We start from the raw sequence: 120,130 nt of genomic DNA on the forward strand, positions 1-120,130 counted from the left end.
TAGTCCCATATGTGGATTTTTTTTTCAATTTCAGGACTAAAGGGGGGATTCCGTTAAAAACTTAACACCAACCTCAAGTTTTTAACGGAATCCCCCCTTTGATCTTGAAATTGAAAAAAAATCACATATAGGACTAAATGTGCGAATTGGCTTGAGTGTGAGATTAAAATTAGAAACAGGTCCACTTATGGGACCACAAATGTAATTTTAATAGCCTACCCACCACCATCTAGCCTTCAGCGAGTTATCTTCATTTTTTTTCACCAATCTCCTAACCTGCGCTCCGGTCTTCTACTACTTTTTTGTCTCCATCTCGGCCACTGCGCTTTAGCTTGCAGTTGACTACTTGTGAAAGCCAACTTTAGACGGTCATTCTGCACCATCACCCACCTTCAATCTCCCCTCCTCCGTTGACTTCTCCTCCTTTTCTCGGTCTATCATTCCATCGTGTTTCAACATCCTCCTTTTTTATTTTTATTTTGTGGTTTATTTTTATATATAAATTGAATTATATATTTTATATTATATTTTTAAAATGTGTATAATTGAGAAAGTATATAACAAATTTATAGTTTAAATATAAAAATATATTATAATTGGAGTCACTAAAAAAAATATCTTTTCTTGTGACCAATTTTATATGAGGAAACTAAATTTTGTCATATATAAGAGTAAATTACATTTGTGGTCCCATAAGTGGACCTTTTTTAATTTTAGTCCCATACTTAAGTCAATTCGCACATTTAGTTCTATATGTGGATTTTTTTTTTCAATTTCAATACCAAAGGGGGGATTCCATTAAAAAATTGAGGTTGGCGTTAAATTTTTAACGGAATCCCCCTTTGGTCCTGAAATTGAAAAAAAAAAATCCATATATGGGGCTAAATGTGCGAATTGGCCTAAGTGTGGGACTGAAGTTGAAAACAAATCCACTTATGGGATCAAAAATATAATTTATCCTAATAGTAGAGATATAAGTTATGTTTATAAAATTTTATATTATTTATATATATTTACATCTGAAGTATAATACAATAAGTACTTATAATAAAAAGTCTGGACTGATTTATATTTCTAACATCCTTTCGTTCCTATAATTTAACAAATAATCTACTATTTTTGATAGGCCCTCCACCTGATAATCACTAAAGTAGCTTATCATCTCCCCTAGAGTGAAAATCTTAGTTCAAATTTAATTTGATCAAACTTAAAAATTAATTATATAACAAAATAATATATATTTATTATAATTAATTTATAATTTAAAAAAAATGATCGTTGAAACAAATATATCTTATTTAAACTCAGTCGATGCCGACCGATTGGGTAGCCACCCAATTGGGTCTTCATTTCTTTTTTCTTTTTTCTTTTCTAGTATTTTTTTAAAAAAAAAATTAGCACTTATTGTCACTTTAAGTAGTAATATTTTATTGCATTAGAAGTTTTTAAAACATTAATATTATATGTTAAATTAAATTTCAAGATGTGGGTTATAAAAATAATTATTTTCTAAAATTGAAGAAAAATTTTAGTCGATATCACTTATGCGAAAGAAATCTCTTTTAATTATGATCTTCGGTTGAAAAGAATATTAATAGTAGAGACGAAAAATTCCATTGCAATAAAAAGATATTAATAAAACCAAAAAAAAAAAAACGTGCTAGGAGAAAAAGTCAAGAGAAGTGAAGGCTTAGTGGAGTGCCCTCAACTAATTGGCATCAACAGATCAATCACATTTTTTATATGATTGATTCGGTATGAACGATAATTTTCATCTTATAGCTTATAAATAAGGAAAATTTTAGTTCGAATCAAATTCAATTGAATTCGAACTAATCATATTATAAGTGTAATATACTTGTCATATAATTGATATATAATTTAAAAAAATAATGCACTTATTCTTTGATTCACTTGCTTAATTTGTCATTGATTTGGTTCTAAAAATTTTCTTATAAATAATGGATTAAATCCATTTTGATCCCCTGTGATGTATAAAAATATAAAAAATCCCCCTATAAAATTTTTAATATAAAAAATCACCCCCATGTTACGAATAAATAATCTTTGTTGAGCTGGTTTTCCGCTTGCAATCCTTACTTTGATCAAGTTCGAGTTAAGGTGATCTCAACTATCACAAACCTCTGTAAGAATAAGACGACTATGGTTGCTAGATAGGAAGTATGAACTAAAAGCCGAAGCCTAACCTAGCGGGGTTAATCCACTACTCCTAACTTCTATGGTGGGAATCCTAACGCCGATCGACCGACGATGGCTCCATACCGGATAGACTACTTGGCTCCAATTCACTCTACGGGTCTACTGCTCTAATACCGAACTGCCTATTCCGAACAGAGAGAGGAATAGAATAGTAGCTCTACTGGTCGATCCCCTATGGACTCTGAGCTAGATGTTAGAGTTGGTTGCTAGGAGTTATGAACTAGTTCTTCCTTATGAGCTATAGAGCTACTGAGTTCCTTCTTAAAGAGCTTTCTCTAGACTAGGGGTGGCAGATGAGTCGAGTCGACTCGCGTAGCCTCAATTTTGAGCTTGACTCGAGCTCAGATGTGTGTGTTCACCAGCTCGCGAGCTAGCTTTATATATATATATATATATTTTATTTTTAAATTTTTTATATATTTAATTTTATATTTAATATTTGATCAATTTTATAATCAAAATTGACCATATATTATTATTATTAATCAATATCATACATTTTATTTTGAAAAATAATAAATTATGGTACTTTTATTCGTTTATAACTGATTGAAAAATAAAAAATTAAGGTGTTAGGTCGTACCAACACTATAACTGATTTATTCGTTTATACATGTGTATTTTTGCATCAATGATCAACTCGCAAGAATCAAGCATGATCCTAGCCTTAACCGAAAAATCTCTCTCGTGTCTTCATTAGGTAATTTCAATTATTTTCTAGTTTATAATTAGTTTTTAATTACTTCTTGTTATCATCAATCTCCCCCCTTTATTTTCTTTTCTTAAAGAAATCAACTTAAAACCAGTTTCTGTGGATCGACCATACTCCCACTTTTACAAGTGTAGTATGAATTATTTTTTGTGATCTCGACACCCACCAAAGACCGTATCCATTAGATCATATTGTGCGGTTTGATTTAAAATCACATGGTCTGATTCTACGATACACCAACTTGAATGATTATTCTTATGTTTTGAGTATGATATCTTGACATCCGTATGTCCAATAAGTCTAAAACTTTACCAAGTATATTTTTCTATAAGTATGATCATATCTAACGGTCTGATCTGAATTTTGATAGTCCGATTAACCCATGTTGTTCAACAATGTAAGATGATAGTTACATCAATATAATACTAACATTTATAAATATATAAATTTACTGCAGATTATGAACATATATTAATCTTAATTGCATATGTATTTCAATTGCATTATTTCAGATAATTGATACTTTTCTATAACTTTAAACTGTTCAGAATGATTTTTTTTTTGTACATTTTACTAATTATATTACTACTAAACTAATCAGTAGTTTATATTTATAACAATAAATTAGAATTTCATACTATATTTTGATATATTTATAATGTAGTATACATTATACAATCTATTTTGTTACTTATAAATTTATGTAAAAAATTGATGATTCTCATATTTAATCTAATAATAATAATAATAATATAGTATGCATTATACAATCTATTTTATTACTTATAAATTTATGTAAAAAATTAGTGATTCCTATAATTTAATATAATAACAACAACGACAATAATAATAATAATAATAATAATAATAATAATAATAATAATAATAATAATAATAATAATAATAATACAAAAAAATTAAAAAAACAAAAAAAATTAAAAAAATTAGATTGAGCTCGACTCGAGCTCAAAATTACATAATTGAGCTCGAGTTCGATTCGTTGACAGCGCTACTCTAGACTATATAACATTATATATTAAATGTTAGAGAATGACAAAAATGTCAAAAAAATAAGGTACTTTTTATAGAAAAAATGGCAGTCAAAGTGTGTGACCCAAATTTTGTATGAACAAGTTTTTTTTACCTTTCTTTTGTATCAAGGGGGTATTGGATACTTTAATTTTTATAAATTTTCTTTTAAATATTCCTATTATCAAATCGAGTGTGTCTGGATTTTTCCCTATAAATAATTGTCATCTGGGACTTCCCAAAGCCACGCCAATGACTCAAATTGTATTCTTCATCAAAACGCAGACGTACTAAACCTTATCCATGGCTCCCCAGTCGACCAACAGCAAGAAATCCACCCTCATGCCCCTCCTCTCCGCCGCATCTCAGCCCCCATCGACGCCCAAATACGATTCTCCACTTCCGAACAATACCCTTTTTGATTTTATACAGTCCATCATAGTCAACAAACAGGAGAATAAAGAACCCTTTTACGTGCTGGACTTGGGTGTGGTCGCTTCCTTAATGAACCGATGGACTCGCAACCTCCCCAACATCCGACCCTTTTACGCCGTCAAATGCAACCCCGATGCTTCATTCCTCAGCGCAATGGCCGCACATGGCTCGAACTTCGACTGTGCAAGCCGAGCTGAGATTGAAGCCGTTTTGTCGCTTGGTGTATCTCCGGATTGTGTAATCTTCGCCAACCCATGCAAACCGGTGCCGCACATCAAATACGCAGCAGAAGTCGGCGTCAATCTCACAACATTTGATTCGGAGTTTGAAGTTCTGAAGATCCGAAAACACCACCCGAATTGCGAGTTGCTGATTCGGATCAAAGCCCCGGATGATGGAGATGCTTCGTTCCCCTTGAGTAAAAAATACGGTGCTCTACCGGAGGAAGTCGAGCCGCTGCTCCGAGCTGCTCAAGCAGCGCAGCTCCCAGTTGTCGGCGTTTCTTTCCACATTGGCAGTGGCGCGAGGCGTGCAGACGCATACAGAACCGCTATTGAAGCGGCTCGAAAAGTGTTCGATACAGCGGCTCATATTGGCTTAAGTAAACTGCGGTTGCTCAATCTCGGCGGCGGCTTCACGTCCAGAGGACAGTTATTTGAAGCCGCAGCAGAAACTATAAATGCTGCTGTAACAGAATACTTTGGGGGTGAACCAGGATTGACCGTCATGGCCGAGCCGGGGCGGTTCTTTGCCGAGTCGGTGTTCACGTTGGCTACCAACATAATCGGGAAACGCGTGAGGGGTGAGGTCCGAGAGTACTGGATAAACGACGGGATCCATGGGTCAATGAACTTCCGATATTTTCAATATGTGCCGTTATCGACGCCGTTTGCATGCATGTCGAGGCCGGAAAATCTGATGTGTCATGGAGAGATGACGTACAAGTCGACAGTGTTTGGGCCCACCTGTGATGCCTCAGATGTAGTGTTCACCGAGCACCAGCTCCCGGAGCTGCAGCTCAATGATTGGCTGATTATTCCGAATATGGGTTCGTACACTAGGGCTCTGGCGTCTTACTTCAATGGGTTCAACCCTAGTACCAGTTTGACCTACGTGACTTACTCCAAACCCACTTAGCTCTCTCACGAATTTGAATCTTTGAGCAGATTTAATGTATTTCATGTTCTGTTACGAAAAATTTTTAATTCAAATAAAATTAATTATATGATAAATATTATTTATTTATTGTATGATTGATGTATAATTAAAATTAATTATATTTATCCTTATTAATGTATATGATCAAATTTAATTTAAGCAGGAAGTTTTCGATCTTTTACTTATTACATTTCATCATTTGTATCCAGTATTAGTTAAGACTGATCTCTTGATTTATGTCTTCAAAGAGTACATACAAGATTATATTTCCCCTGGAGTAATGCTGTATAAATTACCATCCCATATAACATTTCATAAGATATGGTTTCTTTAATATATATATATATATATATATAATAGAAAAAAAAATGCATGCCATCCCTTTGTAATATATGAAAATGAAAAATACTCTTCTGTGAACAAAAAAAGGTATCAAATTTTTATATTTTTAAGAATAAATTAATTTATCCCTAATTTGAAAATAATCTATACGCATTTTAGAAAATAACTTAAAAATGGAAACAAATATAATGATGATTGTTGAGGTATTAAGGTAGAGGTGTGAGTTTTTTACTATCATATGTAGTGGTCTGAAGTTGGGAGGAAAGAAAAGAGTGATGATGATGACGACCATGGCTGTCTCATCTTACCACTCACAAATCACACCCCATTGAAATTTCAACTTTGTGGGTCCCATCCACCTTGAATCTATTGTTGATTTTTATTACGGTGCAGAGCCGTCCCTAAGACCTTACCATAATGGTTGGATTCATTTTTTAAGTATTTTGTTGTATTTTATGGAGATAAAGAGAGAAAAATAAAGATAAATAAGTGTGTGTTAGAAATAATGTGTATGTTTGGATTTATTTTTGGAGATAATTTAAAATAAGTATTATATGTTTAATGTTGTGTTTTGGGAGACAAAAATTACTATTTATTGTCAAATTATGTCTTTTTTTATATATATTTATATATATGTGTATGTATATATATGTATGTATTTATACTAAAACAATTAAAAATACCTAAATAAAATATTTTTGAATAATAACAAATATTGAATATGTTTTGACTTGTTTCGAAAATAATTTAAAAATAAAAATAAACATAGTAACACCTTTTGTCCTCATCTCTCTCTCACTCTCCACCACACATAGCAAAACAAAACATAATAAAGTTGCATCCTCTCCATTCCATTGTCTTAACTCCCACCCTCTCTACGTCTTTTACCTAAGAATAATCCCCCCCCCCCCCAACTCAAACTTGAAAATTTCATTTCATCTTTAGAGTTTTTATAATAGATAAAAAGTTGAATATTTTATATGTAATGTGTACAAACCAGAAACTTTAATGCCTTATAAGTCTTAATATCTCATTTCATTTATTAGCAAAACGTCTTCTAAAAATAAAATCATAAGCTTTACACTTAAATTAAAAAAAGCGAGTAATACTTGACACAATTGAAGAGCAAGGATTGATTTACAAAATGCATCAAAACAATTTTTTCCTCTTAACTATAATGAAATAAATGATAGTAGTGGTACCCGGTATGGTATTGGGTAGACCTTCATTTGGATATCTATTCTAATTGAGTCCCTTATGCAATTCCAGGGGTGTGTGGGTCCTAATCGTTAGTCACTTATGCTATTATGAATAATTATTTTCGATTTTTATTGTATTTTGAAAGTTGAGTTGGACAGAATTGGATTTTTACAAAATATTAGTAAAATTTTTATATTTATCTTAACTTACACGTACAAAATCTATGTGCGTGGGAATGGCACGCGACATCTGTCAGTATCTACTAAAACAGGACTAGTTAATGTGCATGGAATTGGGGACAGACTCAAAGGTCATAGAAATTACTTCACGTAAGCTACTTGCTATGAGTTTAAATTAGGCGTTAAGTTAAAAATAATGAAAAGGTGAACAAAATATGTATTAGAGGAGTAGTTTAATGTTATGGGAATATGATTAGAAGAGAAAGATGTGTAGCACCCATCCAAGAACCAATTTGTAATTTTCCACTTCTATAATTGGCGTTGTGCATATAGAGTTTCCATGTTTATGTCAATCTACATGAGAAATTTACCCCCTAGTTAAATATATATATATATATGTAAATCACCCTAATAGAAATGTACTTTTAAGTGGAAAGTGCTATAATTTTTGTGAATATGATGTAATTCAATTACTTGTTACAATTTGTATTGTATCCTAGTACGAATCATTTTGAAAAAAATTTAGCTAGTGATTTTGTATTTAGCAATAAAATCGTGGTTTCAACAAAAAGTCAAAAATTTTAGTTCAAATTGAATTTGATTAAATTAAATTAATATATAATTTTTTTAAAAAAATAATCAATTACATTATAAATATATCACACATACTGTGTGATTGATTGGATGAGATTTCGATCATTATCGAATTTTCATAGATGATTAGATATTTATTTTTATTTATATTTATCGTTGATTGTATAATCCACTATCCACATTATTTATAAATTATATAGTACACCCTCAGCAGCTAATAAATAAATAAAATCGTAGCCATCTAGGTATTCTAGTAATAATGGATTAGGCCCAAAATAGAGTAGGCCATGAGGAAAGCTTTCACTTATATAACTTTTTTAGGGCCCAAAATAGAGTAGCCCAATAGTTGGGCTTTGTAGGTAAGGCAGCCCATTAGCCTGTTCTGGAATAATTTTATTCCAACCGGAACAAAAATCTAACAGATTCTCTGGTTATTAAAGTCCCAATAATATATAAATATAAATAAATACACTCCATTTTCATCTCTTTTCGCCATTGCTGATATTCTCAGAAACGGGACACGGAAAATCACTGAAGCCTCCGCGTAAAATCATCGGAAATGGAAACCCTAACCACCACCACCGGAGCTGTTTCTCTGCCGATTTTCTCCCCTATGAAATCCAAAGACGCTTCTTCTTCCCGGCGGATCCTCCGGTTCTCCACTTCCCCAAGAAGTGAGTTCTCGTTTCTCGAATTTTGGTCTTTGATCGTTCGAGTTTCTAACTCTCTTTTTTCTCTTGCTTCTCAGATGATCATAATAGTAACAATGACAGCGGGAATGATCTCAAGTCTGATTCCAGTGACTCTGCCCTCGTCCCCGTGCTCAGACATCAAACTCTCTCCAAGGTGGGAATTTTAATTTGCTTTTTCCTTTTTCTTTTTAATAGGAGTTCTTATTTTCTGATGATTGAATATATATATATATATATACATATATAATATATATTTTTTGCCTTTTATTTCTGTTGCAGGATGCTGCGATGGGGCTGGTACTGAGTGCGGCTAACGTGAGAGGATGGACAACCGGATCGGGTATGGAAGGCCCATCCGTGCCCGCTGGTTCGGACTCTGATTCTGGTATGGAGCAGGTGTCCACTTTCCCCTGGTCGCTCTTCACCAAATCACCTCGGCGTCGGATGCGCGTTGCGTTCACATGCAACGTTTGCGGGCAGCGCACGACCCGCGCCATCAATCCACATGCCTATACCGATGGCACTGTATTTGTTCAGGTATGCATATGTGGTGTGTGCAATAATTAGGAACAAATTTAAGGTTGAGTATTGCTTTTCTTAGTCCTAATTCTTTGTGGCAATTGGTTTCTGGTAGCTTGGATAGAAAAATTACTGAAATCATGTTATTTCAACAAAGTTGATGCAAGATTATGTTTGAGTTGACAATATGTTCTCCCAACTTAGAATTCGCTAGATCTTATGTTATATAACATATTTCATTCTTAGCCGTATTGATTGGAATTTTTTCCTTTTGCTTTTTAAGTGTTGCGGGTGCAATGTTTTCCATAAGCTGGTGGACAATTTGAATCTGTTCCATGAGATGAAGTGCTATGTGAATCCGAGTTTCAACCCAAACCCAAATAATGATGTGAACTTCAAGTATTTTGACTTGGACGAGGACAAGAATGATGACATTTTTCCACTGTTATGAATGGTGATAGATGCTGTGAATGGTATTTTGTGGTAGTGATTTTCATATTTATGTACATTCTATTGGTCTTATAGGCGGACTGTATGTTATTGTGCTTGTAAATAGGGATACACCGTTCTTATGGTTGAATAAGTAGTATCAGTGCAAGATGGTATAGAGCTCTGTTCTAAATAAATTTGTACATTTATTGATATGATGGCATGTTTGTGATCAAGGACTCATTGTGAGTCACTATTGCCCTGTACTGGTGAATTAGTATGTTCCTTTTGATAGGCAACCTTTTTCTATTAAGTTCCTTGTGAATGAATTTAAATTTAATTTCACAAGTGTTCCTTCTTTTAGGTTAGCTAATGGAAATGGCTCTGATTTTTTCTTCTTTTATAATTTTTCTGGTCAAAGGTTTATCAAGAAGAGAGAGGTAGGATAAAGACGGTGTTGACATATGTTATGTGGGGAGAGAACTGGCATCTCGTATGTCTTTATTTTGAATGCATTTACACGTTTCAGTTGTGTTATAAGTATTCTGCATCTTGTTGTGTTTAGTTTAAGGGTGGCTGAAGAGAAGGAAAGTAACTAAAACAGAGGGAAATTCATTCTTTTGGTTTTCCATTTCCGCTAATTGAACGGAAAGACATTCTTTAGTTGATTGCATTACTACATTGCTTCCACATAGTGTTCCCTTGCTTTCTTATGCATGCTGTTTAGACCTATTGTTTAGTTTTTCTTTGCAGTGTGTTGATCGTGAAAAGGTTATTTTTCACTATTTAGTCTTTTTGGAAATGCATAATGGTTTAGATGTGTCTTTACATCTAACTTCTTTTTTCCATTTTCTGGTGGACCCAACTGCTACCCGTCTTATGCATGTTCATAGAGGAATAGATCTTAGGCAGATCAGATTGTTTGATAGGTAAATGAACTTTTTTTCCCTTTTATTCTTTTCAAGAGGAGTACTCTAATTATCTTCTAGATATACCAAATTGGTGGTAGTTAGGAGCAACTGATTTTTAATCTTTGGATTAATAGTCTAAGGTTTAAAAGGGAATCTCTTTTCAATATTATTGGTATATGTTAAATTCAGAAATGGATATGAATGTAATCTTCTTCTTTTAGGTATCATTCCTTGAAATTTTTATTTTACCTCTTTTACATATTTTTATGATTTGTTATATAATTGGTTAGGAGGAGAAAGAACATATTGGAGATACTTTTGTTGTACACATGGTTGGAAGCTGTAAAGCATCTTGCTAAAGGGTTTATGGAGCTCTAAAACTGTTGTTTGCACTGGTTTTGAGTTATAAGCTCAAATATTGGTCTTAGCTTGGAGCTTTGCTAAAAAATGGTCAATTTGGGGAATGGGATAAACAGATTTTGAACTCAATCGAACATTCAAGCTTGTGCAGTACCTCTTGATACCACAAGTTTGAGTTCTAAAACTAACTCTGTTTGAGAACTTTGACTGGGACTGATCTAAACTAGATCAACTTTATTAATGTTAGATAGAAGATGGAAATGAATTCCAACACCACAAGTTCAACTTCAGCTTTCTATGTTTTTAGTCCGTACTTTTCTCAATGATTTTACGCATTTTCACATATTCAAAGCAATAATTAAAGCTGATTTTTGAACTTTATTACAAGAATTAGAATTATAGTCGAGAAGCCAATCACTTGCAGGCAATGTACTAAGTGATCATGTGGAGAATGCATTCAAAGTTTTGAACAATGAGAACTATTACTGAGAACATGTATTCAGTCAAATTCTTGCAATCATCGAGTTGGGAAATATTCAGGAATACCCTGTTCTATAGTCTAGAAATATTTCCTGCTTTGTAAGGTAATAATAGTTTCTGACTTATATTATTTATTTTTGGTGGTCATTTACTCTGATTTGAACTTTGAAACATTAGGATGGAGACAAAATGTCATTGTTTTGTCCAAAATTTGAGCAATTTTTCTGTGGAAGAGATGTAGCCCACCATGCAAAATCTAGTGCCTCTACCCTGATTTTTTTCCACTTCCAGAGCTTATCTTCTTCCACTAGTCATGTCTTTAATACTTACACAATTTCCACCTCACATCATAAATATACAATCCCACGTCAGAGGACAGCAGCCAACCAAGCTAATGACGTTAATCCCATCCATGCGTTATCTCATCAATGAACCCTCCACAAACACACACCACACACTCAACCACAAAAACCACCCCTCTCCTCTACCGTATATGAAGCCTACATCCTCTCCTCCTCCTTTCTTGATCTGCACTACACTCTGAGTCTCATAAGTTAAGGATGGCCACTGTTACCTCTGCTGCTGTCACCATTCCATCATTCACCGGCCTTAAGGCTGGCGCCACACCCTCCAATCTTGCCATGCAAAGGGTTGCTGTCACCCCGGCTGCTCCCAAGCTGGCAGTGAAGGCCTCATTGAAGGACTTTGGCGTGGCTGTTGCTGCCACTGCCGCCTCGGCAATGCTGGCCAGCAACGCCTTGGCCATTGAGATCACTCTAGGTGGTGATGATGGCTCCCTGGCTTTCATCCCCCAAAACTTTGAAGTGGCGGCTGGGGAGAAAATTGTCTTCACAAACAATGCCGGATTCCCACACAACATAGTGTTCGACGAGGATGAAATCCCAGCTGGAGTTGATGCATCCAAGATCTCAATGGCTGAAGAAGACCTTCTTAATGCAAAAGGGGAGACATATGCAGTGACTTTGACAGAGAAAGGGACATACAGTTTCTACTGTGCTCCTCACCAAGGAGCTGGCATGGTTGGAAAAGTAACAGTGAAATAGATTGACCTTTTCCTCTATTAATCACTTTGTACCCTGGATGCTGATCATCTCATTTTTGTATTGCTTCATCTGTATTACAGTAATATATATAGATAATTTAGTTTGATCTTTGATCTGGTATTCTGTTATCCTTCTAAAAAAGCCCTCAAACTTTGATGATCAAACAGCATGAGATAGCCTCAAAAGAAAAGGTTTATTGCTTTTGTCGAAAGAATTGGACAATAAAATTTGGTAATACCACCTGAAGTTACATGGCAATAACATATAAATATTACTACTTTAAGTAGCTTTCTCACTTGTGTTGTAAATTATAGTTTCTGTTGTAAATTATAGTTGCTCTATTTCCCAACTTCTTTCGGGTATAAAGACCTCTACAGAACTACAGCACGAAAATCGAGTTAAAAGTCTTATGTAGTTAAAGCATCAGGCAGATTGGTGGGAGCGCCGAGCACCTTACCACCAACATCTGGGAAGGTTTCATATCCAGCCAGGGGTTTTACCTTTCCGTTAGCATCTACCTGGAGTGGATATTTCAGAATATGACCTTGTAATGGAGTGAAATGATCAGCAATGTATCTCATCCAGTTATCTGCTGCAACACGATTCACGTACTTCACACAATCCAAACCTTCAGGAGCCTTGAAGCGTTGATCGATCCTTCCCCAGTGCTCTGCCCATAACGACATTCTATATCCGTATACCTGCAGAAGTATAATATTCTTGTAAGATCTCTTTCCTTGGAGGGGGTGGGGGGTTACTCTTCAAGAAAGCAAACCTGGCCATGCGGGCGGCCCTTCTTTCTAGCCCAGGTGTGGTGGGGCTGATAAGCACCCATGGCAATCTCTGTGTCTCTTGAACCGGCCATAGAGCGCTGGTTAATATTGGCAGAGCCCAGTATCACATACTCATCGTCCACTACCATTCCCTTCGCGTGTACATAAATCATAAACCGTCCCGCCTTTTGTGAAGCTGATACCTGCCAAGAGTTGTGCAATGTGTATTCCAAAGTTAAATTCTATGGGTGGAAAATTCGGAATGTAACTGAATCAAGAGTAAGAGAGTAAGCATCATTTCAGCATTATTTACACAAAGAGAAGACTTCAAAGTAAGAAATAATTACATAGCTTCCACTTGATGAGGACTGGCCGCTTCCATTTGATTCTTCTGCATGCGGCTCTCGGTTGCCAAGACAGTAAAAGTTCAAATAGTCTGTTGGGTGCGCATTCTCAAGCTGAGCAGCCTTGATTTCTCGAGCGATGATTTCATACATTGTTTGCATTGTCTGCCCCTGCAAGAGCAAATACCATGCAACATGCATGCTTACAAAGTCTACTCATCTAAAGACATAGTTCATGAGCCCATAATCTGGTCTGCTGCATTACCTGCCAATAGAGGATTTCTTGTACAGAAGCAGAATTGGGAGCACCCTCTGGCCACATTGGGATAACAACATAAACAGTGAATCTCTCCTTTGCCCTTATTTTACTGGCAATTTTTAGTGCCAGTTCCATTGGGATTAAATTGTCAGCACCTAAGACAAACACAAATTGAGACATAACTAAATAAATGCTAAGCTGATGATTGTCTAAGCTAATAATGAAGGTAGCTGCTGTCACCTACCTGCGTTTTTATAGGAGGGCCAAGCATAAGATGATCCGAGGAAGTATTGATTTTCAATGTATATAAAGTTCTGCGCAGATCTAATTGCCTGGATATATGCCATTTGAATACTTCTATCTATCACCAAATTTTTCGCACAAACGAGATTCTGCATTAGACCAATGTTTCGAAAACTCAGTTAGCCATTCATCAAGAAAGTAATAAGCTAAGCTCAAAGAACTGTAAGCTAGACAGCTGCCGGAAACATGGGAGTTCAGGAAAATAACAATTGAGTTCAAGGATTACTTGCTGCTCAGCTTCGTGGGCAGTTTTTGGAAATCCTTTCAGTGATCCTGAATCTATAGAGCGGAAAACCTGCCGGCATCAAATTGTGGGACCAAGATCAAGTTTTAGTCTTCTAGTTAAAATTAAGAATAAAAAAAAATAAGAATCTTTATCAGGACATTCTTAACCTGAACATGCCAGTTCTCAGGATCATCTTCCTCGGAGACCCATAATGAGGGATGGTCGCCTGGAATAGTATCAGAAGGACTAATTATCCAAGAAATGCGCTCAATCTTTAGGAGAGCATCATCATGCCAATGTGATATTCTCTTAAACCTCTGACCAAGCTCCGACCACTTAGTGGCTTTTCTCCACCGTTGCTCAAAGTTTGTGAGCACATCATAAGCAGCAGGGCCCTCAATTTTGCAGTGCAAATCATGCCATGGTTGTCTTGGGGCCTTAGTTCCTGGCTATAAGAAAATACAAATCAAAATCCATTACTCAGAGAACTTAAAGCATAACAAGTTATGAAGAATTCCAAGAGCAGTGAGAGATCTCAATGCTTACAGCAAATGTTGGATTATGATAATCATCCTTAAACACAGTATTAAGATCACGAAATAATCGATGTTCAGGTGTATCATAGCGTCCGTCGCAGAGATCTAGACCACCAATAAACGCAGTAATCTTTCGGTTATTGCCAGGGCCTTGTGTGTCCACAATCACACATTTCTGATGGTGAGTATAAATAGTTCCAACAACCTGAATAGATAATAGTTCATTTCACCGAATTGAACTAGAACTAAAGGTGACCAAGTTAAGCCCATATCACTATATCCTGAAATTTTAATCCACATTCAAAACACTCAACTAAAACTAAAAAGTGGAAATGATAATAGAAACAGTACATGCCTGTTGCTTGAAAATGCTAAGCTTACTGCTTGCGTAACGAGGGGCCAGCACACACGTGACAGAGGAGTGCTTGAAGTACCTCCGAGTTTCCTCGTCGTGAGTATCCATAACTCCTGTCTGCACGAGAAAAGGTAATCATCATATGCATCAACAGAATAAGTGCTTCTGAACTTAAACTATTAGTTCATCACCAATCTGGAAATATTTCTGTTTCTGTTAATGTTTGGTGGATTTGGGCTTGAATTAGGAAGGCTACTGCTTTTGAATTCCAAAAATAGAAAGCAGAGTTAAGATCTCAGGACTGAACTCAGAAAGGCACAAAATGCATATAAAACAAAGTATAATTTTTACTTGGATCATGAAAAGCAGCCATCAAAAAATTTCTCCCAATAATTCATTTGCTTTATCCAGAAGGGAAGATAGGAAAAGTTAACTGATCACCCCTCTGAGGAAACATGAGAGTGTGATCTCCGGAGTTACCAAAATTGTCAGGAACATAAAGGTACAGCAAAACCAAAATAAACTGACTCTGACATTCTTGCTTCCAGTCTTCTTCATACACACTCAAAGAATCAGAAATCAAATGCCAGAAATCCAGACAAACAATGTCAAAATCACACCTTCTCATCAAAAGACAACATGTAAAGATCATCATCAAACAGTCTGCAAGAAAATTCGTACCGTGTTAATGAAGAACTTGCTATGGGAAGTCTTGTCATCCCAAACCAACAACAGCACTCTGACACCTTCTTGAGACTTGTACTTGAGCAACTCTCCCAAAGTCAAGTCCCCGCCGATGGGCAACGGCTTTGTGGGCTCTCTCACCAGCTTCACCTTGTGGTAAATCGACCACCCCACGATGTACACCATGTGGTGCGCCTCCAATATCGCATGGCATATATCCTCCCAACACTTCTCGTGCTCGTAATGTCTTTTCTCGTCCAACCCGATTTCAGGCATCATCTCGTCGTCCAAATGCGCGTCTTGATAAAGGGTGACTTTGCTCCCATGGCGCAAGGGGAAGTAACTCTCTTTCAACGCGTAGTTCTCCGAAATGCCTTTCTGGTAAAGGGGATTCGCGTAGCAAGGAGTGAATGATATTCGCAACCGGAGAGCAGAGTCGGGTTTATGGGGTTTTCCGTTTGGACCGATCACGGGGATCCACTCGTCGATCAGCTCGCCGGCAGCGATTCTCTTTGCATGCACGGATGCGACGCCGATGAGGTCCGCCCCGAACATGTCGTTGTCTTTCACCTCGAACTCGACCTGTGTTATTTTTTGTTGACAGTTTAAAATTCTTGGCAAGGGACAAGTTCACTGTACCTCCCTCTTCATCATAATATTTATCTATTTTAAAAGATACAAAAACCCGAAATGCAATGCTTTTGCATGTGAATTTGAAATAAAACTCAAGAATGAAGAATTTGATCGCTTTGAGAAAACATGCAACAAAATATATACATTCTAGCCTGCAGGTTCAGTTATTCATAAAAATATATGATTTTTCATGAAAAATGAAGGAATTACCTGTGAAACTGGGTGGGCTAAGGGGATCTTGAAATTTTCATTCCAAACCGGATTCTGCGAATTGTTTATAATTCGGGTACGAGCAACTCGGGCGCCGGCGAGGCAAACGATGACGTAAGGATCGCTGGTGATGATCTTGTGATGGTGTTTGTGATTGCCGTTGCGAGGGGGCGCAAAGGGCTTGCGGCAGACGTCGAATACGGTGCATAAGCGGCGGAAGCGTTCGGAGACCAAGTCCATGTTTGGCAAGGATCGAGCTTCGATGATTTTAAGGTCGAGGTCTCCATGAAGGTATACTATATTGTTGTTCAGAGCTACTTCGGCCATTTCTTGGAACGAAATGTGTGCAGGCTGGGGCGGAGATCAGTGGTTATCTGGTCTCTCCGCCGTAGCCTGGTGGAGGAGGGAGGTGGCTAACGAAACAGTGTTATTATTATGTGAATTCTCAATGTAGAAGACTGGTCCGAAGCTATGAGTATGTCCTTAGACACGTGTGGGGACAAGATTTGAAGCAACTGTGGACCGTCGTTACATTCCTGAATCTAAGGGTTATAGCAGGAAGCCGGTTTTTGTACTTGAATCAAACAGAAAACGGGTAAGAATACAAGAAAAGACCAGACCAGGAAATAAGAATCTTGCAAAGCAAAAAGTGAGCCTATTTACGAGGAGAGTTCTTGGTGTTTCGGGCATGGTCCATGCATGACTCCACAGTGTCTTTTTAGAATTCTGAGGTATATGTCCACGTGATTCTACAAATTAAACGTACATGTAAACAGTTCGGTCAATTTTCCTCTTGATCAGTTAATAAATAGATTTGAATCCAACATCAAAATGATATGAACTCAATTGAATTAAGTCAGTTCCGACAGTTGGAATGTCAACTTTCCATCTTAACAGGCAACCGTCCCAATCTATAAATAGGTTGTAAGGCCTCCGAAAAAGAAAGTGAAAGAGGAAAGTGGAGTATGCACAATAGGTTACAAGATTACGAAAGTCTGTATATCTCGTGGATCTATATACAAAATTTGATACGTCTTGTTGCAAGTCCATTAGCCAAAAGTTCGTGCAGATATAGATAGACGACGAAGATGCAACATATTTAGCAAGTGAATGTGCAGTTTGATTGACTTCTCTGTATCCGAAAACAAGGATTAGGGGCTTTGTTTTTTCCATCTCGTTGCATCTAAACTGATGTTTCCTCAGGAAGCTCCATGTGATGGGATTGTTCTGCTTTCGCAGTTTTTAGGGGGTATTGAATAGTAACAAGCAATCGTTCCGTGTGGAAAATGATAATTATGGAATCTTGATCAGAATTCAAATGTGGATATCTATAAATAATCTTGCAACATTAATATATAAATAAAGAAAGAAAGAGATTACAACTTCACTACAACTGCTAAAATTTCCCGTATCATGCATAAAATAAAAGGGAATTTCAGCTCCAGCTTTCATCTCTATCTTTCTACAATAATCACTGCTTTACATTTCCTGAAAACAGTCGAAAGATTGACCCGAAATGTATAAAACAAGCAAAAAAATTTATCTATAGGCTGCATTAATATATTAATACAGGATTACTACTCATATTACCATTTCAAGCTGTAGATCTTTACTAGGCAATCTTCAACAGGCCTTCATAAAATGTAGCCTTCTGTACCCGAGGTTTAAATTTCTAGCAGTCGCCATGTGATACATCGTGGTTATAAATCGAAGGACTTACAAACGCTGCTGTTTAAACTAAGGGCTCTGCAGTGCTGGAACTGCAGATATTGCTGCAGTTTTTGGCAGGACATGGGGGAGGCTTTATCATGATGCTTTGTAGGAATGCTATCATCTATATATAATTCAAGACACCTATTAGAGAACAACAAAATATTTCTGTGGATTTGAATTTTTCCTCAGGTAAGGTACTTACAGCAGCTAAACCGGAGCACATAATGCTGAATCCAGGGAAGTGAAATGGTGCATTATCTGATAGGAACAAAGCTAAGGAAAGAAAAAAGGGATTCTTTTTCAGATTAGATTGAGTTTTTCTTTTTCTTTTTGGTGCATTTAAAGTCGGTGAATATTATTTTGCTTACCTGTCAAAGGGCTGAAAGCGAGAGGGGAGACGATGTTGGCAAAGGAGCATATGCCGGTGATGCACCCTTGAGCCTTTCCCTGTTAGCATCAGACAGGGCGAAGTTATTTTTGCATTACTAAAGCTATAGAAGGGGACAATCTCGCGCCATGGATACTTGAAATGCAATTTAACTCAAAAAGTTCAAGTCGTTCAGGTAATAACAGGCACCTGTTCACTTGGTCCAGTCTGTTTGGATGCAATGCTTCGTAACTGTAAGTTGAAGGAGAAGTTCAGTGACATATGCTAACACTTCAAGATACTGATCAAGAAATGTGTCGAATACAAAAAAAGTCTTACACATGGCAGTGCAAAAGTAGCCACAACGGATATCATTGCAGCAGCATAAGGAACCTGCAAAATTCTTGACATATCAGAATGTTGCCAAAAACGAAATTCCAATGTAGAATTCAGGCGATAGGTCAAGAATGTACCCAAGGTGCCCAAGCAATGCTGTAAAGTATCATCTGCACTCAGGAAAATGAAGTTAGTTAAAGGGAGACTGCCAGCTATATATTTATCTGAAAGCTCGTTTTTTAGTACGATGTCACTTATAGAGATAGTCGTCTATTTCAGAGTATTGATCGTGCAGCGAACTTACATGAGCACAGCTGAAAAAGAGCCCTAAGGAAAGCATCTTTTCTTCACCCATGAGTGGAGTTAATATGGGCATGATGATCAGCTGACAGATTTCAGAACCAGTGTTCATCACACATAATGAAATATTGCAAGAAAATATGAAGAAATAACAAACTGCATACGATGATGAATGGCAAAACTACCTGCGATACTGATCCAGCAATTCCGGCAATTATCATCAGATCAGCGAATTGGTCTTTGTTAAAGTGAAACTGAGCCTTCAAGTAATACTGCACGGTGGTTGCACATTAGTCTTTAATGCATAGACATCATAGCTCAACCTCAACAATTGCCTAGTGTCAAAGATTTTAAACTAAGACAAATTGTGCAAGCTGTTGTGAAAAGAAATAGAATAGCATACCATCAAAGAAGCGTAGAGGCCAACGTCTGAAACGTTAATGAAGAATGCAACCACAGCTGCTTTCGAGAATGTGGGGCTGCAGACGTCCAACAAACATACGAAAACACATCGATACATAATAAGGAAATTCAAGAACTTCTCATCAATTAAACTGAGTCAATTTCAGTTAGCTCCTTGGTCTTTTCGTTTACGTGTTTGTTATCAATAAGATTCAATCTTCATAATGAGTGGAGAATGAGTTATTGTAGCTGACCTAGTCCTCAACAAGAAAATGGTGTCATCCACTGAAGGCAGAGTCTTGAAAAGCTTCCATTTCTTCGAGGGAGCTTTCTGCAGAAGACAATCAGTTTCTCTGCTCTCCGCAGCTGCACACATGCTACTGCTCATTGCCGACTCTGGAAGAAACACTCTCATGTATAACAGTGCAACAACAGACATTGCAGCAGCAACCTACACATAAAACCAGAAAAACCACGCAATTAAAGGACTTTCATACAACTCATTTTCATATCGGTAACCACGAAACATAAGTAGACACTAACTATTGCTCTATTTTTACACATCAAACTAAGAACACGGGAGTAAGAGCATACTTGAAACGTGGCGGAAGTGGAGAGGAAACGAGTCGACAAATTTCCAAACACGAACGACGAAGAAGAAAAGCCTGACATGATACCAAACACTGCAGCCCTTCTGCTCTCTGGAACATTATCTGCCTGCAAAAAGCAAGTGAACTCACATTGTTAGCTACTCTGTTGTGACTTGTAGTTTCATATAACAATCTTGTGATGCTGAAGTGCTACATCTATGAAGAGAGAAACATTACCACATATGCAAGAGCAAGAAACTGAACACTTCCTTCGCTGACCATAGCAATCAGAGTTTTGAGCACATAGTAAGCGTAGAAGTAATATTTTGTCCTGCTGCATGCCAGTATTACTGTATCCATAAAAGCTCATAACATCAACATCTAAACAACTTCATACAATTTCTTCCCAAACAGTTCAAGTTATAATAATTTATAGTGTTAATTACATTTAGACCCTCCCTAAAACTACAAAATTATATTTTTCTTCAAAGAAAATTTGAAATTACACTTAAATCCCCGAAAATTCTCCATTTACACCTAACCCTCTTTGATATTTTCTAATGTCATCATCTTTTCTCCAAACTCTAATGAAAAAGAATCATGTATAAACAATTGATTTTAAAATGGGATACAAATATAATTTTGAAACTCTTTTTAGAGAAAGCGTAATTTCGTAATTTCAGAGGAAGTCTAACTTTAATAACCCGTATTCAAATCCATATGAACATAAATTCTGGGGTCTGCCTTCGGTCTATTGGGCCCTAAGAACAGTAACTAAATTTGAGGCCCATGTTATGGCCCACAGTTGTTCTTCTTCTTCTTTACATTACCAAACCGTATATTGGGCTTCAAAAATTCTGATAGCTATACGGTCAGCATCACTATTTCAGTATTACTATACGTATTTTTTGCCCTTTTTCTTTTTTCCCTCTTTTTTCTGCTTTATTCTCTCTTCTTTTTCTGAATATACTTTTACTTTTCCAATAGCTTTTGTTTTTTGCCGTTCCCTTTTTATATATTCTTTCAAAAGAAAACAGACAGATTTTTAAGAATTATTCTTTTGTTTTTCTTAGTGTCTCATGTTGTATGAATTCTCTACTATGTGTGTGGACTTTTGTACATCATTCAAGATTTCTTTTTTGTTCCAAAACTAATCATTATTCGCCCTTAATATCTAAATTAATTTTCGACTAAATTAGTACTGATCTACAGAAAAATTATTGCTCGAATCAGATTGGCTACAGACTCGCATTCAATATATCATCACCTTGTTAGTACTATTGTTATATTAATTATGTATTTGATCATTTTTTTTTAATTGTAACATGCTCGTTATATAATTTAATTAAGTGTGAGCAAATCCAGTTTCAATTATTATTATTTGGATAATAACCCTTAAATTAATGAAAATAAGGGGGGAACATAGAGATAATGTAGTAAAACTCCTATTAATACTAGGATGATAATTAGAAAGGAAAGCAAGAAAAATTACCAAGAGGAAAGATGGACAGAGTCATGGGGACTGTGAGCATCACTTTTCTTCCATAAGTGTCGGAGAAATTCCCAACCAAAGGCATAACCACGACTGAACCCAACCCAATTATCTGCACCAACACCCCCAAACATCTCATAATTACAATTTGACCCCTACTACACCCACCAATTAATACACCAACGTTGGATGTCAAAATGATTTGCCAACAACACTCAAATAGAAATTAAGAAATAGGAACAGAGAAGAGTGATTACCACGATTCCGAGCTACTACTTGTCTTCCACAAGCTACTTTTATATATGTTTTTTTGAAAAAAAAAATAAAATACTACTCTCATATAATATTATAAATAAGCAAATTATTTTTTTTCTATATTTTTAAAAATGCAGTAATTTACCTATTTAGATAAAGATGTAAATCGCTTTATTTGGCATAGGAGGTAAATTGCTATTTTTTTATCATAGGGGGATAATTTGTTCTTTTGTAATATCACACGAGGATAAATTGCATTAAACTCATTTTTTTTATTTAACGTATACCCAATATGTGTATAAATTCTTCACAAATAATATAATTTTGTATACGTAACGTACGTATATTATACAAAATAAAAAATACAACATTATTTAAAATAGAAAATCCGCATTTTTTAGGTGGATGTTTAAGACATAATATCCTGAATCACTAATTTCCTTTCAAGCAATGATACGAAACTAGAATTGGGGAACATTCTTATTCATGTTGCTCTACACGTAGATACACATAAAACAAAGTTGCAAATAGGTTTGTACAAGATGAACATTTACTGCATATTTAACTTTAACAATTCAGCAGGAGATATAATTTTAGACGGGGTTCGAGATTTTATTTCGATAAAGATAAGAATAGAGGTTTTGAATTTTAGGACAATTCTAATTATTTATGCGATAGAATTTATGTATAAAAAAACCCCACATACTGAATAATTGTAATTGTCTGAAACTATTTCGAAATCCCATAACTTTCTAAAAGATGACTCTAACTTGGTGGGTTCGAAATCTTTTCACTATGTTTGTTTTCATTTTTAAGTTATCTTCAGGACAAGTCAAAACATACCCAATGTTTGCCATCATTCCAAAACACCTTATCTAGGTGTTTTAAACCGTTTTAACATAAATAGATACATATATATACATATACATATACATAATATATATAAAACAGACATGATTTGACAATGAATAGTAATTTTTGTCTCCCAGAACACAACATTAAACATACAATACTTATTTTAAATTATCTTAAAAAAAAAAATCCAAACGTATATTCTATCTCTAACACACACTTATTTATCTTTATTTCTCTTTCTCTATCTCTACAAAACACAATAAAATATTTAGAAAATGAATCCAAACGTTATATTTATTTCTCAAGTAAATTTTGATGTTGTCATAAAACAGGCAAGAATTGGAGTGGACAGAAAGTAAATGACGTGGAGTTCCACTAATTTGTATGTCTTGGATGTCAAGTGAGGTTTCGTTTCTGTTGAAGACATTAGCATATGTCGTATGTACATCGCATCATCATGTAAGTAAAACTTAACAGTTTGGAAAGAGGTGGTCAGTTAACTCAGAAAACGATGCTGAGATAAAGAGAGAAACCCGACTCCACAATCTCGAAAATTTTTATTCAATTTAGGTTTAGTAAAATTAAATCAATTATATAGTAAGTACGATATATCTGTTAGGTGATTAATTCCTATACTTAAATTATACACCAATCACACCACAAATATATTATACTGATCATATAATTAATTCAAATTTGATCATTCCGATCTGAACTAAAATTCCTCCTTGTCAACCCCAAAATCTGTTTCTTTCGGTAAATTTCCTTTTCTTTCCCGTTTTGATTTTGAATTCCGTTGTGGGAACAATTACACAAATATACATACATTCTTTAATTGTTTGGAATCCATACATCATTGTAATTATTGTCTCCGACTTTGAATAAAAATCTTTTCATTAGGTAATTAATTAATTACTACCCTTTTACCTAATTTTATAGGGCAAAATGCATTTCACCACTTTTATTATTCAAAAATAACAATTTACTCCATTGTATTTTTTTTTTTCAAAAAAGTAATTTATCCATTTGTGTTCTTAAAAAAGACACAAAATACCCCACTTATGCTAGAGGTTAGAGGTGCAACACATGTGCTCTATATGCAATTTTGATTGAACTGTTAGATATTATTTTATATATATATTAACAATGGAGATATGATAAAAAAAATCAACAGCATAGATCTTTCATATTTATATATAAATCAATGGCTCATACCTATTTGAATTAGATCGATGATTCATAAATTATATGTATAATATATATTATCTATATATCAAAAAAAAATATATATATACATATATTTTTAAAAAAATATTTTGGTTTTTTGTATATACACTATGTACGTAAAATGAATATTGGACCACTTATTTTTAAACATAAGATCTCAACCGTTAATTTAAGTAAGATTTATATGATGTAATATGAACAGTCGATTGTGTTAAATAAGATTCAACGATTGTAAAATAAAAATAAAAATTAAAGAAAGAGAGAGAGAAAGAGAGAGAGAGAGAGAGAAATGGGCGGATGTATCACACGACTCATATAAAAGGAGTATTTTACTTATTTAAAGTCCAAAGGGATAAATTATTATTATTTTTAACACAAAAAAATAAATTACTATTTTGGAATCACATGGGTGCAAAGCATTTTTCCCTAATTTGATATGTTGACAGAAACTATGTGTACAAAAACTAGAAACGTTGCTACATTAACTAGCCGTCCATGACTTTCTGGGTATATAGGGATGTGGATTTTCCCTTCTTAATTAATTAAATTCTAACATGAAAATGAATTGATGGCTAATCAAGAAAAGGGCAAATACCAACCAACCGAACTAACTGATTTAATTTATTTAATAATTATTAGATACATGACATATGTATATAAAAGTTTAATATAATAGCGCCCATCTTATATTAAAGTATATATATGTCAAATTCAACGCACATTTGTGAGTTTTCTTAACACACATATATATTTTATCGGCAAAAGGCAAGCAATTCTCGTGTGATATTGTAAATGAGCAAATTATCCCCTATTGAAAAATTACCACAGGAGAATAATCTGTTTATTTACAATATTTTTCTAATTATGATGTAAATAACATGCACATGTATATTAATAAATATATACATTTATGTATTTATTATATAAATTAACAGAGAAGAATTAATTTTTATTATAGAAGATAATTAGGTTAATTCAATTATTGAAGGAGAAATGGAGTCATTAATTAGTTCCCGGGTGATGAAGCAATGCGAGGAAATGGTAAAAAAACAAAAGTAAAAAAAAGGAAAGTTGCTGCTTTTTAATTATGATGCAATAAAATCTCTCTTTTCTCAAATATGATGATGTAGTTACTAGAAAAGGATAGCTCAGCGTCACATTGAAAATATGACTGCCAACCCGAATTCATAATTTTGTAATTAAATGAAAATAATTGCACAACTTATGTAAACAGGAGAAATTTCTTAGACGTGTGTGTTGTGTGATTCGTCACTTTTTCTAAACTATACACCCGTAAGTGCTTAACATACAAACTTTACCATAATGAAGTGTATGGTGTACGTACCGCTTGTTGAGCTCCGGTGAGGTATATGGCCAAGGAGCACTCGTCTTTTCCGGGACAAAGCGCGGCCATGGTAACGTCGGTGATGGCCGGAACCACCATGAAGTTGGCGAAGCAGTAGAGAAACACCGTCATGAACAGGTGGCTCAGCCCAACCGCCTTCTCCATTGTGTGTGTGTGTGAGAGAGAGAGACAGAAGAGAGAGAGAGAGAGAGAAAAGGGTGTAGAAGAAGAGGTATCTTCTCTCTTTGTCAATGTTTAGTCTCTCACTCTCAGTCTTAAAGCACAAGCACTGTGATGGTATTGTTTGTGCCTATTTTATAGCATCTGCGGTACTCCAAATATACTGTTGAAAAGTGAAGTGTGTGTAGGCTTCCTCACAAATCAATGCAGAGAAAAAGTTAAAGCAAAAGCATTAAATGGAAGATCACAATTTGATTTCTTCAAATGTTTTGGAGAAAAACTAACCAATCAGCAAGGAAAAGTTCAGACTTGTGTGTGCTTATGCTTTACTTAGGACATCACTACTATATATACACATACCACATCGGAGTCGACTGTGGAATCTGCTTTAACATTACGTTCAAATTCAACGATTGTAAATCTAATTAGTACACATAGTCGATGGCGACCTCAAATCTTTTACACAAAACGGTATATCTTAACAAAAATCGTTTTTCTGAGCAGTTACAAAAGAATTTTTCAAATCACATAAATCTGATGTTTGTAATTAAATATTTTTTTTTTTTGGTATAAATTTGCAAGGTGATTGCAAAAAATTGATGAGGGGCGTGAACACACAAGTCAAAGAGTAAACAAAGTGCGAAGTTGAATGATGCGTAGCTTGTAAGTTGATGAAAGGCATAACGGGGAAGGGAAAGAGGGGTTGTTTAGTGGGGAAGTGTACGTAGAACAATGACTTACGCTTTGATGCGTACAAGGTTGAGCAACTACTCTTGCTCATGGCTCACATGCACCCTAATAAAACTGCACCTATTATTTGAAAAACATGACACTTACACCCCTCAAGGAGTGTAGCTGTAATTTTATAAAATACAGAGGAAGTTTCTGTAATTTAAACTAACCTTAGGGGATGTAAATGTAAATTACCCTAATTTTAAAGTAGTCATCAAAAATATATATTGGGTGACAACAATTTTGTTCTTGTCATAATATAATTATCAGCGACAAGAATTATGTACAAATTGATCACTATATATATAATTAGTGACAACAGAAATATAGTGATAAAGAATGATTATTATCACTATGTTATCATTATATATGTCTTATTAATTATTGTTAATGATAATTTAATTAATAATATTTTGTTACTAAGTCTTAATAAATACAATTTTTAACAACTATTAAAATATTAAAATTTATTATTATGATAAAATAAAAATTCTTGTTTGATCTGCATTTGGTCGGAATAATAATTGTTTTGTACTTAGGTTGTTGATGTGGGAGGGATTCCGTGACTTCTTGGCATTTTTTCTACTTCCAGGGAGAAATGATTGGTTAACATAGTGAGCCAAAATAAAACATTACAAAACATTACGTGATTGGTTGTCTCACTTTATATGAATATTAATTTATATTAGTTATTTTAATTATTTATAATTATTAATATATTAATTGAATGAAATATTATTTAAATATCCAGATAAGTTACTAATAAAACGGAGTATAAGATCAAGAATGGAAAAGGCGTGATTATTTAATTACTGTTGCTTTTGATATTGGTATTACCACAATTATCATGAAATTATTTTGTCTGTCGACAACTTTAAAGTAAGTATTTACGTGTGGAACTGATATAAATATTTATTTATGAGTTATATGATAATTTTTTTTATAATTTTTGTCAAAATATTGAAATTATCTTATTTATTAAACATGGAAAGATTTTTCCTGAAATTTCCACCTATACATTATTTAAGAAGACCTCCGTGGGCTGGGGCACTGCTTTAACCAAATTATTACCGACTTGTCTGTATGTACTCAGTCCGTTTATTTAGATTCATGGACATAAAGTTAATGATTTCCAACTTGTAATAACAAACAAATCCTCTGGATTTTTTATTAGATCAATTTTTAAGTTTAAATTGGTACACTCAAATTTTGAATTTTACTTTATTAAACATTGATGAACTTCAAATTATTTGGATATGGGGTGGTTTGAAATCTTTTTTCGCATTCTTTTTTAAAATTTAAATCCAAATATGAGTAGAATGTATTTAGTTAATGACAGCGTTGGAGCAAGGAATTCGAATAAAACAAAGTTATCACATACAAATGAGATTAATAGTATTTTACCTCCTCGTGATGTCAAAAAATTCCATTAAAAGAAAGGCTGACATAACCCTTGGACTTTACAATGTTGCATAGTTTTTTTTGGGCAAATTACAATGAGTTTTTTAAGAAAAAATTATAATTACAAATATATTATCATTTATTTAAAAACTTACAAATACACTTCTAAAATTATAAACATCCTAACAAATATTCCTTTATAACAGTCAATTGTAGGAGGTATTTGTAAGAATTTTAGGTGGGTATTTATAATATTTCGAACAATAAAAAAGTATTTATAATTATAATAAATTTGAAGGAGGGTCGTTATCATTTATTATTTTTTTTAAAAGAGGTATTTCCTCTATTAAGTATTTGCATAGAGAAACCTATTGCATTTAATTCTCTACAAATGTTTTTTGCCCCTGATTGGAATTCTCTACAAATGTTAGAAAATGAAAGTTGCCGACTAACTAAATTCATTGCGTAAAGGGAAGCCTAAAATCCCCGTGGCGTCACCACTCCATAATATATATATATATATAATAATTGTTGTGTCAAATTATTTTTAATATTTCGCACTTGAAAATATATTATGTAAAAGCTAAATATAAAAAATCAATATAATACATTTAACAAAACAGGAAAGAAAAAAGAAAAGAAAGAAAATTAATTTATCAGTTAATATAAAATTTAAAAAATTGAATAAGTTAGTTATATTATGAATTGAAGGGTATTTTTTATTTTACAAAAAATTAATACAGCGATGTTATTAATCACCGTTTGTGAGTGTGAAGAGTTTTTTTTTCTTTTTATATTCTAAACTAAAAAAAAGAGCGGAAGAAAGAAGTGAGATCCAATTCCAATGGGAATGATGAAGGGAAAAAAGTAATGTCGGTGAGAGTAACGAAGAACATCTCCCGCCATTTTTCCCACTGCATCTTTGTCTGAGTTTTAAGTTACATCCTATTTGGCTTTTGTCCAAAGCAAATACTCTGTGTCAGTGTCTGAATGGACTATTATATCATTTCTAGAAAGGTTTCTTTATTTACTGATCATACCTCGTTTGGTTTTATTTTCAGAAAATACTTTTATTTATTTTTGCATTAAAAATTGTGAATTATAAATTTTTAAATGTAGGTTTATAGACGTGAGAAAAGAGAAGTTGTTTGTATTTGATTTGTTATATTGGTATTCTGTAGATATTGGTATAGCTCAAAGACAATAGGTAATGATAATGTTTAGAAGGGTGGTTTGAGAAATGTGTTTTCAGTAGGTCTAAACTGTAAATTTCTAATAAAAATAGATTGGACTAAACAAATAAGCTTCCAAATTATTGAAATAATGTAAAACTGAAAATTGAGTTTTGAATGGATGGGTTTGAAGTCGTGAATCTAACTTTTAGGAATAAATCATTCGGATTTAACGTTAAATTTGAAATGTATTTTATTAAATAATGATGAATTTTATTAGCACTAAGCATATACTAACAGATACTTGAGAGAGTGGTCCATAGGAGTTTATTTGGGCTCTTGCTCTTTCTTTACTTTTATACCACAACTAAAATGTGGGCTATTATATATATAATTCCAAGTTGAAAAAGAATATATTCTTTCTGAAAAAACAAACATACTGCTATAATTAGTGAATGTTGGCAAACTCCCAAACCTGAAACATCTATATAAAAAAGTTGATGATGAACTGACAACATTAATTAAACCTCCTTCATTAACAGTTGTAGTAATATATCAATATCAAATATTCATTATAACTACAAAGGGAGTAGAGCAACAACTTTGTATTAAAATCGTGGCGTGTGATCATACATTTTCATGATTGGAGGAAACAGGCACAGCATACCTCGACGAAAACCCGCGAAAGAAAGCATCCTGGTCCTCATCTTCCCATTCATGCCCTTCATCAAAGTTCTGGGCGTAGCTCAGCGGGCTGTACCTGAAAGCGCCAAACTGCTGAGCCCTTGTCTTCGACTTGGAAAATGAGAAGCAGCTGCTGCTGTTCTTGGCTTTTCTACTCTTCCTTGACAACATCAGAATGAAGCGGCCCCAGCACGACGACATCTCCTCGTCCGGGGATGAGTATTTCTGCGCCATGGATTTAGCGTTGATCATGAGAATATGATTGTAATAGCCAAGTTTGAGATTGTGGTACAGATAAAAAGGCAGCATCGTATGATATATCATGAGGGTTTTTTGTTGGGATAATTATTTCATTTTATGTGTCTATTAATTGTTTCAGTGCTTTCACTTTTGTTGTTTCTCAGACTTTTGTCGTGAGCATCGGGAATTCTAAATTTTATATATTGAAATAAAAATATCCATCTTTGCTTGAAAATGAAAACAGGATTGGATTGATATTTTGTTGCAAATACTGTTTTGGACAAATACTTGTTGCTAAAAGTTCATTGTAACCAAAAACAAACATGGTTGTCCGTAGCTGTTAACGTGGCCTATGTTATCATATTTCCTCACCAAAAGTGATTATATTACAATAAAAATTATTGTCCCAAAATATATTTCTTTTCATAGATAAATTAATTTATCGTTTTTTGACAAATATCTAAATGTTAAGATATTATTTTTTGATGACATAAATTGTTGCAAAATACAAGATTTTAGGCAACGAAACATTTTGTGCTGCATATTATGAGATTTTTTACACAACAAAAATTTGCATTCCTAAAAGTACTCTTTTTTGCCCAACAGAATTGTTTGGTCTTAGAGATATCTTCAGAATATAAATTACGAAAAAATTAAAAGCAAATAGGCTCTAATTAGGCAAACAACGACTCAAATAAATAAATTTATCTAAACTAGCTATTGTGACACGTCGTTTTTGTGTGCATATAATAAATAATTTTTCACGCTTTTAAATATATCTTAAACAAGAGTAAATTATATAAATCAATAAACTATATTAAAAAAACAAAGAAAAAGAAAAGAAAACGAATTTATCAATTAATGTAAAATTTTAAAAGTTTAATAAGTTAATTATCTTAATAGTTGAAGGGTTTTTTTTGTTTTACAAAATAATTGGTGCGGCAGCATTATTAACCGTCATTTATGAGTGTGGCTGGTCGATGGTATCATTATCCATTATTTATGAATATGGACCATCTTTTTTTTTTATATTACTATGGATAAAAAGTTGCATGAAACATGTTTATGCACTTATCTATTACCGACTTAATGTAAATAAAATACTTGTCCGCAACATGCAGATAGATTCCTATGTCTAGTTCTTCATTTATTTTACGTCATCTTCCTTAAATATACAATTAAAATAAAACATTTAAAATATTAAACAGACGTTAAGCAATTGATTAAGAATCTTTTAAAAATAAAAATGATTAAGAATCTTTTCACTTTAACGTAAGAATCAGTGAATAAATGGTGAAGGCAGAATATTTTATTCACACTAAAAAAATTATGTATTTTTACTATAGTTAATTACTATGATTAAAAAGATCATGAAGAATACAAATTAATTACGGCTCCGCAATAATAACTCGTTGATGTTTTTGAATGAGTTCAAAACATTAGTCAAAGTTAAAACATCGCTATGGTACACTTTTAAAATTTTGCGTTAATGTTATTTGATTGTGGTTAATAATATTAATTTAACATGATTATTAAGTTATAACAATTTATAATATAAAAAAATAATAATTTTTCTTCTTTTTTTGGGTAGTGGTAGCAAATTCAAGTTTGATGATCAACGTAATAATTCGTAATTTAAGAAGTAGATATTCTGAAGCTCTCGTCGGCCCAGCCTAGATTTTTTGAAAATGTGATTCTCTCAAGTATATTACAGATTCTTTTTTTTTAAAAAAAAAAATAAAAAAAAATAGTAGCCCAATTCTATTACTTTTGAAATTATGAAAATGAAATTTGACATTAACGTACGTCTTTAGGTGGTGTCGTATTGATTGGTTTTTGAACGTTTGCTCTGCGCGACAAATTAATAAGAATCGCTGTTTCGTAGGACACTTTGAGATGTAAGAACGTGTACACGTTAAGGGCCGACCTAATGACTAAGAAAATATCCTAATGTCATAGCTTCCTGAAATTTACTATTCAACAAAATTTATCTTTCTGTAGTATTGGGAATGAGCAAATTATCTTTATATGAAAATTAAATAGCAATTACCCTTCTGTAATATTGGGAGGTAAATTGCTTCGTTTTTTATAACATAAGGGGTAAATTGCTATATTTGAAAAGCACATGAGAATAAATTGCTTATTTATTTTTTAGAAAAGAATTGTTTGTCTATTTTTCATAACAGGTAGGTAAATTATAATTTAGCTGAAATTTGAGACCAAAAAAAATAAAATTTGAAAACTCAATGAAGACACTGTAAAATTAGCAGCGGAAACGGTGATAAATGCCATGAAATATGAGCACAGATTGAATTGAAGAGAAGAAGAAGGAAATTTCTTTCAAGAATTATGCTGGCTTACAGCTCTGTATTTCGCATATCTCAAGAAGGAAGAAGATTACAAATATATAGAAGAGAAAATAACTAACAGACAACTAACTGCTATTCTAACTTATAAAAGCGTAAATGCGAGAATGAGGAAACAACAACTTTAGCAGCTCAGCTAACAAAGTTGTCAATGACTAATGAAAACGCGTTGCTGCCGAAAACGTTTATTCTTCTCTGTATTAGAAGCACTCCCAGGTAGTCTTCGAGCTGATTCTTCTGCAGTAGAACTTCATACATGGAGCAGGGTCTTCCATGCAATTTTACACACCCTCCTCAAGTGGGACTTGGTAAGATGTTAACAAGGCCCAACTTGGACACAATGTAACTGAACCTAGGTCCCGGTAAAGCTTTTGTAAACAAGTCTGCAGGCTGCAATTTAGAAGCAATATGCACAGGAGATATAAAGCCTTCCTTGTATTTGTCTCTTATTAAGTGACAGTCAATTTCTATATGTTTTGTCCTCTCGTGGAAAACCGGATTAGCTGTAATGTAGAGGGCAGCTTGATTGTCACAATGAAGTGGAACAGGAGTAGGTGGATGTATCTGAAGATTTCGAAGCAAGTTAAAAATCCAAGTCAATTCACACGTTGTGTTGGCCATACTTCTATATTCTGCTTCTGCAGACGATCTAGAGACTGTAGCTTGTTTCTTTGTTTTCCAGGAGATCAAGGCCTTTCCAATGAAAATGCAATATCCTGTGAGTGATCTTCTTGTGTCTTGACAACTTGCCCAATCAGCATCACAAAAGGCTTGCAGCTCATAATCATCATCTGCATTAAACAAAAGACCTCTGTTAGCAGTGCCCTTTAGATATCTAACTAAGTATAATGCAGCATCCCAATGTGATTTGTTTGGATGCTGCATATATTGACTTAGTTGTTGAGTCCCATGGCATATGTCGGGTCTTGTGAAGCCCAAATACAGCAGCCTTCCCAATAATCTTCTGTAAGCTTCAAGATTTTGCATTTGTTCTTCTTCACTGTTGCTCAATTTTATTCCTGCTGGTAGAGGGGTGCTTGTAGCCTTTGCTTGAGTCATTTCCACATCAGATATGATGTCATTTGTATATTTGGTTTGGGAGAGCACAATTCCATCCTTTGACCTGCATATTTCTAATCCGAGAAAGAATCTGGCTTCCCCCATATCTTTTATAGTAAACATGTTATGCAGATATCTTTTTATATCTGTTATAGTATCCTTATAAGGTCCTGAGAGTAGGACATCATCAACATAAACTAAGAGACAAAACAACCCACTGTTAGTATGTTTAGTAAATAAACAATGATCAAATTGTGATTGAATGAAGCCATAATTCTGTAATTGAAAGGTAAACTCTTGATTTCATTGTCTAGAGGCTTGCTTTAGCCCATACAAAGATCTTTTAAGTTTGCAGACATGGTCCTTAGGGACTGAGTATCCTTCAGGAGGAATCATGTAGATTTCTTCATCTAAATATCCATGCAAAAAGGCATTATTGATGTCTAATTGATGCAAGTGCCAGTTATGCTTAGCAGCTATAGCAAGTAAGATTCTGATAGTCACAGCTTTAGCAACAGGAGAGAAACTTTTTAAGTAATCTACACCTTCTATTTGGTTGTAACCTTTTGCAACTAATCTAGCCTTATATCTATCTATTTTCCCATCTTGTTTTAATTTAAGTTTGTAAATCCATTTGCATCCTATAGCCTTCTTGTCCTTAGGCAGTTTAATAATATCCCAGGTTTTGTTTTCTTCAAGAGCTTTTATTTCATTTTCCATGGCAACTTTCCATTCTTTCTTTTGAACAGCCTCTTTGAAGCTTTTAGGTTCTACAGGATTTTCAGCAGATGCATGAAGACACTTATGTATGTGAGAAGATTGTATAATGCAAGGCATATCAAAATCAGATTCTGCATGAGAACAAATATAATCTTGGAACCTAACAGGTTGGGAAATCTGTCTAGTTGATCTTCTAAGAACTGTGCTATTATCCTGATTTTCATGGTCTGTAATATCATTCTCTATTTCAGTCTCAGGTTCATCAAGGACCTCTGTATCATGGAAATCATCTTCAGGTGAAATATTGGGTAGGGAGCAGGTTACAGGATCATTAAGTTTGTTAGAAAAAGGGAATACATTTTCATAAAAAACAACATCTCTAGAAATAATCATACATTCTTTGTTCAAATCATATACTTTATAGCCTTTTGTATTAGGAGCATATCCTAAGAAAATGCATTTAGTGGCTCTAACATCAAATTTGGATTTATGAGCGACATTATTAGTGGCAAAACACATGCATCCAAAAACCTTAAGAGAAGAGTAATCCACAGGTTTATCAAAGAGAATTTCATAGGGAGTTTTCCAGTTTAGCAAAGGAGTAGGTGTTCTATTTATTAAGTAAGTAGAGGTTAAGATAGCTTCGGCTCAAAACATTTTTGGTAGGTTGGCATGAAACATAAGGCATCTAGCTACTTGCAAGAGGTGTTTATGTTTTCTTTCTACAATCCCATTTTGTTGAGGGGTGTAGGTACATGTTGTTTGATGAATGATTCCTTCATTTCTAAAGAAGTTTTGACAATTTTCCCCCATGAGTTCAGACCCATTATCACTCCTAACCTTTTTTATTCTACAATTAAACTGTGTGATAATCATTTTATGAAAAGTTTTTAATAGATCTAAGGCCTGAGATTTTTGATTTAAGAGATATGTCCAAGTACATCTAGAATAGTCATCAACTATGGTGAGCACATAGGAACATTTAGAGATAGTATACTCATTGTAAGGACCCCATAAATCAATATGAACAAGTTAAAAAACATGCTTAGAAACAGAGGTGCTAGCAGGAAATGGCAATCTTTGTTGTTTAGCTTGTGGGCAAATTTCACATGTAAAGTCATGATCTTTATTATGTTTTGGCAATCTAATATGAGAAAGTACATTATGGGACAGATGTCCTAATCTTTGATGCCATATTTCAGTAGATACATGTGAGGCATGAAGTCCAATCTCATTACATTTGTGCAAAGCCTGTTCTATGGTTCTCTTGTCAAACGACTGAGGATTCAAAATATAAAGTTTCCCTACTAAACAGGCCACTGCAATGACTTTTTTAGTCTTGTGGTCCTGCACAACACAACAAGTTTCAAGAAATTTAATTTTAATGGGAAAAGCTTTACAAAGCTTGCTAACAGAAAGCAAGTTAAATTCTAAATCAGGAACGTATAAAGTATCTTTCAAAGTGATCTTGTTGTTAAGTTTTATGTCTCCGATTTTCTTGACAAGATGTTCAGTCCCATCTGCTAAGTGAACATACACATTGGTTAAGTTGGTTCTCTCATTGACAAACATATGTTCATTGTTGCACATATGGGATGTGGATCCACTATCAATAATCCAAGTATTAAAGCTTTTGTTATTAAAAGTGTCTGGACCAACAGTTTTACCTGAAAAGTTGTATCTGTCTTCATCACATTTTGTCTGTGTTTGTGGTTTCAGCTCTCCAAGAAACTTGTTAAATTCCATCCTCAACATTTCAGAAATTGCTTTGCCATCTACAGTACCTGTTTGGTTGGTTTTCAGATCAATAGCTGCAGCTGCTTTGTTTGCAGTGGCTGTGTTTTCTTTCTTCTGTTCAATAAGTGTCTTGTACCATTCGGGGTACCCATATATTTCAAAACAGACCTCCTTAAGATGGCCTGACTTTCCACAATGTTTGCAAACCCGCAGCTTCTTGTCAGGAAGGTTTCTTTTCTTCTGAAAATTTCTTTGAAAGTCAGGTCTCTTGGATGCTTGCAGTGCCATGTTTCGAGAAGTATTTGTTTCTTCATTTTGTCTCTCCACCCTGAGAATCATCGCATAAGCCTTGCTAACTCCAGGTACGGGATCCATCATCAGTATTTGATTTCTTTCATGATCATAGCAGCTATCTAATCCCATCAAGAATTGAATTGTCTGATCATGGCTTTTAATATCTGCATTTTCTTTTGCCGCTCCACAGGTACACTTTGGAGTATATGTTATGGATGATATCTCATCCCATAACTTCTTCAAATTTGAAAAATAATCAGAAACAGATAGTGACCCCTGTGTAAGTGCTCCTAGTTCCTTTTTCAGTCTGTATTCCATCGGCCCGTTACTCTGTCCGAATCTACTTTTGAGTTCGATCCAGAGTTCTCTTGATGTATTTGTGTACATAAAGCTTTCCACGATGTTTCTTGAAATTGAGTTTAGAATCCAAGAAGTTACCATCGAGTCTGTTGTTTCCCATTCCTCCATTTCTTTGGAGTTTTCTTCTGGTTTCTTTGAGTCTTCACTGATGAAGTTTAGCTTCCTCTTGGACTTTAATCCCAGTTTTACTGCACGACTCCAAGAAAGGAAATTTTTCCCATCTAGGAGAGTAGTAACCAGGCTTGTGCCTGGATTGTCGTTAGGCTGCAACTTGAGAGCCTTTGTATCATCTTCCATGGCGGACAGACAAGAAAAGATTTCAAGAATTGGCGGTTTTGATATTTCTTGATTTTCAAAATGAAAGAAAGGAATCAGAGACCATCAATGATGGCTCTGATACCATGTAAAATTAGCAGCGAAAACAGTGATAAATGCCATGAAATATGAGCACAGATTGAATTGAAGAGAAGAATAAGGAAATTTCTTTCAAGAATTATGCTAGCTTACAGCTCTGTATTTCGCATATCTCAAGAAGGAAGAAGATTACAAATATATAGAAGAGAAAATAACTAACAGACAACTAACTGCTATTCTAACTTATAAAAGCGTAAATGCGAGAATGAAGAAACAGCAACTTTAGCAGCTCAGCTAACAAAGTTGTCAATGACTAATCAAAACGTGTTGCTGCCGAAAACGTTTATTCTTCTCTGTATTAGAAGCACTCCCAGGTAGTCTTCGAGCTGATTCTTCTGCAGTAGAACTTCAGACATGGAGCAGGGTCTTCCATGCAATTTTACCGACACGCAATATAAATGGATCTTATATAATTTTTTGTTAAGATATTAATATTAAATTAATTTATTTTTAAGAATAGGATAATTTAACAGTATTCTTGATTCTCATTCTCTAGCTTGGATGATTTATGACTATTTATAATCTTTTCTCTTTATTACATCTAAGAAGGGGGTAATGAGAGTTGGATTTGAACACAAGACTTTGGTGATGCGAGTAATATATCATTCATATACAAGGCAAAGATAACATATGAACTCCAAGTCCCAATATAGGAAAATATGAGGCAAACATAGCATTTGGACTCGAAGCATCAAGAGAGGGAGATACGTAGCATTTGGGCACGAAGCCTTAAAAACTGATCAAACATAATAAGTGCGATAACAATCCACAATACCATACTTATTATATATAATATGTATATATGAATGCATACACCTCTTCATATTCATTTTAATACACATTATGTTATCCACCCTTTTGTATCCCCCATTATAATTTGTAATTATAATGATTTATGGTGTATTTTGTAACCACATTTTTGGTGGTCTATAAATACCACCATGTATTTCATTTGTAAAGAATTTTTTAGAGAGAAAAATAAAGTGATTTTGGAGAAATACATATACACTTTACTTTATATTCTATTAGGAGTGATAGGCCAATAAACTTAGAATTTCTCTAAGTTTATAACACGTTATCAGCACGACGTTACGTTACGATCGATCAAGCTTAATGGCCAATCTCACAAAATTGAATTTCGTTGCTCTTGATGTTTCTGGAAAAAACTACCTATCATGGGTTCTTGATGCCGAACTACATTTGGCAAGTAGCAAATTGGGAGAAACAATAAAAGAAAATACTATTACTTCTGAGCAAGACTGTGCTAAAGCAATGATTTTGCTTCGTCATCATTTTCATGAGAGCCTGAAGTCTCAATATTTAACAGTCAAAAGTCCTTTTCAACTCTGGAAGAGTCTAAAGGATAGATTTGACCATCAAAAGACTGTAATCTTACCACGTGCAAGATATGAGTGGATACAATTGCGACTGCAAGATTTCAAAACGATTGTTGAATATAATTCTGAAATGTTTCGAATTGTATCAAAGTTGAGGTTATGTGGAGAAGATGTGACGGATGAACAAATGTTGGAAAAAACATTTTCTACTTTTCATGCATCCAACCTTGTACTCCAGCAACAGTACAGGCAACGTGGGTTCAAAACCTATTCAGAGTTGATTTCATGCACGCTTGTTGGAGAGAAAATAATCAGCTTTTGTTGAATAACCATCACACCCGACCCACTGGTTCCAAGCCACTTCCTGAAATTTCAGCGGCATTGCCTGAAGCAAATGCTACTTCTTCACGAAAGGGGCGTGGTCGTTACCATGGCTCACCACGGGGCCATTCTTATGGTCGTGGTCATGGCGGTCGCGGCCGTGGTCGTGGTCGCGGTAATGGTCGTGGTAATACATGGATTAATCCCATTATTCAGAAGCACAATGGGAACAAGGCAAAGAATCAACAAGAGAAAACTACAAATGAAGATCTTTGCTATAGATGTGGGATGTCTGGGCATTGGTCCCGTACCTGTCGTACGGCACAACATCTGGTCAAATTATACCAGGTTTCTGTAAAAGCGAAGGGTAAAGAAGTTGAGACTAATTTTGTTGAGGCTGGAATCTCAGACAATACCCACATAGATGCTTCAGATTTTTTCCAGTCTATTGAAAATGAAGATAAAATCTCCCTGAGCTGCCCCTACAGTTTGGTGACATTACTGAGGATTTTGACATGCTTGTTGATTAGATTTGTCTCATATGTTATTAGTATGTTTCTATTATTCAGTTACGTTTACTTTCATTGATAGGGTATTTCTTTTAATCTTGTAATGTTTTTATATTTTATGAATGAAGTGTTTCTTTTACTTATATATATCTATCTCATGTATATAGAATGGATCAAGCCATTACAAATCTCAATGACAATGACCATTGTCTTGTTGATAGTGCAACTACGCATACAATTTTGAGAAACAAGAAATTTTTCTCAAGTTTGTTAATGACAAGAACAAATGTGAGTACCATTTCAGGAGTTAGCAATCTTATTGAAGGCTCCGGAAGAGCTACAATCTTGTTACCTAAAGGAACAAGATTACATATCAATGATGCCTTATATTCTAGTAAATCATAAAGGAACTTATTAAGTTTCAAGGACATTCGACAAAATGGTTTTCATATTGAAACCATGAATGAAAATGGTATCGAATATCTGTACCTTACAACATATAAAACTGGCCAGAAGCAAGTTTTAGAAAGAATGAGAACATATACTTCTGGTTTATATGGCACATTGATAAGCTTCGTGAAACACATAGTATCACTAACCCGAAGTTAGTTGATCAAAGTATTTTTACTTTGTGGCATGATAGACTTGGCCACCCAGGTAAAACAATGATGTATAGGATCATTGAAAATTCACATGGACACCCACTAAAGGACCTGAAGTTCCTTGTTATAAGTGATTTTATATGTTCGGCTTGTTCTCTTGGAAAATTAATTACAAAGCCATCTATGAGAAAAGTGAATGTAGAATCTCCTATGTTTCTTGAACGAATTCAAGGAGACATATGCGGGCCAATAACACCGTCATGTGGGCCATTTAAATACTTTATGGTGTTGATTGACGCATCAACACGTTGGTCACATGTAAACTTGTTGTCAACATGAAATGTTACTTTTGCAAGACTGTTAGCCCAAATTATTAAATTGAGAGCTCATTTTTCTGATTATCCTATTAAAAGGATAAGGCTAGATAATGCGGGAGAATTTACTTCTAAATCCTCAATGATTATTGTCAATCAATTGGAATAGTTTTAGAGCATCCAGTTGCTCACGTACATACTCAAAATGGCCTAGCAGAGTCGTTAATTAAGCGATTACAATTAATAGCTAGACCCTTATTGATGAGGTCAAAATTGCCTTCATCGACATGGGGGCATGCAATATTGCATGCAGTTCGTCTTAGACCTACCGCTTACCATAAATTTTCTCCATTACAATTGGTCTCCGAAAGAGAACCAAATATATCTCATTTAAAGGTGTTTGGTTGTGCGGTGTATGTCCCGATACCCCCTCCTCAACGAACTAAAATGGGGCCACAACAGAGACTAGGAATTTATGTTGGTTTTGAGTCTCCCTCAATTATTAAGTATCTTGAACCAATGGTCAGTGATCAATTCACTGCTAGGTACTTGGATTGTCAATTTAATGAGACAGTATTCCCAGCATTAGGGGGAGTAGATAAGGAGATTAAAAGGAAAGATATTGCATGGAATGCAACATATATGTCTTTTATGAATCCACGGACAAATGATAGTGAACTTGAAGTTCAACGGATCATACATTTATAAAGTGTTGCAAATAGGCTACCAGAAGCATTGATAGATACCAAAAAGGTCACAAAATCACATATTCCGGCTGAAAATATTCCAGCTCGTTTAGAAGTCCCTGAAGCGATTCTAAATAAATCAAACGCATTTGAGTCACAAATACACCGGAAGCGTGGTAGACCACTTGGCTCTAAAGATGCAAATCCTCGAAAGAGAAAGAAACATATCGTCTCAGTTAATCACGATGCTAATGTGACCACTAGTGTCTCTAAGGATACAATCCCTGAAACGGTTTTATCTAAAGACTCTAAAAGTAATGAGCAAGATCTCGAGGACAGTTACGAGATGTCTATTAATTATGCTCATAACAGTTTAGGTTGGTATCGTAAAGAAATTGAAATGAACGATATTTTTGCTTATTCTGTAGCCGTCCAAATCATGGATGAAGATGAAAATGATCCTCAAACTATGGAGGAATGTAGACATCGAAATAATTGAAAAAGTTGGAAAAATGCCATACAAGATGAGCTAGACTCGCTAAATAAGCGAGAAGTATTTGGACCTATAACTCCAACACCAACAGGTTTCAAACCTGTTGGCTATAAGTGGGTGTTTATACGCAAGAGAAATGAACGAAATGAAGTTGTAATGTACAAAGCTAGACTTGTGGCCCAAGGCTTTACTCAAAAGCCCGGAATTGATTTTACTGAAACATATTCACCTGTAGTGGATGCTACCACACTTAGATTTTTAATCAGTTTATCAGTAATTGAACAACTGCAAATGCAACTCATGGATGTGGTAACTGCATATCTGTATGGGTCATTGGATACAGATATCTATATGAGAATCCCTGAGGGATTAAAATTGCCTGAAGCATTACAATCAAAGTCTCGTCATATGTGCTCCATCAAATTAAAAAGGTCATTGTACGGACTTAAACAATCAGGACGTATGTGGTACAATCGTCTTAGTGAGTACTTAATAAAGAAAGGATTTTGCCATAATCAAATAAGTCCATGTTTATTCATAAAAATGATAGAGTAGGGATTTGTAATCATAGCTGTGTATGTTGATGATTTGAATATTATTGGATCTCCTAAAGAGATTCGACAAGCAACTAATTACTTAAAAAGTGAGTTTGAGATGAAAGATTTAGGCACTACAAAGTATTGTCTCGGCCTGTAGTTCGAACATACTAAGGGTGGAATTTTCATTCATCAATCGAACTATATAGAAAAAGTCCTTAAGCGTTTTCATATGGACAAAGCTCATCCATTGAGTACACCTATGGTAGTTCGATCGCTTGATGTTAATAAAGATCCTTTCCGTCCTCCAGCACATAACGATGAGATTTTGGGTCCAGAAGTACCATATCTCAGTGCAATTGGTGCATTGATGTATCTTGCTAATAATACCCGATCAGATATAGCATTTTCAGTTAATGTACTAGCAAGATATAGTTCAACACCAACAAAGAGACACTGGAATGGTGTTAAACACGTTCTACGTTATTTACGTGGAACAAGTGACATGGGACTATATTTTGAAAGGCATGATGATGCCAAAACAACCAAATTAGTTGATTATTCAGATGTGGGGTATTTATTTGATCCACATAAAGCTATATCTCAATCTGGATATGTATTCATGTATGGTGGAATTGCTATTTCATGGTGTTCAACCAAACAGACTTTGGTAGCCACCTCATCAAATCATGCAGAATTAATTGCATTATATGAGGCTGGGCGTGAATGTGTATGGCTTAGATCACTAATACATTATGTGCATTAATCATGTGGACTGGAATCAATCGAGAAAAGTCCCACAGTAATATATGAAGACAATGCGGCGTGCATCGCCCAAATCAAGGATGGTTATATTAAAGGCGACAGAACCAAGCACATATTACCAAAATTTTTCTCCACTCATGAGCTTCAAGTGGAAGGCAAAGTTGATGTTCAACAAATTTCATCAAGTCAGAATTTAGCAGATTTGTTTACGAAGGCATTACCAACAAAGGTGTTCAAACAACTCGTACGTAATATTGGCATGCGACACCTGAAAGATATCTGCTTCAATTGAGGGGGAGATTATACAATTGTACTCTTTTCCTTAGCCTTGGTTTTTATCCCATTGGGTTTTTCCAGGCAAGGTTTTTAACAAGGCAGGATGTATATGATAAAAAGGTATGCATTCAAGGGGGAGTATTATATATAATATGTATATATGAATGCATACACCTCTTCATATTCATTTTAATACCCATTATGTTATACACCCTTTTGTATCCCCCATTATAATTTGTAATTATAATGATTTATGGTGTATTTTGTAACCACATTTTTGGTGGTCTATAAATACCACCATGTATTTCATTTGTAAAGAATTTTTTAGAGAGAAAAATAAAGTGATTTTGGAGAAATACATATACACTTTACTTTATATTCTATTAGGAGTGATAGGCCAATAAACTTAAAATTTCTCTAAGTTTATAACAATACTAAATTTCTCGGGTCAAACAAGAATATTTATTGAATTAGATCATTTGGATCGAAAAATTTAAAAAATTAAAAAATTTTATATTCGAAATAACAAATACATTGAACTTGTTTGGATAAGAATATCAAATTCCTGAAATCTTATTTTAAACTATGTTTTGTAACACGATGATGAATTTTATTCGTCTAATATAAAGTCATTTGAAATCCTTTCTCCAAATTTATTTCTTCCAAAAATAGCTTTAAATTTTTTTTTCTTTCATATTTGAAATATAGTAATAGTGATAGAAATTTGAAACAATAAAATAAATAAATAATAATGTAGATAGTAGAGTATGCAGGCAGGGAGAATATCTGAAAATCTGTGGATAACATAAGCTGCCCAACCACCACCAGTGGATAAAATCATCTAACCAGATCTTCCAACCCTGATAATACCTGCATCATTCTCCCTCTTCAAATTCAACCATCCCATCCTGCCCTGCCCAATTTTCTGCAAAACCCTCATATTTTTCCACCTCCTTCATGGCTACAATCACCAATTTCTTACTCAAACAACCCCCATTTCTCGCCCCAATCACCAAAATCACCCCTCTTTACCCTCAATTTTCTTCCAATCTCCTCCCGCTATCATCTAAACCCAAGCAGAATTTCCTCAATTTGGACACAAACCGCCCGATTTTCGTACCAAAAGCCACCGCCGCTTCCGACGTTGAGAAGGTGAAGAAAAAAGAAAGAGTGCAAAGAGTTCACAGCACACAAGAATTCGACGAAGCACTCCGGGCGGCCAAAAACCGCCTCGTGGTGGTCGAGTTCGCCGCCAGCGACAGCGAGGACAGCAGCAAAATCTACCCCTTCATGGTAGATCTCAGCCGCAACTGCAGCGACGTCGACTTCTTACTCGTCATGGGCGATGAATCGGAGGAAACTCGCAAACTCTGCGCCCGCGAGAAAATCGAGCAGGTCCCTCACTTCACCTTCTACAAGGGCATGGAGAAGATCCACGAGGAGGAAGCCATCGGCCCCGATCAGCTCGTCGGCGACGTTTTGTACTACGGCGACAGCCACTCCGCGGTGGTACAGGTGCACTGTAGAGAAGACGTGGAGAAGCTGATCGAAGACCACAAAGCTGATCACAAATTGATCGTTTTGGACGTGGGGCTGAAACACTGCGGGCCGTGCGTGAAGGTTTACCCGACGGTGATTAAGCTGTCGCGGTCCATGGAGGATACGGTGGTTTTCGCCCGGATGAACGGGGACGAAAATGATAGCTGCATGGAGTTCTTGCGGGATATGAATGTGATAGAAGTGCCGACGTTTTTGTTCATCCGAGACGGGGAGATCCGCGGACGGTATGTCGGGTCGGGTAAAGGGGAGCTTATTGGGGAGATACTGAGATACCAAGGTGTTCGGGTCACTTATTGAACGGATATAAATAGAAATTGCGAAACTATGGATCACTACTCGACGCATTTGTATAACAAATTATTATTGTAGAATTAAGTTTTGATGGTCGGAGATTAATTCTGAGTGGCACCTTCGTTCATTCAACTTTGACATACCTGTGAATTGTTATGTTTGATTGTACCTTCACATTCTAAACACATTTTAATTAAATAACTTGAAAATATAATTAGGGTATCAGGCCAACGTGGATATTAGTATTTCAACAATCAAATCAATTAAGAAATCATAGTTTAGGGGTTAGATATAAAGTGATAAATAAATAATATCAATGACTTGGGATATTTATAATAATTGCCTTATTCTACGTACACAATCATGATTCATCGTATGACACCACGTGTCCAATAATCCACCGTTGCTATAATAACTTGGGTTGGGCCTTTCAAGCCCATAAAGTTGGTTTATGGCTTTTAAAGTAGTTTGGGCCACATTACAGTGTCCTAATAGCTTACCGTTTTAGTTAAATAATCCAATTCAAGACCAACCATATTGTCCAAACAAAACACAGTGCAGAACAAAGAAGCGAATTTTAATTGTGTTGAGGAGATTAGACAACCAAATTCATATCTTTCAATCACACAAAAAATAGAATATTAATTAATAACAAAAAATTCAAGCCATCAAGGATGCTAATATATATGATTTCATGAATAATTTAATATTAAATCGGATAATTAGCAAATTAATTCGTTGAGCCTCCTTTGTTTCAATTAATGTGTTTCAACGTTTTCACTTCCAACTTTCACCAATATTATATATTATGATAAATTGCTAATTTGATTGGTAAGAAATGAAATTTTACAATTAAAATATTGTAAGTTGGAACTTTATAAATATAAATTATATATCTACTTTTACATCTAATTATTAGGGAGGGGGAAGATTGTAATTAAGTTGGGGCATGCACACCAAAAAAGAATATTAATTAATACATAAAATATGGAGTATGTGTTTATTATTGTAGCAGTTTCTTTATTTGTTGATTTGAATTACTGATTTATTTAATCATATTTTGAATTTAAATATGTTAAATGACGTAATGAATTGAAAATGTATTAATTGATTCGTGATTATACAATGAATTTAAATTAAATGTGAACTTAGAATTTAAATTTGTTTTCGAAATTATTATCTCATACTCAAATCCTTCCCATCTAATAAATCTTGCTTTGAATGCCAACAATTAATTAACAAATTACATAGTTTAATATAATTTGCTTTACATTGACACCTTTGTCGTCCAACTTCTTCATCACAAAATCAAACCTAGAAAAATAATAACAACGAAAAAAGAATTTTTATTCTTTTATTATTATTATTGTGGTCTAACCATGTTTAATTGGAGGGGTGTAGGCTGAGCCATGGTCCTCCTCTTCCACAAATTAATCTCCTTCCTCGGCTCCAAACCCGAATCGCGTCCAGCTCCACCCATCGGAATCGGCGCCGAGAAAGGGATGAATACGTCATCTTCGCCGTCGCTATATCCCCTATCTTCATCGGAGAAGTAATCTCGGTCCTCCTCCGGTGCAATCTGCGCAGTTGTCCAATCAAAATTCGCAAACGTATCACGGCTGCTGGCGAATCTCCTCATCTGGCTCAGGCTCGGAGCCCTGTCGGGAAGCGGCGGCCTGCCATGGTCCGCCGAAGCGTCGGATTTCCTCCCACCACCAAAAATCTTCTTAATTCCGGACGGCTTCTTCTTCAGCTCCGGCGCCGGCCTGGTTTCCCTAATCTTCTCGGGTTTTGCAAAAGAAGCGGGTTTGAATTCTTTAGGCAAAGAAGCGTGCTTTTTCGCGCTTATCTTATTCCTGTGCTTGATTTGGCCCATGCATGACACCTTCGGCGACGTGGGCTCTTGGGTTTCGAAATTCTTGGACTTCCCTCGGGCTTCCGCAGGAATCATGGACACAATCGGGCCGGAAAACCCCTTGCTCAGATGGGTTTTAAGCTTGTGCGAGTTCACATCTGGCCGCTTATCTCGGCCCGGACTGAATTGAGGGTTTTGGAATGAAACTGCTGCTTGAGCTGCCTTTGGTAGAAACCTCAAAATCTTGCTCTTCGACTTTGCTGCTGCCTTCTCCATTACTGGAAAATCTTACACTACGCAGCTTTGTAATAATTGTGATCACCACAACTTTATATATATATAATAACTTGACCAAACACACACACACACACCTGTGTACGTGTGCGATAAGAATAAGGTTTTGAAGGAAGGAAATTCTTTATTCGGACTGAACTTGATCGGATAAATATAATACACTTATTTTATAATTGATATACAATTTAAAAAAAAATAACCAATCACATCGTAAATGTAATACATTTATTGTTTATTATATTGATTTGACTCGATCAAACATGATTTGAATTATATTAACTTTCCTGGAAGGAGATATAGAACACGGGAAAGGATCAAACTAGGGTTGCAAAATTGACTTTTTCAAGAAAAATAGAGGTACAGTTTTTGAGTAATGGTCAAATGAGAAAAAACACGACTGTGCAAAAACAAGTAGCACTTCTTGGTATTAAATAAATAATACAGCTTGAGCTGCTTGGTTGTTAGTACCAATTAAATCTCGATTCAAAGGTCCAATTCTCCGGGCTAAATCAACGCCCGCAAATATCATTAATTACATCGAAAACCATAGGCAATCGTGATCATAAATCATAAAGAATTTTGTGATTTTGTCTTTTACTGGTTATTTTAATCTTTTTCTTGATCTTTTAATGATTGTGGCTATAATTTATGTTATGGTAATAGAAAACGAGGTCAATTGACATTGGATTTGTAGTTAATACATACAATTATGGGTTTTTGATGAGTCGATGAATTTATCACATGTAATAATTATGACAATTTGCAATTAGACTGAAAATTACAAATTAGACTTTTATTATAAGATGTATTAGAACTACTTATCAACATTTTGATTAATCACAAAAAAATAAAGATTTTGAGTTTATTCTCAGTCATACAATTGATTTTTGTTGGGAAAAGTACACACAAATATTAATAATACTTGGGTCCATCCTAAAATGTTTGAATGCAACCAAGGAAACAAAAACAAAATTATATAGTATTAGAGAAAACTGCAATTTTAATTTTTTCATTTATAGGGTAGCATTTTTAGTTTTGTATGAATTGATTTTTGCAGTTTAATCTTGTAATTTTAAATTGTTTACACTTTTTATCTTAATTTGTCTAGTGAATTTTGCCGAAAAATTGCATGTGTATTACACATGCCTCAATTAAATTACAACTTTAGTCCTATAACTTAAGGGGGCGTTGGCGTTTTTAGTCCTGTAACCTAGAAGAGTTGGCATTTTGGTTACAAGACTAAAATTACACTTTAATTGGGTAGTGTGCAAATCAATTTTTCAACCAATTAAGGACCAAAATTGCCAAAATTAAAATGTACAGACCAAAAATATCACTCTCCTAAATTACAAGATTAAAATTACAATTTTTTCTATATTATTATTTCATCTTTAGAGGACCAATAGATTGCTTAAACGATTCTACTTTGACAATTAATTACACACATAATTTGCGAATTATTGCAGCTAATTATATCACGTATTTATCAAAGTTTTTTCTTTCAATTAAAACGTAACGACATTTATATAGTTAAGAAAAAAATTAAATAAAAAATACAGTTTTTTTTTTCCCTTTCATTTTCCTCGTACTCTACGTCAATGAAGTCTTGGATACAAATTACATATAAGAGTTTCATAGTACCCTTGGTTTTTTGTCTGAGAACCAATAATCAAAGATCTGATGATGCTAAAATCCTAAGAATGATGTGTTTGGCTGTTTTAAGCATGTTTTAAGGGTGTAATAATTAAGAATTCATTTCTTTTTATTGTCGTTAGCCGATTCAATTTGACTCTACTTCTTCATCCCTAGTGAGACCATATTAAAATTCAAAGCAAAGACTCAAGTGCATATGTTTTGACTAGTTTTTTTTTTCTTTTTAAGTATTGTAAATAGGTTACAATTCTATCATAAATTTCAACAATCAACAATTAATATATGCTCGTTATTAATATAAATAACTAATTTCATTGTAAACCAATAATTACTGTTAAAATAAATTATTAATACCTACACATTGATGAGATTCAAACCCGTGACTTCTTAGTCATAAAACCTCAGCTTCACTAATTATTAACTTAGGGACAAATAAGACAGAGGATTCAATACTTTTAGTCATTTGTTTTACGATATTTTCAAAATTCTTAAATTTGAAAAAACTCAACACATTTAGCCATCTACATTACGGAAATTTCAACATGGTCTCAAAATTGAGAAAACTCGACACATTTGGTTCTATGCTCCACGTTATTTATAAAATTAAATATGTTGAGTTTTGAGACGATTTTTAAAATCCCACAAAACATATATAGGATTAAAAATAGCAATTTTTTCAAATTGTAAAAATCTAACTAAAAATTTCAAGCCTGTATTTGATGTGATTAAAAATGTATGATAATTTGGAGCAAAGTGAGGAATGATTGGTGTTTTGTCTTAGGATGAGGCTCACAATGTCATTGATTCTTTGAATTAGTCACTAAAAGTGTCTTGACATTAATAAAGTTGGTGGTACGTAGTAGAGGTCAACACAAAAGTAGGGACAATTTGTGACGTAGGAAGGGAGAAAACCAAGCATTTCTTTTTATGATATTAAAATGTAGTTATTGAATTTGCCGGCAAGGAGAAGAAATTAGGACCATTTCCGAGTAACAATTGTAGCTGCTAAGTGATAAGGATCAATGAATGTGGCAGTTGCGTGGACCATGTTCTACTTGTACCATTTATTACAAATAATTCAAAATTAATATTTATTTTGCTTTAAATATAAGTATTAATTAATTAATTAAAATCTATTGATGTTTTTAGCCCGGCCCATCATCAAAGGCCCGACTGCCTTGTTTGTTCTTTTTCTTTTTAAGTGGGCTTTGTTGGGCTGGACGGAGCCCAGTGGACTCACAAATTGTACTCTTCTTTTTTTTTACTTGTGGAATGTAAATCCATTTGCCAAGTGAAAAAACTGAAGAGAGAGAAACAAGTGATGGTTGTGGCCTTGGATTTGCAGGATTTCCTTCTCCGAGCTAGGGTTCTGAAGCTCTACAGACAAGCTCTCAGGATTTCAAGGAGAGCCCCTGCTGATTCTAAAGGTCAGGTATTTGTGGCTTTAATTCGCTGAATTTCAATGCGCGATGTGCTCTGTTTTGTTAATTCGTGGTGGATAATGTGTATTTTCATGTTATTATTCAAACTCGAAAAATCAGAACGAAAATGGTGACCTGGGTGAGAACTTGAACTTGGACTGGATAAACTCGGTGCTCCAGTTTAGCTGTGTACTTGCAATCATAGTGTTGTTGTTACCAATTTTACAGCTATGAGTTTCCTGCACTATAGTTATATGATTATTGAATAAATTAAAGCTGCAAGAATGTGCTGTAGCATTTGTGTGAGATATAAAAATCCTTCGAATTTGTGGGAACTTCTGAAAACTAGTGATAGCAGATAATCAAGTATCCATCAGGATTAGGTCTTTTGATGTTTGAACTTACAGTTGGGGTTGGGAACTTGGAATGATGCTTGCATCTATCATATTCTACCATGTTCTTGTAGGAAGTTATTTTTTATACAGGCATCATGCGGTGTTGCAAACTAGCATTTGCTACAAATTGATGCTTTTCTCCATTTTTATTTTCGGAAAAACTGGAGGTTATGTGGCTGGATATAGTTAAAATCCTGTCTTGTCGTCTTGGTCACTTTCCTTTTTTTCACTCTGCTTGTTGATTATGGATAGATCATCATATTTGTCATGCCTCTATTTTGGTATTTTGGGTTTACCTCCCAAAACAGATCTTCTGTGTGTGGTATGCCTCTCTTATACATGTACTGTTTCTTATAACTTTAAAATGCTGTGTTTCAGATGAACTGAGACTGATGATTAGACAAGAAATGGAAAACAACAGGTCTTGCAGAGACAAACAGAGGATTAGATTCTTGATCAGTGATGGACTGGAGAGATTAAAGCGGTTGGATGAGACACTTGATATGCAAGGACGTTAAATACCAGATATATTTGGTCTGTTTGTTTCATTACGTCTAGTGCCTAATGTACATTGAAATTCTTTTTGCAAGGTTTTATATTATTTACGCAGATGTGAATGCGTTATCAGAAAGGAACATTGTTAAATAGGTATTCAAAATGAAGACTTCACGTGTAGAATTAGCCAAAAAATTGACCCTGACCAGAAGAATAAGGCATTGCTGTCGGTTCTTGTATTGTAGTAGAGCCCTTTTCTTATATGAAATGTTTTAGTTGACTGTAACAGAATTACTGTGAGCTCTCAATGGCTATCATCCCTTTCAATATGTCCTAAAGAATGGATATCTGTCTTATTCTGAGTGGTTCTTGGTCTTCATCATATCTGGGGCTATCTTTTGCCCTAGGGCACTAAAGATGTGAAATATTTGTTGTTTGAGTTGGCTCAGCTTGATTAATATTTACACCATTTTGATCTGCCCTGTTGATTCATTGGAAGAGGAAAAAGTTCATGAGCTTCAATTTGAAAATGATTAAACCCTTCCTGTTACCGCGGCTTTTTTTAAATCCTCGAACAGTCATACTTCAATTACTCCATGGTCATTGATCTTTAAGGCAATGATAGGCTTTAGGATCAATAACCAGCAATCACCAGTCACTCTTAGTAGCATCATGCATGTATCTATTTTGGTAATATCAAGGAAGCTGAATGAGACACTGCTCACCTGAGACAAGGAGTTATTGACAAACAAATGTGCAAATGAATTAAACTGCAAAGTCCTATCAAGGTAAGCAAATCTCCAGAAAGGAGTCAAGAAACTAGAACATTGATCTGTCACGACCATTTCCAACATAGAAGCTAACAAAATATGTTGAATTAAGAAAAGTAATGAAATCATTTCATTTAACGATGCACATAGACAGATAGATGTTTTATTGTATCTCGCGTGTCGAATAGTGATGCAGCAAAATGTCAGAACAATTTCTTCTTCAGATGAATTGAACTTCTAAGTGTGTGATGAACCAAACAGGTCCCTGGAGAGTTACTAGAAAAGAATAGATAGGGCCTAATACTCGAATCCAAGCTAAACCTTAACTGCAAGCATAATTTGACATATTAAAAGCACAAGCTTAGTAATGCTTCATTAAAATATTCGACTTATGAGTATTTCCCAGACATCATGAAGTTAATTCTTTCATACTACCATTCTAATATTCCAACAGCGGAGTTCAGCTTGACATGTCTCTGATACATTCAGACAATATTACAACTTGTAGCTTGATACCAGTGGTTTTGCTACAGAGCATCATCTTTTTTATCTTCAATGTGACAACATGCTGCTAAGCTACTAGAGGACTGGTGCAGTTTATTCCTACAGTGGGCGAGTTAAAAATCCCCTGTCCACCATCTTCTCCATTAATTCCTCATGCTTCTTTAGCTGACCTGCTTTTCTCAGCTGCTGCATAACCATTTCATAGACCTTTGGGCTAGGTCTCAAACACTTCTCCTCAATCATCTCTCTAAAATATTTGTAGGCGTTGTTCCAATGCCCCATCGAGCAGTACATTGAAATAAGAATCTTGAAAGTATTCACATTAGGCTCTACTTCAGTTTCATCCATTTCCTTCCAGAGTTTGATAACCATATCAGTAGACCTTGATTCAGCAAACATCTGCATCAATATATTATATGTTACCGTATTAGGCTTACATTTCACATCCTTCATCTTGACAAACAACCTATGAGCAGCATTGATATCCTGGTCTTGAGCTATGCATCTAAAGATCGGGTTGAAACTCGACGCATTCGGCGCACACCCTTTCTTAATCATGGAATTAAGCACTTTAATTGCATCATCCCGATTCTTGTCCTTACAATGAGCATCAATCAAAAAGTTATATGTAATCACATCTGGCTCGCAAGAAAGCCTCTTCATCTGATTATATACTTGTAGCACCTTCTCAGTTCTCCCTGCCTTAACATGAACCCGCATCAAATTATTGAAAGTAACTGCATTTGGCTCACACCCCACATCAATCATTTCAGCAAACACATCGTGGGCACGCGTAATTTGCCCACATCTACACAGTGCATCAATCACAATAGTATAAGTATACACGGTCGGTTTGATCCCAGCCATCTTCATTTCCCGGAAAACCCTCTCCGCCTCATTAATGTTACTTGCCCGGCACCAGCCATGCACTAAGCTCGTATACACAACAACATCGAGCTCAAACTTATCCTTCAAGCTATCAAAAAACGCTTGAGCTTCGGTTGCACGTCGTTTGCGACACAACATGCCAATCACTATGGAAAAAGCTTTCCTATCAGGTTCGCATCCGTAATCCTGCATCCGATTAAAAGTGTGTACCGCTTCCGCAGCCATCCCAGCCCGAATATAACGTCGAATCAGAATTGAAAACGTCTCCAAAGGAATCTTCATATTTTGCGTTCTCATTGAATCAATTAAATGCCAGGCGACATCGAATTGGCGTACCTTTCCAGAAAGATCGATCATTTCATTGAACAGCTCCAGAGATAGCGAAGGCTCCAACGTTGACATGGCCCAGTTGAAGAAGGCGAGGGTTTGCGGGAACGGAATACCGTAGCGGGGGGCGGCGCATTTTTCTATCACATGTCGGACGACGTCAGGGGATGGAGAATGAACAGCGGATATATTCGAGAACTCAAAAGACAGAGATGGGAAAGCAACATTAGGGCTTAGCGAGTCTTTAGGGTTTAAGTGGAGGTTGGGGTTCTTGCGGTGATGGTCTTTAATTAACGAATAAAATTTATCAACGACAAGTGTTTCCGCGTGGGAAAGCTCAGCGGCGAGGAGTGAGGGTCTTTCGTCGCCTTCCTCTCCTATAACAACGTCGAGTTGATGGTCGATCGCGGCGGAGGATGACGAGTAGGGATTCACGTCGTTTCTGCACAGAGGTGAAAGAAAACGTAGGGTATAATTTAAGCGTCGGTTTGAGCGGGCAAGCGCCATTGGAGGCTGCTTCTGCTTATGCTTCTGCTGGACTGTGGAGAAGTAGGAGAGGGAGATGTAAATTGCAGTGACAAGGAAGAACAGAGAAGCTTCGGCATAAACCCACTGAATAATGGGCTTTAGGGCTTAAGATTTTAGATTGGGCCCACACAAATGAGCTACAAGGCCCAATCCAATATTATCATTGTTCATATTCAGACGACCCAACCCAAAACTTTCCAGACAGAAATGGAACTGAACCAAAGAGTCTGCAAATAAGAGAATAACAAGGTAGAGTTGAAGAAAAAAGAAAATGACCTCCAAACTCCAGAATCCGGCCATCGGTACCGCCGTGCGCCGCCTATGGGTTACCAGATCCCTCCCACATCTTCGGTGCCGTTTGTTACACAATGGGCCGGACACTATTGATGAGCTCCTGGACAGACACTTAGTTAAGAACGATAAAAAGCACCTCGATGATGACGAAAACGAATTTCTCATTCGGCAACGGCTCACCAGCACTCGGCGTGAGGCGTTGAGCCTATATCGGGACATCATCCGGGCAACGCGATTCTTCATGTGGCCAGACTCTCGAGGTATCCTGTGGCGTGACGTTTTGAGGGAAAATGCGCGGAAGGAATTTGAGGAATCCCGGTTCGAGAAAGACCCTGAAGTCATAACCCGGTTGCTCATCGGAGGGCGGGATGCGGTGCAGGCAGCGCTTGATAAGCTAGTGGAGAAGCAGAAACAGCAGATTGAGAAGGAAAGGAATGATTTCAGTCGGCGATGATTTTTCGGTAATTGTTTCCAGTTCGTTTTCTATTTTTTGCATAGCAGAAAGGCTCAAATTATGAAATTTGAATTTGAAGTACTCCTGTTTGATTTGTATACGGTAGATGTTTGTGAATTCCGATTATGAGGATTTGGTCCTAAAGTACTCGAGCATAAAATTCGTTAATTGTTTTTTCGGGAGAGGTAATTCCACAAGATTTAGCTTCCTGTATTATTGAATGGTGTCTGAAAATTTAAATGCGATTCTCTTTTCAGTTTCTTTTGCAATGTCTTATCTTAAACATGATAACTTCTGGAAATTTGCTCAATTGTTCATATTCTTGTGTCACGGCTCCATGAATAATCATTTTATGTATGGATGTAGATTCATGTGAAACTTGGTTTCCAGGTTATGTGATTTTTTTCTTTTGTCTTGGCTTGTTAAAATGGATTGCATGAATTGTTGAATACTTGAATTGGTCTTCAGGGTTACGATTTTCTGATTGCTCGTGCATTTTCAGGGTAGTAGCTAGGAGTGCTCTTAGAAACAGATATATTGATATAGAACAATAAAAATCTTTGTAGTATATAAATGTGAAACCTAGAGGCTAGTGCTAGAATGAACTTTTATGCGGAAATGAAGATATCCATTGGAGTAGAGAGCTGAAGAGTGGGGAACTGTATTGCGAAAGCATGGTCAAGTGGGAGGATAATTCGATTTGCCAGTTAGAAAACATCAATTATACTGCAGAGGATGGTAAGGTCTCACAACATGAGCATGTTTTCTTTAGAGGCAGCAAAGTCGGGTTAATGGTAATTCCTGATATGCTTAAAAATGCGCCCATGTTTAAGCTCTTGGAAGCTAGGATTAAGGGCAAGGGTTGATGACTTGGAGTAGGACGTGGACATGCTGTGGCAATGCGGCCAGAGCTCAGGCTGCTGGTCGTGGAGCTGCACCTGGTAGGGGTGCTGTGCCACCTGTTCGGAGGTGATCTTGTCCTGTTATTGGCATTACAGCTCTCTTGTGAAGTGGGCATGTCGATTATAGCCATCTATGGTCGATACTTGGTTTTGTTGCCTATGTTCCTAGTTGTAATGCTTCAGATGTCTGAATGAAAACTTGCAGCAAATTGAGATGAAGTGACTGATTTCTGATGGCTGTAACTGGAGTTTGTAGTAATCCTTTGAACAGGTAGCAACTTGGCAAGTGAACCTTAAAATTTGAAACTACTATGTTTGCCCAATCTTCACTTCCAAAAAAGGAGTGTCTGAGTGATTCAGGGAACCAGTAGTGGGTAGCATGATCAATTTGGCAGTTACAAAGGCAAAATTGTGAGTTGCTAGATGGCATATCATTTACGATGATACATGTTGGTGTTGGAGAAAGTTGAAAATAGTTTATCCTTTATGATCATTTTGTTGGGAGAACCTGTAAAGTAGGTATTTGTCTACTAACTCAAAATTGTGTGGATGAGTATCAAGATTTCCGATGAGTTAATGATGACGCCAAAAATGCTACTAGTGACACACAGTACACAATCTACGAAACGGTTGCGTTGTTGCATGTTTTCCTCTCGCATACTTTCTCCAATTTCTTATTTCTAGTTCGTTATACATGTGATCTTGAATCATGTTGATCATCTTAGTTAAAAAAGTTGAAGGCGGAGGCAACGAACCTTTTGTACACAAATTCAGAAGCTTGGTGGCGCAATCACATCAAAGAGCTGAGCACTACTAATTAGTCAATACTAGAAGAACGCCGCAGTTAGTTGCATGTAAAGTTCCAAGCGACTCCACAATGATACTAATATACTAGGTAGTTTATTGGGTTCTGACAATCACTTAATGTTTGTAATATTACTTAAACTTCCACATGCTGTGTTTGTTACATGTGAAGTGAAACATTTTTTGTTGAAAGTCCATTGCATCTTAATTCATTCTTGTTTCCGTAGAATGCTAGCACTTCATCTTGTGCAATAGTTGATAAACTCCGCGGCTTTTGCGAAGCCAATTCTGAGTAGAACCCAGCATTCCTGGTCATCTTTTTCAGGATTAAGGTGAATTTCAAACTGAGCTCTTCAAGCCCATGAGATTCTTGTAATAGCATTTGGGAGGAATGTTTTGGTCTTTGGAGTTGCGACTGAGTATACATGTATAGATTTTAGCATCCCTTCTAGTTGCTCCGCTGTCGTGAGTTTGGATCTCATGAATATAGATATTTAGTTTACTTTTTTAATACTAGTATTTGTTTGCTTCAAAATTGTTGATTAATTTAAAAATATTGATTTGTTTGTTTTCGAAAGTGATCATTGGTTTAGAAGGGTACAGGATATTATATTGTCCATTGGTTGATTTCGAAATATCAATGAACAATATAAATAAACTTTTTACTTGGACGATTTTCATAATAGAATTTTGATGATTTTAACTGATTTTTTAAATATTAATATTTATTATGTTTCTTGATATATTTCATTCGCCTTTTAAAACATTTATTCAATTATTATTAATTGCTCTACAAATATGGATTTCTTACGACTTAATAAGTCGAGTAATTGAGTTTAAGATGAATGTTTTAATTTAAGAGCCAGCATTAGAATCAAGTTTGAATGAGGTCAACTTGTTCACCAAAAAAACAAGTTTTAGGTTGGTCGGATTATTCTGAAATCTTGATTTTATGATTTTACTTTGAAAAAACGTGTTGCAAGCTTTCAATTTATTAATCGTAAAAGTGTATTTAGTTTTGTTTTCATTTTTAATTTTTAGTTTTAAGTGGAAAATGTTGGTATAGACTTGTGTTTAAAAATAAAAATATGTTTGTTTAAATTGATGAAATTGTTTTGATGGTGTCAAATTATTTTCTTTTTATTTGATTAAAGTGAGAATTTTATTTTTTCAATATATTTTTTTATTTAAATATAAGGTTATTGAAGATATTAGTGATGTCATATCCCATAATGATAATAAAATGTATACTATTATATTAAAGAATTAATACTTAAATTTTTTTTTACATGCATGTAACTATACAAAAGATTAATGATTGAGCCGGTAAGATAGTACGTTATTTTCAAGGTATAATTACATTTTTCTTATTTAAAATTTGGCGTAATTATATATAGACCTCATGTAATTTGAAAAATTACATCTAGTATTCTGAACTTTACTTTTATCTAATAAATAAGTCCTTTCATCAGTTAAAATTTATTGAATTTGTTGATATTAACAAAAAAAAAAAAAACACTGAATGAAAATCAATATTTATTCTTGATTGGCTTAAAACTAACTTATTGAAGGTTAAATAATTTTTTGGGACTAAATTATCCTTATAAAGATGAAAATATACCTTCTCGTATGCATTAAGTTATTAACGCGTGAATATTGAACTGTCCAAGGAACTTCCTCCGAGCCTAGGTCGTGTTACGCGACCTCGATCCTCGATCTGAACTTACTCCGGGACAATTCCTGAGAACACAGAAAGAAGGTTAAGCCAGTCGGGAGATTTCCCGACGAGGGCTCCCCGACGCTCAAGTCAGTATTTTTGCTGGAGAGAGATATATGGAATAAAAGTAGTTCTAGAGTGAATTTAACGTTACCCGGTCAGGAGCTCTCTAAATGATATTTATAGCCCCATCTAATATTAAACTGGTAAGTGCGGATATGTGGTGATTTTGCCCAAGTCATGCAACCCAAATTGTAGCTAATTTGATATCCCATGACTATAGCGTCCATAAATTCCTCCTGGGGAGCAGTTAATGGGATTTTGTCCCCTTTATTGGAGATAATTCCGATTTATATCCGATCATCATTTGTGATGTATCCCCAATTAGGTATAAGGATAATTTACCCTGATCATTAGCCCCCGCAGTTCTGGACGCAATGTCAAATAGCATGCAGAAATCGAATAGTTTTCAGGGCATTAATGACCTCGGTAAGGGTGACCCACGTGTCATAGCGGTAGAGCCTCTTCAGGTACCTGATGCCACACGTCATTCAAAGTGCGGCCAATTTTGAAATTGAAATTCCCTCTTCCCCATATATATCGAGACGTGTTTCAAACGAAGTTTTACCGGCATCTTCTTCTTCAAGTCATCGTCTCTGCCTAACCTCGGTTGTTCAGACATCAATCTTCTGTATTTCCAGGTACAATGTCTTCTTCTAGTTCTGATTCTGGTTCTCATTCTTCTCCCGCTACCATTTCCCATAGGATTGAGCCCTATATACCCGATGAAGGTCCGTCTAGGGCATAAGTCGCATCGCGCCCTTCATGCTGAATCGGGCTCTGATAATGCCCCCATCATCGCTCCTGAGTCTAGACCATGGGAGAACATAGTTAGTACAGTTATGCGGCAGGTTCACCTGATAAGGGAGAAGTACTATATTCCTCCTAGTTTCGAGGTCGTGATCCCCAATTCCGCTGATCGCATGCATCGCCCTCCTCGGGGTTTCTGTTCTTTATCTTTAAACCATTTGATGCGGGTTTGAGGCTGCCCCTTGCCCCCTATGTTTCCCAAATTCTCAGGCGTCTAGAATTATGCCCTATGCAACTTTCGCCAAATTCGATCCGCCACATAATCATTTTTATCATCATAATGAGGGTTCACTGTTATGAGCCTAGTTTTGACAATTTCTAGTCCCTATACTCCTTCACCACATCGGCGAGATCAGCAGATAATGGTTTTTTCTATTTGTCCGCTCGCAAAGAATGTAGGTTTTTTGCCCCCCTTACCTCCAATGTGGGTCCTTGGAAAAAGAGGTATATTTTCGTTCGTCCTCCTCCTGGTCGAGGGTGGCCCTTTTGTTGCGAATGGGTGTTAGAGAAACCCAGACCCGTAGTCGAAGGGGGTAGGTTAGAAGGTGATCAGATTAGAAGCCTCTCCTCCTATCGATACGATCCGAAGAAAATCTTGGTAGAGGAAGTCCTCCGACTCACGCATCTTTCTCCTGCTCCTATTCCGGTTGAGGGCTCCTTAGGTGAAAGATTTCTCTTTTGCTTCATCATTTAAAGGTCGAAAGTTTTATTAACCATATGCCTTCTTGAACTGTAGACGACATGGTTGGCCAGGCTCGCCTCACTCAACGAATTTGAGCTGCCCGAGCCCGATCGAATGCAGAGGTAGCTGCACCTGTTGTGCCTTCATCCGCAACCTCTCCTCATCCTGTCGAGGGTTCCATGATTCCGGAGGGTTCGAGACCTAGAAGCCCTCCGATCGAGATAGGAAGTGAGGACACTCGATCGCGCACTCGTCCCCGAGATGTCCAACCGGGATCAGAATCACCCAATCGTTCCCGCACAGATGAATCCAACCCAGGGGGTCTGCTAACTCGTCGCCGGAGAAGGGGCAAGAGCCCCATGGGGCCCAATACAAGAATTCGAACTCAATCGTTAGCCATGGGGCCGTCGGTGTCCGCTGCTCCGGGGGATCGCCGGGGTTTGGAGATGTTAAGTGATATCTCGGAATGCTGGCGTAAGGCTCGCGAGGACCTTAGAGCTCCTAATCATCTCGCGGCCGCGCAGGTTGGAGAGAAGTTTGTCCCAGATTGGAATGTGTCCCCTAATAGTTCGGTGTTGGGGTCCCAGTCTGGCCAGGAATCATGGGAATTATACAATGCGACCTGCCTACCTTACGATCAAGCAGCCCTAATCCAGAGCCCCTTCACTCGTTTGGAGGAGCATGCTGCTCATTCACTCATACAGGTATTGTTTTGTGTTGCATATCTTTCTATTCATCTCTTTCTGACCTGTATTTATTATTTTTTCAGGCTGCCAATTTTGTCCGTAGCCTCTCTTTGAAGTGTGCTGGGTTTCGGAGAAACCAGCTCACCTCTGAACGCATAAATAACGATATGCGGATCAAAATCGAGGAGGTTACAGCTCGAGCGGAGAGTTTGGAGACTCAGCGTGCGTTTCTGGAGACTCGAGTTAAGGAGCTGGAGGAGAAGATGGCCTCTGAAGTTTCGAAGGCCACTGAGTTGGGCAGGGAGGCCGGTTTCACAGCTGGTCGTTCGGCGGGGAAAGTAGAGGGTCGCGAGGAGTTCTTAAGCTCGAACGATTTTACGAATCGCATTCGCGAAGCTCGCATTCAAGGCGCTTGTGATTTCCTTAAAACCCCTGCCTTCGATACTGCTTTGGAGATCAGAGCTGCAGATTATCTGGTACAAGGTTTTGAGCGGTGCAAGGCTCAAGTATCTACTCTGCAAGGATATGCTCCTGATTTTGATTTGTCCAAGCTCGACCCGGGTGTAGATGGTAATATGCAACCATTTCCTGAAGAAGATAGTCCTCCCGAGGGGGAGGACGAATTCGCTATTCTATTAGATGAAATCGAGAACATGTAATATTTTGCATTTATACTTTCATTTTGAATACTCGAGCCTTTTTTTGAAATGATGGAACTCATGGCCTTTTTCAGGTCTTGCATTTGTATTCTCTCTTGGGTATTGCGAGCCTTTTTCAGGCTTATTGCTTAGATATCTGACTTATTTTGCAAATAGGCAATCGTTTATGTAAACATGATCGTTTGTCTACGATCGGCGATTTTATTTAACCTTTTTCAGGTAGCTGATACGATCGTCCTATCCGATTACATTATTTAGCCTTTTTCAGGCATTCATAATTTATTCTGTCGCATCCTTGCTTGGCCTTTTTCAAGCTTCTGTGACTCGGCCTTTTTCAGGCGTAAAATTTCCTCAAGTTTCGAATATTCCAAGGTCGTGGGAGATTTCGACCTTTGGTGTCTTGTAATATATATGACCCCTTTCTTCAGATTTCGACCACCTTGAAAGGGCCTTCCCATTCGGGATCCAGTTTCCTACATGTTTTGAGACTTCGACTTTTTTAAGGACCAAATCGCCTACTTGGAGTTCTCTCGGTCGCAATCTTTTGTTGTACTGTCTCATCATCAAGGTCTTATGGTGGAGTATCTTGGCGTATGCAACATCTCTCTTTTCTTCTATTATGGTCAGGTCGAAAGCCCTCGCCTAGTCGTTCTCCTCCGGGTCATATTGTGCGATCCTTTGAGTTTCCTCACCGATTTCTGCAGGAATAATAGCTTCAGAACCGTAAACCAAACAAAAGGGACTCTCACCTGTGGACGACCTCGAGGTCGTTCTATATGCCCACAAGACACTTGGAAGTTCGTCGTCCCATGATCCCTTTGACTTGATCCTGGTTTTTAAATACTGCATGACAGTTCTGTTGGTCACCTCCGTTTGCCCATTCGATTGGGGATGACCGACCGATGTGAAGTTCTGCCGAATCTTTAATTCTTTTTACCAACTCGTGATCTCCTTACCCTGAAACTGCGTGCCGTTATCCGAAATCAGTACCCTGGGAATCCCAAACCGACAGATAATATTTTTCCAAATGAAGTTAATCATCTCTTTCTCTGATATCCTAGCCACTGCTTCGGCTTCGACCCATTTGGAGAAATACTCGACTGCAAGTATGATGAATTTTTTCTGGGCCTTGGCGGGAGGTAGGGGTCCTAATATATCGATCCCCCATTGATCGAATGGACATGTGATCTGCACTGGTTCTAAAGGCGTAGCGGGAACATGTATACGAGAAGAAAACTTTTGGCAACTCTCACATCTCTGCACCAGTGTCTTTGCATCCTTCATCAAGGTAGGCCAGAAGTACACTTGCCTAGCGACCTTCTGTGCCAGCGACCTCGCCCCTGAATGATTCCCGCAACTACCTTCGTGAATTTCCTTCAAGACGTACTCTGCCTGCTCATGGTTTAAACATTTGAGAAGAGGTCCCTCGGGTGTTCTCTTGGACAATTCCGACTCGATCATAGTGAACCTTGTTGCTTTCAGCTTTATATTTCTCGCATGCGCGGGATCCTCCGGCAAGATTCCTTTGCTGAGAAAGAGTATTAATTCATCCTTCCACGTACAGGGTTGTTCTACGGCTTTTATCTCTACCGTCTCGATGATCGCTGGTTGCTCCTTTACCATTACTGTGATACTGCGACTTTTTACACCGGATAATAATGCTCCAAATTTGGATAAGGAGTCCGCTCTGTCATTTCTTCTCTTGGTATCTGCTGGATAGTGCATTTGTCGAATCGGTCCATCCACGATTTCACTTTCTTGAGGTACAAGGACATGGCTCGTTCTTTTGCCTCATAACGCCCTTCGATCTGCATCGCCACCAGCTGAGAATCCGTATGTACTTCTAAGGCTCTCGCTCCTGCCTCATGGGCTAGTTCTAATCCTAGGATCAACGTTTCGTACTCCGCCTCATTATTAGTTGCTTGGAACGACAATCTTGCTGCTACCTCTATCTCTACCCCTTTGGGCCCTTGTATTAGAATTTCGGCACCACCATTACTAGCATTTGACGATCCATCCACGTGCAGCATCCATAATCCGTTCTCTGGGGTATTCTCGTTTGATAGTTCCATCATGAAATCTGCCAGGATTTGGCCTTTCTCAGAAGTCCTAGCCTGGTACTCAATGTCGTGTTCCCCCAACTCTATTGCCCATTTCACCAATCTACCCGAAATCTCGGGGCGAGATAGAATGTTCTTGAGTGGTTGGTTCGTCAGTACTGTAATTTTGTGCGATTGAAAATATGGTCGCAATCTTCGTGGTGTAACTACCAAAGCGAGGACCAATTTCTCGATCATACTGTATCTTAACTCAGCCCCTTGCAGCATTTTGCTGATGTAGTAAACTGGATTCTGGATCCTGTTCTCCTCCCTTACCAGAGCCGAACTTACCGCGTGTTCGGATACAGCCAGATATAAGAACAAAGTATCCTTAGGTCGAGGATTTACCAACAATGGTGATCTTCTCAAGTAATCCTTGAGTTGGTTGAACGCTTGTTCACATTCGTCAGTCCATTCAAAGTTTTTCGGTTTTCTTAATACTTTAAAGAAAGGTAAATTCCTATCCGCATATTTAGAAATAAATCTACTGAGGGATGCGATCTTACCAGTTAACTTTTAGACGTCCTTTATCGAGCTTGGCGACTTCAACTCGAGGATTGCTGCGATCTTTTCAGGATTTGCTTCAATTCCTCGACTACTCACCATGTAGCCTAAGAACTTCCCTCCTCCGACTCCGAAGGTGCATTTCATCGGGTTGAGCTTCATTCCATACGCCCTCATTATAGCAAAGGTAGCTTCGAGGTCGCGCAGGTGCTTCTCGGATCGCTGGCTTTTGACCAGCATGTCGTCGACGTAGACCTCCATTGTAGACCCTATTTGTTTTTCGAACATCCTATTCACGAGCTTCTGGTACGTAGCACCTGCATTCTTTAGACCAAACGGCATCACGTTATAACAAAATATACCTTGCTCAGTCACGAAAGATGTTTTGATACGATCCTCTTTTGCCATATAGATTTGGTGGTAGCCCTGATACGCGTCCATCATCGAAAACAATTCAAATCCTGCTGTTGCATCAACCAATTGGTCTATCCTTGGTAACGGGTACGGATCTTTCGGGCACGCTTTGTTCAAGTCCGTGAAGTCGGTGCACATCCTCCATTTCCCAGACGCTTTCGGCACTACTACTACGTTCGACAACCATTCCATATAATGAACTTCAGATATGTATCCAACCTTCAGTAGTTTACCTACCTCTTCTTGGATGATACGGTTCTTTTCGATCCCAAATGCTCTCTTCTTCTGTTGAACCGATCGAGCACTTGGGTCTACGTTTAACCGATGTACGATGATCTCCGGATTGATTCCCTTAAAATCCGAGGGGCTCCATGCGAACATGTCAAGGTTGCGGCGCAGAAAGGTGATCATCATTGTTTCGAGTCCTTTATCCAGTCTTGAACCTATTTTTGTTGTCTTCGACGTGTCCCCTGGAACTAACTCTATCTCTTTGTGCTCATCAATAGGCGCTATCCTTTCTTCGTTCTTGTTCACTAAAGATTCCCCAAACTTCTTTTTCCTATCCACCGTCTCTTTCTTCACAGAGAGATTGTAGCATCGTCTGGCTTCTATCTGGTCGCAGGCGACCTCTCCTATCCCAGCAGGGGTGGGAAACTTCATCCTCAGGTGATAGGTAGATACGATGGCCCTGAAACTGTTTAACCCAGGTCTACCCAAAATAACATTATAAGCGAAAGGAGTTTCAACCACGAGAAATTTTACCATTAGTGTTTTCCTTCTAGGCTCGTCACCAATGGAAACGGGTAGCTCGATTGTACCCAACGAATCCACCTCGCTTCCTCCAAAGCCGACCAGCGGCGACCTCACAGGGCCTAGCCTGGTGTCGCCTAGGCCTATTTTGATCAACACTTCTCGAAGGATAATATCCATCGAGCTCCCATTGTCCACCAGGACTTTATAGACCGTGAAGTTGGCTATGTCCATTTTGATTACCATTGGGTCATTGTCATCCCCAATCTTCTCTTTCAAGTACTGGGCCCCGAAGGTGATATCGAGTTCTGGTGATATGTTCATGATTTGTCTATTGGCTATTGTACCCATTCTCCGTTCGATCTTTTTCCTAGCTCTCCTTGAGTACCCTTCATCGGGTCCTCCAGCTATTGTGTGTATAACACCCTTTACAGGAGCGTTTTCGCGAACATCATGCCCTGCAGTTATACCATTTTCTGCTTGTCTTCCTTGACTCCGCGATCTACTTTTACGACCTTCATTCTGATAATTTCTTGCTATTAGATCTTTGAAGTACCCCTGGCGAATGAGACATTCGATCTCGTCTTTAAGTTGGTAGCACTCTTCAGTATCATGGCCTCGTTCTCGATGGAATCTGCAATACTTGCTTGAATATTTTTTGGCTGGGGTTACCCTTGTGGGTTTTGGCCATCTGAGTATGTCTTTTCTCTCGACCATGAGCAACGCCTTCGCTCTCGTTGTGTTGAGGGGTGTGTATTTGTGATATTTGCGCTGGTACTGTTCTCTATTCCGTTCATGCATTGGTCGTCGCTCTTCCTTCTCATAATGCCCTCGATCTCTTCCTACATCGATTCTCCACTCGCCATCTTTCAAGGCGTTCATTTCCTCCTCATCTATGTACTTCTGCGCCATGCTCATGAGCTGCTCGACATTCGACGGGGGGTCGCGTGCTAATGCAGATGCAAATGCTCCCTTCTTTAATCCATGGATCAGGATGCTCACTATCATGTCGATTCTTAGATCCGGCACTTCCAGCGTCTCATTGTTGAAACGCCCCATGAAACTTTTTAGTGCTTCATTGTCTTGTTGTCTTATAGTGAATAGGTGGGTCGCAGACCTTTTCTGTTTTCGTTTGCTGGCGAAATGGAATGAAAATTTTTGCGTGAGTTGCTCGTGTGACTCGATGCTTCCAGGTGGTAGAGTGATGAACCATTCTTGGGCTTTACCTGTTAGAGTGGTAACAAACAATTTAGCATTAATTGGGCCCGATTGTCCGTAAAGGTTCATTACCATATCAAATGCCGCTAGATGTTCCAATGGATCTTTTGTCCCATCATATTTAGGGAGATCGGGCATCCTAAAGTTCGGGGGTACGATCTCCGTTAAAATCTGGTTGCAGAATGGCGAGTTTCTGTGTTGTGACACGATCTCCCCCCTCTTCTTTAATTCGTCAATTTGCTTTCCCAACTTGACGATCTACCTCGATACGCTATCGACCTCGGCACGCGAGATCGCAGGCCCCCTAGTCTGGCTCTTGTCTCGACTGCTCGAACCCACCTCCGAGGGTAGGCGTTTGTTCTGGTCCTTTCCACCTGTTCCCGATGTTTTTTCTGGCTCTCTTTCTTCGAATAGCTTCCTCCGGGGACCTCTTTCGATGGGCGTGGTTGTTCTACGTTCGTATGCCACGATAGCTTTTCGTCCCGCTTCTTCCATCAGTTGTTGTAGCTCCAGTTTCGTCAATTGAATGATGGGTTCCGTAGTCCCCATCGCTGTGTCCAATCCTAGAATATTTCTGCCTGATTCACCTTCCATGTTCTTAAAAACTTTTCCCACAGACGGCGCCAAATGAACTGTCCAAGGAACTTCCTCCGAGCCTAGGTCGTGTTACGCGACCTCGATCCTCGATCTGAACTTACTCCGGGACAATTCCTGAGAACACAGAAAGAAGGTTAAGCCAGTCGGGAGATTTCCCGACGAGGGCTCTCCGACACTCAAGTCAGTATTTTTGCTGGAGAGAGATATATGGAATAAAAGTAGTTCTAGAGTGAATTTAACGTTACCCGGTCAGGAGCTCTCTAAATGATATTTATAGCCCCATCTAATATTAAACTGGTAAGTGCGGATATGTGGTGATTTTGCCCAAGTCATGCAACCCAAATTGTAGCTAATGTGATATCCCATGACTATAGCGTCCATAAATTCCTCCTGGGGAGCAGTTAATGGGATTTTGGCCCCTTTATTGGAGATAATTCCGATTTATATCCGATCATCATTTGTGATGTATCCCCAATTAGGTATAAGGATAATTTACCCTGATCAAATATGTATGAGGGTAATTTAATTATAAAAAAATTATTTGACCTGCTATAAATCATTAATAAGTCAATTGGGTAAGTATAGATTTTTTTTTCAATTTTTTTATTAATATCAACAAATTCGATGAATTTTGACTGACATATGAACTTATTTATTAGGCGAAAATAAATTTTAGGGGCGCTAAATGCAATTTTTCAAACCACATGAGATTGACGTGCAGTTACACAAAAACCTTAAGAGAAGAAAGTGCAATTATTCTTATTTTCAATGAGAATACATATAAATAAATATGTTTTTCGCTTTTATCACTGCTTCAAAAATTAAAAAAAATAAAATAAAATCAAATAAGGCATAATTTATCACTGATTAGTTAATGTGACATGTAATATTTGCGCATACATAATTTAATAAATACGACACAAATTTTAAAAATAAAATTAATATACAATTAAAGAAATAAACATAAATAAAAGTAAAGATAAAATTAATAATATAATGACAATTAAAAGATAATGTGAATGATTCAAAAGAAATACAAAATATTATATTAGTACAAATATATAATTAATATTTTAATAAATTATCTATTGTGAATAAAAAATAATTTTGTTTTAATATAAATATAAATATAGAAGGTGTGGCAACAAGAACAACAAATTAGTCCTAACCTAGACAATATTTGACGAATGAGAAGAAGAAAACTTGGTGCGGTGCTGCCCACAGTACAAAAAAGTAAAATGCGGCAGTGCCGCTGCCAACTTCAAAAGGAAATAAGCTGTGCTTCAATTGACAATAATACCCCCCACTCACCTCCCACGCAACACTTTACACACGCGGAAATTGCCCAAGTGGGCAGTAGACTTCCGTCTTTTCCATCCTTCCGTTTCAACTTTCAACTTCTTCGTCCTCCGTTCCATTCAATTGCATGCACAAATTCACCGACCTCAAGCTTCAGTCCAGCAGTCCAATTCTGAAAGATTTACGAGTTTCCTCTAAAATCTCTAATACTTCTCTATTCTATTTCCCTAGGGTTTTTAGATTTTGGTTTTTTCGGTTTGTTTGTTTTGCTTGGTAATGGCGAAGTGGAGGGGCAATCGGCATCAAGGGAAGAGATCCTCTTCCGTAGTTTTGGTGCTGTCAATGCTGTTAATGCTGACGATAGTGCTGTTGATGCTTCTCGGGCTCGGCATCCTCTCTCTCCCCATTGGCTCCGATGAGGATTACTCGCCGATCGCCAGTCGCATCAAATTGAAGCGCATGAGATTAGACGTGTAAGTTTGTCCTTTTGATGTTTTTTTTTTTTTTTTTTAATGTTTTATGGTGTTAGTATGTTAGTTGTGATGGTTCTTTTTCCCCCTGTTTTGGTGATGGCAGTAAAAGTGAAGGAGAAGGATTGGGGAAGAGAGGCGATCAATGGACAGAGATTCTTTCTTGGGAGCCTAGAGCTTTCCTCTATCATAATTTTTTGGTGCGTTTCTATTTTTGTTTCAGTTGTTTTATCTGGTGCTTTTTTTGCCCCCTAATTTTCCGCCTGATAATTTGAGTGCCTCTGTTTCTTTTTGGACATTTACCTTATGTTTTATTTATTTATGATGAATTTATTGCTTTTATTGAATACCATGATGATTTTTGCTATGATGCAAAATGCTGACAAGAGCTGAAACTGAAAGAGTTCTTTTGTGAAACGATGCATATAAAATTATAAGATATAACTAGATTAATTTAGATTTTCTTTTGTGAAATAAATTATTATTTTCAATTTGAAGTGGAAAACTCTAAACTAGAAGTCTTCATCTATGATCTTCTTCTTTGTTAAGCGCAATTGATACTTCTCATTGAAAGAAGAATGAAAGAGGGGTTTGCTCCTGCTGTCCCGCAGGAATACTTAAAAAATTATCTTACACCACAGCTGCAATTATATGCTGTCTTATGCTTGTATTATACAGATTTAGCCCCCCGGCAATAACTTTACTTTCTTGTTTGAACTGAATTGAGCTCACATATTAAAATTTAATCATGATTAGATTGAACATACTAAATTTTGTTCAATTTGACTTAGACTTGTTCATATGAAATAAATTCAAGACCCCATTCTGATTTTATTTGCAAATTTAAACAGGGCTTCTTTGACATAAATCTTTAACTGACTACATATTGTTGCTGACAGTCTAAGGAAGAATGTGAGTATATGATAAATCTCGCCAAACCTCACATGACAAAGTCGACTGTTGTTGATAGCAAAACTGGCAAGAGCAAAGATAGCAGGTGTGTTTCCTTTGAGCTACCCCCATTACTTGTTCCATAGTGTATTTGAATAGACAAGGTTATAGTATTGAACTTTTGTTCTCCTGCTCATCTTATACTTATTTTGGCATATAAAGAAGCAACCATATCATCTTCCAGGGTGCGGACAAGTTCTGGAATGTTCTTGAGGAGAGGACGAGATAAAGTCATCAGAGATATCGAAAAAAGAATAGCTGATTTCACATTTATACCTGTAGGTATGCAAGTTGAAGCACATGAATACAAATCTATATTCCATGTTCTATATCTGTTATTTTTTAACTGTTCCTGGTATAACTGTATGAATATCGATCCCAAATTTCATGAAATTTAAACCTCAGAGCAGCATTTTGGTTATATTCTAATATCATTTTCATACAATGTCTAAGGGAATATTGGAAATGACATTCAAATCGGAAGAACCTTAAACTGTATGTTATAAGATACAACACTTTAGTATGCTTGATGTCCTGTCGACAAAATCTTTGACCTGTTTCTAACAATGCTGAATATTACCTGGCTCTTAATAATGTGATGCCATTGAATGTAAAAGTAGATAAAGGATAATATTTAAAACATTGTTTAACAATATATTAAATTGATGATACAAACTTAATAATTTTGACAGCCAGTTTGTGAGACATGCGTCTTCGTGTATGGAGAAGAAAATCTACTCAATTTTCACCCAAGAAAAAAAGAAAATCTACTCAATTGAGTTGATTTTATTTGGCGGTAGGTTGATTCATAGTTGATTCTGGATAAATTATATCAAGGTACTTGACGATTGGGAAAAGTTGCTGCCTCTTTTTCTTTTTTACAAGATTTTCAGCATTTTTTGCTCTTCAGTTGTCTCTTCTCTTGCTATATCTACGAAAGCATGTTAAGGAATGTTTCATGTCTCACGATAAAATAGTTGCGGCACTCTGCTTGCTAATCTTAATCCAATTGAAATAGCTGTCTGATTATGGTTAGAGTTTATTTACAGAGCATGGAGAGGGTCTGCAAGTTCTTCACTATGAAGTGGGGCAGAAATATGAGCCTCATTTTGACTATTTTCTTGATGAATTCAACACTAGAAATGGGGGGCAACGCGTAGCTACTGTTCTTATGTATTTGTAAGTCCTTTCCCGTTTGTCATGCTTCCAGGCCTCACGATTGTTATCTTTAAACAAAACTAGTTAGAGGGACTTTCTTTGTAATTTCTTTGGATCCTCTGCCGCTGATGCAGGTCAGATGTTGAAGAGGGTGGTGAGACGGTTTTTCCAGCTGCCAGGGGAAATTATAGCTCTCTGCCTGGGTGGAATGAGAGGTCAGAATGTGCTAAAAGAGGCCTTTCCTTAAAACCAAAAATGGGTGATGCACTGCTTTTCTGGAGCATGCACCCTGATGCGACTCTAGACCCATCAAGCTTGCACGGTGAGTTTCATTTGTTTTACCCTGTAACCTAGTAACCTTGATCAAAGTATCTACATTCATCCCATTCCTCATTTAACAAAGAGAAAGGACTAGTTTTATGAGTATTTGCTTTTTAGTTGATGTTGTGTAAAATTTTAAAAAATATTGTCTTCTTATGCTGAATCATCTTGGACGAGGTATGTAATAAGTGTTATTTTATTTTTTTTTACATGTTTGGCCCCATTCCTTTTCAGTCATTCGACTTTGTTCGACACTAATTGTTATGTTGCACAATTTGTTTCCAGGAAGTTGCCCTGTTATCAGAGGGAATAAGTGGTCCTCTACCAAATGGATGCATGTTGGTGAATACAACGTATAGGCTCTAAGGTAGAATCATGAGCTGTCAAGCAGTCTTAATTTTTGTGCTTTTCTTTGTGTGGCAATTATTTTCATCCATTTCCAAATGGCTTTCCGGCAACTTGAAGTCACACCTATTCTTCAACCTCTCTGCTTTCCCTTTCATACCTGAAATTAACTGCAATTGAGCTTAATCCTGTATGCAAGCAACGCCAGTGCAACTGATTGTTGGAAAAAAAGTATGAAACTCTTGCAGGATATGAAAGATAAGGAGGGATGCTTCCTCAAACAATCATGCAACTTCCTCTACACCCGTTCTGTTGCTTTAAATTTGAGATTGAAACTTACATGTTTCTAACTAGAACTGGGTGTTTCACTTGTAAACATAAAAGTTTAACATAGCTCCCATACCCAGCTTCATCACATTTTATCTTACTTTCAGCCTAGGTAGAGCACAGAGGAGAGATGAGCTTGCGACTCTAGCATACATTATCAGCTAGAAACTTTGTACATTCTTTTGTAGATCATTAAGGTCTCTTGAGATGTGTTACTATTGTATTATATTCCATCATTCTTCTCAATCAAAATCACTTTATGGCCTGATTTAAGTTGTCTAGTACAAAGAATATCTGCAACCATTCACATAATCTTAGTCTCAGAATTAGGACCACAGGGTGGCTGAGACTAAATACATGATAGATATTTCCCTATTTACATAGTCATTGTTCGACAAGATTCGTAGATTGCAAAGAGGCTTGAGCCTCCGAGTCTGAAAAGAATGCTCATTTTTCTTCACGACCCACCAAGAGCTTGGCCCATAATTCTGAATGGCCAGCTATTTTACCTGGAAATTCATGGATAAAAAGGTCATGTTGATGAAAACATATATATACAGAGTCACATGAATGCTACAGGATGAAGAATCATAATGAAGCAAATATTTGCTATAAGAATGAAATCAATCTTGCTAGCATATCGGATCAAATTGGATGGAAACTTTATCCTCTCGTGGAGTTTCAGTTCAAGTTCATCACATGCTCCGTATTGTTAAAATTGAAACTGAATTGAAGACTTACCTTTTTGTACTGAATTGAAGACGTTCCCTTTTTGGCGCCAATGTCGCGGAGCCGGTCCAAAATCTCAGCAAAATCAGCAGGTGGTATCTGAGAAAAACGTAGATCTTCGCCAGAGTTTGGGTGCCTAAAACTAAAACCAAAGACAAGACACTCATATCACACTGTAAATATGTTTTCATAACGAACAGAAGATAGCTGACATATCAATCTTACCCAAGACTAAAAGCATGAAGACAAGGTCTGTCTAATCTCTCAACCAGTTGCAGAAGTTGCCTGTGAGTGGTAGGTGGGTTCTTTGACTGAAGCAGCGACATGGCCATGCTCTTAGTTCCTCCATACACATCATCTCCCAGGAGTGGAACACCAATATATTTTGCATGGGCTCGGATCTGATTCAGAAAACAGTCAGCTCATAATACTTATTGCAGAAACCATACTAACAATGCAACTTTTTATAGGTTAAATCCAAGTGGAATTGTTGCTGATAATCAGGCAATAAAGAACAAGACTTCCCCTATCATATATCCCGCTGCAGCTTGCAATTTCCATCTAGACCTAAACCCTGTTGAACAAGTATTCACATGCAGCCACAACTTCTCAAAAGGAAATAATCGAAAAGGGAAAAAGAAATAAAATTCTTATATGTTGAGATGTACCAGAACATTGACATCGAGAAGCAAAAACACCTTTTTCCCCTCTTCAATCAAAACAAGATGCCCAACAGACATAAGTGGCCTATGGCCAACATGTTAACTCCAGGCTTTAATGCTTATATAGTTTAAGAAGTTCTTGATATAATGCACAGATGTCAGCCAACTTAAGTCCTAAGATAGACATCTATACCCATGTTGAACAAATAAGGTGCTACAAACGAACAGAAAAAATGAGACCTGATGAGTACGCCCAGTTTCTAACCTCCATTCCACCAATGCACAACCACCACCAGCAAGTATCTCAATTACTTTGTACCTGAACAAAGTAAAATAGATGTTTAAATGTAGTCTGTGCATTTTCGTATGCACATTTCTGTGCAGTAAAAAGTCTCTACATGCAAGCAACTAGATAGTAATCACAATTTCAATAGGTTAAGCAAGATTCAGTAGGCATCCACAATAATATGTCGAAAAAGACAATAAACCAAAATAATGGTTTCTATAGAAACCTAGCAGAATCAGCATAAAGCAAATCCAAAGAAAAGTGCAACACGCTGCAATAGATTTTAGAAAGTTTCACATGAAACAGTTGCAGGAAACTTGCACTGCTAGTTTCTGGAACCTAGTCAGGATTGACATGCTTGAGGCTTGACAAATCTGCAACCAAAATATTCATATTCGGTGGGAGGAAAGGAGATATTGGAAGGGATTCTAGAATCAAGTAAATTCCTTTACATAAAAGATTTTTTTTTTCGGAGCTCATAACCTCGAGATATACGCTTCCTATTCCATAGTTTTCATCAATTCCATTCTGCTGAAAAGAACTCAACCCCAGCGCATTGATACCCATTCTGGTAGGTATTAGTGGAAATATTTGGCAGACAGGCAAAGAGTTCTTTGTCAACTTCAGTGCATGATGTCATGTGAGTCTACCTATCTTTAACCATCTGAGAGAGGGTGCATTGGCTCCACCAAAATTTGAAAGTAAAATCCCATCTCTATTTTCCATGTAGGGTCTGTTACACGAATTCAAGGGCAAAGACATCATAAATAATGCCCTCAAGTCTTCGAACATTAAGTTTCACAACAAATTCCTTATCCAAATGCAATCCCGTCGCTGGTACATGCAAATAGAAGATTTAAGAATATTCTAATTGCCATGCCAAAACAAGTTGAAAATCCATCCCATCAACCCCAGCAGTTGAGCATTAGTAACTTCCTTGAGTGGGGGACCCAAGAAATACTACCCTTTTGGCCTTTCGGAGTGACCATCTGCACCCACTTAATCCAAGAGACGTCTCTTTTCTTACAAATGTACTGCATGCATCTTGCTCTAGAAAGTAAGTTTAAGAAGTACAGAACAGTCTCTACATATAGCATGAAGTTTGCAATTTTACCACTGCGCCTTAAAAATTCATTGTCCAGTGCATTCCAAAGAAAGGTCTTGTAAACCTTTGAACTTCCTTGGAAGTATATGTATGGAAGTATATGTAATCAATATGAATAGATTTCACTGGTACATGTGATTAACTGCACCCTTCCTGTGCTTAAAGCTCTCTGCTCTGCTCTGTCTTTTCTCCCTACAACATTCTATCAACGATGCATTTCCAAGCTTCAAAACTACCCATAGATCTGTCACAGGACTTAATCTGAGGCCAATACCACCAAAGTGCCTGTTTTGACTCCTACCCTTGAAAGTACAGCTTTTCAGCATCTTTGAGTGTGGATCAGACCACGGAGGTTACAGTGTTGTAGATTGTCGGAATCGGAAACTCGGCATCCTGAATTCATCCAGACACTACGGAAGGATCATGCAGCAGTCAAAAGTCTGCATTCCAACTTCAGAGTTCAGACAGTACTTAAGGCCAAGCACCTCTATTTTGTTAACTACCACAGAAAGCTTTCAATATCGAACATACAAAATTAAGAAGTAGCCAACAAAAGAGTCTCGATACATAGAGATGGTAAAAATATTTGGGTCATTGAGACCACAATCTTACATGCCATTGTCTGCTTGAGATACTTTGCTCTTTGCACAACTGTTTTAACGGCAGATAACAGGTATGGATTGAGAATGGCACCTTTGGACACCACACCTATCATTCTCATGGCTTAATTTTTTTCACAATACCTTTTATGTAAAGACATGCATCAAACTGAATACACCGAGACAAAAGTTCCAACCAAAAGCCTAAGAAGGAAATAGCATAAATGCAAAAGTGAATTGCAACAATTGAATAACAAACTCAGGAAGGCTCAAAGACAAGGTGAATAGGACTCACCAGCTGACACCCCAAGGGTTCTCAGATTATATTCTTGCAAATCCAAGGCCAAAAGTTCCAGGAAAATTAAACTTCCTTGATGCCTCTGTTTCAACTAAATTCAACTGAAAATCCAAAGTGCAGTGCTGGAGATTCCTCTACCTAGAACTCAATCACCAATAATCCCCACATGAGCATTCACCATCTTTAAAGTGGTGATAACGATTTGTGTCTCTGACAAAAATTTCTCTGCCCTCAAATCCAGATATAAATTTTATAAAAACATGGCAATCTCCACAAATTCTTAGGTTCTTCGTGACTCTCAGCGGAGATCCTTGACTAGTATTCAGAATACCAAAAACTACAGCCAACTTCTCACTGTGCCCACACAATATGTGCTCCTTCTCTTGTTCCTCCACATCTTGTAACACATTATCAATATTTGGCAAGTAACCTGCTTTCTTCATTTCCATGCTCAATCTGTTTAACTTGTCCAGAATTTTATCCATTTGAGGAAGTGATTTATCACCAGCTAAAAGCATGTGAACTCTGTTTTTGACCTCAATCCAACTGCAGCCAGGATTCTTTCTCAGTCCTTTGTCTCTCATTGTATCTCTAACTTTATCCACTTCTTTCCATTTTCCTTTGGAAGCATAAATATTAGACAGCAGAATGTAGTTTCCAGGATTCATTGGTTCTAGTTCAAACAATTTACCAGCAGCAACTTCACCCAAGCTCATATTATGGTGAAGTCTACAAGAACTTAATAATGCACCCCAGACACAAGCATCAGGTACAAATGGCATTTTCTTGATCATGGAATAAGCTTGTTCGAGCTTCCCCGCACGACCAAGCAAGCTGACAATACAAGCATAATGCTCTATTCTAGCTTCAATACCGTGATCCCTGGACATGCTTTCAAAGTAATGTTGCCCTTCTTCTGTAAGGCCACTTTGGCTACATGAAGATAAGAGGCTGGTGAAACTAACAGAGTCAGGTTTCTCCCCACTCCTCTGCATCAAGTGAAAAATTTCAATAGCATCATTTGCCTTTCCATGCATTGCATATGCCCCCAACATTGCGTTCCAGCAAACCAAATTACGGGCGGGCATCCTGTCAAAACAGCATCGAGCTACTTGAATCTTTCCACAATTGGCATACATATCTATCAGTGCGCTGCCTATATAAACATCATCTGAAATGCCACTTTTGAGAGAGAAGCAGTGTGCAGCCTTTCCATGTGTAAGTGCTGCAATATTGCCACAAGCTGGAAGCAAGCAAGGGATGGTCACAGCATTTGGTTTAACACCAGCCGCCTGCATTCCTCTGAAAAGCTCCAAGGCCTCGATATCCTTGCCATGCTGTGAGCAACAAGCTATGACTGAAGTCCATGAAACAACATTCAATTCCATCCCTTGGTCCTGGAGTTCTTTAAACACCCTCAGCGCCTTATCAACAAGACCATGTCGAGCCAGCCCTGCTATCAAGGCATTGCAAGCCCCAACATCCACTAGACCTGTATCTTCAAACACTTTTGACATTTCTAAGGCACAACCACACTTGCCATACATATCAATCAGAGCACTTACAATACACTTATCAATAAGAAAACCGGTCTTGATGACATATCCATGTACTTGGGTGCCTGAATTTAAATACCCCAAGTCACCTATTGCCGGAAGGACGCTAGAGATGCTAGTTCCATCAGATGTAAAACCACGTGCATGCATCTGCTGAAACATGAAAACTGCGTCCAGAAAGCACCCACTTTGATTGAACCCTGCAATCATACCATTCCATGACACAGTATTTGGTTTCAACCCAAGACCTTTAACCTCATTAAAAACCTTTTTTGCATTGAGCACATCCCCTTTCCTTGCATATCCAGCAGCCAATGCACTCCAAGAAACAACATCTTTCTCAACCATGTTTTTAAACAACTTGTGAGCACCATCTAATTCATCACATTTCACATAAAAATGGACCAAAGATGACTCCACAAAAGGATCCAAGGAGAGCCCAGATGCTACAGAAAACCCATGAACCTGCTTTCCAATTTTAACAGCCAATATCCCAGTACAAGCCTTGATTATACTCGGCAAAACATGGGCATCAGGGTAAAGACCATTGGCGAGCAATTCAGAAAATAAATTAAGTGTGTTCTTAAATTCTTTAAATTTGGAGAAAGCATTAATGAGGGTAGTGAAAGATAGGAGGTCGGGTTTCAAGAGGGAGTGGAGAAGACTTTTAGCATCAGAAAAGCGGTGGTGGTTCGCATAGGTTGAGAGGAGCTTGGTTCTATAATGAGGGAGGTCATAAAGACCTGTCCTGAGGAGTTGGGCATGGATCTGCTGTACTTGAGAAAGAGATATTGTGGTAGTTCTGTGTAGTAGATGCAGTGTGTCCCGATAGATGCTGGATTGGGCTCTATCTCCATTAATCCAATTGATGCTAGGAAAAATACAACAATCAAGTCTCAAATTTTTGGCATTCAATTCCACGGTTTCCTCATTTTTCATGCCAGAAAATGGTTTGTAGGAGTCACTGGAATCTGATATTGAAAGAGAGTTACTGTGATAAGAAGCTTTATTATTTACAACAGAAGACATATTCCTGCTGCAAAAATCATATCAAAACAATAACCAGTTTGTCAAGTTAAAATTGGCATTTAGTGAGCAGATGATTTGACAATTTAAAGGCACATCTGAAGGAACAAAGAAAAGGTTGGATGATCAAATATTACCTACTGACAGCATGGCGGGCCTTTCCATGGGTAGCAGATCCAGGAATAGCAATCATGCGAATCCTGTTGTTTGCATCACGGCCTATTGGGACATCAATGCGCCCAGTGGCTGGTGACGGCACTCCACATGTAAGACTGACGTATACCCTCTTTATAGTGCGCTCCTTGAACTGTTCCGCTAGACATGCATGAGAATGCTCATCCTGCAGAGAGAAGGATAACAAAAAATATATACTGCTTAAAACTCAAATTGCCTAGAAATATGAGGATCGGCGAAAACTCAAAGTTAATTGTTTTCAGTAACTGAAAGAGGTAATTACCTTTGCAACTACAAGCAATCCGCTGGTCCCTTTGTCTAATCTGTGCACAATTCCAGGGCGTACAGATGACTCATAGAGGCCAGAACCAATACCTACATTTTCACCTTGATCTACAGAAAAGGCACTGACCTCATCTTCTGAATCATCAACAATCTCAGGCTGTGCTTCTGGATTCAAACATACAGTGGAGAGCCTACAATGGCGAAGAATTCCATTAACAAGTGTTCCAGATGCATTGCCTGGTGCTGGATGAACAACCTGCCTTACAATGAAATTTCACATTAAAACTGTAACAAGCAGGCTTTATCTGCCTGTTTTTTATTGCAAGCAGACTATCAGAAAGGGTAAGAATGTAATCTAACTACCATTTAAAGGCTATTGAAGATGAAAATTTCTTAATTGGTTTTTTATATCTTTTACTATGCTCTAAACCCATACAAAAATTTCATCAGAGATGACACCAAAGCAATAACATAGCTAAAAAGCAGACAACATTAGCATGATTCAATTGCAATATGTTAAATTGGCCAAGACCTTTCTAACTTGATTTCTTGGTCGCCAAAATATTGGGGCTTATAAAACTTGCAGCACCTTCATAATAAATAGTCACTACAAGCAATCAAAACTAAAAAGAAAATGGATAATCTCTAAGAGCTCCTTTAACCATCAGAATACTTTCAACCAAATGCCGGTTTCAAGAAACACACATTTGAGTTCTCAATTCATCTCAATTTTTCAGCTTTCTGGGAAAGGGAAATTTAAACCACAAACTGAAGAAACAGCCAAAAGGGTTCAGCAGCTCACCATGTGAGCAGGCTTGTTCACAACAAGCACGTGTTCATCTTCATACACTATATCCAATGGAATATCTTCTGCTTCAGCTCTCAAAGGCTGCAACTCCGCTATGGTGCAATTCACCACGTCCCCATCTCTCACCACGTGAGAAACCTTTGATATATCATAATCAACTATCATTAACAAACCAGAGATTCATACATTAAATTTAAAAACATTTTCCCTTACAAACATTGAAAGGCAAGATAACTCATACTCTCAAAATGAATATCCCTGCTCCACAAGGACAACTCTCAACTACAAGAACTAACCAAAAAGGAAAAATAAGTCAGCAACCTTATCGATGACGTGGCCATTGACAGACACCAATCCTGAACGTATGCTGGATTGAACTCTAGCTCTACTGATGCCGTTGATGCGAGACGAAATCCATGAATCTAGTCTCAGCTTCCCAGAATCCAATTCCACTTTTTCCTCAATTTTGACGCCGGAATAATTGTTCGGCCTGCCGGAAAATGGGCCTTGGAAGTCATCGGACTCGGAGTTAGCTGCCGCATAAGATTTAGAATAAGCACAGGCCGTGCTTATGATCTTTCGCAGGGAGAGGTTTCTAGGGTTTATGGGAAGGGGTTTAGCTGAGTTCAAATACAAGGAGTGAAGTGACAACATCTTCGTGGCTCTTCTGATAAATAAAAATGTGGGCTTTTTATCGATGCTGAATTGGAAGGACGAAAATAGTCCAAATCCGGTTAGGTCATAACCCGTATCCTGCTACTATGCGGGTCGGTACAATTTGGGCGGGTCTTCCTCTAAACGGATATCTAAACTATAAATATTATGATTGTCTCAAGTAGGAATTGTTAAAACTTTAGAATTACAGTACAATTAGTTAATAGCTCATGTTAAGGTACGGGAGTATTATTTTTCCAAAGAGATAAATAAATAATTTTATATTTAAATTTAAAATAATTAATACGTATATACAACACAAAACTTATATTTAATATAAAATTAAAATTCAGATTATTTTACTAAATAAATTTATTTAAAATAATAAGTTAATTTTTTGGATAAAGATTATCAATATTATACTTATCTAAATTTAAATAAAAACATATATATATTTTTTTAAAGTATTATTAGATAAAATATAAGATTTAAATTATATTAGTAACTAATTTATCAAATAAACTTATGTAATTCTTTTGAATAAAGATAGACAATTATGTAATTAATTAAATTAAAAAATATAAAATTATTTTACTACATGATAAAATAAAATTTTAAATAAATTATCAAAATATAGACATATATTTCGATAGTATCTACATTTTTATTTGATTATATATTATTAGTCCTAAAAGAATTGAGTGAAAGTTATTATTAAGTTTATAGTATTGTGCAATTTATTCAAATTGGTACAAGATTTACGAATTTATTCTTTTTTAAATACAAGATAATTAATTACCACTATATTCGAATTGCTGACTGGTAGAAGTGTTCATAAAAAATGCATGACAACCCCAACCAATTGGCGTAACTCAAACCGCACTGCAATTGGCTGGTTAAAGGTGGGTTGGGTTGGTTTTGGGCTAGTAAAAAAAAGACCGTATTTTAGCTATTGGGTATGATTTTACACATATATAAACCGCATTCGACCACTATAATAATAATAACAACAACATACTAGAACTTATATAAAAAAAATATCATTCATAAGGCAACATTCAAGACAATAATAATAATTACGATACTTCTATTGATATTGTATACTATATTTATCTTCTGTATTATAAATGTGTGAACGATTTGCCATATTTTATTTTTCTTTTTTTCTTTGTGATGTCAATATATCCTTTCATATAATAATAGAATTACAAATTTATGTGTCCAAACAAATAACTTTGCAATTAGTTTTTATAATATAGTTGTTAATTATGCCCATCGTTGAATTGAAACATAATTATAACAAAATAAATAATAATAAAGAGTTTTAATCACAACTAAAGTATAATAACTATTTAAAATATAAATATTTAAAACAAATTAATAGTAACTAGGAAAAATATATAGGCTACATAAATAGAAGAAGATACGCTATGTTTGTTTTCATTTTCAACTTATTTTCGAGACAAATCAAAACATACCCAATGTTTGCCATCATTCAAAAATACCTTATTTAGGTGTTTTAAACTGTTTTAGCACAAATATATACATATATATAAATATATAAAAAAATGCATGATTTGACAATGATTTGACAATGAATAGTAATTTTTGTCTTCCAAAACACAACATTAAACATACAATACTTATTTTAAATTATCTCTAACACACACTTATTTATCTTTATTTTTCTCTCTCCATCTCCATAAAACACAACAAAACACACAGAAAATGAATCCAAACATTATGGACATTTTTTATGAACAAAAGTAATATGAGGCCTGAAAAATATTTGATAACAAATATTAAACTAGAATTAAAAACACCAACTTAAAATAAATTAAATAATTTTAATATATTTTTATATTGTAAAGTATACGATCCACATACTTTTAAATTTTTTAATGCATTACTTCTCCATATAAAAAAAATCAATCACTATATATTTTTATTTATATGTCTTAGTCATTGTATATCCTACACATGCACATACATATCATGCGTGTGTCTTTTTGTGTGCTTGTTGTAAATGATATTATTATTTTATTACAACATGTTTTTATAATCACCTTATTTCATTTCAAATAATATATATTTAATATTTATATATTGTGATCAGTTTAATTCGAAATAAGGGTTTTTTTCACAATCTTGTTAAAAAAATAGGTAAGTTTTTCATATTTATTTTTATTCTTCTATAATGAAATATATAACCACGTATATTTTACATATTATAATTGATATATCATATATTTTATATTTTTGCTAACTATCAGTATAAGAAAATGTATTTATTGTGATAAACAATTATATCAAAAACATAAATTGTCATAAAATATTAATATAATTATATAAGTGATTGAATTTATACTAAAAATGGTAAAACCGCCCCAATCTAATTAGACCACAAAGTGCGAGTTTCATAAATTGTCGAGTTAAGTTTGCACTAAACTTTAGAAGACCAAAGACATTGAATTGAGTCGAAGAATTATCTAAATCGGTCCGACCCGCACTACGTACAATCATACTAACAGGGGAATTAGTAGGCATCCAAGTACAGCTTTTTGGGTCCGTCTCAAGCCCAAGTACCCATCCACCCCAACCCAACCCGAATGTATCCGCGAACTATTGTTCGGAGTTGTACAAGTATTGTTCAAGAACCAAACAGTAGGAAGAGTAAAAACAAAAAATGGTTTCAGAGATGTCAAATTCGCAGCCGGTGGATGGAGGGGCAGCGGCGAATCTGCCGCGAACTTTTAAGTATTTGTTAGGTTTGTTAGTTTCAGTTCCTTCAGTCAATCTTCATCTCATTGGAATAAAAAATTGTTAGTTTGCGATAGACTATTTATGTGTCGTGATGTGTGTGTATAGCTACGCAGTTTCTGGCAAGGGGAATTCCATTCATATTCAATTCCTGGATTGTCAGACACCTATCCGAAGAAGATTATGCGGTAATTTCATTTTTGAGAGCTCGTTATTTGTTTGTTTTTCTCTTTCCCCTTCCAGAGGAGAAAATTTGACTTTACCAGTAAAAACGATGGAAGTATACTGAGGAAAAAAACGTCGCCTGTAAGAATTGAAGATTTAGAAATAATTTTAGAATTTGAACTGTTTTTCACTGGATTCCAGCTGAAAAGACTTGACTTTGGGTCCCGTACGGACAGGATTATTTCTTATTTAGCTACTATAGCAATTGAGGTGTGGTCATTTTTGGGAAGACATAAATCCAAATTTTCAAACTTTCGAATTTTGTGGTTTATTGGTAATGGTAATGATGATGCTACAATACTTGTAGTGTTGTTTGAGGTATGGCCGTTGTACAGTGTTTGAGAAAGGTCGGACATGGGTCTGGTACTCGAATATTTGACATGGGTGTCTTGAAAGATATCAGAAGCATGTCTATGCAAAGTGTTTTGTTGTTCACCATTTTGAGATTTGGCATATGTAGGACTTATGCTACTGAGTTCTTAATTTTTTATGATTCCCTGTATTTTCGTTCTTCTAATTTCCATAATAATCAAGAGAATTGCATGTGTATAAAAGTGACATCGACATTATAACTTCTCTAGTCCTATTGACTATTCTTTGTTTGTTTGTTTCTAGTGCTATCTAACGCTCTGTATTTCTCGAATAATGCAGCTCTATGCTGTACAATTCCATCTGTTTGTTACCTGTGTATTGTTTCTCAGTAGAGAGGGGTTCCGGCGAGCATGCATGAGGGCAGATATCAAATGGTACCTTCGAATGCTATCACTTCACAAATTATTGCATTCAATTTGTATATTTGGTTCATGCTGTTAGACTTCTGTTTTAGGACTTCATTTCCTGCACTACTTCAGATTTAATGCTCCCATTAAGTACTAGGGTAGTGTCATGAAGTTCTTTTTTCAGAACTTCACATATAGCAAATGCTTCTATCATATAGATGACAAAAAGCAGATACCTAAAATTACTTTATTATTGCTTTAAAGGTGCTAAAAAGTTACCTAAATTTGGTTTGTTTATCAACAATCAAGTTCAGGTGTGCTTTCCTATTTAGGAAAATGTGCCTGTTAGAGTCCATATCATGTTTGTGTGCTCGTTCTCCCAGCTTTCTAAATGCATGTCTGCCAAGTGCTCTAGTGTCATCAATTATACTTTTGTGATGACAGTAACGAAAATGGCATATATCATGAATTGTTACTTTTGTTCAGTTTTCTTAATATAATCTGAAAAATTGATTTTGCTGTATCTTGCAGTGATGGTGCTTCAGCAACAGGACCAAATGCAGCTAAGCTTTTGAAAGTAGCCTGGATGACTTTCCCTTTAGGAATACTAGTTACAATTTCAGCATGTTTATTCGTATTTTGGTGGCAAGGGCTAAGTTATTCTAGTTCATATGCACAGGCTATCTTGATTAATGGTAAGAAAATTCAAAAACTGCATGCTTAGCAAATCTAACCTGATATAAACCAGGACTGATTTGGGTGGTTGAGGTTGGACAGATGTGAGAATTAGATTCTCAAAAGAGAAGGTATTACATTTAAAATATTGAAATGCTTAAAAAATTTAATGGTGCAAAATGCAACTTCAAGTATTTTGGTGCTTGGATCATTATTTTCTTCAAATATTATTGCTGTTTGGGTTGTTTCTTATCATCTACATCATTGGTTGGTATTGTTATTATTTTGATTAGTGTTGTTATTATAGATCTAAGGTCCTTCTTTGTTTATTGATTAACTGTGGGCAGTGGGGAGTGGGTCTGTGACTTTAGGTTTGGCATGTATTACTCCAGTTCTTAATGTAGGTTATCTTTAATTGAGTCGATGAAATATTAGATAGTTGCTGAAGTTTTTGAGCACCAGTTATGTTTCTTTGATTATTTATTATGATCAGGAAATGGAATGATTAATGGGCATATGATTGAAGAGTTCTTCCCGTAAACGATTCTCTCTCTTCTTCTGATTAAATTTCTTCATGCATATGCAGGTTTTGCTTGTGTACTTGAGCTACTGGCAGAACCATTTTATATATTGTCCCAGAATTTGGTTCTTCTCAGATTGCGGCTGGTTGCTGAAACTGTAGCCACTCTTTCACGCTGTATAGTAACATATATCCTCATCCTGAAGCAACCTGGCATGGTACGTAAGAATGCTTCATATTGATTTTCGTACTTTGGAGTAGCAAAGTGAATTTGACTAAGTTATATCATTTACCTAGAAGAGTCTTTGCAGTCCTTTGTATTATACTTCATTATTGAGCAAGCATGTTGACTTTGATAAGAATGGAAACTCAAAGTTGCTTAAAAGTACTGTGTCTTAGTAAATGGATACATTTATTGTTGTATTGATGTATGTATATCGATATGTGTTTGTGTTTAATGGTTTTGGTTTGGGAAACATGGATGCTTAGTTAATAGGATATAAAATTCAATAATGTAGTCGTAGTCATCTGGAATTGTTAATCTTCTGAAGGTTCGAACGAATCTTTATTTGCCCTGACTGATTTGATTTCTTCTTCAAGAAACCTTCCAGTATCTCTTGCCTTCATCTTTTAATTGTTTGATTCGAAAGTATAAACATGTCCAAACTGTGTCATCAATTCCTATCTTGTTATCTGTTTCATATGCTGGCGTTATAGCCTCTCTTCATAGTTTTTCAGCTTCTTTCTTGTCCCTGTATGTAATATCTTAATCCATCTTTTACTGTCCTCATATTTTATATGTTTGTGTGTGGTCTGCAATTCTGCTTAACTGCGACTAGTGAATTAATTACTGTTGTTTGAATTGCAGGAGAAAGCAATTGTATTTGCCCTGTCACAGGTTGCATATGGAGCATCTATTTTCTTAGGTTATTGGAGCTACTTTCTTCTATTTCGAGCATATAAAACTTCAGTTCTTTTTCCATTCAGGTATTAATTTTCTTTTAGGCCCATAAGTATCTATGTTGGAAGAAAATATGTGACTTATTCGTGGAGGATGAGTGTTGAAGTATATTTCCTGAAAACATTTTCTTGATTTGCAGCCTGGAAAATCTTCACCATGTTGTGTCAGTATGTTCCATTGTTCCACGTAATCCATCCGAATATTGGGTCTTTGTCCTTATTAAGGACTAAGCTATTGATTAGTGTGTAATATAATTCATACACAAGTCAAAGAAGTCTTCTGGGATTCTCTTTTCTTTTTTGTGCATTTTTCCCTTGTACAAGATTATATTCTGAAAAGGTGTCAATCAGGATAATCAAGTGCTCTTACTGTTCTTGTTAGCTTTAGTATACAGTACCTAATCAAGAACTGTAAGATGGAGTAATTTAATCAATGGAATGTTTCTTTTATCCCATATGCTACAATGTTTGGTTAGTTTAATGTAAAAGCAATTCTCCTATTGTTCCCTTAAAATTGGGTGACATAATTCATCTTCCGATTAGATTTGAAGGTTTGACAAAAGCAAGTGAGGTCACTGCCTTCCGTTTTCACTGTTAACTGATAAATTTTGTTGCAGGAAAGGAAATACAATGGGTTATGACCAAGCACTTGCTAACATGTGTATGATTTTTACTCTTCAATCTTTTCGGAAGTTGATTCTTCAGGAAGGTGAAAAGATGGTCCTTGTATGGTTGGACACGCCATATAACCAAGCAGTATACGGACTTGTAGAGAAACTAGGTGAGTCGATCATGATCTCTTTGCCTTGCAATCAAATTTATTTTTGCAAGATAGCATGTTTTCCTCAGATGGATGCTATTGCTTGATATGGATCAAGCATGCAATTTTGAGTGTTTTCCTATCTCCTTTCCACCATTTAGATGGTATTTTGAGAATTTGGTTGATCTCTCAGGTAGCTTAGTGGTGAGGCTGGTTTTTCTTCCATTTGAGGAAAGTTCCTATGTTACATTTGCAAGGTCTGCATCAGGTTTATATCTCTTCTTTTGTGTATTTTTCTTATATAGCATTTAGAAATGAATAGTCGCATCACGATAGTTTGCAGTCACTGTTGAATGACTTGTTTGTGTACTTATTAAGATTTATTCTACTGGTGGCCATTGTTTGTATGTGGAGATGCTGAAATATATGATGAGATATGAAGGGTAGGCATCATTCCTGACAAATTGCTGAAACCCTTTTTACTACATAATGTAGGTCTGCCCTGCTTCTTCACTATCACTCACAAAACTTTCAAACTGTCTAAGTTCTATAAAGGTTGAAGCATTTTTTCCTGAGTGAAAAAGTTCATTGCTTAGGGGCTTTATCCATTTATAGAAAGCTTTCTCCTTGAGTTTGGCATTTCAGTGTAATCTGAAGAAGAACAGCTTTTTCATCCCTACCCTCTTATGGATGATATAAACCAGTTCTTTAATGAACAGTCCCCATCCCAGATAATAACAGATGCTGATATACTTCTCTATTATCGTATTTTGAACTAACTATAACTTCCACAAGAAACTGCATTATCAGAATTTATGATCGTTGATTGGTTTAAGTAGTTCCCATCAAAACTCCGAGTCTTTTTAACCTAACTGCATGCATCTTATATCACAGGTAATATTTCATTCATTTCTCGCAAGTGAATTTAGTTGTGAACTTTATGTTCGTGCAGGAGAGTACGAAGAGAAAAAGAAGAACCTGGGAAGGCGTCTGACAGATGCGCTAAAACTTGTTTTGCTAATAGGTATCTACTGCACCACAGTTTGTTCGAAAAATATCATTTCTTGTTCTTTCAGTGTGGTATTGCAAGTAATATTCCTTATAAGTTGATTATTATCTTAACAATATTGAAACTGCATCCACTTGTACCATGTTAAGCTAAAAGTTGATTAATTCCTTATGGTGACTGATGTACTTGGGTTATAAAAGTGCAGAAGAAAATGAGATCCTCTTTGTTTAAAAGATTAGCTGCTAAGTCATAATGCATTTTAAAAGCTCTGGCTGCTTGGCATCAATTTCTTTGACTGTCAGTTCTTGGAAAACCTTTCATATCCTACTTTTGTGAATGAGCAGTTAGCACAAAGGTTTTGGGTAAGTTTTCTTGCAATTGATCTGATTTTGAATCCATGATCCATAACCATAACTTCTGATACAGTCTTCAAAGGGCAAGTTGCCTGCTAGTAGTGTAGTACCTCCAACTTTGAGAAAAGCTGACATCACTGGGTCTTTCAATTCTAATTCAATCTTCCTTCAACTTTGGTATGTCTAATCTGTGTGGCAGAGACTAAAACAGATGTATTCTCCTTATCTTCTGATTGTTCTGGAATGAGAAACCAGATACAAGAGGGAAGACCTGATAATTTGCCCTTCTCTTCTTCTCTTCACGACTGATTCAGTGGTTAAAAGTAAATCACACGTCATAGCTTGGCTCTACATCATCCTCCCTCATGAAGCAAAGTGCACTCTTCTGCTTTATGTACCTATTGCTAAAAGTGTTGCATTGTAGAAATAATGGGTAATGTGTTGTTCTATAGAAAATGACTATTAACAATGATAGAAAAAGGTGACGGGCAATACTTTGTTTTATTAGATAGGTTCATGTTTGAAGATGATAATAATTTTAACTGACAAAAACAATGATGTGTTAGAGAATTGTAAACTCACATTTTTCCAAATCTTCCTGCTGGAAAAACGATTATGCATTTTTAGCAAGGGGTTTGGATATTTTGATGTCTCAACTCTCAAGTTTGTATCATAAAACCTTATATGTGTGCCAAAATGGTGTGATTCTCTAGCAATGCGTCTTTTATTCTTCTCTAAATTTAATAGCTCTTTATTTGGTTAGGTTTGGTGGTTATCGCATTTGGTCCAAGCTATTCGTATTCCCTCATCAGGCTGTTGTATGGTAGAAAATGGAGTGATGGAGAAGCTTCGGTAGCACTCCAGTATTATTGCCTTTACGTGATAGTTTTGGCCATGAATGGTAAGTGGTTATACATATCGTGATGTTACATTATTTTTGTGGTCCATATCACTGAATTGTACTTCGCATATTTTACCATTCTTCTTGTCCTCCTGATTTTATTGCATCTCTTTAGATAAACTCGATACAACTAAAATTGGTTTTAGCAGTTGTTGAAATAATCACATCAATGGAGTTCTTAATATTGAAGGATTACTATGATTCTGATATAAGTTTGATTGAATCAAAATCTTGCATCATACGGAGGAGTTGGTGTTATGGAATTAAAGTTATTTCCTATTTTATTATTTAATTAGGGACGTCCGAAGCATTTTTGCATGCAGTTGCGACAGAGGATCAACTTAAACGGTCAAATGACTCATTACTTGTCTTCTCATTGATTTACCTGGTCTTAAATGTCCTACTTATAAGATCAGCAGGCGCAATTGGATTAATATTAGCAAATTCTTTGAGTATCCTTCACAATTCCTGTAATTTTGTGATAAATTCTTATTATGGTAACTCTTGTCTGTCCTGTTTGCTGCCATTCATGCAAATTTATGATGTTAAGCTGCTGTGGAATGTGTTGGTGAAATAACTATGTGATCACTGATGCTGTTCTAAAACCCGGTGTATTATGCCTTGGAATCTTTGAGTTTCTGCAGATCTTGGTATAAGCTATCAGCTGCTGACGCTATTTACTTTTCATATAGTAGCAAAATGTGATATTTAGCAACTAGTTTATTGGGTTTAACTGGTTGGAGTGACGAGAATAAGCACTTGTCAAGCTTTAGCTGACATCTTGGAGTTCCAAGAAATCGTTTCAAGCAATTACTAAGCTAGAGAGATGACAGTTATCTATCTGCTTCATCCTGTGAATATTGAAGACCTGGAATTGGAGGGTTTTTGGGTTTGAGATGTCATTTATTTTATAAGTCTATTTCCTACTGTTTCTTTCCTTCATATGTCCTGACAGTAAGGACGACTCCTGCTTTCGTTGTGGGTGCTTTCGTTAGTCACTCAGTGTGCAGTAGTAAGAATCATGTAAGTGGCATCTCTAGTCACACAAAGGTGAATGGCTGGGTGGATTTGTTGAGTTTTTTGTTATAAATATCTGAATGTTGCCAATACATTTTTTCTTGTTGATGCAATACTGGTGATATGTTAATAATTGCTTGACAATTGCTGTGCCTTTGCTTCCTTGACTGTAATAAAGACATGATCTTCAGGATAATTTATTCAGCGGTTTTCATCAGAAAATATTTCAAGGTATAGCCCTAATATTTCAGCTTGACCTTTGGGAATATGACAATGTTATCTCATGTGTGTATTTTAACTTGGACTTTTGATGGATTACATGTCGTTTTCTCAGGATTCTTCCTCCTTTTCGTTTAGTGGTTGCTTGCCAGCAGGCTATGAGTTTCTACTAGTTTCAGGTGTAGCCACTTTCATCCTTGAGAGAACATATCTGAACCGAGATCACTTCTGGGCCACCTTTACTGTTCACTTCTCCTTTGGCTTGGCATGTTTCAGCGTAGCGGCTTTTGTAATGTGAGTCCTTTCTTGTGCACTTTTTCATCATGTAACATGTTTCCTTGCTCAAGCTGCTTCTGGCTGTGTCATAGCACCTCATCATCTCATATTGGTCATTGTAGACCTAAAACTGTTGCCCGGTAGTTTTAACAATTCTAGTAATTTTTTTTTTCATCAGCTACAAAAAGGAGAAGCTCTTCATTAGCAAAATTATACGCTTCCGTGAGCATGCTGATTGAAGCTGGTGAAGATCCAAGGTTAGATGTATATTCACGCTTATCTTTATTTATATTTTGTAGAAATATTTACGAAAAAATTATTTTGATAGTTACTAGCCTTACCATGCGCTTACAACAAGAAATGTAGAAATTTGCTGTAAGTTTATCATTGGAGGTTGTGAAGGCATCTGCCTCGTTATACTTGTAAATTTTACATTAATTGGCTAGGGTATTTAAGGGAAGTGTGAATTGTTAAATTTATGAGGAATACTTGAACAGAAGTTCCTGGATGGAAATGTTAAGTGTGCGAAGACATTAATGTTATTACTTCTCGATAGTTGGAGATCTACTGCCAAATTACGATATTTTGATGTTTGCTTAAGAAGTTTTGTGTCCCACAAATATTTTCTCCAAATTGCAGGAACTACTTTGGTGTTGAAAACTCATGAAGTGTATCATGATCAATGTGATTTTGGATCGACCATAGATACTATAGAAGAATTCCACTCCTGGAGTTTGGCCCAGGTACTTCAAAGAGATGGAAGATCAACTATCCTTTCTGTTTAAAGTGCCCCATTTACTCCGTTGTTCATATCGTGCACCACCAGCTTTAATATATCACCAACTGTTCCCCTTCTCATCCAGCATTCAAGACAACCAAGATCTCAGCCTTGGGTTGGATCGGTCTAACAATTTGGTCCAGTTGTCATAATTTTGGATTAGCTGCCAAAGTTGCAGCATAACATTCGATTCTGGACCTGCTTGTATGATTTTGGTGGCCTCAAAACTTTTGGGATGCTTTTGAATATACAAAGTGACTTGTGAATACAAATCTAACAATGATATGTGTAGATTCTGAAGATGGGAGTACACTTTAGGATTCAAATCTTCCTGGGATTTGCATTGGCTTCTGATTAAAGTACTAAAATTGTGATCGCTTGTGTTTTCATTTCTACTACCAATGAAAGTAGAGTCGCTTGTTTGACTTATATTTTTTTTCCCTTACACAAACCAAAAAATTTTACAACTGAATAGTACCTTAACTCGGTCGGATCGCCAGCAAATGATGAATTGCTGGGTTCCGCTCTACTCCGGAGCTTTCCGACCAGCAAATGATGAATTGCTGGGTTCCGCTCTACTCCGGAGCTTTCCGATTCTTCCGGCAGCCCTGTTTATGAGTATAAAACCAGTCTTTCCTATGGCCAGTGGCTCTGTACGTGGCACTGATTTGTCAGGGAAATTTAATTTAGATTGATTTTGGTAAATTTTAATTAATTATTTAACAAATATATTAGATTTCTTGTGTGTGTTATTAGTTTACTGTTAAATTGGTGATAAAATACATTATTTACTTAGAATCCAATTTAATTAGAGTAAAAAAATCCTTATATGCTAAAAGAGGGAATTATTCTTGGAAATTTGGACTTAAAGAACTCAACCAAAACTTGGATTGATCTCATTCATGTTTTCTCATAAAATTTAAAAGATAAGTGTACTGTTTTCCTCTAATATTATGGTGTAATTATATATAGAGATCATGTGATGCTTGTGGGAGTTGGGAAGAAATAAACAAAAAAGTAATAGATATTAGTAAGTGTGATACATTTCATGTATATGCATAATTTTTAAAAATCTATTAAAATAAAATGTTTATATAAATTATATTATTACTTTTTGTATAGTAAAATATTATTTAAAAACATATATTACGGTAATAAGTTAATATAAGTTTGTTATTTATAAAAGAATATTAACAAACGAAGATAATAAATAATATTAAAAAAATAAAAAAAAATGGACGAGAAGACAATAACTATAGAAAGTAGTTATAAAAATGGAGAAGTATAAATGCTCTTTTCGGCCTCAACATATATCCCGGGTCGACTTTCAGTGTAGACCGTAACCGAAATTAGTTGACACGTGGCGAAATTGGACAGGTCAGTGATGACGTTTCAAATGCCCCTTACCTCATCAATGGCGTATCCATCATCACTCACACTCCTCATCTATATATACATCACTGCACTCCACTCATTTCCATCCATTCTCCTCACAATCCATACACAAATACTTATATAATTTCAATACAGATCCTGAACAAATAACAGCTTTCTCCAATGGCTGAATCAGTCAAGGCATTCGGTTGGGCCGCCAGAGACTCCTCCGGAGTTCTCTCTCCTTTCGATTTCTCAAGACGCTCCACCGCCGACCGCGACGTCCAGTTCAAAGTATTGTACTGCGGCATCTGTCATTCCGATCTTCACGGCATCAAGAATGAATGGGGCTTCACCAATTACCCCATGGTGCCTGGCCACGAAATCGTCGGAGTGGTAACTGAAGTCGGGTCCAAGGTCCAGAAGTTTCGTGTCGGGGACAAAGTCGGCGTGGGATGTTTGGTGAACTCCTGCCGAAAATGCGATCAGTGCGCCAACAATCTCGAGAATTATTGCCCCAAACCGATTTTCACTTACAACACCGTTCTGCCCAACGGCACTGTCACTTACGGCGGTTACTCAGACATCATGGTGGTCGATGAGGATTTCGTTATCCGCTGGCCCGAGAATTTCCCTCTGGATAAGGGAGCTCCGTTGCTCTGCGCAGGGATAACCACTTACAGCCCGTTGAAATACTACGGGCTCGACAAACCGGGCCTCCATATCGGTGTTGTAGGGCTTGGCGGGCTTGGCCACGTAGCTGTTAAATTCGCTAAGGCCTTTGGATCAAAGGTAACGGTGATTAGCACCTCCGTTGGTAAGAAAAAGGAAGCTCTCGAAGCCCTCGGTGCCGACGTATTTGTGGTAAGCCGCGAGCAGGGGGAACTGAAGGCGGCGGCTGGGAGTTTAGACGGAATTATCGATACTGTTTCTGCACAACATCCAATCGAGCCATTGTTAAGCTTGTTGAAACCGCATGGGAAGATGATCATGGTGGGGGCGCCGGAGAAGCCGCTTCAGCTTCCGGTGTTTTCCATAATTATGGCGCGGAAGACAGTGGCGGGGAGCATGATCGGCGGGCTGAAAGAAACACAGGAGATGATTGATTTTGCAGCGAAGCACAACATACTGCCTGATGTGGAGATAATCTCAATGGATTATGTGAACACAGCGATAGAACGGCTTGCGAAAGCCGATGTCAAGTACCGGTTCGTGATTGATATTGGGCAAACACTGAAGAAAGCCGAGTGAATGTTTGAACCCGGCTTGTTTGGAGAATGAATTCGGATATGTGTGGTTGGGAAAGAGAGAAACTTGGGTTGAGATATGTGGGGGTTGTGTTCGTTTGGTGCTGTTATGATTCCTGGATTTGGTACAATTATAGTAATCGGATTTCCGTTTTTGCCTCCGCCGACATTTATTAGTATAATATTACTGTTTTGATTTCAATTCCAAGTTCCAACTTTCAAATCATTTGACAGACACCATATATACTTTTTCGTCTTCCTTGTAAGTTTACAGGAATATTAAGTAATAATTTTGTGCACTAATCTATCTATATATATATATCAGAATGATCTTTGATTGCAATTAAGTTAATTTTGACTAAACAAACCTAATATAATTTAAATTAGAAAATTATTTTATATTTGTCTAAACAAATATATATTTCAAAATTTTACTATAAAGATTAGTACTGTTTAAATTTTCTTCATGATTGTTTGCCCTTTTGTATGTTTATGTAACTTTTGCTATTACATAATACTGTATTTTTTATTTAATGTAAAATTATTTTTTTATTACCTTTCGTATTTTAAGGGTGTAAATGTAACTACGTATATAGCACCAGGGATAACACTTGAATCTACTATCAAGTGCGATATTCTTTACTTGTTCAAAAAGTTTTATGTTTTAAAATTTTAGTATTTGCTCTAATTATTAATGCCTCAGAAATTATATCAACTTTTTTGAATATCTATTTTTAAATTATTTTATCCCTTCATGTCCCATTGATTTGCTTGGCATATTTTTAACATATCTCATCATAATCCACAGATATAATTGATACTATTATGGAGCATATATTCTGATAATATTGATGTAAAACTGTAATTGTGTCTGTATACATACGGTAGATTGTGTTGGACTATTGAACTATCATTTTATTAAATATTTTACTTTTTTTTATTAAAGTTGAATATCTTAGTCATACATAATGAATAATGTAAGTTGGGGGAACAGACCCCTCACAGTCTGCTAGTTTACAGACCATTTCACAAAGGGAAGAATAGGAGGCAAGGGATAGGAAGCAAGTTCAACACCCATGGGACCCATGTCCATCTACTCACATTCAGCTTTTTTCTTACACATACATCCTATATGTCATTCAACATAAAAACAAGTTTGTTTTTATGTGATTAATTAACAAACCATAATTGAGTTATTTTATAAACACTTGAACATGTCATATGATTCAAAGTCAATACCCAAAAGGTAACGAGTCGTGCAAAGGTTATCAAATAAGCCAAAAAGGAGTCTTGAAAATGGCTATCTCGGACAGAGCAGGAGGTTCCTTTTCAATTTTCTATGAATAAATTTCTATCTCAACCCTTTGAATTAAGATTAGTCAGTTCTACCCCCCAAGAAACTGGACATAATCCCTATGTTTGGTTTTGTGTTTTGGCCCATTTTAGAGATGGGCCAAAACACAAACACTATGTTTGGTTTCATTTTTAACTTGTTTTGATGTGTTTTGTGGAGATAGAGAGAGAAAAATAAAAATAAATGAATATATGTTAGAGATAGTGTGTATGTTTGGATTTGTTTTTGGAGATAATATAAAATAAGTATGATATGTTTGATGTTTTTTAGTAGGAGACAAAAACTACTGTTCATTGTCAAATCATATTTCTTATATATATATATTTATATATATGTATGAGTATGTATATAATCTTTTTAGTGGTAGGGCCTATAATTAGTGTAAACTTATTTTGACAAAAAATAAATGAAGTACTGTTGCAAAACATTTCAAAACACCACCAAAACTTCCAAAACAAATCAAGGCAAACATTGTCCATGTTTTAGCCCATCTCGAAAATGAAGTAAAATTGAAACCAAACATTATGAAAACTTTGTTTGGTTTTGTGTCTCCACACCTTCACTAGGTGTGAAGTAAATTTTGGTTTTTTTTTTTTTTTTTTCTCTTTCTCCTCTCTTTCTTATTTTTGGATTTCTTCTCTCTCTCTCTCCTTTCTTTTCTGTCAGCTTTTTCTCTTTGTTTTCTTTCTTCTTTCTTCTTTCTCCTCTCTCCTTTTTTTAATTGTTTTTTTTGAATTATTTGTATTATATGTATTATATATTATTTAATATATAATATATGTGAAATATAATTAATAATTACTACTAAAAATAATTATTAATTTATGAAACTATTGATATAAAGATATTTACTATCAATGCTACTTGGTCAAAATATTTAAAATTTTTCTATCTAACGGAAAATTTATAGAAGTTGCATATACTACTGATAATATATCAGTATTATATACCTAATTCGTATTTTTGTTACTTCAATTATCTATTAAAATTTATCAGTTTATATATAAAAGTCTAATGAATATATTTTCAACATGTTATATAGTGCATTTAACGCTTGATTACAATTTTTTTCAATTTAGACCATTTAAATCTTTTGTACTCATAATTTTTCCTATTTCAATGAAATGTTTGAGAAATTTGAAAATTGAGGACAATATACCAATAATACATACTTAATTCTAAATTTTGTATTTAAATTTTATATATTATGTTTTTTCATTCCAAAGATAAAGTCTAACAAAATCATTTTGGAGACAATACTACAATGTATTTAATTATGTATTAAAATTAGAATTGTTATTTAAAATACAAAAAGAAATGCCTCAATAAAAAAAATTACTTAACATAAATATATATATTATATTTCACTAACAAACAAAATAATATATACATACACATATATATTACTAAATATATATATTAAAAGACATGATTTGACAATGAACAGTAACTCCTGTCTCCCAAATCCCAACATCAAACCTACACCACTTATTTTATAATAGTTTATATTATATCAAAACACAAATCCAAACATACCATCTATCTCAAAACACATACTTACTCATCTCTATTTTTCTCTCTCTATCTCCAAAACACAAAAACAAAAACACCCAAAACATTAATCCAAACATAATGAATAATTTTTTATCATCCGGCTCCAGCAAGACTCAAAAGAACCAAATCAATCCATAAAAAATCTATGTGTTGGTTATATCTACATATATACGAATAATTCAATCTAAAAAAAAATTTATTTTCTTAAAGTAGTCTTTTCGTTGTACTCGACCAGACAGTCAATACCCTAGTTATTTTCAGTTCATTGTTAGTGCAGAAGCCAACTAATAATGGCAGGATCAGTGAAGGCGTTTGGGTGGGCCGCCAGAGACCCGTCCGGGGTTCTCTCTCCTTTCGACTTCTCCAGACGCCCCACCGGCAACCGCGACGTCCAGTTCAAGGTATTGTACTGCGGCATCTGTCATTCCGATCACACGCTGTCAAGAACCATTGGGGCTTCTCCACTTACCTGATGCTACCCGGCCACGAGGTCGTCGGAGTCGTAACTGAAGTCGGGCGCAAGGTCTAGAAATTTTGGGTCGGGGACAAAGTTGGGGTGGGATGTATGGTGGACTCCTGCCGAAAATGCGATCAGTGCGCTAACAATCTCGAGAATTACTGCCCCCAACCGGTTACCATTTACAACTCCGTTCTGCCCGACGGCACCTCCACTTACGGCGGTTACTCCGACATCATGGTGGCCGACGAGGACTTCGTTATCCGCTGGCCGGAAAATTTGCCTATGGATAAAGCAGCTCCGTTGCTCTACGCAGGGATCACCACGTACAGCTCGTTGAGATACTATGGGCTCGACAAACCGGGCCTCCACAGCGGCGTTGTCGGGCTGGGCCACGTGACTGTTAAGTTCGCTAAGGCCTTCGGATCAAAAGTAACGGTGATTAGCACCTCCGTTGGTAAGAAAAAGGAAGCCCTCGAAAGCCTCGGTGCGGACACATTTCTGATTAGTCGCGGGAGGCGGAAATGCAGGCGGCGGCTGGTACTTTGGACGGGATTATTGACACAGTTTCTGCACATCACGCAATCGAGCCATTATTAAGCTTGTTGAAGCCGCACGGGAAGCTGATCATATTAGGGGGGCCGGAGAAGCCTCTTGAGCTGTCGATGTTTTCCCTAATTATGGGGCGGAAGATGGTGGGAGGAAGTGATCCGCCTCGATCACGTTTGACCTTGATCAACGACCACGACCACCCACGTCACCGAGTTGGACCTGTTATCTGGAAATAAAACACAAGGCTAGTCGGGATCGTCCCGACGACGACGCTCCGATGTCTAAGTCAGGTGTTGAGATCGAAAGGAATATTCAACGATCTAAAATATAAGTGTAGGTGAACAGTGTACCTTCTCTCAGGGTGGACTTAGGGTATTTATAGGCGCCTGAAGATGGGTCCCTCCTAGGGGACAGGTGTCAACTTCAGGCATGTCCATGCAATGACTCAGCTATTTCTCCCTTGGACACCTGTCCGATGGATAATACGGGTCGGACTCGGGTCTATGGGGCCCGATTTGAGGCGTCATCAAGCCACAATGTGCCACATGCGATCTTGCGATCTTACCTGGCGACCTTCTTGATGCCTTTTTTCTTCCTCGACCTGCGATCTCCAGTGCGACCTATATGCAAAGTCATGTTTTGTTCATTATTTCCTTGCGACATCCTCATCAGAATTCCCCCACTTCTTTCAAATGTAATTTATTACACTGGAAAGAAGTATATCTTGCCCAATTTAGATCGAAAGAAAATCCTTGTAAGGTCGCGTGTTTGATGCAATTTGATGGTCAAGGGTTGGACCTTTGCACGCGTGCTGTCACTCAAGATCATTAATCGAAGGGCCGTGCTGCAATAAGCTGAAACGTTGCATTTAATGAACTGCCACGTGTTGTCCATCCGACCGACGTCACGATCCTCGAGGCCCCACCTGTCACCCATCCGCCGGTTTCCGCTGGGCGCGTCTTTCCACACAGTGGTCTATATATACTCCCTTCCTTTAAAATCCGCCTGCTCCATTGCTTCGTCCTCGAGATCGTTGCCAGAATCCCAACGACCTGCTTCCTCGACCTCAACAAGGTACCATGTCTTCCATTAACTCGAGCTTTTCCTTTTCTATTTCTGCGACTTCTCCTTTGCATGAACTCGAGGGTCCCTCTATAGCTAGATCTAGGTCTAGATCTAGGTCGCAGTCTAGATCGAACCCCTCTAATAACCCATCTGATGACGAGACCCCTAGGTATGTTAGGTACCAACAATCTTTAGATAACAGTCCTTGGATTGGTATTGTTAGTAAAGTGAAGCAATCCATTTCCCAAATAAAGGAAAAATACTTCATTCCACACGATTTTGAGGTCTTGATCCCCAGATCATTTGATCGCATGCATACCCCTCCTGTAGGTTTTTGTACTCTGTCCATCGGCCATTTCGAGGCTGGTTTTCGATTACCTCTAGCTCCCCCTGTAGCTCGCATACTCAAGGGATTAAGGTTAAATCCCATGCAACTGTCTCCCAATTCCATTAGTCACATTGTACTTTTTGTCATAATAATGCGAGCTTTCGATCTCGACCCCAGCTTTGATAATTTTTGGTCGATTTATTCTTTCACTACCTCCACTAGGTCGACCAATAGAGGTTTCTTCTACCTCACTTTCCGTAGACAATGTAGGTATCTAGAGCCCCTTAAATCTAATACTGGTCCGTGGAAGGATCGCTTCATCTTCGTTCGACCTCCCCCTAGTCAACAGTGGCCTTTTACTCTCAAGTGGTCTGCAGAAAAGCCCGAACCAGTTACTGAAGGAGAGGGTTTAGATGGGGATTTGATTAATAGTCTCACTTCTAACCCTTTTTTCCCAAAAAAGTTGCTGACCGAAGAGGTCTTCTGTCTTGCGCGCCTGTCCCGTGCTTCTGTACCCATCACATGGTCACTAGGTGATTCTCTATCTTCTCTCCTGATTCCCTTTTGTTTTTTTATTTGCTAACTTTTTGAGGTCGTCATTTTGCAGAGAATAAAGTCATGCTGGGTCGTTTGACTAAGCGTGCTCGAGCTCGCCAGGAACGAGCTACCGGTGAAGTCCAACCTACTCCCCCACAAGATCAAGCTCCAGGTCGCACAACTCCTCAGCGACCTGATTCGGACACCTCGGCTACTCCTACGGCCGACTTGCGAAGACCTAAGACCCCGGTTGACATCGGCAGTGAGGAAGTCCAGGCTCACGACCTTCCTCCCCCAGTTCGAGGTGCTTCCCCTAGCATCGAGATGGTTGGCTCGTTGGTCGAGGGAGGAGCTGCAGGTCCCAGCCGCCCCCGAAAGCGTAAGCATAGGTCGCCCTCTAAATCCAAGCCTGGGGGGCCACATATTCACAGGTGATCTGAGGAGGAGTTCGCAGCTGCTCGAGCCGCGGAGGATGAAAATTTGAAGTCTCTGAAGGAGGTCGAAGAGTGGGAGTTATCTGCTTTTGCCGCTCACCGCACTGACTCTCAAAAATCTGCTGAACTGACTGGGGCTCGGCTGGCACCTCACTGGAAGGTCTCGGATCACAGCACCATCTTGAACAGTGAAGCTGGGCAGGAATCTTACGAGATCTACAGGCACACTAGTCTGTCCCGCGACCAAGCTGCACTCCTGTCCTATCCTTATCCTCGGCTAGAGCAGCATGGTGCCCACGCCTTGGCACAGGTAACTGTTTTGACCTCTGCATCCACTCTGATTTCCTCTAACACTATGTATCGTCATTGCAGGCTAGCGCTTTCATGCGATCGTTGTCCTTAAAATGTACCGTTCAACGTAAGCGCCGCTTGGAGGCCCAGGAGAAATACCGAGAAATTCGGAATGACTGCCGGGCGAAAGAGAAAGAATGGGCGGAGGAACGTCAGCGCCTTGAAGAGGCAAAGGCTCGTCTCGAGGCGGAGGTCGCTGAAGCCCATGGTGCTGAGGTCGCTAGAGCACGCGAGGAAGGTCAGATGTCGGGCTTTTCTGCTGGGCAAGAGGCTGGTCTTATCCAAGGTTGCATTGAAGGACGTGAAGATTTCTTGAACTCTGCCGAGTTTGCTGATCGAGTTCGCAGTGCTAGGTTGGGAGGAGCTCGGGATTTCTTGAAGACCCCAGTTTTTTATACTGCGGTCGAGATCAAGGCGAGCATCTACATGACAGGGTTTTAACAAATGCAAGGCTCAAGCAAATAATTTGAAGGCATTTGTTGAAGGGTTCGATCAGAGCAAGCTTAACCCTTTTATGGATGAGAACTTCCAGCCCTACCCTGAAGAGCCATCTCCTCAAATCGAAGGCTCTGCAAATACTTGAGAATTTTTGTATAGGTACAAAGTTAGAGAAACAATTATGTTTTGACTATACACTGATGACTTGGAATTTTTGCTGTGTTTATCAACTTTTGACAATTCAGTGTATGACAACTTTCTTAATTATTCGAAGACTATGTGAATGGTTGCCCTTGAATATTTGCGTTAGACGACAATGAAATATCATTTAAGCCATGAAGATTTTAAAATATGTGCGACCGTACGAACTCAAGAATTGTGATGCTTACTGGTCTTGCGATCCTCTCTAGACCAAATGATCAGACCTTGTGATCGTGCAGATTCTACGATCTTTCTCAGATCGAATGATCTTTTTCAGATCTAGTGGTCTTTTGCAGATTCTACGATCTTTCTCAGATCGATCTTTTTCAGATCTTGTGATCTTTTGCAGATTCTACGATCTTTCTCAGACCGAATGATCTTTTTCAGATCTTGTGATCTTTCTCAGATTCCACAATTAATATGAGCAAACGCTAAATTGAAGTGAGACAGATAACAGAAAAGGAACATGGTGATATTATGTGCCAATGATCTTTTTCAGATACAATATACATGAGCTTTCATCAACCTCGAGCTCGACCTTTCTTAGGTACAAAAAACGATCTTTATTACATGACCTTTCATAGGTTCATAATTACGCATAAAATTTCTTCAAATTTTGAACATTCCATGGTCGCGGTAAATCTCGAACTTCCAGATCTTGTAAGCGATAAGTGCCCCTTCGTTTGATCTCCGTAACTTTATAGGGTCCTTCCCATCCTGGGTCAAGCTTTCCCACATGCTTTGATACCTCCACTTTCTTCAGCACGAGGTCTCCAACTTGAAAATGTCTGAGCCTCAGTCTTTTGTTGTAACTTTTCATCATTAAGCTCTTATGATGTAGCATCTTGGCATACGCGATCTTCCTTTTCTCTTCGATCACTTCCAAATCCAAGCAGCGCTCCTCGCGATTAGTTGCAGGATAAGTACATAGTAACTCGATGTGATTCCTCGCCTATCTCTGCAGGAATAAGAGCTTCAGTACCAAATACAAGGCAAAAGGGAGTTTCACCTGTGGAGGATCTAGGTGTAGTTCGATATGCCCACAAGACTCCGGGTAATTCATCCAACCATGATCCTTTTGAACTTAATCTTGTTTTCAAATGCTGAAGGATGGTCCTGTTAACGACCTCGACCTGTCCATTCGACTGTGGATGCCCTACTGCGGTGAAGTGTTGCTGAATTTTTAACTCCTTACACCAACTTGTGATCCTTCTTTCCTTGGAATTGAGTGCCATTGTCCGAGATCAAGATTCTGGGGACCCCAAACCGACATGTGATGTTTTTCCATATAAATTCGATCATATTGCCCTCCGTTACCTTAGTTACAGCCTCCGCTTCTACCCATTTAGAAAAATACTCCACAGCTACTACAATGAATTTTTTCTGAGATCGCGCGGTGGGGAAAGGTCCTAAGATGTCTATCCCCCATTGATCAAAGGGACAAGCGATCTTAACTGGTTCCATTTGGGTCGCTGGTGCATGGATTTGTGCTGCAAACTTTTGACAAGCCTCGCATTTTTTGACCAATTCTCTTATGTCTTTTACCAGTGTTGGCCAAAAATATCCTTGCCTGATAACTTTTTGCGCTAATGACCTTCCCCCAGAGTGATTTCCACAACTTCCTTCATGAATTTCTCTCATCACGTATTCGGCTTTTTCCGGAACAAGGCATTTCAACAGTGGTCCTTCTATGGTCCTTTTATATAATTGTTCGTTAACCAACGTGAAGTGAGCGGCTCTCGCTTTCACTCTCCGTGCAGCAATGGGATCAGTCGGTAAAATCTCCCCTTTCAAATATTGGACAATTTCGTCCTTCCACGACGGCTTCTCGCTCGCTGTACTAATATGAACACTTTCGGCAACCGCGGATGTCTGTGATCTTGCGATCTTTTATTCCTGATAGAGTAGCCCCGAACTTCGACAATGAATCGGCTCTGTCATTTTCATATCTCGGGATCTGATGCACCTGGCACCGGTTGAATTCGGACATTATGGACTTTGCTTTGGTATGGTAGAGTATCATGCGCTCTTCTTTGGTCTCATAAGTCCCCTCTATTTGCAATGCAACAAGTTGTGAATCAGTGAAGACTTTTAAATCTCTTGCACCTGCTTCCAGCGACAACTCTAATCCCATAATAAGAGCTTCATATTCAGCCTCATTATTAGTGACCTGAAAAGATAATCGTGCAGCGACCTCGATCTCCACATTTCCTGGGCCTTGTATTAATATTCCAATTCCTCTGTTTCCTGCATTAGAGGATCCATCCACGTGTAACATCTATTTGTTCAACTCCGGCTCAGTTTCAGGCTCGCCCACGAGCTCGATCATAAAGTCTGCTAATACTTGTCCTTTCAATGCCGTACGAGCTTGGTATTCTATGTCAAATTCCCCCAGTTCTACTGCCCACTTCACAAGCCTACCCGAGGCTTCAGGTCGCGCTAATACATTATGGAGCGGATGATTGGTTAGGACAATAATGCGATGACCCTGGAAATAAGGTCGCAGTTTGCGGGCTGTTACAATAAGTGCAAGTGCAAGCTTCTCAATTTGCGCATACCTTTTCTCCGCTCCCTATAACATTCTGCTTTCGTAATATATCGGACTTTGCACTCCTCCTTCTTCTCTAACCAAAGCCGAACTAACTGCACTCTCCGAGACTGCTAAGTATACGTATAACACCTCATTCTCCTTCGGGTTTGCTAGCAACGGTGGTGAGCGTAGGTATGTTTTCAAGTCTTGAAACGCTTGTTCGCACTCCTCCGTCCACTCAAAATTCTTGGTTTTTCTCAACACTTTAAAGAAAGGTAGATTTCTATCTGATGACTTGGAAATAAAACGGGTGAGAGAAGCGAGCTTACCAGTAAGTTTTTGGACTTCTTTGATGTTGGTTGGCGACTTCAGCTTTAGTATTGCTTCTATCTTTTCAGGATTCATCTCGATTCCACGTTCGCTGACTAAATAGCCCAGAAATTTTCCACCAGCCACTCCGAAGGTGCATTTCATCGGATTCAGCTTCATTCTGAATTTCCTGAGGGTCGCAAAAGTTTGTTCAAGGTAAACTACATGATCTTCCGACCTCGAACTCTTCACCAACATATCGTCAACATAGACCTCCATGGTTTTCCCGATTTGATCTTTGAACATCCGATTCACTAAACGTTGATACGTGGCCCCTGCGTTCTTTAGCCCAAAGGGCATCACCTTATAGCAATATATTCCTGTTTCTGTTACAAATGAAGTTTTATTCTGATCTTCTTCTGCCATGAAAATCTGATGGTATCCTTGGTAAGCGTCCATCATGGAAAATAGTTCATACCCTGCAGTTGAATCCACTAATGCATCAATTCGAGGAAGTGGGTATGGATCCTTCAAGCATGCTTTGTTCAAATCCGTGAAGTCGATGCAAACTCTCCATTTTCCTCCTGGTTTAGGGACTACCACAACATTAGATAGCCAATCCGTGTATTGGACTTCTGTAATATACCCAGCATTCAATAGGCGATCCACTTCTTCTCTGATCACTTGATTTTTTTCCGTGCTGAAATTCCTCTTCTTCTGCTGCACAGGTCGCATGGTAGGGTCTACGTTTAATCTGTGAACAATTACTTCCGGTGCCACACCTATAAAATCCGACGAGCTCCATGCAAAGATGTCAGCATTTTTCCTTAGCAACGATATCATCATGGTTTCTAGTTGCTCACCCAAGTGCGACCCTATCCTGGTAGTTTTAGAGGGAGCTCCCTGGATCACCTCTACAACCTTATGAGTTTCAGCCGGCCGAATTCTTTCGATCTTCTCGTCAGATATTTGGCCTCCCCCTTCGATCACATCTAATTTCTTCCTTTTATCCGTGCCTTCACCCTTTTTCAGGGATAAATTATAACATTTACGCGCTTCCTCGGGATCGCAAATCACCTCACTTATTCCTCCTCTGGTTGGAAATTTTATTTTCAGATGCTATGTAGACACTATAGCTCGGAATGCATTCAGCCCAGGTCTTCCAAGGATTACATTATATGCAAAGGGTGTGTCTACAACTAAGAATTTGATCATCAACGTTTTCCTTCGAGGGTCCTCTCCCATAGACACGGGTAAATCAAGGGTTCCTAATGGGACAATCTCAGTACCACCAAATCCAACTAATGGGGTTCTCACCGATTCTAACTTCGTATTTTCTAACCCCATTTTGACAAGAACATCCCAAAGGATGATATCTGCTGAACTTCCATTATCAATCAGAACTTTCCGGACAATAAAATTGGCTATGTCGAGTTTGATCACCATGGGATCATTTTGCGACCTAACTCCTCCTGCCACATCTTTGTCCCCGAACGTGATCTCCTCATCTGACTCAATATTCGCGATCAACTGATCATGCTGAACATTTCTATTCTGCCGCTTTCTCGACCTTCTTGAATCTCCCCCTTCGGGTCCTCCTGCGATGGTATAAATGATGCCTTTTACAGGCGAATTTCCTCCCAAATTAGCTTCTTTCACCACTCCCTTCCTTTATCCTGCCTTCTATCGGGGCTTCTGGACCGGCTTCTGCGAGCAACAGTTTCCTCCGCCCGATATTTCATTACTAGCTCTTTAAAATACCCTTGTCTTATTAGCCTTTCAATCTCATCTTTCAGTTGATAACACTCCTTTGTGTCATGCCCACGTTCACGATGAAATTTACAGTACTTGCCCGAAAATTTCTTAGCAGGTGTAAATCTGGTATGGCGTGGCCATTTCAACATGCCTGACTTCTCTACGGTCAGCAGTGCTTTGGTCTTTGTGGTGTTCAGCGGCGTGTATCGGTGGTATTTTGGTCGATAGGTAAGGTCGCGAACGCGATCAGTATTTTGCTTCGCATCTTTTCCAGGTTCACGGTCGCGGGTCCTTCCAGCACCTAACCACTCCCCGTCTTTCATCGCATTCATTTCTTCCTCATTAATATATTTTTGAGCTAAGCGCATCAACTGTTCAACATTGGTTGGCGGGTCTCTTGCTAGAGCTGAAGCGAATGGCCCTTTTTTCAACCCATGGATGAGGATACTTACCATCATATCAATCCTTAAGTCTTGGACCTCCAGAGTTTCATTATTGAATCTGCCCATAAAGTTTTTCAAAGTCTCATTCTCTTTTTGTCTGATGGTAAATAGATAGGTCGCCGACCTCTTCTGCTTTCTTTTACTCGCAAAATGGAAGATGAATTTCTGCACCAGCTGTTCGTGAGACTCAATACTACCCGGTGGCAAGCTCATGAACCACTCTTGTGCCTTCCCCATTAAGGTAGTTACAAACAGTTTTGCTTTAATAGGGTCCGATTATCCGTAAAGATTCATCACCAAATCAAATGCGGACACATGTTCTTGCGGGTCCTTTAAACCGTCATATTTCGGTAAGTCTGGCATTTTAAAGGTCGTACTTACAATTTCCCTCAGAATTCTATTACAGAATGGCGAGTGTTTGTTCTGAGTTACCAGTTCTCCTTTTCGTTTCAACTCATCAATATGTTTTCCCAGCAGATGAATCTGTCTGCCGACGCTATCAACATCCGCTCTCGAGATCGCAGGTTCTCGTTTCCGCCATCCACCTAGCAAACTTGACCCTACTTCAGAAGGGGCCACCATGCGTCCCCTCTTAGGGGCTCTTCTGCTCATCCCTTCAGAAATTCGTTCGGTCTCCTTTTCCCGTATCATTCTCCGTTGGGCATTTTCATTTTCAGCAGGTTGTGTTCTTTTTTCATATGCCAAAATGGCATTCTTACTAGCTTCTTCCATCATTCGTTGCAGTTCTCCTTGTGTCAATTGGACTATTCTTTCATTCCCCCCTCTCGGGGTCTCCTCGATGGCTCGCCTACCACCTTCCGATCTATCCATGTTTTGGGTTTTATGTTTTATCTCCAAAATCGTTCCCACAGACGGCGCCAAACTGATCCGCCTCGATCACGTTTGACCTTGATCAACGACCACGACCACCCACGTCACCGAGTTGGACCTGTTATCTGGAAATAAAACACAAGGCTAGTCGGGATCGTCCCGACGACGACGCTCCGATGCCTAAGTCAGGTGTTGAGATCGAAAGGAATATTCAGCGATCTAAAATATAAGTGTAGGTGAACAGTGTACCTTCTCTCAGGGTGGACTTAGGGTATTTATAGGCGTCTGAAGATGGGTCCCTCCTAGGGGACAGGTGTCAACTTCAGGCATGTCCATGCAATGACTCAGCTATTTCTCCCTTGGACACCTGTCCGATGGATAATACGGGTCGGACTCGGGTCTATGGGGCCCGATTTGAGACGTCATCAAGTCACAATGTGCCACATGCGATCTTGCGATCTTACCTCGCGACCTTCTTGATGCCTTTTTTCTTCCTCGACCTGCGATCTCCAGTGCGACCTATATGCAAAGTCATGTTTTGTTCATTATTTCCTTGCGACATCCTCATCAGGAAGCATGGTGGGGGGGCTGAAAGAGACGCAGGAGATGATTGATTTTGCGGCGAAGCACAACATATTGCCGGATGTGGAGATGATTTTAATGGATTATGTGAACACAGCGATGGAGCGGCTTGAGAAAGCCGATGTGAAGTACCGGTTCGTGATTGATGTCGGGAAAACACTGAAGCAATCCGAGTGAGTGACGTATGACGAAGCCGGCTTTGTTCTATTGTGCTGTTACTGTTATTGGGTTTATTTAAAAATTAATTTGGTGAACAAAGTGCTGCCGTTCTTTGTTTGTTCTTGTTTGGTGTTGTTACTCTTTTTATCTTCCCCCAAGATTTGTTCTATTATATCTAAATCATATATCCGATTTATTATATTTATTAATTTAAATTTAATTTGAGTTAGAATCGATTCACATAATTGCATGAATTTTATCTACATTTTATTCAATTTAATGTTTATCCTCCGTGTAAATTCCTCGTCTATTTATTTAATAAGTGTTATACTATATTTATATTTGTATTATTTTTACTATATTTTATTTAATTCTTTTTCTTACTCAATTGTATTTATATAATTCACTTAAACTGAGTTTATATTCTTTATTATTATTTTTTAATAAGTAAGATTATTTTATGTTCAGGTGTACCAGTCATTTTATTTATTTTTAGTGTAAATTACAACGACCTCCCCTTTGAGATTTGACATAATTACAGATACATCCTCATTATTTGAAAAATTATCAATACTCTCTAATTTTAACGATTGTCTAACAATTAGCCCAATTCGTTAGGTTCTCATTCATTTTTTATATTAAACTGATCAAAATGCTCATATAAATAAAAAATTAAAAATTTATTTATTTTTAATTTTTAATTTTTTTTATGAACTAAGTAGATTTGTCTTTATAATTTTTAAAACTTTTCATCCACCCGTTCTATATTTTTATAAGTTACAATAAGGCAAAATTGACACTTTCATACATTCATCCAAAAATCACATAATTCAATTAAATATCAAAGGGGTATTTGTAATTTTTCAAACAATAAGGGTGTATTCGTAATTATGAAAAAACTCAGGGGAGATCATTATAATTTACCCTATTTTTACTGTAGCACAGTCTTTTTTTTTTTTATATAAAATAAATTATATAATACAAACATATTTTAAATAATTTTTTAATGACCTTTATTATTATTATTATTTTGTATGTGATGAAAAGAAAAACTAAAATTACTTAAAGAGATTCTATGGTCTATAAAGTAGAAGTTTCAACTTTTGAACCAAATTAAAGCCACCATAAGTTTAGGCACATTCTAGAATTTCTTTTTATAATATATTATCAATATTGTATAGAAAAGAAAATCCTATTTTCACATACAAGCAGTGGTTAATAATATTGCTAACTTATTCTATTTTTAACTATTTATTATTATTTTCTAAAATATGATGGGTTGATTTATATATTTTATTTTTAATTATTTATTATTATTTTCTAAAATATGATGGATTGATTTATATATTTTATTTTTAATTATAATATATTTTAAAATATAAAAAAATATTTATTATATGCACGTTGAGGTAACGTATTATAATGGCCACTATATAAATAATATATATTATAGCAAGAGGGTCTTTTGATGTTCATTATTTATCCTTATGGAACATTACATACACTTTTGCTTGGACTTTTTGTACAGATTTATTTGCAGGTGCTATGCGATCCACGACGTGGTGGGATAACAAAAATCTTTTTGACTTGCCATAATTTCTCTATGACACCTATTCGGGTTTTTTGTTATTGTTGCTCTATTTGTAAGGGAGTAATACTCCTTATTTATGGTTTTACTAGAAATTTTATGGAGGTAGCTCTCCCTGCTGTAATTATCTTGTGCGTTTTAATATAGAAGGACTGGGGACTCCGAAAAGCTCCCCCACCTCTAGGTGATTTTTGTTAAAAAAAAAAAAAAAGGGTCTTTTGATGTGTATTCATTCTCAGTTCTTACAATTTTCAAAATTTTAAATTATATAGAATATGTTTATTTATTATTGAGCATTGATGGTAATAATTATAGGTGTCTGAAATTGTTAGGACCAATCAACAAACTTCTCCCCACATCGTAAAATCTTCAAACTATTTGCAATTACATACCTTAAGGACTGAATGTATACAAATAGCTGTGAAGTTTATATGAAATGGGGATGTAGCTCAGATGGTAGAGCGCTCGCTTAGCATGCGAGAGGTACGGGGATCGATACCCCGCATCTCCACCATCTTTTTGTGTTATTGTCGTCTGTACTGATGTGATTTCCTTATTTCTACTTGCTCCGTTTGTTTGGGCCTCGGCCCAAAGTGTTGGGTTTTTATATTATCGTGCTGGGTTCCTTTTCTTGCATATAAGTTTTTTCTTTTCTGTTTTTACAAAAATTATAAATAATTAACGCGTTTACTAAGGTTTTAACTGTATGTAATTTGGTTGCTTTCTATTTAAATAAAGGAAGATGAATATAATATTTTAAATATAACATAGATGAAAATGAAATATAATTTTTGCAATGTCAATTGTGCTAGTCAGAACCAAAGCTTTGTAATCAACTCGGATTTATTTGACAAATCAAAACTTGAGAGGAATGAAGTTGACTTTTTGAGACGTGCGAAAGTTGGTCGAAGATTGGATGTAATCTGATACGGACAAAAAATACATTCCATTATGAGATAAAAGAGTTTGTCCGTGATACGATATCGATTCTAGCTGCTCCTAAAAGTCCCACTCCCACACGTACTAATAATTTTATATTTTTGGTCAATTTCTTGCAACAATAGTTGAGCTTACACTCCAGAATTCAAAAACGGAATGCCCAGGACCTTACCAGAAGTAGAAAGAATTAGAACCTATTCATTATACACACACCTAGTTGTGACCGGCACTCTCTTCACTTTTCAGTGCCAGCCTAACTTTAATTAATTGGGCGGCTGGACACGGGATTGGTGGTGTTGGCATTGGATGTCGGAAATTTTAAAATACATTCATAATGTTTGGATTCGTTTTTTAAGTATTTTATTGTGTTTTATGAAAATAGAGAGAAAAAAACAAAGATAAATAAGTGTGAGTTAGACATAGTATGTATGTTTAGATTTATTTTTACAGATAATTTAAAATAAGTATTATATGTTTAATGTTGTGTTTGGAGAGACAAAAATTACTATTCATTGTCAAATCATGTCTTTTTTATATATACTTATGTATATGTATGTTTATATATATGTATGTATTTATACTGAAATAGTTAAAAACACATGAAATTAGATGTTTTTAAATGGTATTAAATATTGAATATGTTTTCACTTGTTTCAAAAACAATTTAGAAATGAAAACATAGTGATTGAATTTGAGTAAATTGATAGTAATTATTTGACAATCCTATTGCATGTGCTGTTAGTCAAAAGTTTTACTTACTTTCTGTTACTAAATAAAATTAATAGAGGAGTGCAGCCTAATAAAATGTTAGTACTGGCCTTCAATATTAGATACATAAATGTTTTCTAATACTTTATTTATGTAAATGAAGGGTAACCATTTCACTGCACTATTCCAATAAAATGCAATGCTCAATATTTTATATTCGATTTTCGGACACCTGTTCATATTTGGGGGCTGGTCTTCAAACCCATTGTTCACATGCGCCGTATGAGAAAGCTCATCGATGATGCTTCACATGTGCTTACTTCATCGCTGCCGTAATCACTGCTCAAATCCCCCTCTTCCTTACATCTATATATACACCAGTAGAACCCAATGTACTCAACAACATACCCAATACCAAACATCCAAGTTCATTGTTAGATTATTGAAAACACACAACAGCTCTGTCAAATGGCAGGATCATCAGTGAAGGCATTCGGGTGGGCTGCCAGAGACCCTTCCGGAGTTCTCTCTCCTTTCGATTTCTCCAGACGCCCCACCCGCGACCACGACGTTCAGTTCAAAGTATTGTACTGCGGCATCTGCCATTCCGATCTTCACGCCATCAAGAACGAATGGGGCTTCTCCACTTACCCGGTCGTACCCGGCCATGAGATCGTCGGAGTGGTAACTGAAGTCGGGTCCAAGGTCCAGAAATTTCAGGTCGGTGACAAAGTTGGGGTGGGATGTCTTGTGGACTCCTGCCGGAAGTGCGATCAGTGCACCAACAATCTCGAGAATTACTGTCCCCAAACGGTTTTGACTTACAACACCATTCTGCCTGACGGCACCGTCACTTACGGTGGTTACTCCGACATCATGGTGGTCGATGAGGATTTCGCTATCCGCTGGCCTGAAAATTTGCCTTTGGATAAGGGAGCTCCCTTGCTCTGCGCAGGGATCACCACTTACAGCCCGTTGAGATACTACGGGCTCGACAAACCGGGCCTCCACATCGGCGTTGTAGGGCTTGGCGGGCTGGGCCACGTAGCTGTGAAGTTCGCTAAGGCCTTTGGAACAAAGGTAACGGTGATTAGCACCTCCGTTGGTAAGAAAAAGGAAGCCCTAGAAGGCCTCGGAGCGGACACATTTCTGGTTAGCCGCGATCCGGCGGAAATGAAGGCGGCGGCTGGGAGTTTAGACGGGATTATCGACACTGTTTCTGCACAACATCCAATCGAGCCATTGTTAAGCTTGTTGAAGCCGCATGGAAAGATGATCATGGTGGGGGCGCCAGAGAAGCCACTTGAGTTGCCGGTGTTTTCCCTAATTATGACACGGAAGATGGTGGCGGGGAGCATGATCGGCGGGCTGAAAGAGACGCAGGAGATGATTGATTTTGCGGCAAAGCACAACATACTGCCTGATGTGGAGATGATTTCAATGGATTACGTGAACACAGCGATGGAGCGGCTGGCGAAAGCCGATGTGAAGTACCGGTTCGTGATTGATATTGGGAAAACACTGAAGAAAGAGGAGTGAGGGTGATTGAAGTGGTGTTGGGTGAGACGCAGCCGGCTCAAGTTGTTCCATCTTTGGACTTTTCTTTGATGCTGTCAATGTTGTTGGATTTCCGGTTTAATTTGCTGAATAAAGTGTTGTGGGATTGCGAAATACATTTTGATTTCTTGGTTGTAAGTTGTAGTTTTGTGGTTTAAGATGTTAATTAATAATGAAAATGGAATTATTTATTTCAAAGTAGTAAGAAAAAGAACAACTTCATGTACAAATTATTAAGCAAAGAGGCTTATGATAATGCCCCACCAATAATGTGATGCTTTAGTTGGAATCTCTAGCTGTCGTCTTTCCAAAACAATTATTTAATATTCCGTCTAACCTATAATACATCTATGCATGCATTTGTATATATTTATATTAAATACTTAAACAAATATACATTAATTAATAAAATCAAAAGCTTGCTAATGAATTAATAAAAATATATAAAATAAATATATATTTATATATATATATATATATGATAATTATATAAATGAGGTAATTTTAGCTGTTACCCGACAGCCAACGTTCAAATAACACGTCCCATGGAATAAGTTCGTTGGTTCGCTCTCCCAAAACTCCTACTACCACACCACTATTTATAATTCTATATTTTCACTCAATTTCTTGCCACAATAAATTCACCTATTTTTGCTGCCCAAATCCTCTTCTACTTGTGGGGTGTTTGTAAATATTTAAAATAATATATATATTAATTTATTAATTGAAAATCAGACGAAAAATAAATATTTTGTTTTATATATTTTGCTGTTGAGCTATTTAAATTAAGTTAATTTAAGTTAAAAATTATAAACAACTTTTCCCATCAATTAATTGAAAAAATTATAATATTAAGTTATTTTTTCAAATACTATTTTTTTTTTTTTTTTTTGCTTTTAACTTTTGTTTTCAAACGTTCCTAACTTTTACTGTAGCTTAATTTATAATTTTTCTTTTATAATATGAGAGCGTTTGCGAAAATTTCTACTTTTAGAGAAGTAATATTTGTAGAAAAAGTTGAAAGTTGTAGTACAATTAAGAGTGGGTAGTGTTTGTAAAAAAATAAAAAGCATATGAAAACTAAATTGGATAGTGTTTGGTAAAAAATCACTTTTAGAATAACTTAATTAATTAAAATTATTTTGTTCACATGTGTTAAAAAGAAATTATTTTTTGGCTTATTATTTTACTTGTTGTTTGTTACTAATAATTATTTTTTCACAAAAAATAATAAATTTTATTTCAATTAGTATATTCATATTTATTTTGTAAAAGATGTCAGCAAAATGTGTTTAATTTAATAATACTCTTACTAAGTAATATAATTATTTATTCATACACAATAATTAAACTTGCATCATTGTCAAAAATATTATTTTATTAATTAATTAAATAATAATATGCAAATGAAATAATATAATTAGATGATATAGCAAATAAAATATAAAAATTTTAAAATATTAAATATGTAAAAGTGTATATTTGATTATTGTTATTAAATTACTCAAATTATTTAAAAACTTTGATATCTATTTTAAATATATAAAAGAAATTTAAAGTGATAAAGTTGAATATTATTATAATAAGGATAAAGTAGTAAAAAGCAAAGTTGAATTTATTTACAAAAGCCAAAACAATTAGTAGCCAAACTTTGAGCATTTTTTTTTCTTTTTTCCGTTTCAAAAGCAAAAGCTGATATCTTAAACACTCAAAAGTATTTTTTGGAGTCAAAAATTGAAAAATACCTTTTTTGAAGTGCTCGCAAACACTCTCTATGTTTATATCACATAAGCTATTGCAAATACCTTTTAGTTGCAATTCGATTATACCACAATGGTTGCATAACCTCTTTCATTTTTTATTTCAACGGGAAATATGTGTCTTCAATTTTGTATAACTTTTTGTGTGAAACAAAAATATATTTAAATTAATTAATGAGATTAAATTTTATATTGAATCTTGATATCATATAAGTATATATTCAATAAAAATACATATAATAAACAAATTCTTACTTTAATTATTGTTCTAAATTTGAAAAAATAAACAGACAGACAGATTTTACGATATTTCTCGATTGTTCTAAAATCATAGATGAGACCATATCACCCTGCTAAGGACATTCTAGGACTCTCTACTACTACGGACATTGAATTCGAGTAAATTCAAATTATTTATTTGAATAAATATCTTATATTGGTGTAATCATATATATTTGATTTTATTTGATTAAAATTTTTTCTTTGGTATTGTGAAATATTATACTTCCAAATATAATTAATAGAGGAAACATAGAAGTACTCTCACCTTCAATTTAAGATACATGAACGTTTTTCTTGTCTTTTCCAATAAAATACATTTATGATCTATTATCTAAACTATACATTATTATCTAAAATATTTCATTTTTGTTTTTTGAATTATATACTACCATTATTTATTGTTTGACTAAACTAATTAATTGGTTAAGTAAAAAATATAGATATGTACAATTTGTAATTTGTAAGCATTTATTTGTTCATTATCATTCTATCAACTTTGTGGTATATAAGATTAATATATACATATGTATATTTTGATTGTTAATTAATATGTGTTGTCATTCTGTTTATTTAATTTTTCTTCATTCAGACAAATATATGTTTTAGTCAGCAGAATTAGGACACAAATTGACAGCACGAGTCACACGCTAATTGCTGGTTATTTTATATCCTATTTTCCGGGCCTGGTCTCACTCAAAACCGCAACTAAAATCCCTCACACGTGCGTACGAGAAAGCTCAGCGACGACGTTTCGCTTACCTCATCGCTATCGTAATCACTGCTCAATACTTCCGTTCCTTGGATCGATATATATAGCAGTGAGATCAGCCACATATCCAATACCTAAATATTCTGTTTATTTCAGTTCATTGTTAGAATATTGAAAAGAAGCAACATCTTCGTGTGAAATGGCAGGATCCGTTAAGGCATTCGGGTGGGCCGCCAAAGACCCGTCCGGAGTTCTCTCTCCTTTAGATTTTTCCAGACGCCCAACCGGCGACCGCGACGTGCAGATCAAGGTACTCTACTGCGGCATCTGCCATGGGGACCTTCACGCCGTCAAGAACGACTTTGGCTTCTCCACGTACCCGGTTTTACCCGGCCACGAGATCACCGGAGTGGTAACTGAAGTCGGGTCGAAGGTCCAGAAATTCCGGGCCGGAGACAAAGTAGGGGTGGGAACTATTGTGGACTCCTGTCGGAAGTGCGATCAGTGCGCCAACAATCTCGAGAATTACTGTCCCAAGGCGGTTTTGACTTACGGCTCTGTGCTGCCCGACGGCACCTCCACTTATGGCGGTTACTCCGACATAATTGTAGTCGATGAGGATTTCGTAATCCGCTGGCCTGAAAGTTTGCCTATGGATAAGGGAGCTCCGTTGCTCTGTGCAGGGACCACCAATTACAGCCCGTTGAGATACTACGGACTTGACAAACCGGGCCTCCACATCGGCGTTGCAGGGCTTGGCGGGCTGGGCCATGTCGCTGTTAAATTCATTAAGGCCTTTGGATCAAAGGTAACGGTGATTAGCACCTCCGTTGGTAAGAAAAAGGAAGCCCTCGAAATCCTCGGTGCGGACGCATTTGTGGTTAGCCGGGAGCCCGCGGAAATGCAGGCAGCGGCTGGGACATTAGACGGGATTATCGACACTGTTGCTGCGCATCATCCAATCGCGCCATTGTTAAGCTTGTTGAAGCCGCATGGGAAGTTGATCAGCGTGGGGGCTGTGGCTAAGCCGCTAGAGCTGCCGGTGTTTTCCCTAATTATGGGGCGGAAGATGGTGGGAGGAAGCATGGTGGGGGGGCTGAAAGAGACGCAGGAGATGATTGATTTTGCGGCGAAGCACAACATATTGCCGGATGTGGAGATGATTTCAATGGATTATGTGAACACAGCGATGGAGCGGCTTGAGAAAGCGGATGTGAAGTACCGGTTCGTGATTGATGTCGGGAAAACACTGAAGAAATCCGAGTGAGTGACGTATGACGAAGCCGGCTTCATATATTGGTTTGGGAAAGAGTAGTGATGTTTGGTTGACATATGTTGTTGTAACCTACGGCTTTGTTTGTTGCTGTTACTGTTCTTGGACTTGTGCTTTTGGTGAATAAAAATGTCTGTCGTAAGTTTGGAGTGTTGTTAATACAAGTGTTAGTTTGCTTAAACAACAATTTTGTTTATTAAAATCTTAATAATGCAATCGTTTGAACATAGGAAAAATTTTAATTCAAATCATGTGATTAATATATAATTTAAAAAAAAATAAAATTACATAAAAGTATTTTATATTTGTCATGTAGTAAATTTGATACAACAAAACTTAATTGAAGTTAGAATTTTTGTTGAAAGTATAAAGGAAAAAGAAGAATGCTCATGAATGCTGTAGAAATTATTGAAGGAAAGAGGGTGATGATAGTGCGAGCAGAGCAATAATTCTGTTGCCAAATCATAGTCCGATGCTTTGACCCCTCATGACTGTTTCACCCTCCAACCCCACATCGTACGCATGAAACCATGACCACATGTTTCCATAATGTGTTTTGTTTAGCAATGATGTTCAGTACTTGATAATCAGGTTTAATTCAATTTATTTTTGTAATATTATAAATAAATAAATTATTTTTAATAAAAAGAAGTAATTTATTTTTTGATATTTTTTAATACGAAGCAATTTACTCTGAAGTAAATACTGTATTTTAAAAAACACATGAGGTAAATTGTTAATTCTTTTTATAAAAAAGTAATTCGTATATTTACAATATTACAAAAAGATAAATTATATTTTTCGGATTGATAATTCCATGTGCACACTGTTGGTGTTAGTGGTGTTTGTTGAATCAGAAGACAAGTCGAAATGGAACATTATTCTTCAATGCCTGTGGAAATGGGCAAAGGCCATGGTACAGATGCTGTGGGTGGATCAATTTTTTTGTCATAAAGTCTATTTTATTTTTTATTTCATTAAAATATAAAAGATACTTAGAGTGTGCCAGTTTAAAAGAAAAGGGCAAAGCTAAAAGAAAAATATTTTGAGATAATTAAAAAGACAGCTACTTGTTCATAAAAATAAATCATTACAACTAATTATTAAAATAATTAATGATCAACGGCCATGCCTCATTCTGTTTCTTATACATCTGATGTGATATTCTCTACGTGTCCCAACAAAAAGTGCAAATATTCCCATACTCATATTTTTACAAGGACAAATCTAAACATATCTACCCACCTTTTCTAAAGTCAAAATTCAATCAACAAACATCTCTACATTCTAAAACTTTCTGATTTATTATGGAACTAATTATATTTAGACACCATTTAAAAGTGTTAGATTATATTTTATATTAAAATTAAATTATATTTATAATTTTTTCAAAAATTCTCGATTTACACATTAGAAAAAAAAACTTACTATTAACTACTATATTAGTAATTATAGTTAAAAATCATTTAATACTGTTTGATTATATTCAAACCCTTTTTGTATTAATTAGATTATCTGGGGCTCGAACTTAAAAAGTATTAGTCCGTACTCAATAACATTATTGTCTATGATTTTTTGAATATATATATATATATATATAATTTAATTTTTGAGATTATGTTTTATGTAATACTTTCGAGAATCATCTGTTGTTGTGATAGTTTAAAATATTTCATTTAATACCTATTTATACTATATATATGTATTATGTGATTTCTAGGTTCTCCGAAAGTGGCACTCCCACGGTAGGTATCTTAAAATCTTCTTTGTATCTTCTGTCTTTTTCTTGCAATAATAGCGTACTTAATTGTGCTGATCAAATCCTCTAGGGTTTAGTTATCAAGTCCATTACAATCCAATAAAAATGTGATATTTTATTATGATTTAAAGCTTAGGTCTTATGCATAAGTTGTAAGTTGGGAGTTTTAGTTCCATCAGATACGTGAGTATTTATCTCACTTAACATGAGTATATTATGATATAATGATAATTACACTTTTCTCTTCTAAATTTTGGTATAATTATATATAAGTTTTCTATAATTTGGGAATCTAACACCATTGATGTTTGCTTTCGTCCAAAAATTAAGTTCCTTACTTAGTCAAAATTCATTGAATTTGTTGATATTAATAAAAAAATAAAAAAGAATCTATATCAAACCCTAATTGACTTATCATTTACTTGTTGCAAACCAAATAAATCTTTTTATAATCAAATTAGCCTCTTACGTCTTCACGCATTAATAAATATGAGGATGTATATTTTCACTGTTATAGGGCTAGTTTAGTTCGAATTTTTTTTCATATGCAATAAGCCAGTAATCAGTCAATCGAGGGTAAATATCAATTTTCATTTAGTTTTTTTGGTAATATCAGCAATTTCAGTGAATTTTAATTACAGAGAGACTTATTTGTTAGACGGAAGCAAATCTCATGGGTGTTAGATGTAATTTCTCAAACCACATAGGGTTTACGTGTAATTATACCGAACATTAGGGAAGAGAGTGTAATTATCCCTATAATATATTGTCTCAATTAATGTGAATTTATTATAATACCAATTTATTGTACTATGAATTTATTAATTGAATTAATGTATTTAATAAATTAATGGATCTTATATCCTAATAGGTAATCATAGTTACTATTTAAAAAAAGTATTATATATAATTAAAAGTAAAAATTAATAAGAAAAATAGTAAATATTCTTATTAGTTGCGCAATGGCAAGGACCGTTATGTCCTAGGTGTGGACAATATCTATATTATATAAATATATATATATATATATATTTTCTTACAAACGGCGATTATGACACCGTAATAACTAATTTTATCGTTGTATCAATTATACCTCTAAGTTGATGAATACATCTTGCATTAATAATAAATTAATTGTTATGACACGTAGTTGTTATGTGCATATAAAAAAAAATTCACTTTAAAGTATATTATAAATAAGAATAAAATATATAAATTGATAAATTATATTAATGCGGTGGTATCATTAACCGCCATTTATGAGTATAGAGAACCTTTTTTTATATTAGTATAGATTAACTACGTACTATGAAACCTTAAACGTCTCATTAAATTTGTGATATGAGCTATTTGAATAATAAAATAGTAAAAGTTTTATATTAATTATATTATCTATACTTAGGTTGTTTGAGTTGAATAACTACTTTAAATAGGTGGGTTGAATTATATCTGGCAATGAAATTAGAGTCGATCTTCATAATACAAAGTAAGCATTTTATTTAAATGTATTGGGCTACTTATATAACCTAATAATAGAAATTAGGCGGAATCAAAATAATATGAAAATTTCATTTTTTGGCATGAAAACTTTTTATACTAATTTATCATTAAGTCAATCCTTAAATTGAAACCATTTTTGTAATGGGTATATTATATCAGCATTCATCGAGATTATATTTAATTACACAAACACCCATTATTCTTATAAAATTAGAAGTAAACCCATAAAGGCGTTGGTTTAATTTACCTTATGAGGTGTTTATGTAAAATTTCGCGACTGTAAAAAGAAAAAAGAAATTGTATAGTTACATTTATCTCAAAAGGGGACAATATAATTTTTTTTATCTTAACTTTACCAAATATAAAAAAATTTAACAAATAAAAGATTATTATTCTTTTCTCCTTTTATCTCGGTCTAGATGGCAAATGGGTGGATTGAATTGAATTTAGGTCCAATTTAAATCAATTCAATTTGGTGGTACGAATTGGGTGCAAAACAAGTCTATGTATGTAGGTCCAAAATGGATTTGGTTAGGTCCATTAGAATTGGGTCCAATGCCAACAAAAATTACTTATTTATTCTGATGAGAACATTTAATTTGATTGATACATCAATACGTTTTAAATGAGGGTTATTATTTCAATGAACGATTTTTCCTCTAAACACTTTTATGAATAATCAAAAAAATCAAAATTTAAATATTAGTTTTAATTAATCAAGATTAGAAATATTGAACGAATGAGAAAAGATTAAAGTTTTTCCTTGTTGAATCACAGATAATTTGGACCCATTTCAAATTCAAACTCAATAAAACCTGTCATTTCAAACTCAAATCCAACAGATTCAGTAGAACTCGACCGATAATACCTAGAGATGATAATTAAAGCTGAACCCGACAGAACCCTCTGCTAATGGGGCGGGTTTTAGGTCCAAAAGTTAAAAGCAGCGTGGGTATTGGGTCCTAAGAACT

At 36.4% G+C, this 120,130-nt stretch overlaps 19 protein-coding genes, 1 non-coding gene and 5 pseudogenes across 21 annotated transcripts; 16 read left to right on the top strand and 9 right to left on the bottom strand.

Annotated features, from left to right (window-relative positions):
* The first annotated feature begins 4,213 nt into the window (after nt 1-4,213).
* Nucleotides 4,214-5,693, top strand: LOC105165953 (ornithine decarboxylase). The gene has a single exon (XM_011085113.3). The coding sequence runs from the start codon at nt 4,265-4,267 to the stop codon at nt 5,531-5,533; it is 1,269 nt and encodes a 422-aa protein (XP_011083415.1). The 5' UTR covers nt 4,214-4,264; the 3' UTR covers nt 5,534-5,693.
* Nucleotides 5,694-8,328: 2,635 nt separating this feature from the next.
* Nucleotides 8,329-9,822, top strand: LOC105165954 (uncharacterized). Its single transcript, XM_011085114.3, has 4 exons — nt 8,329-8,543; nt 8,618-8,715; nt 8,841-9,098; nt 9,364-9,822. Exons 1-4 carry the CDS (start codon nt 8,429-8,431, stop codon nt 9,529-9,531), a joined length of 639 nt encoding a protein of 212 aa, XP_011083416.2. The 5' UTR covers nt 8,329-8,428; the 3' UTR covers nt 9,532-9,822.
* Nucleotides 9,823-10,622: 800 nt separating this feature from the next.
* Nucleotides 10,623-12,435, top strand: PETE1 (plastocyanin 1). Its single transcript, XM_011085117.3, has one exon. The coding sequence runs from the start codon at nt 11,821-11,823 to the stop codon at nt 12,322-12,324; it is 504 nt and encodes a 167-aa protein (XP_011083419.1). The 5' UTR covers nt 10,623-11,820; the 3' UTR covers nt 12,325-12,435.
* A 153-nt stretch (nt 12,436-12,588) lies between these two features.
* Nucleotides 12,589-17,060, bottom strand: LOC105165955 (phospholipase D delta). Its single transcript, XM_011085115.3, has 11 exons — nt 16,648-17,060; nt 15,802-16,386; nt 15,121-15,237; nt 14,776-14,970; nt 14,397-14,678; nt 14,230-14,298; nt 13,945-14,092; nt 13,707-13,855; nt 13,445-13,612; nt 13,100-13,300; nt 12,589-13,025 (listed from the first exon to the last, which is right to left on the bottom strand). The coding sequence occupies exons 1-11, from the start codon at nt 16,972-16,974 to the stop codon at nt 12,732-12,734; spliced, it is 2,535 nt and encodes an 844-aa protein (XP_011083417.1). The 5' UTR covers nt 16,975-17,060; the 3' UTR covers nt 12,589-12,731.
* An 897-nt stretch (nt 17,061-17,957) lies between these two features.
* LOC105165957 (Major facilitator superfamily protein) lies at nt 17,958-26,673 on the bottom strand. Its single transcript, XM_011085118.3, has 14 exons — nt 25,530-26,673; nt 21,848-21,959; nt 20,593-20,705; nt 20,360-20,482; nt 20,020-20,216; nt 19,767-19,842; nt 19,549-19,635; nt 19,368-19,448; nt 19,201-19,233; nt 19,067-19,120; nt 18,938-18,979; nt 18,729-18,807; nt 18,563-18,633; nt 17,958-18,481 (listed from the first exon to the last, which is right to left on the bottom strand). The coding sequence occupies exons 1-14, from the start codon at nt 25,692-25,694 to the stop codon at nt 18,380-18,382; spliced, it is 1,335 nt and encodes a 444-aa protein (XP_011083420.1). The 5' UTR covers nt 25,695-26,673; the 3' UTR covers nt 17,958-18,379.
* A 6,993-nt stretch (nt 26,674-33,666) lies between these two features.
* Nucleotides 33,667-36,771, bottom strand: LOC148787490 (uncharacterized). The gene is made up of 3 exons (XM_088882383.1): nt 35,497-36,771; nt 35,293-35,430; nt 33,667-34,614 (listed from the first exon to the last, which is right to left on the bottom strand). The coding sequence occupies exons 1-3, from the start codon at nt 36,769-36,771 to the stop codon at nt 33,667-33,669; spliced, it is 2,361 nt and encodes a 786-aa protein (XP_088738509.1).
* Nucleotides 36,772-37,999: 1,228 nt separating this feature from the next.
* Nucleotides 38,000-39,366, top strand: LOC148787491 (uncharacterized; annotated as a pseudogene).
* Nucleotides 39,367-41,948: 2,582 nt separating this feature from the next.
* On the top strand, nt 41,949-42,452 carry LOC148787492 (secreted RxLR effector protein 161 pseudogene; annotated as a pseudogene).
* Nucleotides 42,453-43,549: 1,097 nt separating this feature from the next.
* CDSP32 (chloroplastic drought-induced stress protein of 32 kD) lies at nt 43,550-44,683 on the top strand. The gene has a single exon (XM_011085119.3). The coding sequence runs from the start codon at nt 43,685-43,687 to the stop codon at nt 44,582-44,584; it is 900 nt and encodes a 299-aa protein (XP_011083421.1). The 5' UTR covers nt 43,550-43,684; the 3' UTR covers nt 44,585-44,683.
* A 1,090-nt stretch (nt 44,684-45,773) lies between these two features.
* LOC105165960 (uncharacterized protein At1g76070) lies at nt 45,774-46,756 on the bottom strand. Its single transcript, XM_011085120.3, has one exon. The coding sequence runs from the start codon at nt 46,707-46,709 to the stop codon at nt 45,942-45,944; it is 768 nt and encodes a 255-aa protein (XP_011083422.1). The 5' UTR covers nt 46,710-46,756; the 3' UTR covers nt 45,774-45,941.
* A 2,893-nt stretch (nt 46,757-49,649) lies between these two features.
* On the top strand, nt 49,650-51,020 carry LOC105165961 (LYR family of Fe/S cluster biogenesis protein). Its single transcript, XM_011085121.3, has 2 exons — nt 49,650-49,807; nt 50,575-51,020. The coding sequence occupies exons 1-2, from the start codon at nt 49,702-49,704 to the stop codon at nt 50,712-50,714; spliced, it is 246 nt and encodes an 81-aa protein (XP_011083423.1). The 5' UTR covers nt 49,650-49,701; the 3' UTR covers nt 50,715-51,020.
* Nucleotides 51,021-51,799: 779 nt separating this feature from the next.
* On the bottom strand, nt 51,800-53,708 carry LOC105165963 (Pentatricopeptide repeat (PPR) superfamily protein). The gene has a single exon (XM_011085124.3). It carries the CDS (start codon nt 53,685-53,687, stop codon nt 52,065-52,067), a length of 1,623 nt encoding a protein of 540 aa, XP_011083426.1. The 5' UTR covers nt 53,688-53,708; the 3' UTR covers nt 51,800-52,064.
* Nucleotides 53,709-53,900: 192 nt separating this feature from the next.
* EMB1793 (LYR family of Fe/S cluster biogenesis protein) lies at nt 53,901-56,354 on the top strand. Its single transcript, XM_011085122.3, has 2 exons — nt 53,901-54,463; nt 56,084-56,354. Exon 1 carries the CDS (start codon nt 53,980-53,982, stop codon nt 54,454-54,456), a length of 477 nt encoding a protein of 158 aa, XP_011083424.1. The 5' UTR covers nt 53,901-53,979; the 3' UTR covers nt 54,457-54,463; nt 56,084-56,354.
* A 1,271-nt stretch (nt 56,355-57,625) lies between these two features.
* On the top strand, nt 57,626-60,967 carry LOC148787493 (uncharacterized). Its single transcript, XM_088882828.1, has 2 exons — nt 57,626-60,135; nt 60,201-60,967. The coding sequence occupies exons 1-2, from the start codon at nt 59,611-59,613 to the stop codon at nt 60,774-60,776; spliced, it is 1,101 nt and encodes a 366-aa protein (XP_088738954.1). The 5' UTR covers nt 57,626-59,610; the 3' UTR covers nt 60,777-60,967.
* A 1,452-nt stretch (nt 60,968-62,419) lies between these two features.
* LOC148787494 (uncharacterized) lies at nt 62,420-63,103 on the bottom strand. The gene has a single exon (XM_088882385.1). It carries the CDS (start codon nt 63,101-63,103, stop codon nt 62,420-62,422), a length of 684 nt encoding a protein of 227 aa, XP_088738511.1.
* A 288-nt stretch (nt 63,104-63,391) lies between these two features.
* On the bottom strand, nt 63,392-65,899 carry LOC148787495 (uncharacterized). The gene has a single exon (XM_088882386.1). It carries the CDS (start codon nt 65,897-65,899, stop codon nt 63,392-63,394), a length of 2,508 nt encoding a protein of 835 aa, XP_088738512.1.
* A 1,651-nt stretch (nt 65,900-67,550) lies between these two features.
* LOC105165965 (putative prolyl 4-hydroxylase 3) lies at nt 67,551-71,465 on the top strand. The gene is made up of 7 exons (XM_011085126.3): nt 67,551-68,130; nt 68,234-68,327; nt 69,027-69,124; nt 69,263-69,360; nt 70,128-70,257; nt 70,371-70,558; nt 70,843-71,465. The coding sequence occupies exons 1-7, from the start codon at nt 67,934-67,936 to the stop codon at nt 70,914-70,916; spliced, it is 879 nt and encodes a 292-aa protein (XP_011083428.1). The 5' UTR covers nt 67,551-67,933; the 3' UTR covers nt 70,917-71,465.
* On the bottom strand, nt 71,466-75,046 carry LOC148787496 (Pseudouridine synthase family protein). The gene is made up of 6 exons (XM_088882526.1): nt 74,906-75,046; nt 73,557-74,451; nt 72,861-72,939; nt 72,184-72,359; nt 71,971-72,100; nt 71,466-71,738 (listed from the first exon to the last, which is right to left on the bottom strand). Exons 2-6 carry the CDS (start codon nt 73,568-73,570, stop codon nt 71,730-71,732), a joined length of 408 nt encoding a protein of 135 aa, XP_088738652.1. The 5' UTR covers nt 73,571-74,451; nt 74,906-75,046; the 3' UTR covers nt 71,466-71,729.
* Nucleotides 74,904-79,434, bottom strand: LOC105165964 (Pentatricopeptide repeat (PPR) superfamily protein). The gene is made up of 5 exons (XM_088882525.1): nt 79,079-79,434; nt 78,752-78,895; nt 77,948-78,205; nt 77,628-77,830; nt 74,904-77,500 (listed from the first exon to the last, which is right to left on the bottom strand). Exons 1-5 carry the CDS (start codon nt 79,409-79,411, stop codon nt 75,058-75,060), a joined length of 3,381 nt encoding a protein of 1,126 aa, XP_088738651.1. The 5' UTR covers nt 79,412-79,434; the 3' UTR covers nt 74,904-75,057.
* Nucleotides 79,435-81,993: 2,559 nt separating this feature from the next.
* LOC105165966 (lipid transporter) lies at nt 81,994-90,959 on the top strand. Of its 2 annotated transcripts, none has more exons than XM_011085130.3 (15): nt 81,994-82,179; nt 82,280-82,359; nt 83,048-83,142; nt 83,647-83,810; nt 84,377-84,528; nt 85,179-85,297; nt 85,888-86,051; nt 86,224-86,298; nt 86,983-87,054; nt 88,156-88,293; nt 88,590-88,745; nt 89,489-89,541; nt 89,645-89,823; nt 89,984-90,062; nt 90,445-90,959. In XM_011085130.3, the coding sequence occupies exons 1-14, from the start codon at nt 82,098-82,100 to the stop codon at nt 90,042-90,044; spliced, it is 1,590 nt and encodes a 529-aa protein (XP_011083432.1). In that variant the 5' UTR covers nt 81,994-82,097; the 3' UTR covers nt 90,045-90,062; nt 90,445-90,959. The 2 variants fall into 2 exon arrangements, with proteins under 2 accessions (XP_011083432.1, XP_088738877.1); XM_088882751.1 differs by having other exon boundaries at nt 82,025-82,179; nt 82,288-82,359.
* A 1,118-nt stretch (nt 90,960-92,077) lies between these two features.
* Nucleotides 92,078-93,406, top strand: LOC148787497 (8-hydroxygeraniol dehydrogenase pseudogene; annotated as a pseudogene).
* Nucleotides 93,407-96,365: 2,959 nt separating this feature from the next.
* LOC105166000 (8-hydroxygeraniol dehydrogenase-like) lies at nt 96,366-107,119 on the top strand (annotated as a pseudogene).
* Nucleotides 107,120-109,110: 1,991 nt separating this feature from the next.
* Nucleotides 109,111-109,183, top strand: TRNAA-AGC (transfer RNA alanine (anticodon AGC)). The gene has a single exon. It is a non-coding gene; the product is annotated as a tRNA-Ala (tRNA).
* A 1,511-nt stretch (nt 109,184-110,694) lies between these two features.
* LOC148787498 (8-hydroxygeraniol dehydrogenase pseudogene) lies at nt 110,695-112,074 on the top strand (annotated as a pseudogene).
* A 2,669-nt stretch (nt 112,075-114,743) lies between these two features.
* LOC105165970 (8-hydroxygeraniol dehydrogenase) lies at nt 114,744-116,042 on the top strand. Its single transcript, XM_011085134.3, has one exon. It carries the CDS (start codon nt 114,827-114,829, stop codon nt 115,892-115,894), a length of 1,068 nt encoding a protein of 355 aa, XP_011083436.3. The 5' UTR covers nt 114,744-114,826; the 3' UTR covers nt 115,895-116,042.
* Nucleotides 116,043-120,130: the final 4,088 nt, after the last annotated feature.

Source organism: Sesamum indicum, linkage group LG7 (genome assembly GCF_026168435.1).
Source record: "Sesamum indicum cultivar Baizhima isolate 11 linkage group LG7, ASM2616843v1, whole genome shotgun sequence".
Lineage (NCBI taxonomy): Eukaryota > Viridiplantae > Streptophyta > Magnoliopsida > Lamiales > Pedaliaceae > Sesamum > Sesamum indicum.

What these genes read in the sequence shown, in the direction of transcription:
- LOC105165965 (XM_011085126.3), top strand. Translation starts at nt 67,934, where the DNA reads ATGGCGAAGTGGAGGGGCAATCGGCATCAAGGGAAGAGATCCTCTTCC. An exon ending in GGCAAGAGCAAAGATAGCAG is followed by an intron (nt 69,125 to 69,262) that starts GTGTGTTTCCTT and finishes ATCATCTTCCAG; the next exon opens with GGTGCGGACAAGTTCTGGAA. An exon ending in AGACCCATCAAGCTTGCACG is followed by an intron (nt 70,559 to 70,842) that starts GTGAGTTTCATT and finishes ATTTGTTTCCAG; the next exon opens with GAAGTTGCCCTGTTATCAGA.
- LOC105165964 (XM_088882525.1), bottom strand. Translation starts at nt 79,411, where the DNA reads ATGTTGTCACTTCACTCCTTGTATTTGAACTCAGCTAAACCCCTTCCC. An exon ending in ATGGCCACGTCATCGATAAG is followed by an intron (nt 78,896 to 79,078) that starts GTTGCTGACTTA and finishes GATATATCAAAG; the next exon opens with GTTTCTCACGTGGTGAGAGA. An exon ending in GATTGCTTGTAGTTGCAAAG is followed by an intron (nt 77,831 to 77,947) that starts GTAATTACCTCT and finishes TTCTCTCTGCAG; the next exon opens with GATGAGCATTCTCATGCATG.
- LOC105165963 (XM_011085124.3), bottom strand. Translation starts at nt 53,687, where the DNA reads ATGGCGCTTGCCCGCTCAAACCGACGCTTAAATTATACCCTACGTTTT.
- LOC148787494 (XM_088882385.1), bottom strand. Translation starts at nt 63,103, where the DNA reads ATGCTGCAAGGGGCTGAGTTAAGATACAGTATGATCGAGAAATTGGTC.
- EMB1793 (XM_011085122.3), top strand. Translation starts at nt 53,980, where the DNA reads ATGACCTCCAAACTCCAGAATCCGGCCATCGGTACCGCCGTGCGCCGC.
- LOC105165966 (XM_011085130.3), top strand. Translation starts at nt 82,098, where the DNA reads ATGGTTTCAGAGATGTCAAATTCGCAGCCGGTGGATGGAGGGGCAGCG. An exon ending in ATGAGGGCAGATATCAAATG is followed by an intron (nt 83,143 to 83,646) that starts GTACCTTCGAAT and finishes TGTATCTTGCAG; the next exon opens with TGATGGTGCTTCAGCAACAG. An exon ending in CGGACTTGTAGAGAAACTAG is followed by an intron (nt 86,052 to 86,223) that starts GTGAGTCGATCA and finishes TTGATCTCTCAG; the next exon opens with GTAGCTTAGTGGTGAGGCTG.
- PETE1 (XM_011085117.3), top strand. Translation starts at nt 11,821, where the DNA reads ATGGCCACTGTTACCTCTGCTGCTGTCACCATTCCATCATTCACCGGC.
- LOC105165954 (XM_011085114.3), top strand. Translation starts at nt 8,429, where the DNA reads ATGGAAACCCTAACCACCACCACCGGAGCTGTTTCTCTGCCGATTTTC. An exon ending in GTTCTCCACTTCCCCAAGAA is followed by an intron (nt 8,544 to 8,617) that starts GTGAGTTCTCGT and finishes CTTGCTTCTCAG; the next exon opens with ATGATCATAATAGTAACAAT. An exon ending in ATGGCACTGTATTTGTTCAG is followed by an intron (nt 9,099 to 9,363) that starts GTATGCATATGT and finishes TTGCTTTTTAAG; the next exon opens with TGTTGCGGGTGCAATGTTTT.
- LOC148787493 (XM_088882828.1), top strand. Translation starts at nt 59,611, where the DNA reads ATGATTCCGGAGGGTTCGAGACCTAGAAGCCCTCCGATCGAGATAGGA. An exon ending in CTGCTCATTCACTCATACAG is followed by an intron (nt 60,136 to 60,200) that starts GTATTGTTTTGT and finishes TTATTTTTTCAG; the next exon opens with GCTGCCAATTTTGTCCGTAG.
- LOC105165961 (XM_011085121.3), top strand. Translation starts at nt 49,702, where the DNA reads ATGGTTGTGGCCTTGGATTTGCAGGATTTCCTTCTCCGAGCTAGGGTT. An exon ending in AGCCCCTGCTGATTCTAAAG is followed by an intron (nt 49,808 to 50,574) that starts GTCAGGTATTTG and finishes GCTGTGTTTCAG; the next exon opens with ATGAACTGAGACTGATGATT.
- LOC105165970 (XM_011085134.3), top strand. Translation starts at nt 114,827, where the DNA reads ATGGCAGGATCCGTTAAGGCATTCGGGTGGGCCGCCAAAGACCCGTCC.
- CDSP32 (XM_011085119.3), top strand. Translation starts at nt 43,685, where the DNA reads ATGGCTACAATCACCAATTTCTTACTCAAACAACCCCCATTTCTCGCC.
- LOC105165957 (XM_011085118.3), bottom strand. Translation starts at nt 25,694, where the DNA reads ATGGAGAAGGCGGTTGGGCTGAGCCACCTGTTCATGACGGTGTTTCTC. An exon ending in TTGCTGGATCAGTATCGCAG is followed by an intron (nt 19,449 to 19,548) that starts GTAGTTTTGCCA and finishes GAAATCTGTCAG; the next exon opens with CTGATCATCATGCCCATATT. An exon ending in CTACTTTTGCACTGCCATGT is followed by an intron (nt 18,980 to 19,066) that starts GTAAGACTTTTT and finishes TTCAACTTACAG; the next exon opens with TTACGAAGCATTGCATCCAA.
- LOC148787490 (XM_088882383.1), bottom strand. Translation starts at nt 36,771, where the DNA reads ATGGAAGATGATACAAAGGCTCTCAAGTTGCAGCCTAACGACAATCCA. An exon ending in TAGAATTTAACTTGCTTTCT is followed by an intron (nt 35,431 to 35,496) that starts GTTAGCAAGCTT and finishes TGTGTTGTGCAG; the next exon opens with GACCACAAGACTAAAAAAGT. An exon ending in TTGGACTTCATGCCTCACAT is followed by an intron (nt 34,615 to 35,292) that starts GTATCTACTGAA and finishes TCTTCTCTTAAG; the next exon opens with GTTTTTGGATGCATGTGTTT.
- LOC148787496 (XM_088882526.1), bottom strand. An exon ending in AAACTGGGCGTACTCATCAG is followed by an intron (nt 72,360 to 72,860) that starts GTCTCATTTTTT and finishes TTTCTGAATCAG; the next exon opens with ATCCGAGCCCATGCAAAATA. An exon ending in CTTCATGCTTTTAGTCTTGG is followed by an intron (nt 72,101 to 72,183) that starts GTAAGATTGATA and finishes CTTTGGTTTTAG; the next exon opens with TTTTAGGCACCCAAACTCTG.
- LOC105165955 (XM_011085115.3), bottom strand. Translation starts at nt 16,974, where the DNA reads ATGGCCGAAGTAGCTCTGAACAACAATATAGTATACCTTCATGGAGAC. An exon ending in CTGAGAACTGGCATGTTCAG is followed by an intron (nt 14,299 to 14,396) that starts GTTAAGAATGTC and finishes TGATGCCGGCAG; the next exon opens with GTTTTCCGCTCTATAGATTC. An exon ending in CCTCATCAAGTGGAAGCTAT is followed by an intron (nt 13,301 to 13,444) that starts GTAATTATTTCT and finishes AACTCTTGGCAG; the next exon opens with GTATCAGCTTCACAAAAGGC.
- LOC105165953 (XM_011085113.3), top strand. Translation starts at nt 4,265, where the DNA reads ATGGCTCCCCAGTCGACCAACAGCAAGAAATCCACCCTCATGCCCCTC.
- LOC105165960 (XM_011085120.3), bottom strand. Translation starts at nt 46,709, where the DNA reads ATGGAGAAGGCAGCAGCAAAGTCGAAGAGCAAGATTTTGAGGTTTCTA.
- LOC148787495 (XM_088882386.1), bottom strand. Translation starts at nt 65,899, where the DNA reads ATGCCCGATCTCCCTAAATATGATGGGACAAAAGATCCATTGGAACAT.